The sequence below is a fragment of the Nyctereutes procyonoides genome, unplaced genomic scaffold (assembly GCF_905146905.1).
Source record: "Nyctereutes procyonoides isolate TBG_1078 unplaced genomic scaffold, NYPRO_anot_genome, whole genome shotgun sequence".
NCBI lineage: Eukaryota > Metazoa > Chordata > Mammalia > Carnivora > Canidae > Nyctereutes > Nyctereutes procyonoides.
Window position 1 is genome coordinate 344,283 of NW_026575043.1, and position 143,650 is coordinate 487,932.

Sequence of the window (143,650 nt, forward strand, 5' to 3'; positions counted from 1 at the left end):
CCTGAGGGGCTGTAGCTCAGTGGTAGAGTGCATGTTTAGCAGGCACGAGTCCTTGGATTCGGTCCACCGCCCCTGACCGGGGTGGAGGGGGTGACCCAGTCTCACCCTTTTCCCTAGGGTGCCATCAGAGGCCACCCGGATGCCTGGCACCATTCAGAAGCAGCCAGTTCTGCTTTGCTGCTAATTTTCATTATTATTAAGAAGTGGGGGAGAGAAAAGACAGAAATGGGGGAAGGAGACCCTTGGGAAAATCCCTTTAGATGCTTGCTCCCTAGCCCTTTTGCTCAGCTGAGCCTGTGTTAATACATCCTTCCCGCCTTCAGGTCCCCATTCACCTCTGCACCCCGCACTCCCCCCTAATCTTCATGGGCACCCTAGGTCTGCCCAATCACCAGTCCTGGGGTGCCGCGAGCCCAGCTTTTTCTTGTGAAAAAGTGTTTACTGTCCAAGGGAAAAGCACTTCTGGTGAAACTCGGAAGCTTCCAAAATCCATTGTCAAGAAAGTTTATGTACAGAGGGGGAAGGAGCAGCAAGCTATCTTGAAACGTGGGACAAGAGGTTTTAAGCTCACCTCCCGTGGGTTGAAGAGAACCTTGGGGTCCCTACATCCCAGGTGGAACCGGAGGCGCAGCCCCGCTGCCCAAAGCCCATGTACTGGTGAGGATCCAGAGGTATGGATCCAACGCCACGTGCCCAAGTCCCCCGGGTCCTTCTGGTTCCTCCTGCTCCCCCCCCCCCACCTCCGCCTCAACGCGACGAGGCGCCCTCTCCTGCACACTTCTGGCCTCTCCACAGCACCCACATGCACTGTCTCCTCCTCGCTCAACTGTGCCACAGCTCAGCTCCCTCGGTACCGCAGCTGCATACCCCAGGGAGTGGTTCTCACCCCTGGACAAGCACCTCAACCGGGAGGCATCTAAGTTCCACGCCTGCCCCCTTCTCCCTCCCCCAGCTCCAGCTCCCAGATTAGGCTTTAAAAGTCCATTAGGCACGGGTCTTGGGCTCCCTTGACGCCTGCAGACTGCACCCCACTCCCCACCCCTGCAGAAGCTGGGCCCGGCGCCACCACCTGGGCTCCGAGGCGAGGGTGGGGGGCGCTGGGGGCGTTCTGGGGGCTGGCGGGCGGCCTGCCGGGTGAGCACTGGGGGCGCACTGGAGGCGCACACGAGGCGCGCAGGGAGCGCGCTTGGGGCGCGCTGGGGAGCAGGGGAGACCGGCCCCTGCGCCTTGGACCGCACAGTGCTCTAAAGCTTAGGAAACTTCACAGACCTAGTTTCTCTCTTTTTTTTTTTTTCTTCCCTTTCTTTAGGGATTCTGCCTCATGAGACCTAAAGTGAATGGGTCTGTGGACGGGACTGCAGCTCGGTGTTTCAGGCGGTGTTGAGGCTGACGAGTGCAGCTGTCTTCCTTTTCTCTCTTCTGTGAATGTTCGTGTCTTGGGTGGCACCAAGTCCCATGGAGTAGAAATGGCATAATATTGAAGAGAATACATTGGATTGTATATTATTTTAATAAAGCAGGAGAAACGTGGCTAAGCGCACGAAAAAGTACGGTTGGAGGAGCCGGGGGTTGAACCCGGGACCTCGTACGTGCGAAGCACACGCTCTATCACTGAGCTACACCCCTACCCACTCGAGGTTTCCCCGGATCTCCTATAAAATTTAAATTGTATCTGTGGCTCGCATTAGTTTCTGTTGAAACTAAATGTGCCCAGTTCGACTAGATTTCAGGAAGCACCTTCATCGTGAAAGTGATTTAAGTCAGCAGTGGAGTTTTAGCCTTTTCATGTGAGATATAGGAGTTTAAGTTCAAGTCCTGTTGAAGAATCATGTTTCCTTTTCCTCTCTGTTATTTCCAACTTTTATATGGAAATCAACTGGGGCTTTCTAAAGAGCACGTTGGTGTATGTTGCTCCATTTTTCAAGCCTGCTGTTGACTCGACTGGGTTCTAAAAAGCAGGATGGGCGGGGCGTGGGGGCGGGACAGGTCAAATCCAGGACTGCAACAGATTGAGAAAGCCGTAAATGTATACAGTACAGTGATTTTTTTTACGCTGTCCTGATCTAGGCAGGCAACTTTGGAGGCTCTTTCAAGGATCTGCTAAATAGATGAAACAATGAATTTTTTTTTTTTTTAAATTTATGATAGTCACAGAGAGAGAGAGAGAGAGAGGCAGAGACACAGGCAGAGGGAGAAGCAGGCTCCATGCACCGGGAGCCCGACGTGGGATTCGATCCCGGGTCTCCAGGATCGCGCCCTGGGCCAAAGGCAGACGCTAAACCACTGCGCCACCCAGGGATCCCTGAAACAATGAATTTAACAATGAAAGGCAAGGGAGAAATTTGAGGAACAATGTAGATTGATACAGGATTTGGAATCTTATTGAAGTCTAATACTTAGTATTTAGGAAAGCATGCAGGTTGGATTTTGCAGATGGTGACACCTTTTGCAAAGAATAGTAAATATAGGAGGAGGGGTGAGAATTGTTTGTTGTTGTTGTTATTGGTTTGTTGATTTGTGTATAGGTAGGGCAATAAGAGGGAAATGTATAGTTTGGGTTTAGAAATGACAAAATTTAAATGTCTGTGGATTAGCCTCTTGAGGATGTCTGCCCTAAGCACATTACAATCTGCAGACATCTCTGAACCTGAATTTCAGATATTTTGTGGCTGGGAGGAGAGCGCTCTTTAGAAGTGGATAGAGTAAGGACTTAAAGTTATCCACTAAGACTAGTAGATAAAGAACTTATTATTGGTATTAATGGGAAAAAATGGGATTGGTCCTACATCGATCTCATTTTTTAAAAGTTTATACTCTTTGCTATGGTCTTAAATTTTCCTTAGAACAAAAGTAAAGGTCTCATTTCCTACCATGAGCTTCCTGAGCTTCCAGATAAGATGATTATCTCTTCTTTGACCCTCTTTGTTGATCTATGACTATTTTAATTATATCAGACTACATATCAAACTTCTCAAAATTGAACAACTTTAAACCATCAATTACATTTGCTCACAATTCTCTGGGTCAGAAATTTTGGCTGGGTCCCTTCTGCTGCTGGGAGCCAGTTGGGATTGTTCACTGCTCTTTATTTAGCTGGTAGCAGGGTTGGACTCAAAGGTCTGAGGAGGCTCCACTGTGGTGTATCAGTGCTTCTCTATCTAGTTTCCTGTTCACTTTTCTCTCCATGGTTCTAGGTTGGGCTTTCTCATAGCATGCTGATCCCATTGTAGTCAGACTCCTCACAGAGCAGCTTCTGAGACTGGCTATTGCAAAAGAAGCAAAAGCAGAACCTGCAGATCGTGTAAACTGTCTGTGCAAGGAAACAGCATCACTTCCTCTAGTCTCCAAAGGAAAATCTTTGAGCAGAAACACTGTTCACAGGGGCTGGTTTATTGAAAGAGAGGGTCTTTTGCTTCCACAGCATGCATTCAGTGCAGAGCATCTCGTTTTCGCCATCTTCAGGTACAGTTGAATGGGAAGGAGACAAGGAGATGGTTGACTTCTTAGAAGCCAAGACCTCTCCATTACCTGGATTTACCTGAAAGTGAAGTATTCTGTATTGCCAGAGATGAACATTATTTTGTCTCCAAAATTAAAGCAGATCAATGACGGGATTTTCCTTAGTCATTTTATTCAGGCTCTTAACTGAAGAAACAAAAGCCTGTGTTTGAATTCCTGTATTCTGTTCCTGGTATGTAATAAAGGATCAGGGATAGTTGTTTGTCCAAGGCATTCGGCTTGCCATCTGAAGTGTTTTTCCAGAGACAGTTGAGATCCTGCTCACATCACCCTAATTTCTCTCATTCTCTTGTCTTTAGGATTAGCTATTCTGGCTAAAGAAGTTGCACAGGGGTCTCTCCCTCTCCTTCTCTCCTCCACTCATCCCTTCTCCCTCCCTCTTTCTCTTCCTCTCACTTGGATCTTCCTTTTTTAAGTCCTATTGCAAAATGATGGTCCAGGTGACAAAGTTGGTTGCATTTGGGGCTGTTGAATAAGTCTTTTCTTCTCCTTTCTTTCTTCTGATGTTTCACCAGTCATTTTTACTTTCCATGTGAGCAGAAAAACAAAAAACAGAAAAGTAGACTTGGCATCCCTGAAAGAATGTACCAATGTGGAGCAAAACTGAAAGAAATGCCTCTGGAGGTGCTGGGCATCGAACCCAGGGCCTCATGCCTGCAAAGCATGCGCTCTACCACTGAGCTACACCCCCCAGACAACAACTGCTTGTTTTGTGATATATTAGGAAATGTGGTATCTTCTGTATTCTTTGGCAAGGCCATTTGTGTGTGTGTGTGTGTCAGAAAATTTATTCTGTTAACTGAATTAATTCTACGTTTCTAAATTGGATTGTTTTCCAGAATAGTAAATTCTAAGTCCAGATTTAAACCATTCCTGCTCCTAGGTTCTTCCCAGCCAGGGACAGTCTTCTCTAAGATCTTCTTACTGCCCTAATGCCTGTGTTTTGTTTTGTTTTGTTTTTGAGAACCACTTTGGAAAGTCTTGAGTTAGGAGTTTCCCTTCATTCTTTTTCTCTACCATGTCTTTCTCCTCCACAGATCACTCTACCTGATTTCCATTGGCTGTCTTGTCTGCACCCACCTCTTCAAGTGTCTGGTCTGTAATCACTCTCTTCCTCACTTTCTAGACTACTTGCCTTTCTCACCAGCCAACTTCAAGACCAGGATATCTTGCTCTAGAAAACCAAGGAAGCACTTTGACAACCTATATGCAAAATGAAAATCATTATTGCTCATTTCCAATCATGCTGGATTCCTCAATTCCATATCTTCAAAAGTGGTCTTCACCCTACAGCTGGTTCGAAAGTTTAGAAAAGAGAAAAAAAGGAGGCAGGGTAGAAGGGAGGGAGAGTTAGGGAGAGACGGAGGGAGAAAAGGGGAAAGAAAGAGAGAGAAAGAGACAGACAGAGAGAGAGAGGGGAAGAAAATGTTTGAGTTCAACTTCGTACTTCTCCCTGCCTCTCCTTTCTCAAGCAACCATTGATGTAATTCCTGTCACTATAGATTAGTTTGAATTTTCCAAAGTTTTATGCAAATGGGATCATATATTTACTTTTTTGATTTCACTTCTTTCTTTCATCATAATTATTTTGAGTTTCACCCATGTTTAACGTATCAATAGTTTACTCCATTTTATGCTGAGTAGTATTCCATGGTATGGATATACCACAATTTGTTTATCCATTCACCCATTTAAGCTAAGCCCTTGGATTGTTTCCAGTTATTGGCTATTACAAATAAAGCTGATACAAAAATTTGTACACAAGAATTTGTATGGACACAATTGTTTTATTTTTTCTTTTGGATACATACTTAGGATTTGAGTGGTTGGATCATGGGGTTGGTATATCTTCAGTTTTTTAAGAAACTGCCAAAGTGTTTCAAAATAGTACTTTTCTATTACTGCTAACAGTGTATGAGAGTTTCATTTCTTCTGCATTCTAACCAACATTTGGTATGGCTAACATTTTTAGATTTTAGCAACTCTTATAACTGCAATGGTGTGTCATTATGGCCTTAATTAATATTTACTTAATCACTGATGTTGAGCTTCTTTTGCTTATTTGTCATCCTTATTGCTGCTTTGGCAAAGTATCTGCTTAAATATTTTGCTATTTTTAAATCAGATTTTCTTATTGTTGATTATTTAGAGCCCTTTATATACTCTGGATGGAAATTCTTTATCAAATATATGGTTTGCAGAGGTTGTCTCATGGTCTGTGACGCCTTTCTGTTCTCTTAAACATATTTTGCACAGAACAGGATTTAAAATTTTTTGATGAGGTTGCATTTATCAAATGCTTCTGTTGTCATATCTACAAAATATTTGTCTGACCCAAGGTCACAAAAATTTTCTACGTAAGGGACCCCACACATTTTTTCTTTAGTTTCCTTAATTTTTTGAGACAGGTCTGGGTTAAGTCACAAGATGAGGAAGAGTGGAAAGTCTTTCTGTTGGAGCCCAATTACCTCTCTTCTGCCCTCCTTCTCACCTATCTTCCCTCGCTGCCAGGAATTGGATCCAAGCCATAAAAGAGAGAGGCAATAGGTTCTCCAAATTTCTGAGTAAGAAAATGTACTGGATGATTAAACAGCAACCTTTAATCTGAAATCTCCTAAAACAGAAGTTGAGAACAATCCAAGTTTGGAAAAATAAATACTGGGAAACTTTGCTCCTGGGTAGCATAAATAGCTCAGCTGGGAGAGACTTAGACTGAAAATCTGAAGATCCCTAGTTCAACCCCAGGTTTTGGCAGGGTGGGTGCTTTGGTGAACTGAGGACAGGCGACTCTATTTGCCACCTTCAAACTCCATAATAATTACATCTTTGAATTTATGTTTTGTAACCGAGGTTCAATGGGATAGTGGAGCATGGTATGTGAACAAAGGAAATGAGCACAATGTGCATGTCTGTCTTTCCCTGCATCTCTTTCTTCACACAGCGATCGCAATGCTCCTTGGATTTTGATGTGTGAAATAAAGGTGAACAATAAAATTCATGCTGATAATTTACAATGTTAATTCTACTTAATTAGAATGATATTAAATAAGTAAATGAAAAATACATAATAGGTTGAGAAAGACCAACGAAGAAAGGAAAAAGCTTTATATTTTATTGTTACTTTTAATGGTACTTTCTCTCTACTTTTTAAATTTTTAAAAATTTTATTTGTTTGTTTACTGGATGACAGGACAGTCAAGAGGAAGAATCGATGTTGGGGAGAAAGCCACAAACCACTGCTTACACGTGCCCCCAAGAGTGATCGCATATTACACTTCAGATTTTTTATTTCAAAGGAATTAAAACAAGGCCTTACATGCGCAGCCGTAAAGATTCTGGATTTCTGTTAGAGCACAGCTGATATCAGCGCTGATTTTACACCTGCCAAGGCAGGGGCAGGTGTGATGGCTGGAATACAGCAGGTGGAGAAGGCAAGCGCAGGGCCAAGCCGGGGGGTGGACTGCAGGCTTCTCCTGTTTTGAGTAAAGGATCTTGCATTTTCATTTTCACTGGACCTGTACCTTATGCAGCCCGGCTGGTCAACAGTCCATCAACATTCACAGTATGCTTTCACAAAGTTCTTGGATTAGATACACCAATCTCCGAGGCCACCTCCAGGCTCCCACACACATATAGGTGAATTATAACCTCAAGAGCACCTGTGGGTATCGTATTAAAATTCATGCCCACAGAGTTCCCTCTCGGAACTTCAATTAGTCCGTTCATGACTATATGAAATCAAATTGGAACTTGATACCTGAGATATCCCAAGGGAACTTGTGGTCTGTATCTATAAAAAGACACATTGAGAAAACAGGGTTGTGTGCTAATATCACCTCATTGCTCTTTGCTTCCTGAATACAGTCTTGACTTGTGTGGCTGTGATCAAACCAGTTCCCCTTTGTTTCTAACGTCTTGGGATGCTATCTGTTACGTCTGAAGTCGTGGGGTGCGTAGTAAGGGCCAGGGAGTATGCGGAGGGGAGGCCTATGGTGGAAATAAAAACTACAAGAGCAAAACACTTCCGGGAGGGGCGAGCAAACCTGCAAACAGGAAACACTCCCCAGGCCCCGCTGGGATTCGAACCCAGGATCTCCTGTTTACTAGACAGGCGCTTTAACCAGCTAAGCCACGGAGCCCACACGAAAGGCCGCGGAAATTCTCCCTTCAGAGATGGATCTTGCCCTGCAGCTGTTTCTGAGCAGACCCCACCTTTTCTCGGGCTTTCATCCTCTCGGTTTTTGACCGGCTCAGAGTCCCCCGGTCGCAACGAGCGCGGCCCACGCCCCAGTTGGGGGGTGTTCTCGCTCTTGGAGCCTGGATGCGCCTCGGGGGAACCGGCAGGCGGAGGGCGGGGGGCTTTGCGCAGACATCCCCGAGCACCGACCCGGGCGGGAAGCCGCAAGAGAATTGCTTGTTCTCAAGGCCGGTTTGGTGAAGGGTCAAGACCCGCGCCGCTGCAGCAGGGCCTCTTCCCTTTTCGCCCCTTTTGCACCTTGACTAGGTGACTGAAGGCGCCCCAGCCCCACGGTGGGCGGCGAGGTCCTGCGGACCAGGCCCCGCGCTCCCAGGCCTCCGTGCCGTCCCCGCGGGGTCCCCGCGGGGTCCCCGCTGCACTCCCGAGGCCCGAGCCGCCGCCACCTGCGCTCGGGGAGGGAGGTTTCCAGGACCAGAGTCTGCAGAGCGGCCCCGGGAACCAGGCCCTATGGAGAGGGAACCGCACACCAGCAGGAACCCGAGGGCCGGGCGCGGGGAAGGCGGCTCCGGGCTGGGGGCGCGCGGGCAGAGGAGGGGCGTTGGTGGGGGTGGGGGTGGGGAGGGGGAACCCTGTAGCGGATTGTCAGCAGTCTTCTACCAGATGAGGATGACAGGAGGGAACTGATAGGTGTCGTCTCCTCCTCCTCCCCCCTCCCGTCCTCTTCTGTGAAGTTCTGTTCTGATGGCTGTCCCAACTTACATTTTCTGGTTTTTGTGACAGTTGCTTTCCCGTGAGTTGGAACCATTGTGATGAATGTCTAGTCTGGCACTGTTCATACTGTATTCCTTTAGCAAATGTATACGGTCCTTGGGTTCCATTTCTCAGCATTTTTGGAGATAACGAAAGACGGAAGAACGAAAAGAAGAGAAAAATGAGGGACCTCGAGAAGTATTTCCTTTGGTTTCCTTCACTCTCTGAGCGGTGCCTGGGTCTACTCACAGGCTGCAGAGGAGCAGAAGGGCTTCCGGGGTTCACCTCACCACCGCCCTCCTCCTCCTCCCGCTCCCCCTCCCCTCCCCCACAGGCCGGTCCCCCTCCCCCGCCGGGACCACCGCCCCTGCCCCCCCACCCCCCACGCCGGGATTGGACCCACCCGCGCACACGTGGAGGACGGTGGACGCCGAGTTCCTGGGCCGCAAACATACTGGACAGACGGACAGTCCCACTTGAGGAATCTGAAGCCACCCGGAGCGGAGGTGGAAGACAAGCCGAGTGCTGAGGGGGGAAAGAGCCAAGAAAAGGCCTTTTCCTAGCGGCCGAGATAGCTCAGTTGGGAGAGCGTTAGACTGAAGATCTAAAGGTCCCTGGTTCGATCCCGGGTTTCGGCAGCCGCGAGCATTTTGTCCCCTCTCCGGGGTTGTGGCGGGTCCCGCCCGCGCAGGACCGTCGTCGAGGACTTCCGTGGGTACCACCAACCAGGTGCACACAGATCCCGGCGCGATGCGGTAACCGGAGTCTGAGCTCCGTAACTGAGGGGTCGAGGGGTCGGGTTTTGTCGCTTGCACAGGCGGTGGGAACAGGGCAGCCGTGGAACCTCCCGGTGCAGAGACTCGCGGGACCCTGGCGTGGTTGTGCATCTGCTACCGTCTGGGCGACTATGGGCGAGACTACCGGTGGGAGGCAGAGAGCAGGGGAGGGGGCAGCCACAGCCCGTCCCCGCGCCTGCTGTGTTGCGACCCGAAACAGCCGGACCAGGTGCACCGAGCATGTGCGGCCCAAGCGAGCACCAGATACTAGTTCAAAAATTCGAAAAAATAAAGATTACCATCTCGTGACACTTTAAGTTTATGAAATTCAAAACTCAGAGTGTGTAATGTGAAGTTTTATTCGCACACGGTCCCATCAGTCCTGTGAGGTCCTGCGCGGGCGGACCCGCCACAACCCCGGAGAGGGGACAAAATGCTCGCGGCTGCCGAAACCCGGGATCGAACCAGGGACCTTTAGATCTTCAGTCTAACGCTCTCCCAACTGAGCTATCTCGGCCGCTAGGAAAAGGCCTTTTCTTGGCTCTTTCCCCCCTCAGCACTCGGCTTGTCTTCCACCTCCGCTCCGGGTGGCTTCAGATTCCTCAAGTGGGACTGTCCGTCTGTCCAGTATGTTTGCGGCCCAGGAACTCGGCGTCCACCGTCCTCCACGTGTGCGCGGGTGGGTCCAATCCCGGCGTGGGGGGTGGGGGGGCAGGGGCGGTGGTCCCGGCGGGGGAGGGGGACCGGCCTGTGGGGGAGGGGAGGGGGAGGGGGAGGAGGAGGAGGGCGGTGGTGAGGTGAACCCCGGAAGCCCTTCTGCTCCTCTGCAGCCTGTGAGTAGACCCAGGCACCGCTCAGAGAGTGAAGGAAACCAAAGGAAATACTTCTCGAGGTCCCTCATTTTTCTCTTCTTTTCGTTCTTCCGTCTTTCGTTATCTCCAAAAATGCTGAGAAATTTTGATGATAGGGAACACTAACTTTGAAACCCAATTAAGCAAAATATTATCCCCAAAGAGAATTCCATTCTTCCAATTATTAGCAGTAAGAATAATTTACTCAACTATTAATATACTCTCATTTTTTAAGGTGGAAATTTTTTCCTCTCATGTATGTAAGTATATCCTTGATTTTGCCATGTGACCTGCAAATTCTAAAATATTTACCTTTGGCCATTTACAGAAAAGGTTTGCCAAAACTCCTGTTCTAGAGGACCTTCTTCATTGAGTCATTGAGTCCTTGAGAAATGTGTTGGTGAGGAGACCAACAGCCTCCTTCCCAAGAAGTGCCTGCAGTGGCTATTCTCTTCTGGCCAAGAGTGACAGTCATAGACACTACAATTAAAATGATTCCTTGAATCCAGTTGTGATGATGGGATCCTGGAGGAGCTGTCTCTTGCAACTGGGCATCCTGGATCTTGGGAAATAACTATGGGGTGAAATCAGAGATCGAAATAGGCCTGCAGTAAAACAGACCTGATTCTACTGATCACAAGATCTCTCTCAGTCACCCTCTGACCGATAGACCACAGTGGCATTTTGTGTTCCAATATTTGGTGTCAGTTCAGAGTCGTGTCCAATAATCTCCAAACATTCTATCTCCAGCACATGATTGTCTTGACAAGTGGAGTTTCTTCTGGGAAGGCTAGAAAAAAATATTTGCCATATACATTTTTAGCTGTGTACCAAATACTTTTCTCAGGTGGGGCCAGTATCCTCTTCATTCAAGGAGATCTAGATTGGATTCCTGATGTATGAGATACCAAGTGAAGAAAGGCCAGCCAGAAGCTATCAGAGTTCTCTGTACAGGCCAAAATAATAGACACAAAAGATACTGCAGTTCTGGAAGAATTCTAAAGATAAATGCCATGAACAAGGTCATGAAAGATGTCCAGGGTGGTGATTCTTACGACTTCTCCATTCAGCTGGCCTATTTGGCCTGTGCCGAAGGCAGCAGCATGCTATCGTGAATTTAAGGAAGTAATGATTTCAATTACAATGAAATTATTTCCTTACTGGAACAGATAATCATGGCCACTGGTACTTGACGTGTGGCTCTTGCTGTAGAAAATTATTCATTCTTCACGCTGATAGAAACTGACCATTTGGGGCTGAATTCTGCCTCTCCAAAATTATATGTTGAAGTCCCATTCCTGTGGTTGACAGTTCCACTCAGACTGCGACTGTATTTACAAATAGGGCCCCTCAAGAGATAATTAAGGTAAAATGAAGTCATATGGCTGGGTCATAACCCAGCATGACTTATTATGGGCTGCGTTCTTAGAAAAAGAAGAGATAAGGACACAGAAAACATGCAAACTGAGGAGAGACATGTGAAGACACAAGAAGGTTGCTTCAGGGAGAGAGACCTCAGAAGAAACCAAACTTGCTGACATCTTGATCTGGAACTTTGAGCCTCCAGAACTGTGAGAAAATAAATTTCTGTTGTTTAAGCCATTGAACCTATGGTGTTTTATTATGGTGGCCCTGGCAAACTAATACAGCCATCAAGCATGGTTGTTGGTTGGCAGGGCCAGCAAGATACTTCTGCTCTCACCATAGGATCATTTAATATTCCCAGCCTTTAATAATCTAGTCATGGAGGGATCCCTGGGTGGCTCAGCAGTTTGGCGCCTGCCTTCTACTCAGGGCGTGATCTTGGAGTCCCGGGATCCAGTCCCACATTGAGCTCCCTGCATGGAGCCTGCTTCTGTCTCTACCTCTCTCTCTCTCTGTCTCTCTCATGAATAAATAAATAAAATCTTTTAAAAAATAATCTAGTCATGGGACATTGATCACTTCTCCATTTTTCAGGGTATGGCATTGGCCCATTATATTGATAATCACAGACTTACTGGACCCGCTTTTGACCCCGTGGTCTAAAAGTAGCAGGTGCTTTAGACTCACTGGTACAATACATGTGAGCCACAGAGGGAGAAATGAGCCCTACAGAAGTTCAGGAGCCCGTCATCTCAGTAAAATTTTTATGGAGTATGTTGAGATAGCCGTTCAGAGGTGATGAGCAAGTTGCTGCTTCTGGCTCCTACCACTAGAAAAGAAATAAAATGTCCAGTGGGTCTCTTACATTTTGGAGGCAGAACAGAGTCATTTGGACCTAATATTCTGATTGACTTACCAAGTAGCTTGGAAAGCTACCACGTTTTTTTTTAATTGATATATAATTGACATATATCATTATATTACTTTCAGGTGTACAACATAACGATTCAATATTTGTATGTATTGCAAAATGATCACCACAGTAGGTCTAGTTAACATGTGTCATCATGCAGAGTTACAAAAATTTTTTTTTCCTTGTGATAAGAACTTTCAGGATGTAATCTCTTAGCAATTTTCAAATATGTAACACGGTGTTATTAACTGTAGTCACCATACTGTACCTTACATCCCCCGGACTTCTTTATTTTATGAATGAAAATCACTCCTTTTACCCATTTTGCCTCCCACCCCTGCCTTTGGCAACTACCAATCTCTTCTATCTAGGAAAGCTACTTACTTTGTGTGAAGCCCAGGAAAAAGAAAGTTGTGCAAAAGGTCCAGGCTGTATGAAGCCTACATTGACTCCTCTCCTCTATGACACACCAAAGTACTCCAAGTGTCTATGCAAGAAATGGCATTTGGAATTTTAGCACTCTTCTACAAGTGAATCACATGACAAACCTTTGGGATTTAGTGGCAAAACTACAGCATCCTTTGCAAATTATTATCCTCTTTAAAAATATATATATATAGTTTCTGGCTTGCTACTGGGTTCAGGAGAGCTTGAATGCTTGAGCACGAATGACTAATTTACCACGAGAATAGGGCTTACAGTCATGACAGAGGTCTTCTCTAATCCATGCTGCTGTGAAACTGAGCATGCACAACATCAGTTCATCATCAAGTAGAAATAGAATATCTGAGCAGGTCTACAGGCAGGAATAATTTACACGAGAAAACAGCTTCTATTGCCTTGGTCCTTACACTTAGTACATTTCTTCTACTCTTTCAGGCTACATCCTGAGGCTGTCCTCATAGGGCATTTCTTTTTTTTCTTCTTCAAATTTTTATTTAAATTCTAGTTTACCTATAGTGTAATATTGGTTTCAGGAGTAGAATTCAGTGATCCATCACTTACATATTACACCCAGTGCTCCTATTACACCCAGCCCTCCTTAATATTTATCCCCCATTTAGCCCATCCCCCACCCACCTCCCTCCATCAACACTGAGTTTGTTCTCCATCATTAAGAGTCTCATGGTTTGCCTTTCTCTCTTTTTTCCCTTCTTATATGTTCATCTGTTTTGTTTCTTAAATTCCATATATGACTGAAATCATGTGGTATTTGTCTTTCTCTGTCTGACTTATTTCACTTAGCATGATACACTTGTAGCTCCATCTATATCATTGCAAATGGCAAAATTTCATTCTTTTTGATGGCTGAGGAATATTCCATTGTCTCTAAATACCACATCTTCTTTATCCATTCATAGACATTTGTGTTCTTTCCACAGTTTGGATATTGCTGATATGCTGCAATAAATATTAGGGTGCACATACCCTTTTAAATCAGTATTTTTGTATCTTTTGGGTAAATACCCAGTAGTACAATTGCTGAGTGGTAGGGTAGTTCTATTTTTAACTTTTTGAGGAAACTCCGTACTGTTTTCCAGAGTGGCTGCATCAGTTTGCATTCCCACCCACAGTGTAAGAGGATTCTCGTAAGGCATTTCCTATAACCAAAAAAGAAAAAAAGGCCAGGCTTGGTTTATAGGTGGTTCTGCATCATATGCTGGCATCACACAAAAATGATCAGCTTCCAAAGTACCTGAAGGCCAGTGGTAAAGGCAAATCTTCCCAGTGGGCATTGCTTCAAGCAGGGCACCTGACTATTTTGCTTGCAAGGACAGATTTAAGGTAGAGGTCTACTCTAATTAATGAGAAATAGCTAACAGTTTGGCTGGATAATTAGAGGTTTGAAAGGAAAATTATTGGTAAAGTGGTAACAAAGAAGTATGAGAAGGAGGTGGATGGATAGATTTCTTCAAATGTGCAGAGTCTAAGGATATTTGTTTCCCATGTGAATGCTCCCCAAAGAGCAACCTCCTCAGAGGGGAATCTTAATAGGTAGGTAGACAAGATAATCCATTTTGTTGGTGTCTGTAAGCTTCTCTTTAGTCTTCACTGCTCTTCTCCAATGAGCTTATGAACAAAGTGACCTTGGTGACAGTGATGGAGGTCATGTATGGGCTCAGCAGTGTGGTTTTATACAGCAAAATAAATCTGGTTCAAGCCTCTTCTAAATGACCAAATTACGAACCTTTCCTACATCTAGTAAGGATGGGAGACCTATTTTGGTTACACCAGAATGTGGATTCACTAACCCCTGACCTTCATCTCCACTTTTCTCAACCTTGGAAGCACTGAGTTGATGGAAAGTGATTAGATTTTTTCTGTGGAGTACCCTAGTTTATGTGCTTAGGAAGACTCATGATCCATTGTTCACTCCTTCTGGTGTCTGTACAGGATGATTTGCAGTTGGAAGTAGATGGGTGGAGAAGATGGGGGAAGGAGAGTCACTGGGCAGGTTTGCTTCTCCTTGGTCTGCAGCTATGGCACTGACTCAGGCACCTTTGCAAAAATAATGCCCGAATCAGCAATAACTAGAATCTCTTATTTGTTCTTTCTCTTCTTGTTCTTTTTCTTTCATGCACCTCTCCTCTGTATATTGCCAATGGAATAGAGTTCTCAAACTTGATATAAATCTGCCATGTCTGTGGTCTCTGGTTCAGGAGATCTTGCATGAGTCAGATCTTTTTTGTTTCCTTTAATCAATCACATGTTCCTTGGGAAGACAGGCATCATCAGTAATGATGAGGCTCATGGAGTTGAAATGGATCAGGAGCAAAGGCAACCCATGAAGGGTATGAATCTAACTTTGATATGAACAGGAAAAACTGTATCAATTTAAATACAAAGAAAGGAAAGTGAGAAAAGTTTGTCTGAGCATGGTTTAAGAGATTGAAGGGGAAGGGCAGGAATGGTGGTGCTAGATATTGAACCCAGCACTGCATTTCATGCTCTCTACCACTGTACCCCACTCTCTTATAATCCAAGAAATTGAGAAAAATACCTTTCCCTGTTGACTCCCATTATTTGCTACTGGTCTCCATGAAGTGAGTGTAGACATAGCAATAAAGACTTAAGAATTCGTAGAATCTTTGACTAGCTTTGACCCCCAAGTGCATGACCAGAAGACCTGGCTAATCTAACAGTGCATGGGTCTAGTGGGGGCTGTACAGCTGCTCAGTGAAGAGAATACACAGTGAGAGCAAGAGGCTGGTACAGAGAGCCAAACTTTTACCTCTACCCGTCTTAGGTTTCCAACTGGGACTCTTTAATGAAAAGGTAGATTAACAAGAGAAAACCAGAGTTTATTAACAAGTGCAGTCCATATCACATGAGATTAACCTAAATGCACAGAAACCAAAAGCAACAGCTAAGAACTTCTCAGCATCTGCTGCAAAGAACAGTAGATTTGTAGAGAAATGCCAGGACAGAGGGAAGCAGTTTAGGGCTTAAGGGTAGCTAGCTGGGAAGGTAAATACAAGGGAGAAAAGTAATAGAGGAAGGTTTGTTTGCAGATTTGTCTGGTGCCTCCCTGGGCTGGTAACCATCCCCTGTAAAATGGGAATTTATGTCCTGACCCTAGGCAGAAAGGCAAAAGTAAAGAGAAAGCCTTTCTTGTGTTCGCTACTTCTTAACTGCCTTCTGTTCAAAGTAATTTTTAGGTCAAACTGTCCTATTTTGGGTGCTATATATTGACTTCCTTCCCTTCACTCATCAGGGTAGTGGGACCATGTTATATGGTATGTCATATTTTAGGGTTAATTTGTCAACTAGCCTCAAAGCATATGAAGACCTGAGAAGTTACAAGTATATCTTTTTGTATCTTCTTATGTTTAAATGCTTTCAACTAAGTCTGTTTTTAAAATTTAGTTTGACATTAGTAGCTAAATTAGAATTTTAAAATTATGTCATTTATTTTTAAACCTAATTTATTGAAGACTAAACTAGATTCATTTTGACTTTTATTTGTTCCAAAAAAGTGATAGTATCTCAATATGGTGAGGATAGACATGATTGAAGAAAAATGAAAACCAAAATTGGTCCTACTGATTTTTAGGTGGAAATGTGATCTTTCATAGATTAACTTTGGTTTTGCAGTTTTCACTGATGGTGAAGTGCTAATGCATGCTGGGATATTTGCATAAATACATTGGCTAATCAAGCCACAAGCCATTAAAACTTAAGATACATTAACACCAAAATATGAAATACATTAAAAACAAAAGGAGTTCTTCAAAAATACCCCAAATAGCCAGAGGAATATTTAAAAAGAAAACCAAAGTTGGGGCATCACATTGCCTGACTTCAGGCTGTATTACAAAACTATGATCATCAAGAGTATGGTACTGCCACAAAAACAGATACATAGATCAATGGAACAGAGTAGAGAACCCAGAAATGGGGCCTCAACTCTATGGTCAACTAATATTCAACAAAGCAAGAAAGAATATCTGATGGAATGAAGACAGTCTCTTCAACAAATGGTGTTGGGAAAATTGGACAGCCACATGCAGAAGAATAAAACTGGGCTATTTTCCTACACCATACACAAAGATAAACTCAAAATGGATGAAAGGTCTAAATGTAAGACAGTAATCCATCAAAATCCTAGAGGGGAACACAGGCAGCAACTTTTTTGACCTTGGCCTTAGCAATTTTTTGCAAGACACATCTATGAAGGCAAGGCTAACAAAAGCAAAAATGAATTTTTGGGACTTCCTCAAGATAAAAAGTTTCTGTATAGCAAAGGAAACAGTCAACAAAAGTAAAAGACAACCTACAGAATAGGAGAAGATATTTGCAAATGACATCTCAGATAAAGGGCTAGTATCCAAGATCTATAAAGAATTTGTCAAACGCAACACCCAAGAAACAAACAATCCCATCAAGAAGTAGGCAGAAGACATGAACAGACATTTCTCCAAAGAAGACCTACATATGGCCCATTAGGACATGAAAAAAATGCTCCACATCACTTGTTATCAGAGAAATATAAATCAAAACCACAATGAGATACCACCTTACACCAGTGAGAGTGGCTAAAATTAACAAGACAGGAAACAACAAATGTGGGAGAGGATGTGGAGAAAGGGGAACCCTCTTACACTGTTGGTGGGTATGCAAGCTGTTGCAGGCACTCTGGAAAACAGTGTGGGGGGTCCTCAAGAAGTTAAAAATAGAGCTATCCCATGACCCAGCAATTGCACTACTGGGTATTTTCCCCAAAAGATACAGATGTAGTGAAATGATGGGACACTGCACCCCAATGTTTATAGCAGCAATGTCCACAATAGCCAAACTGTGGAAGGAGCCACGATGTCCTTCGATGGATGAGTGGATAAAGAAGATGTGGTATGTATATGTATACATACAACGGAATATCACTCAGTCATCAGAAAGGACAAATACCCATTTACATGAACGTGGATGGAAGTGGAGGGTGTGATGCTGAGTGAAGCAAGTCAATCGGAGAAAGACAATTTTCATATGGTTTCACTCATACAGGGAATATAAGAAATAGTGAAAGGGACTATAAGGGAAAAGAGGGAAACTGAGTGGGCAAAATTAGAGAGGGAGACAAACCATGAGAGACTCTTAACTCTGGGAAGCAAACAGAGGGTTGCTGGAGGGGAGGGGAGGGGGGATGAGGTCACTGGGTGATGGGCAAATTAAGGAGGGCATGTGATGTGATGAGGACTGGATGTTATACTATATGTTGGCAAATTGACTTTAAATTTTAAAATTGAAAAAAAGGAGTTCTTTGGAAAGAAGATTAAATTAAAGAGCAGATATTAAATATTTTACATAATAACATTAGTTATCCAGGCTTTTACAAAATGGTACTTTATTAAAAACTGTGATTGCCAAGACATTAGCAAAAGGTTGCATCCAAGATGTGGACCTCGAAATGGTGAATGAATATATGGCAAAATAAAATAAATAAAATAAAATAAAATAGATTCCATATCAAGGAATACCAAGAAAGAAGTTGTTATGAGATTGGGTTTTCATATCTGAATTTTTATGACCTTAGCTTTCATCTGCTTTCAGTTTTTAGTATGCTAATCTCAGTAGTGAACTTAGCCTTCATTTAAGAATGAACTCTACCAGTGATGGCATGTCATCTGCAAGATTGTTTGGTGGTAAGGAAAATCTGAAGGCTCAGTTAATTGTTAAAATGACCAGTGATGTTTAATAATTTCCCTCATGTCACCAGAGAAATCAAGATGGCCTAATGTCAAATAGTTTCTCATAACAACATCACATCACATTGGCCATGCACACACAATATAGAGATTCTTCTTTTATGGGCCTTCTCATAGTGTCTTATGACTGTCCCTCACCCTAAATGCACACACACATACAAAATCTCAAGGTAAAACTGAATTAAAAAGTGTATTGCTGAGTAACATATCGGAATTTCTTGCCCCTCAACTTTTCCAGAGTTTTCCATCAAACTTTAGATTTTTAGGGGGGCCTGGATGGCTCATTCAGTTGGGTTTGGCTCAGGTCATGGCCTAGGGTCTTATGATTGAGCCGCAGTCCAGGCTCTGTGCTCAGCACGGAGTCTGCTTGAGAGAGTGTCTCTCCCTCTTCCGCTGTTCCTCCCCCACCCTCATGCATGCACTTGCTCTCTCTCTCTCTCTCTCTCTCTCTCTCTCTCAAATAAATAAATAAATAAAATATTTTAGAAATACTTTAGATTTTTATTTTTAAATTTTTAAATGAAGTCACAACCAGAATGGATGAGTTAGCACAGTTGATGGATGTGTGCTAGTCCCATTTGGATTGCCAAGTTTTGATACCAAGCTCTCTACCAGAAAGGGGACTATATTACAAAACTGGGGAGGATGTTGATTTTGATGGCACTTCCAAGATTATATATGTGTATATTCAAGAATCTGAGGTGGAGAAGCCTGAGCCAGAGAATTAATCCTGCCATGAAGGTGGAGAAAATGACATGAGAAATGACAGGAACAGGGGAGAGAGCCAAGGGATGGAATATTAGGAAGATGTGAGGCTCTGAGGAACAACGCTCCAGGAAGAAGTTGTGAGTGACAATTGACCAATTGACATCTCCGTTAGAAGAAAAAAGTCTTTCATACAAGTCGTTTATACTGTAGATTTCAAGAACCTGATCTTACTAAAGTTTAAGAGTCATCACTGTAAGGAAATTATCTTCTTGGGACTTTGCAATAGATACAAATTTATAAGTCACTTTGAATTTTCTTTAGAATTTCCTTTAATCACTCATAACACATGGAAAAACCCACCCCGTTTACAGATCATTACAGATCATAGTGTGGCACAAAAACATTTCTCTCTTATAAATAACTACATATTTATAACACGCACAGAATTAAATTAAGGAGTGAAGATACTTGGAGGAAAAATAAGAATGTAGTCTTAGAACCTGTTTGGCTGAATCACCATGTGTGAGGGATGGTAGACCTAGTGGGCCTCAGGTCTCAGGAGGAGTAGAAGGGGTGTCTTCCATGGATGAGATGCTTTGTGAAACCTAGAGGCACAGAATTACTTGGGAGGTCTTGGGGGAAGGAATGTTTAATTTGGGTGGAGCACGCCCCCTGGAGTTGGTGTAAATTAATTTACAGAACACTTGGTGATTTTGCATGACTTGCCAAGGGCACCCACAGTTATGGGGCAGAAGAGATGCCAGGTTCCTAAACTCTTAAAGTAAAACCTTCACAGTGCCTCTTGATTTATGTAGTTTGGTTTCTTGAAAATGGCACATTATTTGCAACAAATGCCGAATTAACACAAACCAAACCAATCACCTCTTTTGTGATCAAGAATAGCTGTTGTCTTTCACTCAGATCTCTTGCTTTGCACTCAGGTCTCCCTGTACAAGATTTTCTCCTGGTTTAGTTCAGACATAAAAACTATCTTACTTTATAAACTCGGTTGAATGATCAAATTCATATAGATTCATCAAAGTTATCATTGTTATGGGGACTGTGGATTTAAAACTTCTTGCAGGGGGAGGTAGAATTGCCCTGAGTCCGGGGAGAAGGTGTGTCTGTGTTCTTTGATGCCTCCCTCAGTGCCCAGAACCCCTGCTGCACATCTCTTGCAGCCCTTCCAAGAGGTGGTGCTCTGGACTACACCAGAGTCCGAGTTCCGGACCAGAGGGAGGGGTAAGTTTTCCCACACTCTGGCCACTTCTTCAATATTGGAATCCCAACAGGGCAGGGCAGTGCTGCGGGCCTTTGTAGTAAAGAAGCATCTTCTGCCTTCTCAGCTCACATCTGGCATCTTTGAACATCTCTCATCTTTCCGGAGATGACAAGGAAACGGCACCTGCTCCTTCAGCTGGGATGGGCTCTCCTCAACCTGTCACCTGACCTGTCATCAGGGCCAGCTGCAGGGGTTGGTGACCAGGGCCCATCCAATTATGTGGCCAACTGGCGCTGACTCTCATTACTGGGCAAGCGTGTGTTCTTCGTTCCAGAGGAGAAACTGTCCTCCCTGAAAGTACTAAAGTACTAAAGTAGGTTGATTTTTTTCAGATTTTCTAGGCCTTTATTTTTAAACTTCTCCTCTTATCCAGGAAAAACACTCTTGACTTGGTTCCTGATGCTAGTTTGGGGAGCATGAAAGATGAGGTGAGTATGGTTTAACTGCCTTAGGAGATGCCCTTTCAGGTCAGAGAGTTTCCGGCTCTCGGAAATCTGCTTTTCCTCACAACTTGGTTTTTGTGCAGTGTTAAAACTTTAGAGAACGCAGCAATGCTTGCTCAGGATGGATAGAAAATAAAAGGGTGGGCTTTGAGTAAAGTAGCATTAATTATCACCTTGTATTCCATCGTGTCTGAGACTTTCACAAAGAAAGCATCATCCTCCTAACACCATGGAGAATTGCAGATAGAAACCTGGAGTTTTTTCACTCAAAGATCAAAATATCACTACTTAAAAAAATATATATCACCACTTAACAAGGAACAGGAGGAATCCAAGAAGTGGGGATGCCAGGGATTGAACCTAGGGCCTCATACATGCTCAGCATGCACTCTACCACTGAGCTATACCCCTCTATGCTTTAACAGGTTTGATTTGTTTTACCTTCAGAATCATTTTACTCGTGGCCACCTACCTACTTTGGAGTCCTGAGGACCTGAAACTGCTAACAAAAAGACTCTTTATTTTATTTTATTTTTTTTCAAAAAGACTCTTTATATACACAACTCCCTTGTTTCTGAACTTCCTGGATTGCATTCTCCTTCCCTGCTGCGTGAAGGCATCCTTCCCAGGATTCATTTATGCTGGTCCACCCAGACACACAGAACTTTCAGAGAAGCAGCAGGGAAGAGCCCTGTCCTAGTTCTGTCCTAGCTCTGTCTACTGAAAGAGCATAGACTCAGTGACTCCCTGGTGACAATGAGGAGAGCTAGTCTCCTAACTTAATTTCTTAATGCAGATCCACACTAGCAGGAACCAATGTTGCCTACTGGAAGAATCTGCTGTCACCCGAGGGCTGGGGCAGGGACATCACAACAGTCTGGACCATATCTCCCTGCCAGGATGTAAGAAAGTGCTCAGAAGATGATGATAGGCTTCCAAGGACACAGGAGCTACTAAACAAACCTTGGAAGCTTGCTTGGGCATTAAAATGAGCGAAGGACAGTGGTGCCTGGATGGCTCTGTTGGTTGAGCATCCGACCCTTGATCAGGGTAGTGAGCTTGAGCCCTGCTTGGGGCTGGGTGTGGAGTCCACTTGAACAAAAGTTAAAAAAAGGAATATAGCCTGATGGCCAAAATAAGAATACCTGAGTCCATACTGACGAGAAAGGATGAGGGAGAAGAGGAAGTTTTCTTTACAATGGTATGCTGGTTTGAACAACTTCATTATGTCTGGGTGGGGGGGGGACTGATTTTTAGTGTGTTGTGCTTATAAAGAAGGAATTTGTTTCCTTCACTTCCTTCAACTCCCCTCGGAAACATGACCCCTAAAACAGGTGCTATGTCCATGGGAGGTGTTTCCTGGTGCACTTTCCTGTCTCCTGTCCTTGGGGCTTTCACTCTGTCCGCAGGGTCCTCATTCTGTGCAGGACTCTCAGAACCAGGGAAGCGCCACCCTGCAATAGGGATCCCACATCTCTAGGCAAAGGTGTTGGGTGCAGAGATTTAGGAAAGTAGTGACTGACACAGTCTTTGCTCCTCATTTCACACTAATATTGTGAAGCAGTTACAGCTCAGTCTTGTCTCCCCACCTGGACCTTAATTTCCCGAGCGCCTCTAACAACGCAGGTTTTTCTTTTCTTCCCTCCCTCCCTTTCTTTCTTCCTTCCTTTTTTCTAATAGTACTTGATGCCATGCAAGGCTGCGTCTTGCAAGCAAGCCCCACACCACCTTTGACATACTTCTGAGAGCGCTGCAGATAGAGGGGAAGAACATAGAGGAACCAAGAGACTACTGCGTCCTGAGACTCTCCTTGGAGGCGGGTAGAAATAGCCACTCAGGAAGTGGGCCACAACCAGTCAGTCCTCCAAGTGTTTGACACAGGTGTTGAGAGTTTCTGCAGTTGGGAATGCAAGGTCTCTTCTCTGGAGGGTTTTCCAAACAGCAAATTTGCACGGAACCCACCTCGACCGTTCAACTTGAATTCCCACAGTGTCCTAGTGGTCACTGGTGTGGTGGATCCTGCAACTCACTCATGAGAAGGGGGTGTAGCTCAGCGGTAGAGCGCGTGCTTAGCATGCATGAGGCCCTGGGTTCGATTCCCAGCACCTCCATGGGGCCTTCTGGCGGTGTCACTTTTACACCGACCTCCCGGGGCTGTCCACGGTAGGAGGTACCTGAATGAAAAACAACACTGGCCTGAATGCCACCAACGCCAAATAGCCATCTTACCTTTACTCAGTACGTCAAGTATTATCACTGCGGAGTTGGAGGAGCCAAGGTCTTCGGAATTGCAATGGATTATCATTAAATTATCCACTGTGAAAGGGAAAGAAAAAGCAATAGCAAAAATAAAAGCAAAAAATAAGAGGCTCTTGGGTAGATTTAAGTTTAGTTTTCTTTTTCTTGTGTTATTTCCTCTTGAGTCAATAGAGAAAAAACTTTCACCTTCTTTTTCTAGTAGATACTCTTTGTATCCTCCCCCCACATACCTGGCACGAATATGCCACGGAGGAAAGACAACATTGTTTTTTCTTGAGGTCCCCTTATGCGGTGGTTGTGCAGAACCCCCAGGGAACCGAGGTAAAACCAACCCCTAAAGAGGCCCATGGAAGTGCTGAGGATCGTACCTAGGGCCTCATATATGCTAAGCACATGCTTTACCACTGAGCTACACCCCCTTCCGGCGAGTGAGCTGCGGGATCCACCTCACTGGTGACCACTAGGACCTGCGGGGCCTCCGGGATTCAAGTTGAAGGGTCCAGGTGGGCTCCGTGTGAATCTGCTGTTTGGGAGACCCTCCAGAGAAAAGACTTGCATTACTACGCAGTGGGGTTACAAAGGTATGTGTGGACTTCAAGGAGATTTCCTGGGAGTGGCTTTTAATAATCTCGTATACTGTGATTAAAGTCCATGAGAACGATCCTACGCTGATACAGAGAGCGCTGGTGAGACTCACCTCTTAGGCAAGATTTGTCAGTCCGCGGGGTAAGGCACCGGCCGGGCAGCCGGGAATGCGGGCCGGGGTGGAGGGGAGAGTTGGACTGGAGACGAGTCCTGGAAGAGCTGAGGGCGCCCCTCCCTGGCCTTCCCGGGTGTGCAACTGCACTGCTCCAAACCCTGCCTCCGTAGTCACTCGCAGTCTCCCCTGGTGTGTCTGTTCAAATTTCCCTCCTCCTACAAGGACACCAATACTTTTGGATGAGGACCCACCCCCATGGCGTCATCTGGACTTGATGTAGTGACATCCTGAGGTTCCAGGAAGCCCATGAATGTGGGAACGGCAGGCACTATTCGGTCAGGCACAGCTACCCTTATTAATGTAAGATGTGTTAATTATCGCTATCTCTAAGTCGCAGGACTCGAGTAACAGGATACAGAAGGGGACTGTACCTTACAACAAAAAGATATATCATCCAAACATGTTTTCATGGGATTTTGTATTTTCTTTATATGGAAGTTAAATATGATTGAAAGAGGTGCGTGAGGTGCCACTTAAGCCGCAAAATTATTTAAGAAACAGGGCTGACTTTCATCAATACACACCTGATATTAAAACAGAACAAGCTCTTCCTCGGCGCCACCTGCGGAGGTGGCAGCCATCGATTGCCGGGCATCATGGCTGCCCTCAGACCTCTGGTGAAGCCCAAGATCGTTAAAAAGAGGACCAAGAAGTTCATCCGGCACCAGTCAGACCGATATGTCAAAATTAAGCGCAACTGGCCGAAACCCAGAGGCATTGACAATAGGGTATGCAGAAGATTCAAGGGCCGAATCTTGATGCCCAACATTGGTTGCGGGAGCAACAAGAAAACAAAGTACATGCTGCCCAGTGGCTTCCGGAAGTTCCTAGTCCACAATGTCAAGGAGCTTGCAGTGCTGCTGATGTGCAACAAATCTTATTGTGCAGAGATTGCTCACAATGTATCCCCCAAGAACCGCAAAGCCATTGTGGAAAGAGCACCCCAGCTGGCCATCAGAGTCACCAATCCCAATGCCAGGCTGCGTAAAGAAGAAAATGAATAGACAGCTTATGTTGCGTGTCAAATTTGTGTTAATAAAACCATAAAACTACAAAAAAATAAATAAAACAGAACAAAACAAAGCATGAACAAAAACATTTTTTAGCATAGGTGTTGCAGGGAGACAGAGATTGAAAGCACTGGAAAGCTCAGGGGCATTGTTGTGGAAACCCAAGTTCAGCTGCTGGTCACTGGAAAGGCCAGTACTCAAGGAAAGAGTTTTGATTGGAAAGAAATATGAGCTTTATTCAGGAGGCTGGGCTCCTGGGGAGAAGGAATGAGTCTTGTCCAGCAGCCAACTCCAAGGTTCCTGCCTGGTCAAGGATTTTTAAAGGGATTTAGTTAATCAGTTAAGAGAGTGCAGTGATCTAGGACACTTCTTGATTACCTATGGTTTCCATGGTGCCAGCTATAGCTGTTATTGGGGTGCTGGAGGTTGTGCAAGAGGGTTTGGTCCCTTGGTGCCTGGGGCAGTGCAGGAATGCCATGTGACGGTAGGACTGCTCCTTTCTTTCTAGGAAAGAATGCATGACCTATACATATACAAAGAAAGGTATAAGTTCATCCATCCCATGGGCTAAGCATACTTGCTAAAACTTAAAAACCACTCGATTGGCAGGAGGGTCTAAGGCAGCTTCATGAAGAACAGGAGTTAAGTTAACTTTGAATAAATAATACTTGAACACAGAGATATAGACAAGATGGTCTAGGGAGACTGTGTTGAAACTGGTTCATACCACAAGAGAAAGAAACTGTAGGGAGGAAAGGAAAGTTCCATCTTGGGACTCCAGTGGAAATGGCTCAAAAATTATATAAAAAGAGGTTTTAGACCAATGGGAGGGCCAAGAGTGGACTGGCCAGACAGGTAAGATTCTAGGAGCAGGAATGGTGTCATGCAAATACCCACCATTTGCTTCTGGAGGAACTGGAGGGTATTATGCTGAGTGAAATAAGTCAATCGGAGAAGGACAAACATTATATGGTCTCATTCATTTGGGGGAATATAAATAATAGTGAAATGGAATAGAAGGGAAGGGAGAAGAAATGGGTAGGAAATATCAGAAAGGGAGACAGAACATGAAGACTCCTAACTCTGGGAAACAAACTAGGGGAGGAGGGCAGGGGGTGGGGGTGAATGGGTGACAGGCACTGAGGGAGGCACTTGACGGGATGAGCACTGGGTGTTATTCTGTATGTTGGCAAATTGAACACCAATAAAAAATAAATTTATTATTAAAAATAGGAATGGTGTCATGCAGTCTAAAATGTATTATCCTTTCTTTATGTCAGTGCACAAAAAGGATTTAGTTTAGAGGTTATAGATATAGTGGGCTTAACACAGTGGACTTTAAAAAAAAAGGTTATTAAATCCAGGACTTTTTTTTTCTTTTGTTGAGTAAGCTGCATAACCAACATGGGGCTTGAACTCATGACCCCAGAAGCAAGAGTCATATACTCTATCTACTGAGCCAACTAGATACTCAAAGGTAATGACTTTTACTTTGAAAAGTTAGGCTTTCAAAGACTCATAGAAAATAGGTGAAATGTACATATATTTCAAGGTGTCAGGGGTGTGGTTCAGTGGGAGGTGGTATTTCTTACATGTGTGCAAGTTCTGGGTTTGGTTCCTGGTGGATCTAGGGCTGTTCTGTCTTCCCACGACTCTTGTAATATGGAATTTTCTCCTTTCACCCCCTTCTTGCTATTTTCTGCTCCCTGACAAAACAAACACAAGATTCAGTGGATTGCCCCTCCCATATGGTGATTGGGACAACATAAGAAAGAAGTGAGTACAAAGCGACAATTAGCCACTAGATTAATCAGCTTTTTCACTTGAGCTACCGTTTTGCAATACTACTGAAGAGAAAGGAAGTTGAAAAGAGAAAAAAAAAAAAAAGCCCATGTAAGGAAATATGCCGCTCCCTTCTGAACTTCTGATCTGTCCTTGGTATTACTCTTTATTTTAGTCTATATGAACTTTAGTGCAGACTTTATCTCCTGAATCAGACATCTCCACCCCAAGTGCAGTCATCATTATTAGTAACTTATGTGAGCATTACTGGCAGGAACCACGACACTTCTTTTCATTTAGAATCTGTTACATCTAAGTAAATTTGTAGAAATTTCAGAAGGGTCTAAGTCTTGCATTTTCATGAGTCTATGAAGAGGAGGGCCCTTGAAGAGTGGGTAGTGGGGAGGGCTCAAAATTATCCATTGATACCAGAAAATAAGGAGGTTTTAGGCAGTTGTTCCAATTTTAATTGTGAGCTCTTAATTTTCTGGTTGGGAATTATAGGTATTTTATCATAATCATATTAAGCTACATCGTTAATTCATGCCCAAGTGTTCTCAATGCTAACAGGAAGCCTAAAACCACATAATGGTGGCAGCAACTTTCTGTTTCTTACTTCTGATACAAAAGCAAATTAGCCTAAAAACAACAAAAACCTAAAAGAAACCTTGTTCATCCCTCTGTACTTATTAGCTCAATATAAGTCTGGATAAGCTACCTGGAGATCTTCTTAGATGAATCCCTTATTCCCCAAATCCAACATGGCTCCAAGTCCTGTGTCAATCAATGTTCTTTCTTGTTCTCTCAAATCTTTCCATTTACATGCCTAAATTCACTCTTTTGTTTACCTATCTAAACCTTGTAAGACTCTCTAAAATTGTCTTTTTGCCTACTATGGGAGGATAGAGTACAAAAATTGCTGGGTTGCCTACATTTGACCAATGGTTTTCTTATTCTATTGCACTCTGGTTTTGCTCCCTCAAAATCTTGACTTTAGGAGCCAGTTGAGGGCAGCCCGGGTGGCTCAGTGCTTTGGCCCAGGGCATGATCCTGAATGGAGTCTGCTTCTCCATCTGCCTGAGTCTACGCCTCTCTCTGTGTTTCTCATGCATAAATAAAAAATAATTAAAAAAAAGAGCCAGTTGAGAAAATAGGAAGTTATATGGAAGGAGGTGCACACTGTAAGAGAAAGCCAGGTTTCAATTAGCTTCTAAGAATTAGAAATATGTAGGTGAACAGAAAGACTAGCTTTAACAAGGGTTTAAACACTGAAATCTCACATTAAAAGAGTAAACTAGGGCACCTGGCTGGCTCAGAGGTTTAGCGCCGCCTTCAGCCCAGGGTGTGATCCTGGAGACCCGGGATCTAGTCCCACAATGGGCTCCCTGCTTGGAGCCTGCTTCTGCCTCTCCTCTCTCTCTCTCTCTCTTTCTCTCTGTTTCTCTCATGAATAAATAAATAAAATATTTTAAAATTTTTTTTAAAAAAGAGTAAACCACCAACAACTGATCTTTGCTACTTCATGGGCAAAGAAATCATAGAAATCTAATCAAGTGGATTTTAATCTCATACTTTCTCTTTATTCTGGGTTTCCACACTGATTTTGCTCCCGTTTATACCTGAGATGTTTAAGCCTGAATCAAGTATTCAGCACTTCTCCCAACATAACCACATACAGGGTTTCAGAAAAGCTGGCTTCTTGTGGTTTTTGTGGGGACTACCTGTAACAGGGGCTCCTGCACAGAGGGACCCCAGACCAGTCCAGGCATGCTCACACTGTTTATCCAGCAACATAAAGAGCAGCCAGGCATTGTCAAAGCCATGACAGTGTTGGACTCTACAAGTCAGATCTCCCTGTGGGAAGCACCTTCTCCTTCTCTGGGAGGAAGGGGACCTTGTCCATTTTTTCTTTTGAATTCAGAAGATGGGAAGAAAGATAGAGTGGACCTCCTACAAATACATCTCTTTTTGGATGAAATCTTCCTAATAAATTGATCCAATCCAATATCTAGGTGCTTAACTTTCCAGGCTAGTGGTGTCCAAACCAGCTGATTAACAGAATCGCATGGGAGACTTTAAAATCATAGAAATTACTGACTGCTTCTGGCCTACAGACAACTCCTCTTGGTCTCTTCACTGTCCAAGTTGCCTTAGATCTTCCTCTAAAGTTTCCGTGGGAAGGGCACCTGGGTGGCTCAGTTGGCTGAATGACCAACTCTTGATTTTGGCTCCGGTCATGATCTCAGGTTTATGGATTGAGCCTCACTTTGAGCCCTGCCCTGCATTGATCCCTGTATGGGGCTCTATACTCAGTGGGGAGTCTTCTGGAGATTCTCTCTGTGCCCCTCCCACTCCCACTTGAGTGTTCTCTCTTTCTCAGAATCAATCTTAAAAACAACAACAAAGTTCCTGCGGGACTTGACTGTCACACAAAATATTGGCTAAACTCAGGACTACTCTTTGTGTTGTATGTGATGAAGTTGAGGACTTTTCTAGGCCTATGGAGATTTTATAAGGTCTTAGATTTTTGCAAAGGCTTTACAAAACGTAGTGTCTCAGCTTACATATTGCCTCTTTGTGCTTTATTTAGGGGAGAATTCTGTCCAAACGAGGCTCTGTAATAAGCTGTAGCTTTTCCTTCCTTATCCCTCCCCTCTTCTTTGTAAGGGGTCTCCTGAACTAGACCTGAAATTTCCACTAACTGGGTCTACCCCAGGGATTACTAGAGTGGTGACAATAGAAAAATACACTGTTCTTCATTTATGACCAAGTTTTGTGATAAATTCATTCCTCTTCTGCCATATCTCCCCCCACAGAAGCCTAAATTTTGAGATCGGCACTCATGTCACTCATCATGCTTCATTTCTCACCAATGTTATTACCTTGTTTCACTTTTATCTTTTCTCCCACTGGGACCTAATTCCCCCAAAATAACACACTGCTAATATTCTCTAATGCTAATCTCATGGGTTATCAAAAAATTTGAATAGCAAAATTAAACCACCAAATCAATAAAATAGTATTTAGTAAGAGTTTATTGTGAATAAAATAATAGCTCATGAACTAGGAGCTTTCAGATTTAGAGCTGGTATGAAGTTCAGGGCATGACATCACAGAATGGCTGATAAGGTAAAAATGAGGAAGTTGTTTAATTTTTTGTTGTGATTGGTTATTGCAGTGGGGGTTCCAGACATCAGGGGATTGCTTAAAAGTGATTATTTTACACGAGTTTTAGGAAGATGACTTGTTTTTTTTTTTTTTACAATTATCAGAGGCATTTACAAGAAATAACCTATGTTTCACTTGTATTCATGAGATAAGCTAGAATTACCAATTTAAGCTAGTTTGGATTCTGTGGCTTAAATTGTTTTGTCTGCTCAATTTTCAAGTCTCTGTTTTGTATTTAATTTTAACAGGGTCTTCCCCAACAGAAGTTAGAAGAAAAGAAAATTGGAGACAGAAGTAAACATTCCACCTGGGATTCTCCCTGGTGCAGAATTGGAACTGATGCTCCAGTAGTCCTTTGGTGAGCAGACCTAGAAGCGGGCTAGTCTGGGGGGATCTTAGTGGCTATGCTCTTTGATCTAGCATTCTGATATCCTTCTCACGGCAAAGGTTAAAAAAAGATTCAGGCTAGGATTTTGTGAAATAGTCAAGTTAAATACAGTAAATCTTGTTCTACCAACTGTTTGATCCTATACTAATCCAGAAATCAGGGCAATTGTCCATTGTAGGGATTTACTGTAGTGTAGGGTCTATCCAGGTACGCAGCTCCATGGGAACAGAGGCTCAATGTGTAGGAGAGTCTGGGTTTATTCCTGGGTTCCTTCAATTACAGCCTTTCTCTTTCCCCTCCAACACTGTACACAATCAAGTTGCATCAGTACAAGGAAGATAAGAAGGAGAGAGACAGAGAAAGATCATGCTCACTTAGGATCTCTGGAAAGGAAAGGAATAAGCATGCTATCACCACATGAGTAAGTTCCTTTCTGCTGGTTCACAGCTCACTAAGGAACAGGAGAAAAAACAAAGAGCCAGAGGCATTTGGCTGACTCAGGTGGTAGAGCATGCAGCTCTTGGTCTCAGAATTGTGGGTTTGAGCCCCAGGTGGGGTGTACAGATTACTGAAAAATAAAATACTTTTTTTTAAAGGAAAGAACAAATTTAAAAAACCAGGCCATTGTGGAATATTTGTTAAATTTTCTTTTGTATTCTCAGTTGAACCTGTGTGAAGGCTGAGGAACAGCAAACCTGCCCATTGATTTTTGTCTCCTCTCATTTTCCTTATACACACGTAGAGGAAGGGAGGGAAGGAGGGAAGGAGTTGCCTGTCGGCCAGATCAATCACCAATTGTGGCAGGGTGTCATCTCCAACTTCTGAGTGAGGGAGCAGGGGAAAGACGGTACTCAAAGAATGCAGTGCTTTCTGAGCAGCAAGTTGAGAAAACTATTAGTGTTCATGAATGAAGATAGAGGTGTGGTGGAGTCAGGAAAGCTGAACATAAAAGGCCTAAACGTCCTAGATCCCAGTTTGGAAAGTCCATAAAAGACATCAACCAATTCTTCCCACAGCATGTCACCTGATTGCAAATATTCTTCTGTGTTCACTGTCTCTGGTAAATCTTCCAGAGGATTCTGGAATACAGTCAGAACCAGGAGCCTCCAATTTTCCTTCCCTTCACTAGTAGACACATAACATTGTGAAGTCTTTAAATGAAAGTCTGCCTGAAATACACTTGCCAATATTACAAGAGGTTCTGGGATGAAGAGAGCCTATGTTTTTGGCATCAGTCAGTAGATTGTTGGTGACACTAGCTAAGCTGAAAGCAAGCATTCCAGAGCAAATGGCCCTTTCCTCTGTCTTTCACAGGTGAGCCAATCCTACTTGCTTTGAGGTGTCCAGGACTTCCCCTGAATTTTCCAGCCCATGGATGGCACCACTTGGAGCTTTCCAGGGCTCTTTGACTTCATCTCTCCAACATCCCTGTCTATTGCAGGCTTTGCCCGCCTCACTTGGTCCCCCAACTTTGCTCTGCTGCCCTAGGCCTGCCTTGGCCCCTGGTCATTCCTCCAGTTGTGTGTGTGTGTGTGGGGGGGAGGTGGGTATCACTGAATTTACAGTGGAGATAGTTTTGAAGCTGTTGTAAAACTCCTTGTGGACATAATGGTCAAGAGAGTGAAAGAAAGAAAGAGAGGGGAACCAACCAGACAGGACCCGTGCCGAGTGTGTGCCAGCTGCGCCAACAGGTGCTCTGTTCAGTCGCTGGTTCACCTGTGGCCACAGCTACCCAGGCCCGGGGGGGGGGGGGGGGGGGGGGGCTTCCATCCCAAACCTCACCACCGCAGGCGCTGCAGGAGAAGTCCTTGGAACTTCCCTGGTGGAGGCAAGTAGCCCTCAGCCAACACTCTGCTGGTGAGCAGCCCCTGGAGCAGGTGACCCAGAGGGGGAGGCCTTCGGACGAGAGAAGGCACCATTCAGATTACAATCTAGTTACCCAGAGAAGACTGTGAATACTGTCCAGTTTAGTAATATCAAACATAGTGAAACTTAACCCAGTAGACTTTCTGCAGGCCAATTCTTATAGTTTGAAAATGGGAAAATAGAGTATTTCACAAAGCAGAAGAAACAGAGGGAAGAAAGGGGGTGTAGCTCAGTGGTAGAGCGTGTGCTTCGCATGTACAAGGCCCTGGGTTCAATCCCCAGCACCTCCACTCTGCATTTTCTCCGGGATTAGGAAATCTCCTGGATTGCTTTTATTTATTGTTCATGCATTTCTCCCCCTGGGGCTCACACCTGCAGAAGAGAAGAGGATCAAAGGAAGGGCCCACACCCATCAGAGTCTCCTCCTTTGGAAGCAGGAAGCCGGCCTTTCTAACCACCACCTTCTCAGTGAGTTTTCTTGGGTCTCTTCGGAAAGGGCAGGACGGAAACAAGAGCAACTTCAGGGGAAAAAAGAAATGTATGCTCTCTTTTAGCATCTGTTCTCCAATGGTCAGCCGTGCCCATCTATTTGTCACTTCCATGTTTTTTAGTCTTTATCCTGCCTTCTACCCCATTCTAAAGTTCTCTGAAAGCACACTGTCCACTTCAAGAAGTGTTAAATAAAGTTTGCATCACCTCAGTTGTCTTCTGTAATCATTTTTAACACTTGTTTTTAGAACTTTAAGAAAGTCATAAAGTGGGTTATGTGAGTTAATGTCATGCCAAAGATCCTGGGGAAAGATGCAGCCCAAAGGGGCAGCACGAGTGTGTGTGTGTGTGTGTGTGTGTGTGTGTGTGTGTGTGTGGTTGTGGGGATAGGAGGAGAGGGTAAGAATAGATAGATGTATGAGTTTCTTGTTTCCTAAAACAAACAGTGTCCTATAAACAAGAAGCCAGTAAAAATTATATGACTACTTTGTTTCTAAACATGATTCTACATCGAGTAGATGTATCAAAATGAGTTCTATTTTCATTTCCTTTTGAGGTTAATTTGTGTAACAAAGATGTAGAAAATGTGTAAAAACCAAGTTTTAAAAGACAGAGAAAGGCTTGCTTCGTGTGTACAAACAAAAGATCTCCCTTCTCGAAGGCAGGAGGACCAGAAAGGGTGGGATTCACTATTCACACGGGAAAATGGGACAGTCGCAACTCCATATACACTGTGGAACTCAGGATGCCTTTTATGAAGCAGGTGCTATAACCACCTAAACACAGGTGTCCAAGGGTGCGACTTTTAGAGTCTCCTAGCTGAGACCTGCTTTTAGAAAGCAAGATTTATTTCAGGGCAGATGCCAAGTAAACACTGCTTTTAAATTCCTTTTGGGTGAATTAGCTGCTCTCTTGAATTTTCCTTCTGGTAACTCTTGGCAGAGAATTAAAGGTTGCGCTTGATATTTTCCCTGCCAGGAGCACTAGAGTGTCTTTTTCCTCTCACTCTCTATCATCTCACTGGATTAAATGTAAAGCCTCTATATGGCCTCAAGTATGGCAGTGGGGCAGAACCGAGAAAGGAAGTGGGAAAGAGCACTGGGACTCTGGCCACTGTGGTCTCCGAGGGAGGTCACATGTTGGGCACTTATTTCAGGGAAAGGAAACAGTTCATACCCGGGCCCTGCACAGCCGCAGGGGTCCTGGGGCCCTCGGCTTGGACCTGCAGATCTGTCGGTCCCTGTCTGGTCAATCTCTGCGGCGCCGGCACCGTGGGTTTCCCACATCATCACAGCAGGGGCCCGGCAGCTCTGCCGCTCCTAACCACCAGATACCTGTCAGAAAATGCAGGGGATGGGTACAGAGAAAGAAAACAAAACAAAACAAAACAAAACACCCACAAAGCTGTCTCTGGAAATCTAAGTCCAGATGGAAAGAGAAGGCAGGAAATCAGCTAGGTGAGAAGGTGAGAAGGGGCCGAGTCCGCCACAATCCCCTGCTGCGGAGCTCTGAGCGGAACGAATGTGAGCCGCCTGGGAAGCACCTTCCTGGGATGCAGACAGCACCTGCCCCACGCGGGAGTCCTCGCGCGGGATTCCGCCGCCAGCTTGCACCCAGGACCCGGAATCTCCCGCGGCGATCAGAGAGAAGGCGGTATAGTGCTGTTGAAAGTGGGGTACCATGGGAATAGGAGACCCATGGGAACAGGAGGGTTAAGGAGGTTGGTCTGTATTTCTGGAAAACAAACGAGCAGCAGGCTGGGGACTGCTTTCGGACCGTGGGATGTGTCGTCTGTGCTCCCCTCGGCGGGCTCCAAGGTCCCGTCGTCAGCCAGCCCTCGGGAAGGCACTTCCATTCCTACCGGACGAATCTCAAGACGCTCCTGTTGCCTTGTGTCTCCAAATTCCCACTTTCCCCTAAAAGGCCCCGAGGATTATGCGGGAGGACACTTTTGAGAGGTGACGGCGGTGAGAACTCACAGCAACTGGCGGAGCGGCGTTGAGCGCGCCAAACCCGGCACCTCGCGGCGGAGGGCGCGGGCGGGCAGAGGAGAGTGGGGGGGGGGCGGAGCACGTCCTCCCGAGGGAGCGCCCCGGGGTGCGGAGGGTCCGGGTAGACCGACGGGAATGGGAGGGAGCAGGGAGACAATTTTCCGGAGGGGAGTCTCCGGGGTGCGCCGTGCGTCCCGAGCGCAGCTCCAGCCTGACCCGGGAGCGCCCACGGCCACGCGGTCCGCCTGCCGCCACCTCGAGTAGTAGGCAAGCAGGGCTGCCCAGAAATGTATACTGAGAAACTCCCCGGATTGAAAATGTGGCGGGTCCGGGAACCCAGACCTGGAGAGCTGAGGACCCAGAACCTGGGAGCCTGGACCCAGTAGCTGGGAGGGCCTCTCGAAGGAGGAGGCTTAGGGAAGGAGAGGGGGCGAGGCACAGGTGCTAGGGGCGACGGAGGAGGCCGACTGGGGCCGTCGCGGGGTGGGCTAAGGAGACCCGGGCCCTGGGGATTTGACCCAGCCCGACCCCAAGACGTAGGGGAAGGTTCTGGTCTCGGAAGAGGGAACCCGAGGACACGCTCGCAGCACTGCCGTGGAGCGACACGAGCAGGAAACTTTAATAAAGCAGAAGCGCGCTCTGGAGAGGACACAGTTGTTAACTAGGGGACGAATATTCATTACTTGAAGCTGGAAGCTGGTTTCCCACCTTTTCTTCCTGACCTGCTCAGGGGTTCCTGTCGAGGCCCCGCCATCCGCCATCGGGGCGTCTGGTGTGATCCGACTTCTTGTGGAGTGATGCCGGGACAGGCCTTGGACCTTCCCCACGGCTGGCCACCGCCTCTTCCTTGCTGGCCTCTGGGTATCCCCTGAGGGCCTCATTGCCGGCGCTCAGCAGAGTAGAGAGAAGAGAGCATGAATGTGGAGCTTTTAACAGAAAGAGGATCTGGATAAATGGGGAGGAAGGACGCGTCCAGCTCTGCATCTAGGTACAAGGAAATACTGAAGTCTTGTGCATTGTAAGAGAAGTGCGGCAAAAACTTTTGTCCCACAAGAGGAACCCATTCATTTTCACCCAAACCATGGGATTGGAGAGCACTGTAGAGGCCCTTTCCAAACCTGAGCCTTCAGAAAGCACCCTGTGCTTGGAGTTTTGAGGGAAGCCCAGTTATTCCAGGCCAGACCTGGTTGTGCTGGGAGTGGTCAGTGAGGGTGGGAGTGGGGTCTGCAAGCTGCTTTGAGTGTATGAGTTGTGTGTGCAAGTGATGGCTTGCAAGATGTTATCCAAGAAAGCAGAGCAAGGTCAACCATAGCCTGACACACTTACCTTTATAGGGCTGTTAGAGCAAGCCCAATGCTTGTGCCTGTGCAGCCCAGTTGATAGATCCTCAGACTTTTAATACGAGGGTCCAATGTTCAAGTCCCATTAGGGGGTGGAGTTGTGCTTTTTCCCTGAGAATTCTCACATCCAGAAAAGTGTTAAGGGTATTTCCTGCCCTGGTCAAGGGGTTTGGATATCCTGCCTGGGAAAGTGGATACTCTGTCTTTGCTTACATAAGGGGAAGTACCTTTTAGCAAGCTGCAGGGAAAGAATGTCCTTCTGCTTGTTGGTAGGTTGTTCTATTTCCTGCAGAAGCAGAGAGGAACTTGGATTTGAACCTGACTAATTCAAGATACCTACACATTCAAGATGCAGTCTTATGAAAATATTTGACAATCACAGCGATCCCCAAGACTGCTATTCTCTAGGAATCGCTGATTCTAAGATTTTCTTTAAAAATTATTATGAATTATGTATCTACAAAAGAAAGGGACAGTACATTGAGCGAGAATTGAGAAGGGCTCACGGTGATTTGAAGATTAGGCACGCATTAATGGTATTCATGGAAAACCCTGTAATGAATTATAATGATCTTGGACTCTGGACTAATGGCAGATAGCACAATGCTTCTGGAACTTCCTTACAAATCCCAGGAAATGCTTAGACTTCTTAGAATTGAGGTGAGGTCATTGCTATCTCCTCTTTGCCTTCCTCTGTCCCTAAGAGACTCTTGTTCACATTCACAGAAATCCCAGCGGTAGATTGTGAGCTTCAGAGGACCTTGTCTGTCTGGCAGAACTTGTCTCTCAGTTGCATCATCAGGCTGCTAGACTTTGAGGAACAGACATGTGTGAGGTGGGGAAATGGGCTGGTTTTAACTTGCTTCTGTGCCCTCATGTACAGTGCTCCTAGGCTCAGTCCAACGTTCCCAGTAAATCATCACTGGTCCGTGGCGGGAGCAGGCTGGTCTCCAAGTGGGCTGTTGTATATTCCTGACATGGAAGGTTCTTTTCCATGTATGCCCTGTTACACCTCAAAAATTTTCTCTGAGTTTTTGTGGCAGTGTCCAATCTTTGCACAATGTTACTGAAACATCTGTTCAATGGAAGGCTGTGGGATTAAGTCTTCAGTTACAGATTTTTGGGGGAAACCAAGAAACTCAACATTTTCATCAGAAGACAGAACACACCTATGACCAACATACTCTGTTCAGAAAACCCCTAAACACAAAGTGAATGTCTAACCAATCTCTGTCCTGAGGGAAAACAGAAGCCTTTCTGTGCCTTTTTGGAAGGAGTCCAGGTCCATTGAAGGCATTCAAATATTTGTTTAATGATGTTCCTGCTTTCCCATTAGGATCTTCGGCTGACAAATCCCCACTTTTACACCATACGTCAATTTTCAGAAGTTAAATCAAGTAACTTTTATCATTTTCACAATCTGGAGTAGAGAAGGACCAGAAAAAACAAACAAACAAACAAACCAGAGTAATCATGAGGGACTGAAGTAGAGGAATATGAGGCCTTTTCATTTAGGACATGTAGTCATCCTGTTCTAGAATGTTTACACTCCCCTCTTATTACAGTGAGTAGAACTCTGTTACTTGCCTATACAATCAATTTTTTTCAGGGATCCCTTGTAATACACCAATATTAAAGGGAAGAGATAGAACACTTTCTAATAACCAATTAGAAGCAAATATAGGGAAAGCCAAAGACAATTTTATACCAGTCATAAGCTGGGAGAGGATAGGAGGTGATATGGTTCTTCAGGTTGCTCTTGCCTAATCAGGGGTCATGAAAATGAGGCTTGAGGTGTACAAACCTGAGGCAGGAACAAGTTCATCATAAGAAGTCATGTTTGGGGACACCTGGGTGGCTCAGTGGTTAAGGTTACGTGTCTGCCTTTGGCTTGGGGTATGATCCTGGAGTCACGGGATCCAGTCCCACATTGGGTTCCCTGCATGGAGCCTGCTTCTCCCTCTGCCTGTGTCTCTGCCTCTCTCTCTGTGTCTCTCATGAACAAATAATAAAATCTTTTTTAAAAAAAGTCATATTTGCTCATCTTCTCTGTGGTAATTAACTCAAGGATTGCCTTCTCATTGGATTTATTTAGGAAAATATTTCAGAACCTGTCTCCTCCTTATTTACCAGTTATAGGAAAATGCATAGAAAACATTGCAGGGATGCCTGGATGGCTCAGCAGTTGAGCGCCTGCCTTCAGCTCAGGGCCTGATCCCAGATTTCTGGGATGGAGTCCACATCAGGCTCCCTGCATGGAGCCCGCTTCTCCCCCTGCCTATGTCTCTGCCTCTCTCTCTCTGTGTCTCTCATGAATAAATGAATAAAATCTTTTTTTAAAAAAGAAAGAAAACATTGCATATTATACATACGTGATGTATGCACACACGCACACATACATACATGGTCACTCATCATTCATTCACAGGCTGTCCATGAGGAGGTAATTTTAGCAGTAGCCAAGAGTAAATACTGAACTCAAGATTAAAATAAGACTGTTTTGGGGGCACGTGGGTGGCTTAGTGGTTAAGCGTCTGCCTTCAGCACAGGTCATGATCCTGGGGTCCTGGGTCTCTCTCTGTGTCTTTTGTGAATAAGTACATAAAATATTTTTTAAAACATGAGACTTTGTTTTACTTTAGAGACTATATTATCCGATATTTTATAAAGCTATCATAAAAGCTAAAATTCACTTTGTAAAATTGATATTCATTCCTATTGTTACACATAGAAAAATAGCAAGGGAAGAAAAATTTCTAGTCTAATAAATTATATGCATTAAAAATCATGGCCATTCTTTTTAAAAAATATATATATATTTTAATTCATGAGAGACACAGAGAGAGAAGCAGGCTCCACGCAGGAAGCTTGATGTGGGACTCGATCCCAGGAGCCACCCAGGGTGCCCATCATGGTCATTCTTATTTGAAAGAATATTTTGTTTGGGAATCCCTGAGGGGCTCGGTGGTTTAGCGCCTGCCTTTGGCCCAGGGTGTGATCCTAGAGTCCCAGAATCGAGTCCCACATCGGGCTCCCTGCATGAAGCCTGCTTCTCCCTCTGCCTGTGTCTCTGCCTCTCTCTCTCCTCTGTGTCTTTCATGAATAAATAAATGAAATCTTAAAAAAAAAAAGAATTTTTTTTGGATAAAGTCAGGAGCAATAGGAACAACATAAGAAAAAAAGAGGCATCATATTTAAAAAAATGTAAAGGCATGATTACATTTATTCTGATAATACAATTTGCTATACCAAGAAATAGAAGCAGCTAAAAATCCATATAAAAGAAAGTTTGTACAAAGTATGAACTAAGTAGGAAATAAATATATATATAAATATAAATACATATATATCTAAATAAATATATACCAGTGTATTAGTTACGTTTTTTGTTGCATAATAAATTACCCCATCTTTTAGGACCAGGTCTCTCAAATTGTGCAATTCTTCTGCCTCATTCTAGTCGTCAGAAGAGAGTCATTAAGTCCACTCTATGTTCAAGGGAAGGGAAATTAGTTTCTTCTTCTTGAAGGGAGGAGTATTAAATATTTTGTATACATTTTAAAACCACCATGACAGGCAATCGCCAATTAGAAGGAAATACAGGGGAAATACACATTTATGATTGTAATAGAAATATAAACTGATAATAAATTAAACTAAAAGTACATCAGTTATATAAAGAAAGCAACATTATCTTTTTTTAGAGGGTGGGTAAGAGGCTGAGTGGAGGGAGAGAACGAATTTTAAGCAGGCTCCATACTCCGTGTAAGGTGTGACCCAGACTCGGAACTTGATTTCACAACCTGGAGATCATGATCCTAGTTGAAATCAGTCTCAACAGTTAACTGAATGAATCTCCCAGGTGCCCCCCAAAGCAATATTATCTTAATGAGGGACTTACATACCTAGTCCAGTGCATGGAGAGAATATCCTGTTCCTAGATCAGAATACTCAGTTCAAATACCAGTTCTCCCCATATTAGCCTATAAACAAACAAACAAAAAAATCCTTCCTCAAAATTCAGATGTAAATTAGTTTGAATATTGAAAAAAATGTCAGAATTGGGGCACCTGGGTGGCTCAGTGCGTTAAGTGCCTGCCTTTGGCTCAGGTCAGGATCCCAGGGTTCTGGGATGGAGTCCTGCATCAGGCTCCTTGCTCAGCGGGAGTCTGCTTCTCCCTCTGCCTCCTCCCCTCCCTACTCATGCTCTCTATCTCTTGCTCTGCCCTCTCTTTCTCAAATATATAAAAACTCAAAAAAAAAAAAAGAGACATATATGCAGAAGTCAGTTATCCTGGGTTCAAATCCTAGCTCTGCCATTTACTAGTCATAGGACTTTGGAGGAAATATTTGGTCTCTCATTTTCTGGGCAGTTAAATGAGGATAATAATACTATTTACTGCATAAAATCTTTATGAAGGTTAAATAAGATAACATAAGGATAAAATAATGCAAAGATTCTTAACCTGGAGCCCAGGGATCGCCAATGGAGTCTATGGATAGGTTTTAAAGGTTTAAGATCTTGGATGTGAAAAAACTACCAATTTATACTTACTAAGCTCTAACCGTAATTTATTATTCCTTTTATAAACACAGGCAGCAAACCACAGGAGAGTGAGCAGCATCTGTGTTTTTGTCATCAGCAGAAATCACAGCTGTGATTTACATTCATCACTAGCTGGAACTATGGAAGATCTAAGACCAATCACAAACTACACGTTATTGAACATAGCTGACCAATGACAGGCACCTCTCTACCAAACAGTGAAGTCTCCTGTCCTCACCTTGGTGATTCAGTTATTTAAACTGCTTGCCAATATTTCCATCACAATAATTTATTGATCACTATGAAGAGATGATGAATACTTCTCACTCTTCAAGTTTTGCAACACTGAGTGGTTCAAATGAGAATTTTTAATTCTTGTAAGGCAGTGTGGCCCTTTGTAATAAAGACATACATAGTAGCTGCCTCTGTGAAACAGGAAAGTTCAATCCTTAAGTGACAGTTCAAACAGTCATTCAACTGTGTTCCCTGAAGGAAATTCCTATTGATAATAAAAGATTTTTCCAGTGAGATGATCATTCACATTATTTTTCATTTTGTTCATTTTCATTTTGTTCAAAGTCTTTTTGACTTTGTTCATATTGGCTATTTTTGTCTGTGAACTGTGACTATTTCTTTATTTTCCAATCATGTAAACCTTTTGCTTTTTTGTTTTGTTTTATTGCAGTCTTACTGTTTTGTTTTGTTTTTTAAAAAAGATTTAATTTATTTGAGAGAGAGAGAGTATGAGCAAGGGGAGGGGCAGAGACTGAGGGAGACTGAGGGAGAAACAGACTCCCTGCTGAGCAGGGAGCCTGATTTGGGGGCCAGATCCAGGACCTGGAGATCATGACCTGAGCGAAAGGCAGATGGCAGACGCTTAACCAACTGATTCACCCAGGCACCCCAACACTCTTATTGTTTATATTAGTTTACTGCTGGGGTGATAAATTTTAGCACATTAATATAGTCTTTATTTATTTATTTTCATTAATATAGTATTATATAACTGCTAGAAATTAAGTTCTAGACATTGAAGATACAGAGGTGAATTAGAAACATCTCCTAACATGAAGGAACTCACAGGTTTGTGGGGCTGACACAAAGTAGAGTTACCTAGATAAATTTCAAAATATATATGGCAGTATATTTCCAGTTTATTAAAGAAATGAAACAAACACATAGGGGAAAATACTGGAATCACATACAACAAAATGGTAACAAATTTGAATTTGAAGTAGTGGAATCTGTCCTGATTTTTATTTCAACCTTCTTGCTTATCTGCATTTTCCCATGTTTTTTGCAAAGAACATTTACATCTTCTAAAATAAGGGGAAAAACTGTAAAAGTTATCCTGAAATAAAATCTTTTGAGAGGTCACAGTATTGGTTTGGTGCCTTGCTAGTTACTGCAGGGAATTAGCATTCTTCAAGGAAAGAAATCAGAAGCCAAGGATCAGAGCAGAGTGTGATAGGCCCACAGCTGTGCTAAGAGGGAGCAACCTGGGGAATGCGTTACAGCTTAGAGCTTGTGTGATTAGTTACTGATTTGCAAAATTGATTGTTAAAGATTATAAAACACATCTTACTATGTCATCTTGGACAATAAATTAAGCAAAAGCATGGTAGTGTTCTTGGGATGCACTGCCCAATATAATGTCAGCCACAAATGCCAATCCCATATATAATTTAAAAATTTCTAGTAGTCACATTGAAAAAAGGAGAAACAGGTGAAATGAATATTGTATTTCATTTGGTTCAATATATCTAAAATATCATTTCCACAAGTAATCCATATTAACATACTGCCTAGATATTTGTTTTCTATTCTTTTTTTTTCAAACTAAGTCTGAAACAGATGTATATTTTACACTTACAGCACATCTCAAGTCACACTGGTCATAGTTCAACTGCTCAAAAGTTGCTCCCATGTGCCAGGATATCATATTGGGCAGCAGAGTTCTAAGAACTAACAGACAGAAGAAACTATATAGAATGGGCCAAGAGCTCACAAATTAAAGCAGTTCCAGAACTCACATTCGAAATCCGTAAGCAAATTCTCATTCATTTTTGTGAGGTGATCCTTAGGCACTGGTAAATTACGGCTATTTAAAGTTGTCTGAATTCTTTCTGATAAAGTGCTTCGTATTTCATATTCTTTTACTCTCTTTTTTCTTTCTGGTAACTAAAGACTGATATATTTTTTTTTCTGTGAATGATATGATTGTCTTCCAACAAAATCGTTCACTCACAAAATGGATGTGTTCAGATTTGAAAGGAAAGAGCCAGCAGACTTTCTGCTGGTGGATATTCCCTCCATTACTTCCTGCAGGCAGAAAGCCATATATAAGTTTTCCAAGTCTGTGGTCCTTAATGTTTCAGAAATTACTTTTCAATCCACTGGGAAGAAAAATTCTGGGGTTCATGAAAAAGTTACCTTCAGAATGTTGGTAATATACTTTCAAAAAGCCATCCAAGTAGTATATGCTTTAAAAACAGAATGTGTAACAGCAAAAAGATAAGACATATTTGAAAAGAGATTCAGATATACATATATTCAGCAAAGGAAATTATCATAAATAAGGTTATCATAAAAAATTATCATTGAAAAAAATTCACATCTGGAAGGAAATTCAGATATACATTTGAAAAGACATCAAGTCACAGTATCTTTCAGGGGAAGAAAGCAAGGTAAGGAAGTAAAACAAATAATTGATGTAGCAAAATCTGGGTAGTTATCTAGGAAAAAAATATGATTCCATATTCCACACCATAAAGCAGGATGAATTCCAATGGTGCTTCTGATTGTGATTCAAGATATCTTGGCTGGTGTTGATTCCTTTTTTACCTGATTCACACTCCTTTTGAAATCCCTAAACCGGACACCTGGGTAGCTCAGCGGTTGAGTCTTGGGAATCAAGTCTTGCATCAGGCTCCCCAGAGGGAGCCTGTTTCTCCCTCAGCCTATGTCTCTGCCTCTCTCTGTGTGTCTTTCATTAATAAATAAATAAAATCTTTTTAAAAAGAGAACTACACATTTGTAGAGAAGTGACAAAATAAAAAGGGTTTTGGACTGTCAAGGGCAGTGAGCTTCAGGAAGGCAAATATCTAGGGGAAACCAACAGAATAAGGCTTGATTGTGCAAATCCATCTCAGCACCAGCCTTCTACTTTTTCATGGCCATAAAACTACCCAGGAGATGGAATTTGTGGCAGTCCTCATTTCTCAGAAGTTTTCTCTTTTACTTAGAGAAAGGAAGTTCTGAGAAAGTTTCTTTGTGCATCTGTTGACTCTCATTTGCTCCCAACTCAAAATAATCTTTTTGCCAAAGTGACATATTTTGTGGTAGCATATCTTAGCCCCTACCTAGAATATTGTCAGTTGCTGTTTTGGAGGGAAAGTGAGCTCTGAAGAATTATGCACATGCCTTAAAGTTCAAACGAGAAGCCACATGCATTGAGTTACTCATTTTGGGTGGGGAAAAAATGGTAGCACCTAATGTCAAGGGGGCAGAAAAATATGTTCATAACATGTACCCAGAAATGGAGAAGGGACATATTTAGGAAAATACCAATTACTGTGCTCCAATACGTATAAAACAACCTACAAATCAGTTAGAAAAATGTCAAAAATGTAGCAGAAAATTTGGCAAAGAATATTAAAAGATGGTTCACAGAAGAGAAATACAAGTGGGTCTTAATTATATGAAATGCATGAAAAGATGCCTGAACTCATTCATAAGAACAGAATTGCATGTCAAAGGAACTCTGATTATGAGGCAAATTGGTTATGAGTTGGTAATCAATAAAACTAAATATTGACTATGTGGAAATTCATTATAATATCCTTTTTGTTCTCATATGTGTTAAGATGTTCTACAATAAAAAGAAAAATTACACTAATAATTCACACAGAAATAAATAGAAAATCTGAATAAACCTATATATGTTAAAGAAATTGAATCAATAAGCAATAACTTCCAAAACAGAAGACACTGAGACCAGGTGTACCAAGCATTTTTAAATTTTTATTTATTTTTTAAATATTTTATTTATTTATTCACGAGAGACACAGAGAGGCAGAGACATGGGCAGAGGGAGAAGCAGGCTCCATGCAGGGAGCCCGATGTGGGACTTGATCCTGAGAGTCCAGGATCACACCATGAGCCAAAGGCAGGAACTAAACCGCTGAGCCACCCAGGGATCCCCTGTACCAAGCATTTAAGGGAGAAATTATACCAATTTTCAACAATCTCTTCCAATAGATAGAAGCATCAGAAATACTTACTTGTTTTATGAGGCCAGCTTTATTCTAACACCAAAATCAAAGACATTCCCAAAAAAGGAGACTAAATGTCAATATCTCTTGTGAACATCAATGCAAAAATCCTCAAAAAATAGCAAATCAAATCCAACAATGTATAATAAAGAATTTAATACTGTGCCTAAGGGGGGGGTGTTGCTGCAGGCATGCAAGTCTAGTTCAACATTTGAAAATCAGGTAATGTGATCCATCATATCAAAAGGCTAAAGAGAAATCATGTTGATGAACTTTTGGAATATAGGTGAGGTTCGGTAGGGTGAGGTCCAGAGCCAACGACCAAGAAAGAATTCTTGAGATGTCTTTGGTGCAAATGGTGGTTTTATTAAAGCACAGGGACAGGACCGGTGGGCAGGAAGAGCTGCCGCCCCAGGCCTATGAGGGGTGGTCAATTATATACCTGGGAGTTGGGAGGGGTTTGGGGACAGTGTACTTTTTTTTTAATAAAAATTTTATTTATTTATTCATGAGAGGCACAGAAAAAGAGACAGAGACACAGGCAGAGGGAGGAGAAGCAGGCTCCATGCAAGGAGCCAGATGTGGGACTCCATCCCAGAAGTCTGGGATCAGGCCCTGAGCCAAAGGCAGACACTCAACCGCTGAGCTACCTAGGCGCCTCAATAGTGTACTCTCTAAGGAATTTTGGAAGCAAGGTTTGCAGGACCTTGAGGGAGCTAGCTGTTGTTGGGAAAAGGTCATTTATTACTGTCTAATAAAATCTGAGTCATGAGACCTTTCAGATGTGTATCGGTGGACCATGTGCTTGGAGGATGATTGTCAACATGTGTCTTGGGGGTTTAGAGATAAAGGAAATTTCTAAAGGAATTTTTATATGTTAAAGTAGACTCACAGGCTCCTGGGGGTGGGCTAAGATTGCCTTCTGCCCTTAGCAAAGTATTAACATCAAGGCAATTGAGTCCGTAGAGGAATGTCACTGCCTATTTCAAAGACTTGACAATGTGCTGCCCTGGACTGGTGCTTTGTCCTCAGCTAGCCCTGTTCTTCCATCAACAAGACCATATTGATAGCTTCAGAAAAGCATTTGACAAAATCCAACTCTCATTTGTGATAAAAACTCTCAGCAAACTCAGAATAGAAGGGAATGTCCTCAGCTTGATAAAGAATATGTATCTAGGGACGCCTGGGTGGCTCAGTGGTTGAGCATCTGCCTTTGGCTCAGGGCCTGATCCTGGGATGGGGATGGAGTCCCACATCTGGCTCCTTGCTGGAGGCCTGCTTCTCCCTCTGCCAGTGTCTCTGCCTCTCTCTCTCTCTGTGTCTATCATGAAGGAGTAAATAAAATCTTAAAAAAAAAATGTGTATCTACAAACAGCTAAAGCTAATAGTGAGAAACTGAAAGTTTCGGCTAAGATCAGAATTAAAGCTAGGATGTCCTTCACCACTCCTCAATATCATTGGAAGTACTACCTGATTTAATTAAAAAAAGAAAAAGAAAGAAAGAGAAAGAAAGAAAGAAGGAAAAGGAAAGGAAGGAAAGAAATCAAAGATACACAGAAAGACGAAGACCTACACTGATGACTTTCGATGTAGAGCATCTTTTCATAAACTTCTTTGGCATCTGTGCATCTTTTTTGGTGAGTGTCTGTTAAGGAATCATGTCTGTTTTTTAGACCAATTCTTTATTTTCTTATTGAGTCCCTCCGTGCTGGTTTTTTTTGGGGGGGCCCCTCAGGTGGGAGGTGAGGGCTTCCCCCTGTGTTGTCCGAGGCGGAGTATGCTCAGGTAGGCGGGAGCGGGCTTCTCTCTGCTGTCTGGGGGCGGCTCTGGTGAGCGGGTGCGGGCTTCCCTCCGCCCTGCCTTGGTGGGGGGCGCGGGGCGGGACGCGAGCAGAGGGGCCGTCACGCGGATCAAGGACAGAGGGAAGCAAGATGTCGCGGGCGTCTTGGATGGAAGGTTCCTCAGGAAGCCAAGGCTCCCAGGTAGCCGCTCCGGTGGCAGGTGGCCGACGTCTGTGTGGGCCGAGCCGCTGCCCCAGGGGATCACGCTCAGCGCAGGATTTGCGCGCTTCCATCTCTCTGGACGGGTTTTTCTTCGAACTGGACGAAGTGGAGGGCGACAGCTCCCAAGATTCATTCAACCTTTCAGCCGACTTGGCGGCAAGGAATTCGGGGAGGCATTTCCGTGAGCTTTGGGCTGGGAGGACATTCTTCAAGGGATGCTCGAAGATCCCTGCATTTTCCCTGCCTGGTGCTGGACCCGCCAGTGGGACTGAAAACGCTCAGGCTCCGCGCGTGCTCAAGCTGCGTGGATGCCACCCAGCGAGGCTGCAGGTTACTCTTCCTCCAGCACCGCCGCGCTGAGGCGGGAGACGAAATAGCACCAAATAATTCCGCCCTTTTAACAGGACAGGAGTGCAGCTCGACGGCTCTGCTCGGTGGGGGATGTAGCTCAGTGGTAGAGCGCATGCTTCGCATGTATGAGGCCCCGGGTTCAATCCCCGGCATCTCCATGCCAATCTTTTGTTCCCATCCTGAGCTAGTTCAGCCTCTGCTCTGAAATTACCAGATAAGACTTTTTAGTCCTCTCTCATTGTTCCAGAATGTGATCTGCCGTTATCATTCCTTTTAAGTTGAGCGATATCCCGTCTGTATGTTTATTTCTCTTCCGTTTGATTGACCACCGAATATTCCCTGCTTTCCGGAAATTCCCTGGGGTGTTTTATTATGCAGTAAGAAGTACAAAGCCAGAGGGACAATTCAAAAGTAAATTCATTCTAGGAAGGCATCCAGAAAGAGGGAATACAGCTGCATGTCACAGAATGATTTAGCTTGGTTAAATGAGGTCCCATCCATCCTCACTTTCCACTGGGAAATAAGCAGTAAAAGTAAAATATCTTTTAGTAATTATTTTAGGGGCAGGTAGGGTAGGGTTTGGGGTATTGAAGTGGGAGTTGCATATCAATATTAAAGGGTCCAACCTAAGACCATTAGAGGAATTTCTTCATTTGCTATAGTTACTAACCTAGTTATCACTTTATTTCTCACTGCTTCTCTGCCTTTACTTAGAGATTCTGTGCAGGAGAGCTGGTCTTGGTCCAGTGCAAGAGGTTTGGGAAAATAGTAAGGTTAGAAATGCTCATGGAAATGGAAGGCAGAGTTGGTTAGAAACCCACACAAGACTGACTGACAGCACTGGAGGTCCAAGTGAGGCTACATTCTGGACATCTCTCATCAAATGGATTTTTAGGCTTATGTGATTTCTGACTGCACTCACATTCATTCTTGATTCAACTCAGTGCTTTGAAATATTGATAATGTAATAACAATAATTGACCATTTCTGTTCACATTTAAAAATACAGTAAAGTGGTACCATGTATTGACCACTCTTATTAAAAGGAAATCCAGTAATTTACTTAATAAACCTTTATTGGGTGATTTTTCTATATTACTGTGTAACTGTGCTTAATCAGGAAATACTGCTAACAGAAGGAGAGACAATTTATAAACCATACTTGTAATTCTCTCCTAATTACCATATTGGAGGTTTTGTAGGAGATACACTGGGGCACAGCACAGGGTAGGATCAGTTCTTGAGGAGGTAGGTCAGGAGAAGCTTCACAAAAGAAGATACTTGTAATGTGTATTAAAGAATAAGTGGGAGGTTTGAAGGTGGAAACGAGGATCACAGTGTGATTCTAGTTATAATACACATCATGTACATGGCATGAACATGTGACATGAAACATTGGAAAATTTAGGTTGTTACATATGGCTGGATCCCAGGATGCTATAGGGAAAAGTAGGGTAGACTACAAGGGTTTTGGACTCTATCAATCAGTGTACTTGGGTGCAAAAAAGCAAATACTGAATATGGTTAACTTAAATGGAAAAGAATATCTACTTGGCCAGGTTTAGATCAATTCCACTAGCCTTGAAAGCAAGTATCTGACAAAATAAAGGAGTACAGACACACACATGCACACTCACACAAGTTTCCAATGACAAGACATTGCCACAATCAGATTTTGAGTTTACAGTTAATGCTGTAAACATTGTGAAAAATGGATTAGGAATGATGGTGAAAGAAAATGAAACAAGATTTATTCAGTCATTATTGCAGAGTTCCAAGAGCTGTGGTGGGGCCCTCTACTGAGGAGTAAGCTTCAGGATGCCAAGACCTATGCTAAGACCATTCCTTAAGAACCCCAGAGTCAGAGTCAGAGGCTTGCATGCTCCTAACCACCTGGACAGTAGGCACAGCTGCTTTTTTCAGAGAGATTGAGGTCCAGCAGTGGATCCATCTCTGAGATGGAGCTAAATTCTGAAAGCCTCGCCCATTTCAATCTTTTAATTTCTTAATTAATCATTCCTTCTCATCCATTTTTTCACTTACAGTGGGATCTTTTGGACTATGGGGGATGGTTAATTTACTTGGAAACCATTTGGCCATCTAAACCCACTGTCTCTCATTCTTGCTATCCCAGTTTATGGCCCCAGACATGAGCCCTCCAATTCTCTATCTGGTACCTTCCAGGATGTACATACCCTCTGTCCTTCCATTTTAATGACTTAAATGTGCAGTCTGTCTCCCTTGAGTACTTCAACTCCACTCTTTGTAACTCATGTCTCCATGTTTAACAACCCACCTAGCCAAACTTTCCTGCTTTAACTTCAACTGGCTCTCCCTAATGATGTGACTATTTCAAGTAGAATCAGCACATTCTTCAACCCCAGAATCAGGAGATGGGTTGGCACCTTCCTGAGAACACATTCCAATTTTCAAGCCATTACATTTCTATCTGCATTAAAAACAAAACTGTGTGCCTTGGAAACTGGGGTTTATACAATTATGTCACATTTCTCATCAAGAAGTTTCTTCCTAGACGAATGGAGATTGGTGCCTCACTTCTTCCACTCGATTTGATGATGTCAGCACCACATAGTCAGGTCACCCAGGACCTCAGCTTCTGGCTCCTTTGATCTGTTTCCCCAAGAACATTTACCTCCATTCTGCTTTAGGAGTTCACATCCATGATCATCCTCTCCATATTAGCATGAATCCATATTATGCTACAATAGTAAGTCCATGCAGTATATAGTAATTAAAAAATTTTTAATTTAGGGATCCCTGGGTGGCGCAGCGGTTTGGCGCCTGCCTTTGGTCCAGGGCGCGATCCTGGAGACCCAGGATCAAATCCCACGTCAGGCTCCCGGTGCATGGAGCCTGCTTCTCCCTCTCCCTCTGCCTGTGTCTCTGCCTCTCTCTCTCTCTCTGTGACTATCATAAATAAATAAAAATTAAAAAAAAATTTAATTTAAATTCAATTTAGTTAACATATACTGTATTATTAGTTTCAGGGAGAGAGCTCAGTGATTCATCAGTTGCATCTAACACCAGTGCTCATTATATCACGTGCCCTCCTTCATACCTATCACCCAGTTACCCTATGTCCCCACCCTTTCCCCTCCAGTGACCCTCAGTTTGTTCACTGGAGTTAAGAGTCTTATATGGTTTGCCTCCCTCTTTGTTTTCCTCTGATTTATTTTTCCTTCCTTTCCCCTATGATCCTCTGTTTTTTTTCTCAAGTTACACATATGAGTGAGATCATGTAGTATTTGTCTTTCTCTGACTTATTTTGCTCCCTCTTTCCCTTACAAGGACCCTGTGATTACACTGGACCCTCATAAATAATCCAGAATAATCTCTCCATCTCAAGATTCTCAGATTAGTCAATTTTCTATGTCTCATTTACAGTGTAAGGTAATACTGGCAAGTTTGGGATTTAGGACATGGATGTCATTGAGGACCATTATTCTATGTTCTAATCTGTCTCTCTTGGCAGTTTCATCCAGGTACTTCCACAACTTCTGTTTTTCTACTAAGTGGAAACTCCTAGTTCCTTAATATTTCTTTCTCTCTGTGAACCTTTAGTTCCTACACTTTTTCTTTTTATATTGCTATAGCCTGAATGTGATCTCCCAAAATTCATGGATTGAAACCTAGTCCTCAGTGTGATGGTATTTGGAAGTGAGCCTTTGGGAAGTGATTAGGTCATGAGGGTGGGGTCTTCATGTTAGGATTAGTGCTATTATAAAGGAGAATTCAGGGGCACCTGGGTGCCTCAGTCAGTTGAGCATCTGACTTTTGATTTTGGCTTAGGTCATGATCTCAGGACATGAGATGGAGCCTCCTGTTGCCTGTATCTAGCTCCCTGCTCTGCAGGAAGTCTGCTTCTCTCCTTGTACCCCTCCCCTCCTCCTTTCCTTCCTTCCCCTGCTCAGGCACACACTCTCTCTCTCAAATAAAAATGAATAAATCTGAAAGAAAGAAAGAAAGAAAGAAAGAAAGAAAGAAAGAAAGAAAGAAAGAAGAAAGAAAGAAAGAAAGAAAAAAGAAAGAAAGAAAGAAAGAAAGAAAGAAAGAAAGAAAGAAAGAAAGAAAGAAAGAAAGAAAGAAAGAAAGAAAATCTCAGAGAGCTCTCTTGCCCCTTCCACCTGTGAGGACACACATGATTCAGGAAGCAGTTCTCACCAGATACTGAATCTGCCTGTGCATTGACCTTGGACTTCTCAGACTCTAGGACAGTAAGGAATACAAGGAATACATTTCCATTGTTTATAAACCCGCCAATCTGTAGTATTCTGTTATAGCAGCCTTAGCACACAGTAAGCCACACATCAGCTTAGATTCCTTGATCCTTCCCTTCAACTACATTTTGACAACATCCACGGGTTCCTTTGTTTCATACTGAACATCCTCCCTCAGAAGTCTAACTGTAGATGATTCCAAATGCAACTTCTTATTGGCCACACGAAGACTGCTGCCTACTGCTGGAGAACACCACGCCACCAGTTAGTGCTGCTCTGAGAAGGGAACAGGCCTTCAGCACCTAGTCCTCAAAGCCTGTACCCAGAGCTCCCCTGCATTCCCATTCTGCATGAGGTCTGTGAAGCTCAGCTGCTGAGCTTCCCCTCTCACCCACTCAGAATAAAGGCAAGGAGGCCAGACCACTATGGCACCTTTTTAGGCAATGGATCTGTCTCCTCCTGTGTAGAGATTCAAGTTGGTGTCCTCTTCAGAGAAGAAAGAAGGAGTAAGATCTGTGGCATCATTATGACTTGTCCCTTTGGGTCTGAGTAGGACTTTGGGGAGTTTCAATTTAAACTTTTGTCTTTGAAGTTAGAGAACAAGCCCAGAGAGGGAGGTAACTTCTCTGTTATCTTTGCTGATACCACCCTCTCTCTGTATTTCCCTAATAAGATTTACAGTAGCTAAAGAACTCTTCACTTGTTTGAAACATCTAATCCTACTTTCTGTCCCTTCAGCTAACTTTGCCTCCTACTTTAAACATAAAAATCAATTGAGTGAAGGCTCACATAACTTCCTTCACCAATTTGAAAAATATGCCTATATGTGTATCCATCCTTTTTAAATTGTTGTCTGCTAAAATGAAAGAACCATCCCTTGTCTCAGTGCTACTCTAGCTTGAATGTTTATACAAATTCACTCCTGAATTTTGGTAAAATGAAAGTTCCATGAGTCTGGTGTGTGGCCTGAGATTCTATATTTTATAACCAGGTCCCAGGTGATGCAATGCTGTTGATCTCTACACTACACTTTTAGTCAATGGTGCTCAAGTCATCCTGTCCTGCCTTCACAGGGTCCTTGCTCTTTCAATGATTCTTACTTCCACCTCTCCCTCTCTACTGGTTTGTTCTCATTATTATCTAAAAGTTTTTTCCCTGGCTGCATGTTCTCTTATGGTCACTACTCTCTTCCTCCCTTGTGGATCCCAGCCATATTTCTCAAAATGCCTACTTCTACCCTGTGTCTTCATTCCTCATCTCACTCTCCCTTCCCAACTCTCTGAATATGGCTTTGAGTCATAGAACTCTAGTGAACTGGTTATCAAAATCACTAGTGAGTCCTTTGTCTCTAAATCTAATGCATGTATTTTGGTAAATGTTGGTGTTTTTCAAAGTTCAGGCCTAGATGATCTTTCTTCAAACTCTACATGTTTTTCCTAAGCACTCTTGTGTACTACAATGGCTCTACATGCACTCTATAAGCTGATACTTCTCAAAATACATCTTTAGTTCCTTACAAGAGTCAGAGCCATGTAGCCTATGGCACATCTCCACTTTGCTGTTCCATGGGTGCCTTGCCCTGTTCCCCTGGCCCCTTCCCCACCCCCACCCCACTGCCATCCCGCCCCATATCTAATCAATCACCTAGGACTTTCAATGCTACTCTCCATTGTTTCATTACACTTTCCTACTCATTCACTCTAATATGCATGCCCAGCCATTCTTCAAACTCATAAATATCATAAATATTATGATATAATATTTATATTATTAAACATTCTTATTTATTTATATAAATATTTCACTGTTCATCTTTTATTATATCCTTTATAATAATAACTCAGTCAAGTCGATAACCTGTTATCAATAACTTGGTAAGTAGAATTCTGTGAGCTACTTTAGTAAATTTGTTGCATCTGAGGAGGCAGTGGTGTGAACCTCCAATTCAGGAAGAAGCACAGGTAACACCCTGGACTTGGGATTGGTATCTGAATTGGGGCATCTTGTGGGACTGACTCCTTAACCTGTGGGATTGACACTGTCTCCAGGTAGATAGAGTCAGATTTTAATTAAATTTGTAGGACGCCTAGTCAGTGTCCAATAATAATTATAGGGTTGCTTGGTGGTGTTGGGAAAAAAAACCAAAAAACATGTCAGACTCATATTGTTACCTGGAATTGGGTTTGTCTCTTTGTGGGGGATGGCAGGGGTTGGCGTCAAGCCAAAAGACACAACCAAGTCAAAAAATAGGAAAAGGAAAGGTTTTATATGCAACAACTAAAGGAGAACACCAGGGATATTTCCCATCACAGTGTCTCCTCCACAACAAAACTGGGAAGTTTTAACCCAAGAGTGCATATGTATTCATGATGGAGCTTTAGCAAGGGGGATTCAGCATGGAACTGGGGCAAAAGTTCTCTTAAGGTGACAGAGTCCAGGTCGAAGTTATAGGGCCAGTAGGGGTCTGCATCATCAATTTTTTGGCTTGAGTTGATCTAGTGTGTCTGAGGCTCAAAGAGGGTTAGGTCTTGCAAAGGTGACTTGAGAAAGTGCTTTGGGCAGTCTTTACTTTTGATCAGCACTGGGAGTTTTAGCAGTCTCTGATAGGACTGGGTGATCTCCTGGTCTGCTAGTGGCTCTTCTTACATTCTTTTGTTTCCTTAAAACTGTTGGATACTGAGGCCTATTTTTCTGCAATTTCTACACTTCTCAGGAAGCTCTGCAGGAAATGTGCTTTGGGCAAGTAGAGCAGGTCAGGCATAGACCATAAGAGGTATAATTAACATAAAATTGTAAGATATTTATAGTGTATACTGTGGGTGATTTTCTCCATCTGGTTCATTAATACATTATTTATTTATTTATTTATTTATTTATTTATTTATTTATTTATTTATTTATTTTGGGGGGGGGAGACAGCGTGTGTGCACACACACAAGCAGGGGAAGAAGCATAGGGAGAGGGAAAGAATCTCCAGCAGACTCTATTGAGTGGGGAGCTCGCTCTCATGACCCTGAAATCAGGACCTGAGTCAAAATCAAGAGTTGGATGCTTAAGTGACTGAGCCACCCATGTGCCTCATCCATCATAGTCTTTATTTATCTTGTGTGTGTGAACATTTAAGTTCTACTCTCGTAGGATATTTCAGTTATACAATCCAGTGTTATCAACCACAGTCCTCATGTTGTACATGAGATCCTCAGACCTTATTCATCTTACAGTTGAAAGTTTGTACCTTTTTACCAAACTCTTGATTTACCTCACTTTCCAGGCTCTGATAACCACTTTTCTACCCTATTTTGATGAGTTTCACTTCTCCACCCACCACCAATTCCTCATAGAAGTGATACCATGCAGGCTTTGTCTTTCTTTGGCTTTTTTCACTTAGCATAAAGCCCTGAAGGTCTACAAATGTTGTCACAAATGGCAGCATTGCTTTCTTTCTTTTGGTTGGGTAATATTGCATTGAAAATATATACCACATCTTCATTTTCCCTTCATCTGTTAAGGCACACCTAGATTGTTTCCATATATTGCTGTTGTGATGAATGCTGCAGTGAACATGGGAGTATAGATCTCTTCAACATCGCTTTTAATTTCCTTTGAATATTAAAAGGTGGTTCTAATCACCAAATTCCAGTGCATGTGTGCAGGGTATTTCCCCACACCAAAAAGCAATGCCCTGTATGTCAGTCTAGTGTCCTATTATTCAGCTGAATTCTGACACTACCTAGAGATAGAATCAGATCCCATAGGTTAAGAGTTCATCCAGCAAAGAATTGCTTGTCTTCTCAATGGTTGCCCCTGCTTCAGACACTGGTCACAGGTACAGGTCATTACCTGTACTCCTCAATGACTGTCTATAAATCAGAGGTTTCCATGATGCTTCCTCCTTGGGTTTAATTTGCTAGAACACCTCACATTACTTAAAGAAACATTTTACTTACTAGATTAAAAGGACGTAACTCAGACACAGCCAGATGGAAGAGATGCTTAGAAAAAGGGCATGGAATTTCCATGCTTTTTGAACTGCATCACTCACACCAAATCTCTGCGTGATGACCAATCCAGAAGCGAGCATTCCAGATCCTCTTATTTTGGGTTGTTATGCAGAGAAGTCTCCATAGCTAGGCATGACTATGTAGGCATAATTGATTAAATCATTGTCCATTGGCAATTGATTCCTTGTTTACTCCCTGAAGGTCAGAGACCTGGGACTGAACAGTCCTGGCAAGCAGCCCACAGTCTTGGTGTCCTCACTGTTAACATAACAAAAGACACCTTTGTTGCCCTATGATGTAGAAAATTCCAGGGGTTTTAGAACTCTGTGCTAGCAACAGGATGAAAATGAGATACATATTAAAATCAAATAACACAGATATACATGATGTGGGAAACAAAAGCAAAAGAAAAATTAAATTTCCTTATTACAGATAGCCCATTGACAAGGTCTTTGAAATAGGCAGTGACCTATTTCCTCTAGGAACTCAACTGCTTTGATGTTAATACTTTGCTAAGGGCAACAGGCAATCTTAGCCCAATGCCGAGGATCCTGTAAGTCTACTTGAACATATAAAAATTCCTTTGGAAACTTCCATTATCTCTAACCCTCCCCCCTCAAAGATACATGTTGGCAATCATTCTCCAAGCATATGGCCCACCGTTAGACATCTGGAGGGTCTCCTGAATAAGGTTTTATTAGATGGTAATAAATTATTCTTTCCTAACAATAGCTATCCCTTCCTCAAGGCCCTGGAAACCTTGCTTCCAAAATACCTGGAGACTTATGCTCTCCCTAACCCCTCTTAACTTGAAAGTATATAAGGGACCACTCTCCATGACCCCAGTACAGCTCTTTCTGCCCACAGTTCCTGTTCCCATGCTTTAATAAAACCACCTTTTTGTACTACGGATGTCTCAAGAATTCTTTCTTGGCTGTTGGCTTCAAGCCATAACATCTTTCTTATATTAATACACACCCAGAAGTAGAATTGTTGGATCTCATAGTAGTTCTGTTTTTAATTTTTAAGGATCTTCTGTATCGTTTTCCATAGTGGCCCCACAAATGTAATTCCCAACAACAATATTCTTGCTTACAATCTTGTCTTTTTGCTGATAGCCTTTGGAAAATGTGTGAGGTGATATCTCATCATGGTTTTTATTTATATTTCTCTGATGATTAGTGATGTTGAATACTTTTTCATGTACCTGTTGGTCATTTGTATGTCTCCTTTGGAAAAACATCTGTTCAGTTCCTTTGCCCATTTTTAAATTGGATTATATGTTTGATTTTGCTATTGAGTTGTAGGAGTTCTTTGTATATTTTGGATATTAACCCCTTATCAGTTAACTAACCAGATATATGATTTGCAAATATGTTTTCCCATTTTAGTAGATTGGCTTTTCATTGTGTTAATGATTTTCTTTTTTTATTTTTTAAAGATTTTTAAAATTTATTCATGAGAGACACAGAGACAGAGACAGACAGAGGAAGAGACACAGGCAGAAGGAGAAGCAGGTCCATGCAGGGAGCCCGATGTGGGACTAGATCTCGGTCTCCAGGATACGCCCTGGGCAAAGGCGGCGCTAAACCGCTGAGCCAACCGGGTTGCCCATGTTAATGATTTTCTTTGCTGTGCAGAAGCTTTTCAGCTTGATGTAATCCTGCTTATTTATTTTTGTTTTTATTGTCTCCTTTTTTGCTGTCAAATCCAAAAAATCATTGCCAAGACCAATGTCAAGGAGCTTACCCTCTATGTTTTCTTCTAGGAGCTTTATGGTTTCAGGTCTTGCATTCAAATAATTAACCCAATTTGAGTTAATTTTTGTGTGCAATATAAGATAGGGGTCCAGTTTCATTATTCTGCATGTGTTGTCCAGTTTCCCCAGCAGCATTTATTGAAGACCCTATCCTTTCCCCCACTGTATATTCTTGGCTCCTCTGTCACAGATTAATTGGCCATCTAAACGTGGGTTTATTTCTGAGCTCTCTATTTTGTTCCATTGATCTATGTGTCTGTTGTTATGCCAATACCATACTGTTTTGGTTTTTTAAAGATTTTATGTATTTATTCATGAAAGACACACACAAAGAGAGGCAGGGACATAGACAGAGGGAGAAGCAGGCTCCCCTGGGAAGCCCAAATGGGGACTAGATTCCAGGACTCAGGGATCATGCCCTGAGCCAAAGGCAGCCGCCCAATGACTCAGCCATTCAGGCATCCCAATATCATACTGTTTTGACTGCTATAGCCTTGTAATATAGTTTAAAATCAGGATGTGTGAAGCTTCCAACTTTGTTTTTCTTTCTCTGGATTGTTTTGGCTCTTCAGTTGTTTTTGTGGTTCTATACAAATTTTAGGATTTGTTTTTCTATTACTATAAAAAAATGCCATTGGAATTTTGATAGGAATTGCACTGAATCTGTAAATTGCTTGGTAGTATGGGTATATTTTAAAAATATTAATTCTTCCAATCCACAAACATGAATATATCTTTCCATTTTTTAAAAGATTTTATTTATTCATTTGAGAGAGAGCAAGCTAGAGAGAGAGAGAGAGAGAGAGAGAGAGAGAGAGGACACATGAGTGGTGGTAAGGGCAGAGGGAGAGGGAGAAGCAGGTTCCCAGCTAAGTGTGGGACCCAAAGCAGGGCTCAATCTCAAAACCCCTGGATCAGGACCTGAGCCGAAGGTAGATGCTTAACTGAGCCACCCAGGTGCCCTATATCTTTCCATTTTCTTAAAGTCTTCTTCAATTTCTTTCATCAATGTATTATAGTTTTTGGTGTATAGATCTTCACTTCCTTGGTTAAATGTCTTCCTAGGTGTTTTTTTTTTTCTTTTTTGATGCAACTCTAAGTGGGATTGTTTCTTTCTTTCACTTTTAAATATATTTTTATCTTTTAGAAGTTTTTATTTAAATTCCAGTTAGTTAACATACAGTGTCATATTAGTTTCAGGTGTACAATATATAGTGATTCAACAATTATATATATAACACCCATTGCTCATCACAAGTGCCCTCCTTAATCCCCATCATCTATTAACTCATCCTCCTACCATCTCCCCTTTGGTAACCATCAGTGTGTTCTCTATAGTTAAGAGTCTGTTTTATTGCTTGCTCTCTCTCTCTCTCTCTTTTTTTCCCCCTTTTGCTCATTTGTTTTGTTCCTTAAATTCCATAGATTGTGGGGAATCAGTTGAGGAGCCTACCTGAGAACTGCATCTCATAGTCCTCAGCACACTGGGGATACAGGAGGTCCTGATTCCGCACACTGATTCTTGACCACATTGTTCTCCAGATACAGCTCTTCTGCTCCCTGCTCCTTGAGTCAATAGCCTATTCTCTTACCTTTTGAAGCAAACATGTTTTTCTCTGCTTCCCTGAGTTAATCATTCCTATAGCCAACACATTAGCTCTCCTAATAAAAACTGGAGTAGACAAAGCCTCAGAGTTGAGTCCAAGTCCGATTTGATTCCAAGTCTGAGTCTCAGTCCCCCTGCCCCCCAGATTAAAATTCAGTGAGACTCCGAGTCTTTCTTCATGTCGCCTCTGACTAACCTAGGTCCGTGGCAAGAGATGGGTGAGATCTTATGGTATTCATGTTTCTCTGACTGGCTTAATTTCATTTAGCATAAACTCTCTAATTCCATCCATGTCATTGCAAATGGCAAGATTTCATTTTTTTACGGTTAATAATATTCCATTGTGTATATATACTGCTTTAAAATGAGATTTTCTTAAATTTTTTTCTTTAAAATGGGATTGTTTTCTTAATTTCTCTCAGATAGTTCATTATTAGCATACAGCAACACAACAACTGATTTTTGTTTTTTTTTAAAGATCTTACTCATTTATTTGACAGAGAGAGAGAGAGAGAGAGAGAGAGAGAGAGAGCACAAGCAGGGGGAGAGACAGAGGAAGAGGGAAAGGAAGAAGCAGATTCTTCACTGAGCCAGGAGCCCATGTGGAGCTAGAATCTCAGGACCCTGGGATTATGACCCCAGCTAAAAGCAGACGCTTCACTGAGCCACCCAGGTGCCCCTACAACTGATTTTTGTATCCTGCAACTTTACTGAACTTATTAGTCTTCAGTTTTTGGTGGGGTCTGTAGGGTTTTCTATATATGTAGTAACATGTCACCTGCAAGCAGTGATAGTTTTACTTCTTTTCCATTTTGTATGCCTTTTATTTTTTTCTTGTTTAATTGTACTAGCTAGGACTTCCAGTATATGTAGAATAAAAGTCAAGAGTGGGATTACTCCCTTTATTTACCTGTCCTTTCAACCTTGAGGGCATCAGTTTGCTGCGTGTCCTCACCTCTCTTACAGATCCCAAAGAGTTGCTGATTTTTCAGTCTGTTTTGCCTTTTACTTGTCATTAGGATGTAGTGATAACTTCCAAATTCCTTATATATAGAATTGGAAACTGGAAGTCTGTTCTAGTTTTTTATTTATGTTTTTGCTTCTGTGTTCATTAGTGAAATTGTCTTATAATTTTTCTTTCTTAAGTCTTCTCCATTGGCTTTTAGTAACAATATTATACTTGTCTCCTCAAATAGCGTATAAAGCTTTTCTGTTTTCTGGAATATTCTGTATAACACAGAAGTTATCATTTCCTTTAAGATTTCATACAACATGCCAATAAAATTGTCTCACACTGGAAATTATATTTTATGGAAATTCTCCTTGAATTCTTCATTCAATTTTTAAAATGAATGAATGAATTAAATGAATCAGATTTTCTCAAACTTCTTAGGTAGTTTTGGTAATTTATACATTTTTACAAATTTTCCATTTCTTCTACTAGAATTGAGAGGGTTGAAAGCAAATTTCCTAATTTCTCCCATTTAAAATCTCCTAAGTGGTCACTGAACATACTGTTTATTCATTTATACAAGCATCTATCTCCATATCCATTCAATCATTCACTTCTAAAAAATGATTCAAATATTTACTTATGCCAGGTACTGTGGTAAACACTGAGGTATGATTAAGGATGACAGTTTTAGCTAATCTCCAAGAAAGCGCTCTAAGATCCTTATCTCCTGGTTACACACCCTGGGGCAGTTCCCTCCCACTTAAAACAGTGGTGGAGACAGAGATGAGGAGGGGCTGAGGCCTCCTACCGACATCTTGAAAGCAGATCTTCCAGACCTAGTGACACCTCAGAGGGACATAAGTCCTGTACACACCTGAGTTCCACCTCACAGGACACCTGGGGCCAGAACCCCAGCTAAGCCACTCTGGAGTCTCTGACCCACACAATCTGTGAGATAATAAACATTTATTTTCTTAACCCAGCAAATTTTAGAGTTTTACTCAACAATATACAAGGAATAATCACAACAAGCCTTAAAAAAAATTTCTCTTTGGTAAATAATTATTTACAAAAAAAAATTGTATCTGTTTCTCTCAAGATACCAGACTATTATCAGAAACCATATTCCCTGAACATCGAGTTGGAAGGCTGAATGAAGACTTGTCGTTGTCTTCTCCTGTTTCTCTTTGTATCCTGACAAAAATCTGAAGTCTTTAGGCAGACTGGCTAGTATGTCTGTGCGCCAGAGGGTCACGTCCCTTCCATTAAAACAGTCACTGGCAAAAAGAAAGGCATAGGCCATAAGTATTCTAGAGAACTCATGATTTGTACAAACTGTCTGGGCTCACCATCTCTACTGCAGGTTCTCTTAGCAAGGTGGAAGGATGAGGTACGCTGGTGTGCTCCGGGGCGCCCCCCACCCCACCCCACCCCCACTTTCACTTCCTTCCCCACCCCGACCCCGACCCCTAGTCCAGCAGCCCGGAGCCACAAGTACATCCGAGCCTCGGTGTGCCGCAGCATCAGCTCTCCCCTCTCTTCTCCTTAGCGTTCCCATCCATTCTTCTAGATTCGCTCACAGGTCACTGTGTCCGGGCGCGCCCCTGAACTCTAGGCAGACACAAAACCTCGGTTTGCGCCCCTCGGGGAGGAAGGGCCCCAGACGGCGGGAGAACCACTCCCTCTGCAGCAAATAAAGCATCGCGAAGGCAGAGGTTTAACTTCAATCTTAGAAGGAACGCGTTTCTCACTTCTTTCGGGGCCCTTTGTTCCAAATAATCAGAGCGGGATTTGCGGATTTGTATTCTCTAGGTCGGATTTGCATTTTTTTGGATTAAATGGGGGTCAGAAGGACGCATCCAAACATCCATCAGCTCCACCCTTTAGCCCTCCCAAGTGTTTACAGCGGAAGGTTATTTTTACAACAGAATTCCCTCCACCCGCTCCTTGTTTTCTAAGGAAAGGCGCTAGCGGTTTCTGGAGCCCGGGAATAGGGTGCAGAAATGCGGAGGAGAATTTAGGGGGGGCATTTTGGGGTGTTGCATAAAGACAGTCGTTGGGAAAGCGTTTTTTTTCTCTCTTCGGGGTATCTTTCCTTTGACGCACATGCCTTGGAGCAAAGAGAAAAGCGCTCAGAGAAGGAGGGTGTGGAAGTGTTTCTTACTGAGATTTCCCGCCCCAGCGTACTCTCCTCGCGTCCTGGATGTCGGCGATTTACGAGTTAGTCAGAATTTCGTGGCAGCGGATTTCTACAGAGGAACGAGGTGAAAATTCGAGTTCTCTTTTACAAAAGAACAAAATAGATTAGTCTAAAACGTTAAAGGGGATAAATTTGCTCAATTTCATGAAGATAGTTTAGGAAAGCCACATCGCACGTGGCGGGGATGTAGCTCAGTGGTAGAGCGCATGCTTAGCATGCATGAGGTCCTGGGTTCGATCCCCAGCATCTCCAGTTTTTCTTGCTTCCGGCCCCAGCCTGGTTCAGGAAATGAATGATCTTGCTCCTGAGCCCCTGCAGTCTGCTGGACTGTACACGTAACCCTACCGCTGTGAGCGCTGCATCCACCTGGCGCCGGCAGCGCAGGCAGGTGCTTCCACACACAGCTGATCCGGAGCGGGTTGGTCACTCCCGGCTCCAGGAAAAAAGCACTGTTGACGTTTACGCATGTCAACCCTGAGCTAGAAAGGTCTGGGGACGAACTCGTATCTTGGCTTGGTCTGAGGTCTCCCAGGTCGAGATTCCGCGGGAGGAGGGTTTCTTCTGCGGACTCGCGGCTGCCCACGCTGGGGGACCTCCGCCGGCCACCTGACCCTCCGCCCCGAGGTCCCACCCGGGAGCTAGGCCTGCGCTCTGCGGGGTGTACTCGCGCGTCTGGAGCCGGCCGGCCAGCCGCACACTCTCCACTTTGCCTCCGACCCGGCTAGCTGCGATCCCGCGCGCAGAATCCGCCGCACTTGGACCCGGAGCTTGCGGGTGAGGACCTCTTCTTGGTGTGCTCGCTTAGAGACCTGCTCTCTCTGGGAGCGCGAAGTCTCGGCCCTTGGGCCTCAGTCTCTGGCTCTGCAGGTGGGACACCTGGTCACAGGGACAAGAGCAGGGAATGCAGGAAACGGTTGTTCCCCCAGGCAGGCGCCTGGCCGCGCCAGAGGCCCAGAGACCGCGGATGAGCCTCCCTCAATGCCCCAAATTCAGTGCAGGTGCAGGAGCACCGCTTGGGCAATGACTATCATCCTTCATGTCAGGCTCTAACGTTTTGCTTGTGCTGCCTAACTCCTTAAGAAAAACCGCACAAAATTAAGGTACAGGCCTTGGAGTGGGCCTATGAACCTATGGGTCCTGGAGCTAACACCTGTTAGCTGCAGGATCAGTCCTACTGTCCCGCCGGTCCCCGCGCACTAGCTCTCGCCGGTATTTATACAGGCCGGCAGCAGTGTGACTCAGATGGAGCCTTAAAGATGCTGGAATACTTTGAACTAAATTAAAATTAGTATCCATAGCATCTACCAACTGAGTGGTCTACATACTTTTCCTTGCGTGTTCTCACGTTTTCCGTGTGCCATGGTTCCCACAGCCAAGGCTGGCCGCTGTCAAATAACAATAGCTGTATGAGGCAACAGTAACAGTCTTGAGTCGTAATTAATCTTTCATCCCCGTCTTGTCTTCTGTCTTCACCTCAGGTCACCAGACTATGATCAGTTCAGTCAAACATTGTTTTTAGGATTCCTCTATTGCAAACCACACAGACTCTCCTTGAGCTCAACCCATAAACATTTTAGGCACAGTTCAAGCAAAATTATTTTATTTTTTGAATAAAGCGTGTGGAGGACATAGGGAAGAATGGGGAAAGAGAGAAATGGTTAGAATTCCCTGAGCCCAGAAATGTCTTTAAACAATAATGTTTTTAACAATATTTCAAGAGATGACTATTTTAATTAGATGAAGCCAGACTTTATTTTCTGCAGTTTTTCTGCATACAGAGTATTAAGAGGAGCACAGATAGAAAGAAAAGGTGTCATTTTCTAAGAACATAGATATGAGCAGAGAGCTGACATCTGGGGAAAATTTTATTTGCTGCTCTTTATTCCTTAGCATTGAAGCAAAGGCCAAAGACTCCGTTTACTTAGCAACAATGAAACTTCTCTGAACCTACACTGAGTTTGACTCCATTTCATAGTTTCTACAGTCTTGTGGCTAGAGAAAATTTAGAGGCGAACCTAGGTCATTCTGTGAAAAAAATACACCTTATTCTTTTCATTTCAAGGAAAAATATTTTTAAATTGGAGTTCGATTTGCTAACATATAGTATAACACCCAGTGCTTATCCTGTCAAGTGCCCCCCTCGGTGCCCATCACCCAGTCACTCCATTCTCCCCACCCACCTCCCCTTCCACTACCCCTTGTTCATTTCCCAGAGTTCAGAGTCTCTCATGGTTTGTCACCCTAATTTTTCCCACTCATTTTCTCTCCTTTCCCCTATAATTCCTTTCACTATTTTTTATATTCCCCATATGAGTGAGACCATATAATGATTGTTCTTCTCCTATTGACTTACTTCACTCATAATACCCTCCAGTTCCATCCACGTCAAAGCAAATGGGTATTCGTCGTTTCTAATGGCTGAGGAATATTCCATTGTATATATAGACCACATCTTTATCCATTCATCTATCGATGGACATCTGGGCTCTTTCCATAGTTTGGCTATTGTGGACATTGCTGCTATATTGGGGTGCAGTTGTCCCTTCAGATCACTGCATTTGTATCTTTGGGGTAAATCCCTAATGGTTTGGATTGTAGGTTAGCTCTATTTTCAACTTCTTGAGGAACCTCCATACTGTTTTCCAGAGTGGCTGCATCAGCTTGCATTCCCACCAACAGTGTAAGAGCGTTCCCTTTCTCCATATCCTCACCAACATATGTCATTTCCTGACGCTAATTTTGACTACTCTGGACCGGTGTGAAGTAGTATCTTATTGTGGTTTGGATATGTATTTCCCTGATGCCAAGTGCTGTGGAGCATTTCCCCCCCATATGTCTGCTGGCCATATGCATGTCTTCTTTGGAGAAATATCTGTTCATGCTGTCTGTCCATTTCTTGATTGGATTATTCACTCTTTGGGTATTGAGTTTGATGAGTTCTTTATAGATTTTGGATACTAATCCTTTACCTGATAAGACACTTGCCAATATCTTCTCCCATTTTGTCAGTTGTCTTTTAGTTTTGTTGACTGTTTCCTTTCCTGTGCAAAGCTTTTTATGTTGATGAAGTCCTAATAGTTCATTTTTGCCTTTGTTTCCCTTGCCTTTGCAGATGTGTCTAGCAAGAAGTTGCTGTGGCCAGGGTCACAGAGGTTGTTGCCTGTGTTCTCCTTTAGGATTTATCAAAATCCTGATTCCTGTCTCACATTTAGGTCTTCATCCAATTTGAGTCTATTTTTACATATGGTGTAAGGAAATGGTTCAGTTTCATTCTTCTGCATGTGACTGTCCAATTTTTCCAGAACCATTTGTTGAAGAGACTATATTTTTTCCATTGGATATTCTTTCCTGCTTTGTTGAAAATTAGTTGACCATAGAGTCGAGGGTCCATTCTAGGTTCTCTATGCTGTTCCTTTGGTTTGTGTGTCTGTTTTTGTGCCAGTACCATGATGTCTTAATGATTACAGCTTTGTAATATAGCTTGAAGTTCAGAATTGTGATGCCACCAACTTTGGTTTACTTTTTCAACATCCCTTTAGCTATTCAGGGTCTTTTCTGGTTCTTTTTTTTTTTAAGATTTTATTTATTTATTCATGAGACACACACACACACACACACACACACACACACACACACACAGAGGCAGAGACACAGGCAGAGGGAGAAGCAGGCTCCATACAGGTAGCCTGACATGGGACTCGATCCCAGGTCCCCAGGATCATGCCCTGGGCCGAAGGTGGCTCTAAACCACAGAGACACCCAGGCTGCCCCAGCTAGTATCTTTATAATGATTATTCTGAACTCTAATTCTGACATTTTACTTATATCCATATTGATTATTTCCCTGGCAGTCAGTACTGCCTCTTGTTCTCTTTTTTGAGGTGAATTTTTCTGTCTTTCATTCTTGCAGAAAGTGGTCTATTTTCTTTTTGTAGAGTTGCAGCTATTCTTTTCTTAGATCCTTGGTGGAAGTCACAGGTGCTCAGAATGATTTAATAGCTATCTAGCTGAATTCCTGGGACCAGACAAAGCTAAGGTTTCCTACTCCTCCATCATCTTGGACTCCTTTCGCTGAGTTTCTTAGTTTTCTTATGTTGTCATGTTACTATTTAGTGTCCTTTCATTTTAACTTGAAGGGCTGTCTTTAGCATTTCTTTAAGGTGGATCTAATGGTGATGAAGTTCTTCAGTTTTTGTTTATCTCAGAAAATCTTTATTTCTTCATTTTTTAAGGAGTTTTGCTAGGTATAGTAGTTTTTGTTGGTAGTATTTTTCTTTCAGCACTTTGAATATATCACCCTTCCCTTCTGCAAGGTTTCTATTGAAAAATATGTTGAGTCCCTGGGGGCATTCTTCTCTTTTTGCTTCCGACATTTTTTGTTTTAGGACAATTTTTAAAAAAGATTTTATTTATTTATTCATGAAAGACACACAGAGAGAGGCAGAGAAACAGGCAGAGGGAGAAGCAGGCTCCCTGCAAGGAGCTTGATGCGGGACTCAATCCTGGATCCCAGGACCATGCCCTGAGCCAAAGGCAGATGCTCAACCACTCAGCCACCCAAGCATCCCAGTCTTTGGACAGCTTAATTATAATGTGTCTAGACGTAGATTTCTTTATGTTTCTCTTACTTTGTGTCCTTAGGCTTCTTGGATCTGTATGTCCCTTTCTTTACCCAGATTTGGAAGTTTTCAGGCATTATTTGTTTGAATAAATTTTCTGTTCCTTTCTCTCTCCTCTTTCTTGTGTTCCCATAATGTGTGTATTGTTCTGCTTGATGATGTACTAAAATTTTTGTAAGCTTTCTTCACTCTTTTCATTCTTTTCGCATCTCTGATTTGCAGAGACCTGTTTTCAAGTTATCTTATCCTTTCTTTGGCTCAATCCAGCTGCTGTTGAACTCTTCTAGTGAATTTTTCAGTCAGATTATTGTGTTCCTCAAGCCTATGAGTACCATTTGGTACTTTCTAACATTTTCTATCTCTTTGTTAAAATGCTCACTTTGTTCATGCATTGTTCTCTTGACCTCAATAAGCATCATTATTAAAGTTATTTTTAATTATGTGACAGGTAAATAACATAATTCCATTTAATTAGTGTCAGTTACTGGAGATTTATCTTGTTCCTTTGTGTAGAACATCTTTATTTGGTTCTCCATTTTCCTTGACTCTCTGCATTGGTATTTGCACATTAGACAAAGCATTAAGCTCTCTCAATCTTTATGGCCTAATATAGGAGAAGACCCCCACTAATCAGCTCAGCCAGAGATTATGGGCACCTCTGTCAACTCTTCTCTTCCCAAGGGCAGTTTGGTTCTTGTTTGCTTGCTCTTTGCTGGGGGTAGGTGGGGTGTCAGTGCTTCTACCAGCCCAAGCTTCTGCATCCATTCTCCTCTGGGTGGCTAGACTGTACTAGACCCATCAGAGTAATAGGACTGGTGAGAACGAGGCTAGTTATTTGGGAAGCCCAGAAAAGTTGGGTCTCTGTGCACATGAATCATTCTTTTCCTCCTGAGGAGAACCTGAAAGCTGGGATTTTTTTCTGTCTGCTAGCACTCTTGCTGAACAGGAGGAAGGGTCAATGACATCTACCAGCCCAAGCTGCTGCCTCAGTTCTCTCCCAGATGGATAAACTGTGCCAGACATGTCACAGCTCCAAGACTGGCAAGACAGAGACCAACTCTCTGTGGAGAGCCCCATTGGAAAAGTTGGGGTTCTGAATGCATGAATCAATCTCTTCCCCCCTTGTGTGAATCTGGAAATTCAGTAAACTGGGGCAGGGTCTCTGGGGAGAGAATATTCTGAATCTCCCTACCAGCTTCAGTGAATCTGATTTTACAGTCTTCTGGAGTACAGGAGACTTTCCATTAGTTTCTGATTTCTCAGAAAGAGAATTTGTCAATGAATTACTGCTGAATAGTGCAATTGTGGAGGGAAAGAGAAGGTCCAGGGCTTCTTACTCTGCCATCTTGGTGATGTTAGTCTCCTCCCCCCCATAATGCCTTTTTAGCAGAAGAAAATCTTTGATAATGTGCTGAATTCAGTTGTCGTTCTCTTTCATCTCCTTCAATCTGTAGGATTTCTTTTTCTTTTATGACATTGGCATTTTTGAAGAGTACAGACCAGTTATTTTGTAAAATGTTCCATAATTTGGGTTAGTCTGCTGTGTCCTCACAATTAATTCTGGCTATGTAATTTGGGTAGGAATACAAGACAACTGATACTGTGTCTTTTTCAGTGCATCATATCAGTAGACATATAATATCGGTTATCCTGTTATACTGGTGATGTTAATTTTGATCACTTGCTTATGATGATGTCTGCTAGGTTTCTCCATAACTATTTTTTTTTGTAATTAGTATCTCGTGAGAAGAAAATTTAAGACTATGTAAATATCCTGTTCTCAAGTTTTACATATTTAAGTTATCACTCATTGATGATCCTTGCCTAAATCAATTATTTATGTAATGATTTCCAAAGGGTAATTTTCTAAATTTATCATTCTTTCTACATTTATAATTTGACTTCTTATTATAAGAAGAAGATATCTTTCTTCTTCATTGATTTATTTATTTGTATGGACTCACTTATAGGTTGTTATTGTATTCAATAGATTATAACCCATTATTATCATAATTTATTTTGATATTTCCTAATCTGAAGCACAATTCAGAGTTCAGTGTAGGAAACAGGAACACTCTATATGTGTTAAGCAGGAAGGATTTAGAAACAGGAAATTGAGTTAGTTCAAAATCAGCAGAAGTGATTGAGAAACAGACTTTAGACTAGACCTTCAAGACTCCAGAAAATATCTATAGGACTGTGTTTGTATTTTCCCCTAATTAAAAAAAAGATATATCTATAGAACTAATTTACAAGGAAAGCTAGTAATAACATTGTTGAGGCTCATAATATGCCACTGTATCTGTAATCTGGGAAACACAAGGATAAGGTTAGGAAAAATTCTTTCTCTAGAACTCTTCCCAAATCATGAAGCTGTGACTGGACATTGGAACATGGACTATGGCCACTGCATCTGCCACTACTCTCTCTCCTGGTTCTACACAGAAGCACACATCCTCAGTCTTGCTTGCCAGCAGGAAATTGGCAACACCAGCGGGACAATATCTTGATTTGTAAAGCCCAGAGAAGTGTGCCTGTTAATTGTATTAATATAATTTGTATCAAGATCCTCAGGTAAAAGAGGCTCTGGGAAATGTATTTGTAGTTTCCAAGTCCTCCAGTACAGAATTTCAGCCAGAAGAAAGTGGGAATTGATGCTGAGTGCCAATACCTAGCCAACGAATGTTAACTCTTCTTTTACCCCTGGGATGTAAAGAGAGTAACAATCATAGGTGTTATTTTTTTTTTCATAGGTGTTATTTTTAAAAATTGCTTCTGGGATGGCATTTAGAATTGTGTTCATTTTCTTGGGCTGTCATAACAAAGTCCCTTAGATGGGATGGTTTAAACAACAGAAATTTATTTTTTTCACCACAGTTCTTGAGGATGGTAGTCTGCAGTCAGGTACTAGCTGGGTCATTCTCTTGGGCTTGTTTCCGTGGCTTGTGGATAGCCAGCCTCTTCCAGTGTCTATATGGTCTTCCCTTAAGGTGTCTGTGTGGGAATATCTTCTTCTTACAAGGACATCAGTTATGTTGGATTAAAACCCACCCTAATGAGCTAACTTTAACCTAATTACATCTCTAAAGAGCCTACCTCTAAGGACAGTCACATTCTGAGGTCCTGGAGATTAGGACTTCAACACTTGAATTTTGGACGGACAAAATTCAGCCCATCACAAGGATTAAGCACTTGTGGAATTTTCTTCAAACAAGTTTTTTTTTTATTTGTTCATTGACTCACTATCTTACTAATTTATGTACTCTTCCTTCTTTCCTTCTTTTCCTTCCTTCCTTCCTTCCTTCCTTCCTTCCTTCCTTCCTTCCTCCCTTCCTTCCTTCTTTCCTTCCCTTCTTTCCTTCCTTCCTTCCATCCTTAGAAACTTTCAATAGAGATCTGAGCTAAAACTTCCAATAATTCCAATAAAATATTATTAGCATATTAGCAAACTGGAAAGGTAGAATTATGTTTCAGTGCACAAGTTAAGAAAGCTTCAATGACTGAGTGAAACATCACTTGGAGTTTCTGTTATATTGTGATTCATAATAAGAAATATATATTTGAATCTCATCCTTATTCCTGGCACGGAATTTCTAAAGCCTTTATAAAATCTTTTTTTCCCCCAAAGATTTGTTTATTTGAGAGAGAGAGAGAGAGAGAGAGAGAGGAGAGAGAGAAAGTGCGAGCACAGAGCCTGATGCGGGGCTTAATTCCAAGACCCTGAGATCATGACCTGAGCTGAAATCAAGACTCGAATGCTTAACTGACTGAGTCACCCAGGCACTGCCCCCCTTATAAATTTTTAAATGATAAGGGCACTAGAAGCATCTTTTGTTCTAATGAGGTGATTCTGGATGGCTCTGGGATGGGAGCTCCTGGATGGGAGTCTTCTCGTCATCAGGAAGACTAAGCTTAGATTAGAAGCTCGACATTTTCAGCACCCTCCTCTTCCACCTCCCATTCTCCAGGCAGGACAGAGGGGCTGGAAATTGAGTTGATAATTTATCATACCTACATGAGGAGGCCTCCATAAAATCCTCAAAATATGGGACTAGGGGGAGTTTCCAGACTGGTGAACACATCTAGCCAGGAGGTTGAACACCCCAACTCTACGGGGACAGAAGCTCCTGTGTTCTGGATTCTCCCAGACCTTGCTCGCCCTACTTATCTCTTCACCTGGCTGTTCATCTTTGTTCTTTTTCATATCCTTAAATAAATTGGTAAATGTAAGTATGTGTTGCCCTGAGTTCTGTGAGCTATTGTAACAAATAATCAAATCCAAGGGGGAAAAAATAAAATAAATAAAATAAAATAAAAAAACAAATCCAAGGGGGTTGAAGTCCTGGAAACCTGTGATTTGTAGTCAAGCTGTGGGTGACCTGGGGACCTATTTTTTGCAACTGGTATCTGAAGTAGGAGACAGTCTCACGGGACTGAGTCCTTAACCTGCAGCATCTAACACTATCTCTAGTTAGTATCAGACTTGTGTTAAATTGTAGGACACCAGCTGGCGTCACAGAATTGCTTAATATGGGAAAACCCCACCCATTCTAGGTGTCAGAAGTGTTGTGAGTGTTGTAAGAATAGAGGAGAAACCCAGGAGAGGACTAAGGTTTTTCTGGAGATGCATTTGATCCAAGCAAATGAATCATTATTTTTATTTATGTACTATTTTTTTTGGTGTCTTAAGTAGGCTCTCCCTACAGAAGTTCAAGAACTTTAATTTTAATTTTATTGAAAGATCAGTTTCTATTACTTTACTTCACAATATCTATTTTTAGCTTCTATATTTTAAAAAATGTTTAAAAAATTAGAATTGTTCAATCTTAACATGTAAAAGATGAACTTAATCCTTGCTCAGGTAAGGGAGAAAATGCAAATAGAAGTACAGGCTTTGACCAAACAAAGCAAGAGACACAGTTATTAAAGGATTTGGGGGGATGGGTGGGGGTGAAGTTTAACTTTTTAATTTAATTTGATTAAATTTAATTGAAGCAGTGTTTTTATAGAATCACAGCAAAGCAGGGCTGTGAGTAAAGTGGCGGCATCAGGCAGGCTTGATAATTGGACTCACATCCTGTTTTCTTAAAACTACAGTTACAATAAATGTTAAAAGATGTTCCTGAAAATCCTTACTGAAACTCTGGAAACTGGTTGGAAATGGAGTCCGAGTTTCTACGTCAGAGTCATAGCAGTGTTTTTGTCAAAGCCACTGTCACTTGGCCACGTTACTCAGATAACTGGGGTACTCTGTTCTTACTGATGTGACTTCCAAGAACAAACTTTTTCAGCCTACGTTTGTAGAGAACACTGTTTCTTAACCAATGTCCCTGATGACAATTGATAACAGTAGTTTTTTTCTAATTTATAAAAAAAAACAAGCAGAAGCTAATAAAATCTTTCCCTCTTTGCAGAGATTTCTAACCTCTCTTTTCTCTCTTACACCTGAAGACTGTTCTTTGCATACAATTTCTCCTAGTCACATTCTTAGCTTCCTGCAGCCAACCAATTAGAAACTAGTTATGCTTTTACCCATTTAACCAGTGGTGCATTTTCTATTCAGCAGTTGACTTCAAATATGATCTCTTCTAAAATAGAAAACATGAGAAATAAAATATTTTTAATGGCTCTGTAAGGTAGAAGCACTTGTTACAAGGGTCAAAGAATTGTTGAAAAACAAAAATTGCAGGAGTGGGAACAAACCAGTCCATTGTCCCCGCCTAATCTCTCTTAACCCTCCTCCAAAAGAGGAATAGAGCATAAGTCTGAGTCCTCTTGGCAGTGCAAGCAAAGTGTATTTTTTCAGCAGCATATTTGACTTTCCAACTAGAATGAAATCTGATTTAGTTGTTTGAATTGCTCAGAAATATCAAAAATGCTAAAGACCAAGTATGTCTGGTTCAAGATGACAGCAAGAAACTGGAGATGCCGGGGATTGAACCCGGGGCCTCATACATGCAAAGCATGCGCTCTACCACTGAGCTACATCCCCGTAGGCATTGGGGCCATATGGTGTAAAAATACCTTTCTTTAAAAATACACATCAACTTTCCCCTAAAATGTATTTTGTTATACTGTGGTGTGTGAGAGTTATATTAATTTTATAGGTCTTGAATGTCAAACAGGTGTTTGTAAATCGATATCACTAAAGTCTTTAGATTCATTTGACTCTGTTCAGGCCCAGCTCAGAACAAGCAGGAGCATATCTGGCTTTTATCCTAGTGATGACCATGAATATAAGTCATTCAGATCAAAACCCTTTTGGAAAGGCTGGCATCAGAAAAAATAGAACCATAGATGGCTACAGCAAAGCACTGGGAAATGCTATGACGTGTGATACAAAACAGAATTGTAAGCAGGAGCCAGTCCAATTGGGTAAAGGACTGGAATAGAGTCATCCTGCAAGGTGCATTCAAGCTCAAGTTCCCGCTTGGAATTGTCCACAAGGTGTGTGTAAATCTCAGCCTGGCTGGAGAAGAAAAGCTCACTTCATGGTTCAGATCAGTAAACCTGTATCCTGTGGATTAAAATATGTAAGAAAGATGCTGAAGATTCAAATCTAAACCCAGGTTTTCACACTTTAGAAACAGGCTTTAGTGTAAGACATTGGTTCTCGAATGCCTTGCAGCCTTTGGACCACCAGCATCAGCATCACCTGAGATTTGCTAAAAATACAAATTCTTGGGTCCACCACAGATAGATGAGTCAGGAACTCTGGGTGTGGCCACCCAGCCATTTGTGTTCTGGTAAGACATGGAGGTGATGCGAATACACACTAAAATCGGGAACCACTGGTGTACCTGAACGTAACAATACTACATCATTTCCTAACAATAATACAAAACTAAGGTGTTTCCAACGTTCAGATATGAAATAATTTAACATATTAGGCCTGAATTTTTATAAATATTTCAGTGTGTGAGGATTCAAACTAAATTTGAATTTAGTTTTTAAATATACTGTGAAAATTGTATATGAATATTTAAAATGTTAATTTTTAAAACCAGTGTATTGTACACTAACGCACAAACAGCAGCAGATATATCTCTGGATATTCAAAAGCCCTTGAACATGAGATACTCTATGCACTAGCCATTCAAAGAGAAGAGGAAGATAGAAATGAGTAAAAACAGATTAAGAATGGCAAAACGCCGAAATAAAGCACATCTGCAAATACAGATCCTGCCGCTGGGCACAGCTGGACCGAACTGAGGATTACGGAGTCACGTCGAAGAGAGCGAGGAATGAGGAACGGAAGAGGGGCCTTCACTCAACCACCCAATCGCTAGTAGCAACCTGCGCGGAGGGCAAGGGTCCAAGGAACTTTATGACCAAAATTATGAGAAAAAATTCCCTCGTTCGTGGGGGAACAAAAGCAGCCCCTGATTCCCATCGCGAACCGGACTCAAGGGAGCAAAGATGAACACCTGCCCTGTGGGTCCATGTAGTCCGTAGGCTGAGCAACCGAAGGCTTGTCCACCCACCCGGCAAACAAGCTTCCTCTCGCCGGCGCCCCCATGGCCTGCGCCCCTGCCGCCGCGCGCCCCCACCGCCTGCGCAGGTGCACCGCGGCCTAGCGAGCGCAGCAGTGGGTGTCCCAGGCTCCTCCCGCACGAACCTGCATTGCGCTTCAAATCTCGCCACGCAGACTTGCAGATGTGCACCGGGAGCGGTGCTGGGGCCTTACCGGGCCTCGGGGGGCTCAGGTACAAGCGAACCCGCTCCTCAGAGGCGCGTTACAGACGCCGAGCGGATTTCCTCCGGAAAAACGAAGATGACGACGACGTCAGGGCTCACGACCCTCGCAGCCTGAGACGCACAGACGGCAGATTTCAGTTCGCGGATACCTGCCTCCGTCTGAGTGGGTAAGTAGCATGCTGTCATCGTCCCCACGAGGCATCCTTAACTTGCAGGCGTCACCCTAGGGACGCACCTGCGCCCTAAGAGAGTAAACCAGGCGAGGATCCTCGGGGCAGCTTCCAGGGGAGCAGGCACAAGGGGCAGTGGGCCCGGGATCCAAGGAACCGCTGGGCTCCAGTGTGGCGCTCCCCTGGCCGGGTGGTGGGGGGTGGTAGGGGGTGGAGTGAGGGGCACTCCCGGGGCGGGTGGGCGGGGGAAAGGGGGCCCGCGCGCAAACACCAACCCACACCTATTTACTACGGGCAACCCTTGCAGCCCTTCCCAAGCCCGACCGTGCCCGAAACCTGATCCCAGCGACCCCGAGGATACCTCCGTGCGGACTGACAGGCGACGTGCTCCGAGGATCCGGCGAGAAGCAGGGACTGGGGGGTTGTGAGAATTGGGAAGGGAGGCGGCGGCTCCACCGGGCGAAAGACCACACTCTCGAGGCCCATTTGGCGTCCGCCGCTCCCCTTGCCGCCCAGAGCAAAGTGACCATACCCCCGGGGAGCGCAGTCTCTGGCGCTGTGTTGCGTTGTGTTGCGTCCACTACCGGACGAGAGGAGGAACTGGAGATCAAGCAGAGGCCGCAGGGGCCTGGTGGGAGGCCCCCTCCCCGCCAAGCGCACACCCGACTCCTCGACCCCTCCGCTGGTTAGCTAGGTGCGGGGGGGGGGGGGGGCGACCGCCTGCTTCCTGAGCAGCCGCTGGACCCGGGCACGGTTCCTGCACCGCACACAGGCCTTGGCGGCAGACAGTGACTCCTGTTCTCGCGGATTCGAGGGACCACTTGGTGACCAGCGCGTCCTGCGGCCAGGTCCCGGGGCTGGCGGCGGGGTCAGGCACGTGGGCCTCCCCTCCACCCAGTGGTCTGCACAGTAGCCTGCGCGGCAGGGGAGGAGGCAACGGGGAGAGGGAGGGGACCCGTGCGCGTCCTGCGACCTCACCGGGCGGTCAGGGAGGGTCTTCCGAGGTCTGCGCACTGCTGCCGGGTGCACTTGCCCCAGCTCCCGTGGAGGGAGTTTGGTAAGAGGCTATCCTCACCAATCGCCTCGCGCCTTGCGGAAAGATAAAACCATTGGCTTTATTGCTCAGTTTTAGACATTCATATTTATTTTTGTGTCTTCCTGACTCGGTTCCAAATGTCTCACCTTAGCGTTTACCTCTTCTTTTCCTACTGTATGTCTATTCCCCTTACCCTTTACAGCTCGGCAGTGCCCAGGGTCGTTTTCGGAACGCGTAGGGTATTGTGGCTGCTCTGGGTATTTCCAGTGCCTCAGAGGCCCCAGGAACAGCCGGCCTGGTCACAGAGCAAAGCCTGTTCCAACCACGGAGCAGCGGCCTCCCGGGGGAGGGGGGGGGGACCTGGCAAGGCCCAGCAACGTGCCAGGAGGGAAGGCGGGAAACTGCAGCATGGCCAGGCGCAAGTTGAAACCGCGGCCTGGCTTCGGGACTTCCTGGCGGGATCTTCCGCCGCAGGGAGAATCCAGAGCGCAGTGACCCCAGAAGCTGGAGCGCTCCCGCCCAGCGACGACCGGGGTCTCATGGTCCTCGCGGATCCGTGCCGCGCATAAACTCAGTAAAATCAACCAATGCGTTTCAGACCTGCAACTTCTTAGCCCTGCGCCAGGCTCTGTGTGAGCGGCTGGAGGTGGGGTGATGAGGAAAAGTCACAGCTTCCGCCCGGCTGAAGTCACCCGACTTGGAGAATGAAGCAAATGCAATCAAATGGCATAAATCTGCAAATATATAAAGCGTGCTGAAGGACATTAAAGGGAAGTGCCAGGAACTAGCGCTGGTGTTACTTAATATGCATTTGTTAAATCGACTGATTGTGTTTCTGTGACTGCGGATTGGAAACATCGGTGGACTTGTAGACACACGCTCCATCGCTTAGGCAGAACTATTAGTCGACAACTGAGGTGAAAAAAGCGCATGTGCATCGTGGGGATATAGCACAGTGGTAGAGTGCATGCTTTGCATGTGTGAGGCCCCAGGTTCAATCCCTGGCATCTCCACTTCTAGGAGCCTGAACTGGGAATTCTGATTTGCTTATCCTTTAATTAACCCTTGGCAGACCCTTCAATTACTAAAGTTAAGGAGAGAAAAGATTTTCCCTCCAGCCAAAGTTCTTACTAGACTCAGAATTAAATTGATTTGAGACACATTAACAGGGCAAGTAAAGGGAGTTTTATTGCCTGTGCACAGAGGCCTAATAATGAAGTTGAGACCGATTTTAGACAAAAAAATAAAGTTGTGAGAACTTGACAATAAAAAAAAAAGTAGATATTTGGGAACTTTATTTAGTAAGGGATTTTAAGTGGAATTTGGTCTGAGGTAGATTTAATAAAAAAATTAATTTAATTAAAAAATTAACCAGATTTATTTATACAGCTGTCTCAATTTTAAATTTCCTGTCTCTGGTGATAAGGATGTCTTTTACTTCTCAGTACAGGGAGGGGACCTTTCAAATGAGAAACTTATTTCCTGCTTTCAGGGGGATGGAGGAGGATGTGAGATCTTCGCACCTACTGTTTCCGGAGTAGCTTCCATAAAAATAATTACTATGCCATAGAGGTCCATTTTGGGACAGCCTGCCCTGGGCCCTACAGTAATGAAATAAATAAGGCTATTGGGGGCACTTAAAGTTAGGTGTAGGAAATTACTGGAATGTTACAATATTGCCAAATTCCTCCACTTAAAAAAAATATAAAGCTAATATATCAGAATCATGTAAATACTTTAGAACATCTTTAAATCTCATCTCAGATTAAGAAATAATTATAAAATCTTCCTCTAAAGCAAGTCTCTGAATGGCGTTTATGTGCAGGCAGACATCTGTTGACTGAAGGTGGTGAATCAAGAACTACAGAGAGTTCTTTCTGGTCAAGATGAGCCTACACTTCTTTTCTTGCCTATTTGGATCATCCTGTCTTGATAGTTAGACTGTGAGCTTCATATCAGGAACTGTCTGAGCAATTTACTTTAAAATACTTTTCTTTCTATCCTGGTCTTTTACCAAATGCTATGTTTGTTGACTGTCATACATACAACCTATTGTAAGCCAAATTTTCAACTCCCTGCTGAATAGGACGCAGTCTTAAACAAAAAGCTCTGCATATTGGGTTAAATTTTTTTTTCTTTGACCAAAGATTGGAGACAGAACACATAGAGTTGAGAGGATATAATAGGTAGGAGAGCTTAAAATGGTCATGGATGGGTTCCCTGGTCCATCCTACTTATCTCTCCTTTATGTCTCCCCCAGCGAGGGATAAAACACAGCAAATCTTCTAGCTGCACATCTGTCCGTTCATTCATGGCTTATTTCATTCCCCTTGGCATGCCACTGATTGTTTTCACTTTCCAGCTTCCTTCCTCTTCCTGGCACAGTCATCTCTAAGAAGCTATATAGAGATGCCAGTGATCAGGAGATTCAGTAGTACCTATCAGGGGGATGTGGTTGGCTTTGGAGTGAAGGCATCCTCTTGGAGGACCCACACTGGACCCCACAGCAGTTCCTTTTCCCATTTTCCCCACCAAAGGTCAAGGCATTACCTGAATTCTGTAAACAAAGTAAGGCTTTGGGCTTTGTCTCTTTAGCCATTCTGAAAATAGAACTGTTAAATACAGACTCATATGCCTGTTTACTGACTATAGATGTATCATTCCATGTGGTAGCTGGCCCAGCAGGCTACATGCTGATACTCAGTAGGCTTCTGTTCAATGCAGGGGCCTCCATGTATTTAATTTACCCTTTTGCATGAGTCTTCAATATGTATTTACTCAAGATCCTGTCTGATATCACATGATGAAAGTTTTCTCCCTTTTGGTTCCAGGAAAGAAATCTATTTTCAATTACTCTCCCATAATTTTCTTTTCCATAGATCACACTTGTTCTGGCATAATAGCTACTGACCTAAGGAATGTTATAATGAACAAACTGAGCACTGATGCCACACTGGCCATTCATACTCGTGGCTGTTCTTGTATTCTGTGACATATAAACATTGAACATTTACAAGTAACTTAGATGTAAAATAACTCAGTACCACCTTTCTTTATCTAGTCTGAAGGAGAAGTGCAGATGCTGACATGAAGCCACATTGCTTCCAAGGCTAGGACCTCATATGCAGTTCCACCAGCTATGGTGGGAGGGAAGAATAATGCATGGGTACATACTCAACTTGGTCATTTATCTTGCAGTAACACCCTAATCTCTGCTGTAGGGGAGCCCTTCATTTTAACTTCCCTTCTTCCCAATTTCCTTTTGAAGCCAACTGCTTTTAAATTATATGGACTATAAAGTATGCATAAGCCTAGGTAGGATGGATTCTCATGGAGGGTAGAACAGGACTTCTTCAATCACAAGAACTGGTTCTGAAGGAAAAAAAATCTCATTCAAGAGGGGGCTGGATACACCAACTTGCTCTTCATATTTGTTCCACTCTGTCTGCCCTTCCAGGAGGCAAAGGAGTCATTATGATGATTTTATGGCTGATATTTTGGTTCTGTTATTTCATAATAATTACCAACATGACCTAGTTTTAATAACAACAATCCCAAAACTCTTTCTTCCCTGTTAAATACACAGTAAATTAGCTGCCCCACCATCACTTTCATCATCACCATCACTTCATTATCATATCATGTGTTGGCACACACAACACAAGGAGCACAGTCCATAAGGTTAGAAAAAGTGATAAATTATAATATGTCAAAATTAAGTATTTATTTTAATTTTAACCTTTAGTTATAAAGAAACTAAAGATTGTTAAATGTTTAGGATACCTTAGAAACAAAAGATACCTTAGCAAAAATTAACACATCAATACATGTGATGATTAACTTTTCTGACAATTTCATTGGGCCATCAGCGCCCAGGTGTCCAATTAAACACTATCTCTGGATATGTCTGTGGCTGTTTCCAGAAGAGATTATCATTTGAATTGGTAGACTGAGTAAAGCAGATAGGCCTCCCTGGTATGAGGGGATGCAGTGCTATTCCACCTCCAATGTGTTCTGTGCCCCAAGAACTTTGCAAAATTCAAAAGACAGTAATGAAACCAAAGCTCTGTTATTTTGTGTTGTATAGGATCCAGGACACGTGTAGTGGCGGCTCGGTTCTTCATGCAGACATTCGGTGTTAGTACAGCAATACAGGCAGGTGGAAAACGGAATGAGAGAAGAGACCGGTTTTAACAGGGAAGTGTCTGATCACAAGCACGTAACTCTCAAAACCGATGGAGGTGCCGGGGATTGAACCCGGGACCTCGTACATGCTAAGCACGCGCTCTACCACTGAGCTACACCCCCAGCCGCGAGGCAGATCCTTTGGATTCCTTTCGTGATTTATAAGCATTATTTCTTCGCCTCTTAAAGATTTAGTAAATTGCAGAGAAAATGTGAATGCAAACCTCCTGTGCAAAACAGGCTGCGCAGCGGCTTCAAAAGAAGCAAAACAAAACAAAAAAAGCCCCCCAAAGCCACAGAATGAAATTCCAAAGGAAGGAGGTTGAAAAGAGACCGTGTGTGGTCTCGCTCCTGGTGCTTCATTTCCTGCTTTCTGCAAAAGCGAGAAGCAGCCCCCCCCCAACTGCCCCAGGCCTCAGCAGGTGCCTGGCAGTCCATGCTGTGTGGACTCTTGGGGGTTGGGGGGCTGCTGCTCAGCCTAAAGGTGGACTGGGCTCTGTTTCCCCACCGCCGACCGGTGGCGACCCTGGGACTGAGAAGGATTACTGGCTCTTTGCAAGGTTTTGGGGGGGAGCTTCTTGTATTTTAAAGAGCTGACCTGTCCGACCAATGCTGGGCATTGGGATTTCTCTGGAGCCTCCAGGGCAGTCTCTCTTGCTCTGCCTCTGAAACAATTTCAGACTTATTAAAAATTAAAAAATAAATAAATTATTTGGGAAAAAATAAAAATAGTACAAAAATGCCCCTATGCCTTTTACCCAGATTGAGCTACTGTTTTTATCTTGCTCCACTTGCTTTAACGTTTGCTTGCTCTTCTCTCTGGAGAGTAGGTCAACAGTGCATCCTGTTCAGGCCTCCTCACGTGCTTCGCTGCAGAACCTTGGTTTAGTTAGGAAGGCCAGGAAGCGTAACACTGGCACCGCAGCCCACTTCATCCACCGTGCATATGCCGATTTGACCAGCTGCCTCGACATCCCCTCTGATGCAGCGCCTAGTCTGGGGTTGGGATTGCATTTAGTTGGCCTTTCTTTTTAGTTTTTTTTCTTTAATCTGGAACATTTCCACAACCTCTTTTATTTTTATTTTTATTATTTTGCCTTTTATGACATTAACATGCCATTTGAAGCATGTCTTTTTTTTGTAGTAGCAGTTTTTATTTTATTTTAATTTTTTTAATAAATTAATTTTTATTGGTGTTCAATTTACCAACATACAGAATAACACCCAGTGCTCATCCCGTCAAGTGTCCCCCTCAGTTTTTTTTTTTTTTAATAGAACGTTTTTCACTTTGAGTCTGACTATAGTTTTCTCATGAATACATTCAGGTCATGCATTTCCCTCCAGAATACTACATAGCTGGTGTTGTGTAATGATCATATCTGGAGACTGTGCCTCCCATTGGGAGGTTCATTTTGATCACCTGGTTTGTGGGGCAACAATTTAAGGCTTCAAATATCCTGCTCCTCAACAAAATTTACCCCTAGATTTAACATCAACTGTCTGGGCTGATCTTGATTATGATGGCTTCAAAATGAGAATTTCCGACTCCAGTCCTCCTATCACATGTCCACTCAGTTTTTGGATGCTGCCAAGCAAGAGTCTCTGCTTTCCCCTGTTAATTTCTTAATTTATCAAATTATTATTTGTATGGATTCCTATTTTTTTCAGTAGTTTATAATTGATTGTAATAGTTAATTATTTTGGTGCTCAAATAGCCCCAGATTTGACCGGTAGGACTCCCTTCACCCTGGCCCTTGTCATTGACCTCAGCAGCTCTCCTCCCACTCTCCTAGAGTCTGCCCTCATATTCAGTAGGTAAATACCCAGCATTGGATGCCAACAGGAATGGAAGAGACAGCTGATCATCCAGATGAGAATTTAGGCTGGGGAGTTTGTTTTCTCTTAACTGATTCTCCCCTCACTTCCCACTCCCACGGCGTGATGTACCCTTTGCAAAACAAAAAATCACAAATATAATGTTAAGTGAAAGAAACCAACATAGTGTGTAATTCTATTTGTATGAAATGTAAAAACTGCTGAAACTAATGGATGGTACAGGAAGTCAAGTTAGTTGCCCTCTTGTGGGCAGTGGCTGGAAGCCCCAGGAGGAAGCTTTTGGGGTGCTAGCAGTGTTCTGTTTCTCATCTGAGTGGTGGGCTCACTTTATGAAAAATCACCAAGGATTATTTGTGCACATTTTCTGTATGTTAGTTATATTTCAATGTAAAGTTTTCAAAAACAAAACACAATGTGCTGGGAGATCTGTTATTTCAGTCACCGAGAGGTTTCTCTCCCTGTTTCTGCCCTGATTCATCTCTAGAACAGATTTCCCTTCCAAGATACATGGTATCATGATTCACCCTAAAATAAAAGAGAAATTCATCATTGTTTCTTGCACTTAGATACACTCTATATTGGCTAATACAGTACATCCAGATGCACCATCAAGTTTCCACAGGATTATTTTTTACCTGGGGAACTATTTTTTTTAGAAGTTATTTTCAGAATACTAGAGATTCATATGTAATCTGAATGCCTGATTTAGTTGAGTTCCTCTTTTTTCTCTTTCTATTCTTTCCCTTCTGTCTTTCACACAGATAAAGCAATGAGAAGTGATGTCTGGATCATTTTATTGGAATTACTTCTTCCTAAAATACTCTCAAAATCAACAGTGGAGACTTGCATCTGTCCACTTGCAGCAAGCTCTGGGGATGCCCAACACCACCATTAAGACCAGTGTTGACTTGGCTTGATCGTAGTTCCACACTATGCGCAGAGTACTGTTCTATAGAAAATACTTCTTCCTATTCAGTCTATATTCATTCTAAATTCTGTGCTCAGTGAGGTTTTCTCTTCATCTTTAAACTAACATGTTCTTTAATGAAGTAAGGAATGTTTTCAAATGTATATGTGGACCCATAAGGAAAGTACCATATATTTAACTCAATGAAACAACACTGTGTAGAATGTATCTTTTTAAAAAAATTAGTTTCAGAGGTAGAGTACAGTGATTCATCAGTTGCATATAACACCCAGTGCTCATTCCATCACGTGCCCTCCTTTATGCCCATCCCCCAGTTACCCTATCCCCCACCCACCTCCCCTCCAGCAACCCTCAGTTTGTTTCCTAGAGTTCAGTGTCTCTTATGATTTGCCTCCCTCTGTTTTCACCTTATTTTATTTTTCATTACCGTTCCCTATGTTTATCTGTTTTGTTTCTTAAATTCCACATATGAGTGAGATTATATGGTGTGTGTCTTTCCCGGACTGACTTATTTTGTTTAGCATAATACTTTCTAGTTCCATCCACATTATCACAAATGGCAAGATTTCATTCTTCGTGACAACTGAGTAATATTTTATTGCATATATGCCACATCTTCTTTATCCATTCATCTGTTGATGGACATCTGGGCTCTTTCCATAGTTTGGCTATTGTGGAGATTGCTGCTATAAACGCTGGAGTGCAGGTGCCCTTAGGATCATTATGCTTGTAACATTTGGATAAATCCCTAGTAGTGTAATTGCTGGGTCTTAGGGTAGCTCTATTTCTTAACTTTTTGAGGAACCTCCATACTGTTTTCAGTGATTTAAGAAAGATTTTAGGAAAACATAAAACAGGCCTAGGGAGCAAATTAGTGACATCCCTTTACCCTTTCCAAGGGCCATGCTGGGCAATTCTACTTTCTGGATGAGAAAATCCAACAAAATTACTGTTAGACAGACATTTCTTCAGGAGCAAAACACCATTTGGATTTTGCAAAAGAGAAAATTGGCTTGAGGAGAAAAGGAAAACAGCATTACCTACTTGCTCACAGAGCCCTGCAGTCTGTCCGATCAGGGTTTGAAATGGCCTTGGAGACTTCTTAGCTATCTGGCTTGGACATATTATTTAATCTCTCTAAATTTCAATTTCTTGACATGTAAGCTAGAAATGATAATACTTATATTTCAGGATTGTCGTGAAGTTTAAAAAAAGAAATGCATAAAACTTGCTTTCACTGGGGCCTGGAACAGAATGTGCCTCTAATACTTGGTGGCTATTATTATTTTGTTGTTGGTAATAAGTTGGGTTTCTCAACGTGGAGGAATCCATTCATATCCCTTTGATCAGTACTATCGTTCTAGCTCAGGAACTTCCCATGTGCCTGGGCCTCTATGTTGTTCATTCTTTATTGGGATCTCTGAGGGCACCAAGGGAATCACAGGGAAATAAGCGATCTCTTTGTGAAATTAATTGTTTCACAGAAAAATGTTCTTTAAACACAAGCATGGTCTGTATAAGAGGCTCCCTGCTATTAGAGAGATGAAGGATTCAGGTCCTTTTTTGGGGAAGGGAGATTTTTGTTAATTATGAAAGTAGAGGTTTCCAAAACCTATTTTAGGTAAAATTGCTTTTTTGGGATTTGGAATCAGAGGAGGTAAGAAAGAAAAAGCTATGGGAATGGCAAGATAGTGTTTAGGAAAGGCTGAGGATGAAAATGAGTGACAGCACCATGCCCAAATACTCTGTTGTTTAGTGGGAGAACTCACATGTTCACATTATTTAGAGTGAAAAGAGACAAAAAAAGAGAAGAGGGTTAAGTACCAGATTTAAGGCTTAAAATTAGATGCTGTGCCTGCTTGCAGAAAGCACCTTTGTAAAGTTTTCCCTGAAGTAAAAATAGTTAAGAACATGGAACATATGAAGCAAGCTGTGACAGATGAACATGACCACAGGTCATTTGCACCTCCTCCTGTCAGGGGGTGGAGTCTAATACATTCCTCTAAACCTCAAATCTAAGCTGCTCTGACCAGTGGAGTACGAGGTGATGTTGTGCCACTTCCAAGCTTGGTCTCAAGAAACCTTATAGCATCGGCCCTCACTTTCCTGGAATAGAGAGAGAAAAGAAGGTACAGCCCACTTGAGGGCTGTCCATATTGCTACACCATAGAATTGTGAGAAATTAAGTGGGTATCGTTTAAACGCCCTGAGTTTCAGGGTGGTTTATTACACAGCCTCAGAAGATTTATAAAAGATGGTAGAGATGTAGGATCAAGTAAGAAATTCTGAAGTGTGTATAATTAGAGCCCAGGAATAAAAGAAGAGAAAAATGTAGGTGAGGTAATTTTTGAAAACATAATATCTGAGAATTTCCCAGAACTGGAGAAGAATTTTCACACAGAAAATTCAGAAAGCACAGTGTATCACAAGCAAGGTAACATGAACAACTATAACTTTACACCTTCTGCTGAAAGTGTGTTACTCCAAAGAGAAGGTCTGAAATTACCCAAATAAAATGGACAGATCTTCTGCAAAGGAGGAACAATTAGGATGTTAACAAAAACCTTAATTTCCATGATATGATCCAGGAAAAGAGATATCTATTTTAGAAGTATTGAAATAAAATAATTGTCAATCTAGACTTGTGTACTAATCAAACTAATCTCCAAGAATGGGAGCTTTTTTTTTTTTACTACCATTTATAAATAAAGACTTATTTATTTTTTTTATTTAAGAGAGAGGGCAGGGGAAGGGCAGGGGGAGAGAAAGAGAACTCCTAGCAGACTCCACACTCAGAGCATGGAGCTGGAGATGGGGCTCAACCTCCTCACCCTGAGATCACAACCTGAGCTAAAATAGAGACTGACACTTAACCAATTGAGCCACCCAAGGGCCCCTAACTAAAATTCTTAATACTAGCTAATACCTAATCAAGTTCAATTTTCTCAGTTTTGTAAAAATGCCTTTTTTATAGTTGATTTGTTTGATTCATAATCCAAAAAAGGTCCATTTGTTGCTTTTGGTTGATATAATTTCTTAAAATTCTCACCGTGTAACGGAGCCTCTTTTATTTTATTTTTATGCCATTTACTTGTTTATGCAACTGGGTGATCTGTCTTATAGAATTTCTTATGTTCTGAGTTTGGTTGATTTTATCCTTGTGGTATCACTTACTGTGTTTCCTTACTCTCCATATCATTGTAAACTGGTAGTTAGACATCAAAGTTTTGCTAGATTCATGTTCAGTTGTTCTAGGCTAGAATACATTATAAGTTTCACTATGTATGGGATGCCTGGGTAGCTCAGTCACTGAGTGTCTGACTTTGGCTCAGGTCATGATCCCAGGGTCTTGGGCTCAGGTAATGATCTCAGTGTCCCACTCCCTACTCAGCAGGAGGTTTGCTTCTCCTTCTCCTCCTACCTCTCCCCCTGCTCATGCTTGTTCTCTCTCTCTCTCTCTCTCTCTCTCAAATAAATAAAATCTTTTTAAAAAAGTTTCACTATGTATTTCCTCTAGTATCACATCAGGTGGCATATAACTAAGGTGTTTCCATATATAATTATGGTAAGATGGGACCCCTGCCTTCTGGGGAGCATTGGACGGAAACTGTAAACAAACAAACAAACAAACAAACAAAAAACCAACTTTGTTAATCGAAAAGGGAAATTTCCAACTCAAAATTTGTATTGAGAAATAGTTTGAAGTCACTGGTACAAAATTAGGTTTCTTTGGAACTGTGAAGAGGGAACACACAAGAAGTGAACATAAGTGATTTGAAGAGCAAAATGGGAGTCCTGAGTCGAGGCTTAAGGGAAAAATCATAACCTACCTCATTCAAAAAGATAGTTTGACTCACTGACTGAATAAATGTTTAGTCCTTTAACCCATGCATTGCAGGTGAGTTTCCCCTGGTGGGTGGGTGTGCGCTGGAGGTGGGTTTGGGAAATTCAGGAAAGGAAAAGTACAGAGAGAGAGGAGGGTCTCTCATGCCAAAGCTAGCGACAGGAGAGGTTTCCGAGGAAGGAAGAATCTTCTTGGCAAGCAAGACCCTCCGGTCTTCCCATGTCTCTCCGAAATCCTGCACTAAATGGAGAAAAGCGAACCTCGCCTGCTGGAAGACGCTGAGTTTCCCCGAGTGGTCCGGCTGGGCCTCCTCTGGGGAACACGAAGGTGGGGGCGGGCTGGGGCTGTGCGGAGGAGGTGGCCTGCCCAGGTGGCCGCCGCGCCCCGCCCCTGCGTGCTGCTCCCTGGAGCCCCGATGTCCCCACCGCACCAGCCCCTCGCAGTCAGTCTTGCAGAAACGCCAGCAAGCTCCCGCGCTCCGCGGTCTTGTCCCGGCGCTGGCGTCAGTGCCCAAGGTCTCTGGGGTGGCTGCGCGCCAAGCTCCGGGGAAGCGAGCGGGAGGGAGGTGCAGGCGCGTCCCCGCTGGCTGATGTATTTCAGGGACAGATACCGGAGGTTTGCAGCCCTTCCCCGGAGCTACCGGCAAGTCCGAGGGGGCGCGGCTCCGGGCAATCCGCTCGCGCTCGCCTTCGCGCCTGGCAGGTATATGCACTTAATGCCTCAGCCGCTGGGTGCACCTGCTCTTCAGGATGCGCTGCTGTGAAGGGACCTGGGGGTGCGGTCCCGAGAATCCAGTCGACACCAGTTCCGAGCAAACACATCTGCGTGGATCACTGCCCGACCCGCTGCGGGGTGAAGAGTGCGACGGCACGAGATCTACATCCGACGAGGTAGTCGAGTGGTGAAGGCGATGGGTTGCTAATCCATTGGGCTTTGCACGCGTGGATTCTATTCCTACCTTCATCGAGAGGTTTTCCTTGAACTCCGCTGCTGCCTCAGAATCACAAGGCCCACTAGCGATCATAGTGGGTCCTCTGACTTCTCTTTACTTTCATCATCTGAGACGAGAGCCTTCTTCAGGGCAGGTAAGATATTTATACTCAATAACGGAGGCTCCAGGTCTCCAGAAGAAGCAACTGAATAGTTGAGGGATATAGGAAAACATTGCCTAATTTAAATAATAAAGTCATCCACAGACTAAGTTGTTTATATTGTTTTTGGCATGATATTTTCAGCCGGATTTTAACTGTAATGCAATTGTCAACACATTTGCTAATTTAAAGTGTCCCCTTGCCCCCAAAATGTAATTTTGAATGTGTTCATCTGTAAAGTTGCAACATACATTTTTAGAAATAAGTTTGTTATGTCCTAGGATATATGCATTTTAAATATTTATACACAGGGCCAAATTACCAACCAAAGGAATTTTATTAGTCTATACTCCCAGCCAATAATGACTGAAGTCCTTGCTCTCTGTACTCTCCCCAATATGGTATGTTGTTGACTTTCAGTTCTCTGTTCATTTAGCAGGTGAAAGTGATATTGCAGTACAATTTAACTTCCATTTCCCTTATTACAACAGAATACCTCCTACATTTATAAAAAATATATATAGTTGTTTTTAATTTATCTGAATTTTTATTTTTTTTTTAAGCTGAGAGCAATATTTGAAGCATGATCTCTGGGCTGCTTCAAATGCTTGTTGTGAATGAAGAATTCTGGGCCTCACTCTTGATCTATTAAATTATGATCCCAAGGAGTACGCTTTTGAATCTGTGATTTAATAAAGCATTCAGATGTTTCTTCCATTGACCTTAAAACCTTGTATCTGGCTCAGGTATCTACATGGCACATCTAACCACCCAGGATTCTTTTTATTTTTTATAAACGTTCGGCCCAGGAAAGCTGCTCCTGTCTTCAATCTTCCCAGCTACATCTCTCCTATTTTGTACAGATTTTTAAAAAATATTTTATTTATTTATTCATGAGAGACACAGAGGGAGGCAGAGACACAGGCAGAGGGAAAAGCAGGGTCCGTGCAGGGAGCCCAATGTGGAACTCGATCCCAAGATCCCGGGATCATGCCCTGGGCCGAAGGGAGACACTCAACCACTGAGCCAACCAGGTGCCCCTATTTTGTACAGATTTTAAAAGCTGTTTTCATATCCTCAGATAATTCGCTACCATTAATTCATTCACTCTACTCTGTCCTTCTCTACATAGCTGATTGCATCTTCAAATCCTGAGTTAAGTCTCTTCTCTGGAAAACACATTTTCCCAGGATGTGTCTTTAAGTTCTTTGAGGGAACTATCAGAGAAAAATTGCACCAGATGGCGTTAAACAGGCTTGTTAAGACTATTGCAGTAAAAGACAGAGATTAAACTTGACTTGGAATACAACTGGGGTGGCTAGGGATTTACAGCCAAGGGCAGGGAAAGGGAATCACTGGATGAGAAATTGCTAAAAACAAAAACACAAAAAAGCTTGATTAAATATTTAGTGGAGTAGAAGGAACTTGATTCGATATGAACGGTAGGGGTTTCCCACCTAAACTGACTTAGCAGGATTCTTGCCAAACGTGGCCTCCATAGGATTCTTAAACTGGGCTTGTCAGGCCAAGGATGGCACCTAGTTCAGAAGGCTCAGAAGAACCTCACTAGTTTGGTCAAGGAGGGAGTCTTTGTGAATACCCATAGACGTTCCCTCAGCTTCCTAAAGGCATAGGAGAGCCATGGAGCATGTGAGGTGCTAGCAGAGGTATCCACGTGCTCCCTCAGCTCCCATCATGTGTCTGGCTGGTTCTATTTCCCTGTGGCAGCTGCTCTGTGGCCTTCTCCTCAGTCCTGGGTCACTTGGGTGCAGGCACTCCTCCACCCAGGCCTTTTCATTACCTTCATTTAGAGGGTTGGAATAAAGTCTGAATTAGTGGATTTGAGGTAGGACAAGTGAATCCTTGATGCAGGATATGATCATAATGATTACATCATTTAATTATTTCAATATTTAAGAAGTATTTCTTCCTTCTGTTACTGTCACTTCATAAAGTTCTGGGAGAGTGGTTGGAAATCTGTGGGCCATTTGTGGTATTGAGTTTCTTTTGGTTAGGATGCCTGTACTGCATGGCTGAGAGAGAACCACAGGCTGGAGGTGGTGCCAGTTGGAAGAAGGACTGCAGGTATAGACTTCCCACATGGGAAAAGCCATCAGGCCATTTCAGAAGAGAGAAGATATTTTGGGGGTGACCTCATCACACTAGCATCAACAAAGTGGAAAGAAGGCAGGATCTCACCTGCTGTGATGACACCCCAAGCAGAAGAGGTTATTTCCCTTTGCAATTAGCATTATCACAGACCATGTACATGGAGGTACAAGCAAGCACTCCCAGTGGGAACCAAAAGAGTCTATTTTCATAAACTTAGTAGCCTTAATTTGTTACATAATTTCTATGTAACCAATGCTAATTCATAATAGGAGCTAATAAATATTTGCAGTCTAATGAATTACTGAAATTGGGGAGAGTAGGACTTGACTTTCTGTTATGAGAATATTAAAATGTTGAAGTAAAAAGGAATCTTGAAAATAGATCACTGGATTTAAAGGTTGCCTCTTCTGACATAGAAAAAATCTGTCTGTACAAAACACAGATATCTGCCTTTTCCTTTTTTTTTTTTTTAATACCCCTCTCTTCCTAATTTAGTTCCTGTCCTCCTCAAGGAAATCATTCCTTCCCATGACCCATTTCTCATCTAAATGAGTGTCCGGACTTCCTGGGTTTGATTGTTATGGCCAACTCTATCCTGTCCGCACAGTGAGAGTATTGTGCCACTCTGCCAGCATATTTTTGTTCCTGAGCTTCAGCTCTGGTGGTTCAAGCTGCAGTTTTTGTTGGTGTGAGGACACCCCACCCTGGGCTGCCTGTGTTAGCCTGGGGCATGGATCGATGAGCGTTCTGCAGCTTCCATCCAGGCTGCCCTCCAGGAATCTGGAGCAGGTTTTGGGAATAAGGAGAAAGGAGCAAGGGCTTACGTGTGCTCCTGGTGGCAAGAATGAGAAGTGCCCTAGGTATGGGGCTTGGTATCTCTGAGTGGGGCAGATTGAGAGCTCTGGGGATGCCTGTGTACTTGGAGATGCTGAATATGCTGGCTGCTCCAGGAAGGTCGGGAGGTGAAGTTTTGAAAGTGGAATTTACTTTCCTTGTTCTTCTCTTTGATTCAAGTTGGGAAGTTGAATAGTGCTGCGTGTTCAGATGCTAACTATAAAATATAAAAGGTGCTTCCCAACAGGTGCATTGACTGAGACTCAACTTGAGGATTCTAAATCCAGAATGCTAACCCCTACACCATGGGACCAACCAAAAAGGTGAACACACCTATCTTAGTCGTGGTTAAATATCTCCTTGGCCATAACTGCAGTAGCTCCAGCCCAGAGGTGGGTCAGGCTTCCCTGGGACCAAGCTGACAACGAAATCTGATGCTGTGTTGTCCTGGAAGAGGGGATGAGCAAAACAGAACTCAAGGCAGTTGGGGCACTCTCCAGCCCACCTCTTTTGCTATCCAGATTTTGTGAGGTCTGCAGCTTACACAATTTAGGGGGTCCTGTTTAAGAAAAATAATAGATGTTATCAGCACAGAATTAGATACAGCCACTCTAAGGTGTATATGATGTACCTGAGCATAAAGTGCAGCAGAAAGGGACAGTAGTCTCAACTCATTTCCTTTTTTTTTTGTTAGGTTTTTTGGTAACTAAATGGAAATGAGACCGCCAAGGCAAGCGAGGGTCCAAGAACAGATTTTATTGCAGGCACCCTCGGGCGAGGTTCCACGACTCACGGAGGGGAAGAGTGAGTCGGGGAAGTCGCGCCAAGACAAGGTGGCAGGGGGTTTACATAACGTTGTAAGGCGGAACGGTTTCCTATTGGTCGGCTCATATGCAAAGGAAGGATTGCAATCCAACCAGTCAGAGTGACCCTCACTATGCAAAGGAAGGATTGCAGTTCGGCCAGTCAAAGGTGACTTCCTCCTCTGGGGTTTGAAGGGCATTGGGTCCGGTTGGGTAAGTCCAAAGGAGAGGTCTAAGGGTCTGCGTCAAGCTGTCAGCGGGTCATTGGTCCATTGGCGTCCCAGGTGGAGGTGGTGACAGGAACCTCAGCCATTTGGGGTATCCGCCATCTTGAGGAGTTTCTCTTCCCGCCTGGCCCCAACACCCTATATTCATTTTTAAAGAAGTGTGAGAAATATACACCAAATTGGCATGATTTTTTCTGAGAAATGGAATTAAGGGATAAAGGAGCTTTTCATTTTTTGCGATGTTCACTTTTGTGATAGAAATTTGTTGTTTACAGGTGTGTATCACTTTAGATAGTAAAAGTGAAACACTTATCAAGGAATTAGCGCCCTTCTATAGAGGCCTTAGAGGTCATGTTTACTCCCTGATGACTGCGCCCTGTGCTCATAATGGCTGTGACAACAGGATACAGAAAATGAAAGGGATAGAAGATGGAATCGGTGACTGCAGAGCATTAGCAGTTGGCTGGGGGAAACCACAAAACATACATGCAACACGTTAAGAGTGCCTAGGAAACTGGAGAGGCTCCTTTGAAGATCTGACGAAATATTTTATATACAGTTTCATTGGGTTTAGGGACTCACTCGAGATCACTTACGGAACCCAAGGGCTAAGAGTTTTTAATTTCGAGATTTCCAAAAGAAAAGTTCTGATTCTTCAAAGCCTCCTGGGTCAGAAATGCCAGAATGTGAGTCATCATTAGGGACCAAAGTAGAAGGGAAGACAATGGAGAAAGGCACCCTTCCGGTTTGCCCCGCACTCCTTGGGGATCCATCACTCCTGCAGCGCGGCTAACCAGGCGGAGTCCGGCGGGGGGGGGGCAGGAGGGAGTCGGGGCCGGCCCTGCGAGGCTCCGGGGCCTCAGGCGTGGCGCGCCGCCCGCTGCCTTCCCCTCAGCGACCGGTCTCCCGGGAGGCGCCCGCTCCGGCCCCGCCGTTGCGTTCACCTGTCGACGCCGCGCACCGGAGCGTGCGGCCCGAAGGAGGGCGCAGCGGCGGGAGGTTCCCGGGGTCCCGAGCGAGGGGCTCCCGGGGCTCTGGACGCACAGCGGAGCGCGCAGGCCCGTTTCTGGGACCGGTCTCCCGGCGGTTTCGGGCCGCGCTCGTCCGCCAGAGCAGCAGCCAGAGCCCCCGCCGTCCCCGAGGGAGCCCCCTGGGTGTGGAGCGCGGTTTGCCCACCCACGATTGGAGACACGAGGCTGGACCTCTAGCTCTTCCTCAGGTCCGGCTGGCGGCGGCCGGGGAAGGACTGAGGCCTCGGAAGAGCTAGAAGCGGCTGGGTGTGCAGCCCGCCAATCCGCAGCCGCGGCAGGAGTACCCTCCCACGGGCGTCTAGCACCCACGGCCCGACCCACAAGGAAACCCAGAGCCGTCCGCACAGGTGCACGGCTTCCCAACACACGCCCACGCAGCCGGGCTCCCCGAGCGCCGGTGGCCACTACCACCAAGAGCTCGCGCCGCCCGCAGCCTAGAGCGGACCGGAAGTGCGTCCAGACCGGAAGTGCGCCCGGCCGGCGGGGACGCGCGGGCTGCGGGGACGACGAGTGTGGAACCCTGCCGGCCGGGAGGGTGGCCCTGGGCCTGCTGCGGCCTCCGGGAGGTGGGGGCTGCGGCCGGGAGAAGGCCGCAGCGGGGGGCGGGGGGGAGGCCGGGGCTACGGGAGGCCGGGGCTGCGCGGTGACTGCCGAGGTGCGAGCCCCTGCCCTCCTGGCCGTCGGGCTTGGCTTCCGAGCGGCCCTCCCCGCGTCTGGCCGCCGGGTCCCGGGCGCCGGCGCCATGAGGTCCCGGGCGGCCGCGGTCCCCTGGCGGTCGTGCCCCGCAGGTGAGGTGAGAGGCCGTGTGTTCCCGGCTTCCCGTCGGCGCCGAGGACGGCTTCCATTCCCGCGGACCGGCCCCGCGCAGCGCCCCGAGTTGTCGCGGAAACCCGCACTCTGCGGCGTCTGTGACCTCTCAGTGCTGGCGGCTTCCCTACCGCGGAGACTTTCCTAACCGAGTGGGGCTGGGGAGCGGAGAGCGCGCGTCTGCCCAGACCGCCGGGTGCACGGAGAGCTACCAGGATGGCCGCGGCTTCGGGCTTCCGCCCGGCGCAGGCTGGCCCGGCTGCAGAGGAGCACGCGGATATTATCAGAGTGAAGGTGAAGGACGAAGACCCGCTGTGGGAGCCAGAACCCTGCCTGCAGAAGGGTCTGTCTCACACCAGGGAGCTCCGCCGCCAGCGCTTCAGGCACTTCTGCTACCAGGAAACCCCTGGGCCCCGCGAGGCCCTCACCCGGCTCCGGGAGCTGTGCCGACGCTGGCTGCGCCCCGAGACCCACAGCAAGGAGCAGATCCTGGAGCTGCTGGTGCTGGAGCAGTTCCTGACCATCCTGCCCGAGGAGCTCCAGGCCTGGGTGCGGGAGCAGCACCCCGAGAGCGGGGACGAGGTGGTGGCCGTGCTGGAGGACCTGGAGAGGGAGCTAGACGAACCCCGACAACAGGTGAGGATTTGCACGGTGCCATCTTCCCTGGAGAATTTGGGGGCATGGGTCCCCGGTGGAGTGCATGCTGTTAACTTCACACTGGTGGCTGCAAATTCTGCTTTGGGGCATTCTCATTTGATCACCCGTGTAGAGGAATCCGTTCATGCTTAAGGAGTAACAGTGTTTGGTGTTTTTTTTTTAAAGCTTTTTAAAAAATATTCTATTTATTCATGAGAGAGAGAGAGAGGCAGAGATATGGGCAGAGGGAGAAGCAGGCTTCCTGAGGGGAGCCCGATGTGGGCCTGGAACCCAGGACCGCGGGATCACGACCTGAGCCAAAAGTAGACGCTCAACCACTGAGCCACCCAGGCGCCCCTGTAAGAGTGTTCTTGTGAGAGCTGGTCCAAATAAGTAGATGATTTAACAAAATTGGAAACCTTGATCTCTTGCTTACCAGTAGAAAATTTATTTAGTGACTGAAGTTAAAGTTGCTGTCTCTTCTTAGGAGTTGCAGTACTTTGAATATATGTGAAAACAAATTAGTGTAATATAAGGAGTACCTTCTAGGAGAGACAAAGAAGTAGCCAGATTTAATAGAAATATCAGGAAAACAGTGAATGGTGAGATTTAAATTCCATAATAGGCCCTGTCACTAATGAGCTGTGTAACCTTGGGCATATCACACCTTCTCAGGGCTTTAATGTCTTCTGTACTACAAAGAGACTAATTGCATCATTTTCTAGATACTTTTTTAGTACCTGGAATTGTTGGTATGGGAGGTGTATTGAGCCCAAAATTTGGTCTTTCATTATTACACTAGAGATTATTTTTAAGAGAGTATACTTGTGTTCTAGGACAGTAATTATAGAGAATAATAGAGCCTTATCACCAAACACTTTTACATTTCTCTAATGATACTATCCATACATTTCTCTGGACTCTTTAAATATGAACACATTATATAGACAGTCTGAGCTATTTTTTCTTTTCTTTCTTTTTTTTTTTTTTTTAAGATTTTATTTATTCATGAGAGACACAGAGAGAGAGAGGCAGAGACACAGGCAGAGAGAGAAGCAAGCTCCATGCAAGGAGCCGGTCTGGGATTGGATCCCAGGTCTCCAGGATCAGGCCCCTGGGCAGAAGGTGGCGCTAAACCCCTGAACCACCTGAGTCTGAGCTATTAAAACACGTTTTTCTGAAAGTCAGATCTTTCCTATGAGACTGATAAGTAGGGACCTGAGTCCATAGTATAATGCTGAAGTGGTGCTGACTCATACATGAATTTTACCAGCAAGTAGATGTTTTGGGGCCACCAAGTAAGAGCAGCTGAATGGAAAGTATCTGATTGCAGCAGAATGCAGCAAATTGTGAAGACATACTACTGTGCCAAATGCGCATTCACCTCCACATCCTTCCTCTTGGCTTTCCTGGACACAATCTCTGGGTAATGTTTATTTGCAGGGTTCCCTCCCATCTTTGTGTATCTTTCGCTAAACTTTTTTGTGTTCGAGAAAGTGAGCAAGCACAGGTTTACAAGTGCCACCGAAGCGTGCTGGTGATAAAATTTCTGCTAGTGAGCATAAAAGAAGCTTTAGCAATTGAAGAAAAGGTTGAAAATATAAAACACTTTGAAAAAAAAAAATGGAAGAACCTGTGACATTGGTTGTGGCACTGTCATGAAGGAGTCTCCAGTCATAGTGCTGGAGACAGTGCTTGGAAATAAGAGAAAGGTATCTAGGTGGAACAAATCCAGTGCTACAAAGTTTGTTAAAACAAAGCCCAAGGAAGTAGAAGAAATAGAACACCTGTTAGTGTGTGGATTGAGTACCAAAGGAAGAAGCAATCAGAGGCAGCCTTTCTCAAAGACAAGGTCCTAGCAATATACAAAGACCTTAAGAAAAAAGCTGGAAATCCTGCAGAAGTGCCTTCATTTGTGTCTGGCTTAGTGACTTGAAGAACCGCCATGCTTTCCACAATGTTAAGCTCTCTGGTGACGCTGTGAGGGCAGGTAGAGGGAGCTATAGACCATTCTGCCAGTGTTAAGAAATTTGATTGATGAAGAAGGCTGTACCCTGGATCACATTTTTAATTTTGATGAAAGCAGCTCTCTTGGAAGCAGATTCCCTCAAGAGCCTATATCTCAAAGGAAGAAACATACATTTGAGGGCTTGAGGCTACAAAAGATCATCTGGTGCTATGCTGAGTGTAAATGTCAGTGGAGATACGAAGCTACAGCCTGTTGTGGTTCATCACATTGCCTACCTGCAAGCTTTGAAAGGAGTTGTAAAGACTAGCCTACTATAGTTCTAGTGGAAGAGGCTGGATAATAGGGTGGATATTAACTGATCTTTTAGGTGATGTTTTTAAAAAGCAACTGCAAGAGGAAAAAATTGTCTTTCAAAATTCTTAAGAATTATAAGCCATCCAAGTCATCCTTTGACAGTTGCTGAATTTTCTTCAAATATTAAAGTTCTCATTTTCCTTCCTAATATAACTTCTTTGCTCCAGCCCCTTGATCAGAGTGTGATCACAGCCTTTAAAGCTTATTACTTAAGGAGAACATTCCAGATATTTATTGCACCTACAAGGGGTGATATACACACAAAGTTTTTGCAGTCTGGAATCAATTCAACATTAAACTTGCCATTGATGATATTGTAGTGGTTTGGAATGATGTCACAAAAGCCTTGCTTGGAGTGTAACATAAAATTCTCCCTGATTTAGTTAATGATTCTAAAGGCCTTGAACCTTCACAAGAGCTCTTCTGAATCCAGGTGAGATGCATTGCTCTGGCGGAGGAAGCTGAATCAGAAGTTGAGTGTGAAGATCATGGGGAGCTGCTGCAATCCCATGCAGAAGATCTCTCTGTAAGAGCTACAGCAGCTAGTTTCAGGCACAGATGGAGGGTGTGGAAGAAAGTGATGCTGTTCATTTCTCACTCACCTTGTGCTTTAGGCATGATTCGGGAGTAGCAGTGGACTGAGGAGGATGATGGCCATGCAAAACACAGTGGGATGGAGCTTCATGTGTAAGGTTTTGTTGAAGCCACAGAAGCTGCTGCTTTATGAATGAAAACTAAGTATCACTAGGTATCTCTTTTTTCGGTCAATGTTAAAGGAAAAGCAAGATGATGAGCCAGAACCATTATTATATTTCTTCTAAAATCACTACAGGGATCCCTGGGTGGCGCAGCTGTTTGGCGCCTGCCTTTGGCCCAGGGCGCGATCCTGGAGACCCGGGATCGAGTCCCACGTCATGCTCCCGGTGCATGGAGCCTGCTTCTCCCTCTGCCTGTGTCTCTGCCTCTCTCTCTCTCTCTCTCTCTCTGTGTGTGACTATCATAAATAAATAAAAAATTAAAAAAAAATAAAATCACTACATTTCTTGGAAAATGTGCAAATACTTCTCCACATGAATTTTTTTTAATTTGAGAGAAAAGGTGGGGAGGGGCAGAGGGAGAGGGAGAAGCAGACTCCCCACTGAGCAAGGAGACCCATACCCCATACAGAGCTCAGTCCTAGGACCCCAGGGATCATGACCTGAGCCACCCACGTGCCCCTCCACCTGAACTTCTTATGACAGTGTCTCTACCCTTGCTTCACCCTTTCCTTATACCTCTTTCTAACACAATAACTTTGCCTTTGTAAGGTAAAGTCCTATATGAGATGTAATAATTCTTTATATCTTTTTGACTATGCTTTTATTTTTACTAGAATTGCTATCGTTTTATTAGTGCTCTGGTGACAGAGTTGTATAGATGTTCAGTAGTCTACCCTGTAACTTTATTTTCTCCAAAAATCTTGGTATTTTTTGTGCAGTTTTGTAGAAAGCATGTTTCTTCATGAGTTCACTTATTATAACATAGATGCCTGTATAAGCAGTCTCTTACTCTAGCCAGCACACCTTGTCCCTTTGTTCCAAATGAACAGTATTGGTTTTTTTCCTTAAAATGTGCCTGTTACTTTCGGATTTTCCTCTTTTAGCTTTGTTAAGGAATGTTGCTGCCAGCTGAACACAGTTATCCCCTGCATTCAGACAGTTGGCTTTATACCCCTTCACTTTACACCACTTTACTTGCATTTTTACCTGCATTAGCACAGTAATGCCTCTTCTTCATAAAAATGAAAATCCTCTTTGGATTTCTTCTGGTGAGTAAAACCAGGAACGAATGTAGGTCTTTTGTACAGGGGAAGTAGCCCAATGTGAACTGACAGAAAGTGAGGGACACTGTTTGCCTTATGCCATTTTGGCTTACATTAGTTTTCCTAGGAACTCTCTACTTCTGTATAGCAAGGGAAACCTGTATCTAGTCTTCCCTTCTTTCTTCCTTCCCAACATTTTTTAATGTTGATTTTGCTCATGTCAGCAATGTAGCTACCTAGATATTTTCCCAGCTTTCCTTGTACTAGAGTTGGCTCTGCAGCCTAGCTCTGGCCAGGCGCGATAGGCATGTTTTCTGGGAGTTTCTGGGAGAGCTTTTACTTTCCTTATAAAATGGAACAGATGTGTTTAGTTCACTATTTCCCACTTCGTGTTTTGAATCTAAATGTGGTATCTGGAGCCGTGGTAGCCATTTGGGGACCATGAATGATGATAAGCATGAGGAGAACACTGTATGTTAAGAATAGCAGAGTGGAGATAAAACCACAGCTGGGGTCCCCACCAAACCATTAGTGAGTGAGGCGATGCACACACCTGCCCTCCCCTGGACTTTTTGTCATGTGACAAAAATAAACCCCTATTTTTTTTTTAAGTCACTGTTAGTTAAGTGTTCTAACTAATGGGGAAATATATGCATTTCTAATGAATACAGCCATATTTACTACATGATTTTACAACTAAAACTTTCTTACTAGGCATTTTAAAAAATAAAAGCCAGGAATCAGAGTGAAAGACAAGCGATCATCATAACCAGTTTGAGGTAACTTTGGCTTTTACTTTGTTACTGCCATCGCATGTCACCCTTTAAACCCTGGTGGTGGGGGTCCTTGCAGGACTGCTTGAGTTGGCAAGCAGACAGGCGTATACCCACTGTGGGAGAGGAGGAATCAGCAGGAGAGGACTGGCAAGGAGCTGTAGGGATGTCTGGTTTCATATCTTAGTTGCTCTAAGAGTTGTGCTTATATTAGCTTTACGAAATTGGTATGATTACTATAAGCACCGGGTTCCCCCTGTTCTCCAGATGACTTCTATCCTTACTCTAGGACCCTGCCTCCTCCTGTTAGGGAAGGATTTCGGCAATTGAAACACAGCCCATTTTTTATACAAACCAATCTATGTAGGATATTGTATTCCTAAGATCAGGGAAGGGAAAACCTTACCAAGGAAACTGGCTCATCTGTTTTTTGAATTTGAATTTGTTTTAAAGGAGATTGGTTTAGTTTCTTAAACACTTTGCACAGTCTAGGAAGTGTGTAAATTTATAACGTGGGTCCTGCTGGGAAAGGACCTTGACACGTGAATTCCTTAAACCTTGCCTTTCATTTCCTCATACATCACTGAGTTTTTGCTTTTGGAATATTCTGGTCTGTTATAATTTGGGTTCAGTATCCATGGGCATTTCCTAGCCATGCAGCAGAACAAGTTCTACCATTTACACCTTTTACTATTAATTTAGACTGTTTGAGTGTCTTGTTCTGCCTGTGAATTTGAATTATTCAAATTATTCAAGTAACTGTGAAATAGTTCACAGTTCTGAGAGTTTTTTTTTCCTCCATGAATCCACTGATCTGTAGAATTGAGGGGGCAAAAGAACAACACTATTGTCCTACAATCTACAGTAGTCACGGTTTGATGTTAGGTGGGTCAGGAAAGTTTTTCCAGTGTCTTATGTTTTTAATCCTAATCACTGTGCATACTCCAATCATCTTTATTCAGTTGATAAATTTTGGGAGAGTAGGATGACAATGCTAGAAACAAAATTGCTTCTATTCATGGATATTGCTGATGAATATACAATTATCTATAATTTCTACATTTTAAAGCATAACATTTCACTAGTTGACATCTGAATGTTGGCATGGACTGTACTTTTTTCATTTTTTTTATTTTTGAAAGATTTTATTTATTTATTCATAAGAGACAAAGAGAGAGGCAGAGACATAGGCAGAGGGAGAAGCAGGCTCCTTGCAGGGAGCCAGATGTGGGACTCTATCTCAGGACCCTGGGATCAATCCCTGAGCCAAAAGCAGATGCTCAACTGCTGAGCCACCCAAGTGTTCCTCATTTTTTATTTTTAAAGACAAAAATCATAACCATTTTTTTAAAAGATTTTATTTATTTATTCATGAGAGACACAGAGAGAGGCAGAGATAGGCAAAGAGAGAAGCAGGCTCCTCACAGAGAGCCTGATGTGGGACTCCATTCCCAGACCTGGGATCACACCTTAAGTCAAAGGCAGACACTCAACAGCTGAGCTACCCAGATGTCCCTTATAACAACATTAAAAAAAAAAAAAAAGATTTTATTTATTTGACAGAGAGAGAGAGAGAATGCACAAGCAGAGTGCAGGGGTAGAGGGAGAAGCAGACTCCCTGCCAAGCAGGGAGGCCAGTGCTGGGCCCACTTCTCAATGACCTGAGCCAAAGGCAGATGCTTAAACAACTGAGCCACCCGGCGCCCCACACGAATAGCCCTGGAGTTGCTGATCATGTTCTAATTTTTTACCTAGTTGGTTCACTTTGTGTTAAATCATCAAGCTCTGTGCTTTTAAGCTGTGTACTTTTTTCTAAGCATATAATACGTCAATTAAAAACTGTTTAGTTACAGGGCTCTTGGTGGCTCAGTCAATTAAGCATCCAACTATTGGTTTCCATTCAGGTCATGAACTCAGCATCCTGGGATCGAGCCCTGCATCATGCTCCAGGGTCAGCAGGGAGTCTGAGTCTTTTTCCCCTTCCCCCCTGATTGCATGCTCACTCTCTCTCTCTCTTTCTCTGAAATAAACCTAAAAAATTGTATTAAATAAAATATTTTTATCCCATTGTGATGTCTCCTGCATGATAGGCTAGGATATTTGACTACATGCACATATTTAGATTTGTATGTCATGTGAATGAGGAATTATTTTTGTAAAGCCAAGACATAGTGAGGGAAATTTTCAGAGTTAACCAAGTTTGTAAATGCCTACCAGAGGATAAGCTAAATTTTTACTTGAATTTTGAAGTTAGATGCAGAGCATGGGTACTTGAGGCCAAGTAGGTGGTAGAGCATGGATTGATTGGGTTTCCACACCAGTGTCTTATATATTGATAGATCATTTTTTTTAAGATTGATTGATTGATGAGAGATATACAGAGACAGGGGCAGAGACATAGGCAGAAGGAGAAGCAGCCTCCTGCAGGGAGCCCAATGTGGGACTCGATCCCCAACTCTCGGATCACACCCTGAGCCAAAGGCAGATGCTCAACCACTGAGCCACCCAGGCGTCCCAATAGATGAATTTTTCTTCTTTGTTTTGTCCTCAAGAATATTTGGTAAGGCAGACTATTGAAATGTTTGGTTGGGTTGCAGTATGGCTTCTATGAGGCTATTGCACAGGAAAGCAGGTGTGGCAGGAATGTGAAGTGGCCAGGCTACTTCCCCTGTGAGTAGCAGACTCAGAGAGATGGGATCAGGTGCCATAGTCAGAACTTCCAACTGGAAAGTCCAAGCCTGATTTTGGTGTTCTTTTCACTGTAAGGTTTATTAAGTAAATACAAATCAGAATATCTGTTCTTAGGGAGATGACAACTTTTTTTTTTTTAACTTTTATTCTTGCTCTGTTTTAGAATTAACCATAGAGATGTGATTAATCCCAGAGACTATTCTTTTGAGACAACTATAGGAGGTTATTATTGGCTGTTGAATACAGATTTTCATTAATCTGCTTTCATTAGATTTCACAGTGGCAGAGATTTAGAATAGAATCTACCTAGCACATCTTCACTCCCAGTTTACTTGTTGCTTATAAAGGTCTATAGGTGAAATGAGTAGAAGTCTATAAGTCAATGAAAGGTCTCCTAAACTAGGGTAGCATAACACCCCAGCACACAACTTTTCTCATTTTTTTTTTCCTGGTGAATGGCATTGATGCTTCAGACTTCATCTGAAAGGTTATATGTAGATACACTATTTCAGTGGAAAAAGATAATGTAAGTTGATAACAAACACAGTGTTACAGTGATTGAAATGCCAGACAAGAACATTCAGAGTTTCTGATAACAAACTGTGCCAACCAGTGAGCCATTAGCCACCTTCCTGGGTTTCTGTGATGTTCCCCGTTGTACACTATTACTTCCAGACTTAGCACAAGCTGATGTTAGTTAGACTGTAACACAGTCCAGGAAAACATACATACTGGATGGTGTCACAGCTGAATGTATAGATTCATATTTTACTGATATTTAGTAAATCAATTTACACAAAGGCTAAAAGAGCTTCTGATTTCCAAAGAAAGTGAAACCTAATCAAACCAACGGTGCTATATGGATAATTCTGAGGTAACCATGCTTTTATATTAAAGGTAGTGTTAATTTGAAGTTAGCAGCAACAACTTTTCTTCTGAATATTCCTGCTAGATAAACCTGTTTGGAGCATTGATGTTCTCTTGTATTCAGCCTCTTCCTTATTTAACCACATCATCAATAAAATATGAGTCTGAGTTTGTTCATGTTCCTGTAACAAAATATCGATGTAAACAAACAGATATGGTTCTAGAGGCTGGCAGTCTGAGATAAGGGTGCCATCACAGTTAGGTGGGGGGTCTCTTCCCATTGCAGATTTTTCATTGTATGGCAGAAAGGGGCTTAAGCTGCTCTGTGCGAGATCTTTTATGAGGATTAATCTCTGTCATGAAGGCGCCATCTTTATGATCTAATTTTCTTACAAAGGCTCCATCTCCCAAAACCATCTAGGTGGGTGTTGGGATTTTCACATGTGACTTGTAGTAGGGGTAACACAAAATTTCAGACCAAAGCAGAGCCAGAGATTCCATATGCCAGTGATAAGTAGAAGAAAATAAGCAAACAGAACCCAGGGAAGCTGAGGAGTACAACCCACCAGCTAATGTGCATGCACCTGAATTCTGAGGGGATGACCCTATTAGGTAATAACTTAATAGAGTATTACTGTATCTTAGGTTCATCTATACCCAGTGAAGATGACTGTGCTGCCTAAAACCCAAAACTTAATAGAAAATGAATTTTTAAAGTTAATAGTATTTTAAACACCCAAGTACTAGGATAAAAAACATGAATGACTTTTTTTATTATTTGGGTGTATAGAATTACTCAAAATCCAGAAGTAATACCAAGAAATTTTTCTTTGTGAAACAATTTATAAATGTAAAACAAAAACCCCAACAAGCAAATTAAAGTAATAAATTAGTAAAAATGTTTGTAATATATGTCATAGATAAAAGCTAATCTTTTTTTTAATCTTGTATTTATTTTTAATTAATTAATTAATTAATTCATGATAGAGAGAGAGAGAGAGGCAGAGACACAGGAGGGAGGGAGAAGCAGGCTCCATGCCGGGAGCCCGACGTGGGACTTGATCCCGGGACTCCAGGATCATGCCCTGGGCCAAAGGCAGGCGCTAAATCGCTGAGCCACCCAGGGATCCCCAAAAGCTAATCTTTTTAAACAGAAGTGCAAAAAAATCCTCAAGAGACATGAGCAGGTTTCATAAATAGATAAATGAATGACTTTTTTTAAAAAGATTTTTTTATTCATGAGAGACACAGAGAGGCAGAGACATAGGCAGAAGCAGGCTCTCAGCAGGGAGACTGATGCGGAATTCGATCCCAAGACCCCGGGATCACAACCTGACTCAACCACTGAGCCACCCAGGCACCCCTTGAATGGCTTCTAACTGTACGAGATGTTCCACTTCAGTCATAAAGGAACAAAACTACACTGAAGTACCCTTTATCACCTATTAGATGGCAAAAATTCAAAAGCTGGGCCACCACAGTCTGTTGGTCTAATTAGGAAGATGGGTCCTGTCCCTACATTGCTGGTACAAGACGGTACCATCCCCATGGGGGCAGCGGGAGAAGATTTTGGCACCATCTGACATCTGGGCATTTACCCTCTGATTGACCTAGCAATAATCTTTCTGGGAATTTACTTTGAATATACACATCTACAAATAAGAGAACATAGACATGTTTTTTTGTTGCAGCTATTTCTTTGTAAAAGCAAAATATCGTAAACAACTTAAATGGTCATCCATAGAGTGATTGTGCATATGTGTGTATAAACTACTGTGCATCAGTATAATGTGGCATCATGTACACATAAAAAAGAATGAGGAAGGTTATCTAGGGACTAGTATGAAATGACTTTCAGATAGTATTTTTATATTAAGTGAAAAAGAGAGAAGGTGAACTATATATAGTATGAAAAAAAGTACACATTTGCATTAAATTTGTATATATTATGTATACACATATGTACCAGTGTTAGTGTGTGTGTATATATATGTTTTATTTATTCTTGTAAAAATAAAGGGTAAACCATCAACAACAAAAATAGTTTCTTTTTTTTTTTCCAAAAATAGTTTCTTATGGGAGTGGGTAGGGTGGAGTAGAATATGAGCAAGACTTCTCTGAATATATATTTTGATTTTTTTATATCATGTAAATGTTTTAAGTATTTAAAAATAATGTTAAATTCAAAATGATTAAACACAAACAAATGAACTCACCTGTATATCAAATTAATAATAGCAAAAAAATAATTCAGGTAACTTGAACACTGTATTCTGACTACATAATCTCAGTGGAATACTGCCTTTGGACATATAAAGCTGCAAAGACAGATTTTACTCAGTAGGTATGTTGTTGAGTGTTCTACAAGCATTGTAATTCTGAAACTTTTGTGTTTATTGTAGGTTACAGCAAATGAGTAAATATAAACATTGTATTGAACTAGGCTTTGTTTCACTGCCAGAGAGACATATTAAAATGGAGTATGGAAAGAGGAGGTAAATCTTGTGGTGTTGAAATTGAATTGAATTCATGATAATTTAGGACTATATTTGCCAGCTCTACCCAGGAAAGGGCCTGGAAGGGATGACACACCATGAACAATGAGCCTACCTACTACTCTGTCTTTGTTACTAACACTGTTGCTCTAGAATGAATCGACTTCTTGGGAACATAGTTGAAACTAGATCTGGGACAGGGAAGATATAATGTGGTCCTTGTGTTTATTGTTGTGGAAAGCATGGATGTGCTAGAAAAAAAAGTGGGGGATCCCTGGGTGGCGCAGCGGTTTGGCACCTGCCTTTGGCCCAGGGCGCGATCCTGGAGACCCGGGATCGAATCCCACGTCGGGCTCCCGGTGCATGGAGCCTGCTTCTCCCTCTGCCTCTCTCTCTCTCTCTCTCTCTCTGACTATCATAAAAAAATTTAAAAAAAATTTAAAAAACATAAAAAAATAAAAGAATCAAAAGAGGGATCCCTGGGTGGCACAGCGGTTTAGCGCCTGCCTTTGGCCCAGGGCGCGATCCTGGAGACCCGGGATCGAATCCCACGTCGGGCTTCCAGTGCATGGAGCCTGCTTCTCCCTCTGCCTATGTCTCTGCCTCTCTCTCTCTCTCTGTGTGTGACTATCATAAATAAATAAAAAAAATTTAAAAAAAAAGAATCAAAAGATGTAATAACCAAAAACAATGTATAAACATTGTTTCACAGAGTTAAAAAACCATAAAATATATTTTGGGGACAGTTAGGGAAATTTAATTATAAACCATATACAAGATGATTAGTGTGAGGAGAAGATAATGTTTCTTTTTCTTTTTTTTTTTATTTTTTTTTAAATTTTTTTTTTTTTTTTTTATTTATGACAGTCACAGAGAGAGAAGGAGAGAGAGGCAGAGACACAGGCAGAGGGAGAAGCAGGCTCCATGCACCGGGAGCCCGACGCGGGACTCGATCCCGGGTCTCCAGGATCGCGCCCTGGGCCAAAGGCAGGCGCCAAACCGCTGCGCCACCCAGGGATCCCGATAATGTTTCTTTTTCACCCAACACTGTTACCCAAGGTGATTTCCTTTTTCCCATCCGTACCACTGGGGTAATGATTTTCCACATTTATTCTAAAACAACTGTCAGATTCCTTCCTGGATTGAATAGCTCATTAGTGACTATTAGCTAATTTGCATAATCCTCACCACAAATATTTATTTTTAATTACTCATACTGAAATCCATTTACAATTTACTTTTAATTACCACAGCGTACGGAGGATTTCTCTAATGTGTTTCTGTTGTTATTTCCCCAAACAGAAACCACAGGGATGGGTATCAGCTTCTGTCCGGGGGGACAGTTTGTGTTATGTGGCTCTGGTTTTATTAGCCTCTTCTTACTCTGTCTTGCACTCCTCTTCAGAATTCAGTGGAGACTTTTTCTCCTTACATCCTATTTCAGTAGAAGAATGTTCTGCGGTTTGTGCGGTATGTTAATTTCCAAATGCACTGTTTGTCCTCAGGTCTCACAGAGCACACATAGGCCAGAGACGTCTGTGGAGGAAAGGACTCCTCTGGATACCGCAAAGGAGTCCTTGGGGACCCAGTTCCAGTCTGTGGAAGACAGCATGGAATGTGAATCTCCAGAGCCACACCCACTGCAAGGTAATGGTGAGGATCATTTAGTCTGGAAAAGAGGATGAGATCTGAAAGCGGGAAGGATCTAGTTGCTGAGAAGTTATCAAACCTCCTTCTATCACTACCTTACTGAATATAGCTGGAGGAAAAGTCAGCCAGGGTTGTGTGATGCTATTAAAGGAATTGAATTAAGCAGCCAGGTGATTGTGTAAGAAACCGTTGAATACAAGATTTTTCTGTGGATATTTTGCAGTGGAATTAATTACTTGTGGATAAACCAGAGGTGCATCTGTGGATGAATGTTAAGCGCTTATCAGTATAGCCATAGGTCCCATTTCTATAGGCTCTGCTCCAATTTTTGTCACGTATGATATTTAAGACTTGGAAATACTACTTAGAAATTCTACTAGAGAGAATGGAATTTGTGAAGTCTGTGTCCTTAGCACTTCAAGGACTGTTAATAGGGTAATGTGTAGTGGAGGAAGGAACACTGGCTGGCCTGCTTCTGGAGCAGTTGTCTTTTCCAGAAGACTTAAGTATAATTGATAGAAGTTTTTCATCTCTTAAAGTCCTAGGCAGTCTCTCTTTATCCTAGACCTACTAATATTGTTCTCCTAACTCTGGACCTCCTATGCTCTTGGTTCTCATTTACATTGCCCTGTATTCCCCACCCCCCCATCCCAAATTCATCCTTGTTTGTCTGCCTTTTCTGCTTATGTCTCTACAGCATGGCACAAAATATATTAGTGTAGAAGAAACACCCTCCGTATGAACACCTTGTCAATCATATTTTGGGATCACACTTACCATGAGTGTTTTCATCTTCATTATAAAATTAGCATATTTTTATCTATCACTTGCCTGTGTGGTCATGTGTTAGATAATGGAAAAGATGCTGGAGAAATTAGTGATTCCTGCTTCTTTAGAAACTTAGTGTTTTAGTTCTACATATGGAACAGTTAAAGGATAAAATGTTACATGCTGGTTTGTGTTATGAGTAAATTTATTTTTTTCAGGAAAGGAGAACTTACTGGTGAGTTTAAATTAAGCTTATGGGAGTCTTATTGGAAGAACTAAGAGTTAAGTGAGGCCAGATTCACAGTAACATATCACTAATTTGAATGTAGTTTTGGAAATTATGAAAATTTGAGAATGATTTAAATTCACCAGTTTAAAACTTGGTATGCAGATTGGTAGTATAAACAATGTTGACTTGAGAGAAAGTATTTTTCCCATAACACTGTCTAGAGGTGATGTGCTAATCCCAAATTATTCTTTTTGTTTTTTTTAAAAAATAGTTTCCTTAAGACTAGCTAGGCTTGAGTTATTCTAAATGTTTCTGTTACTATGAATGTTCTAAACATTTATTTTAATGTCCTATATTAAGTCAAAGAGTTTTCACTACTTCAGGCTCATCTACTACTATATATTTATTAAAATTAATAATAAGGATACTTGTATTGGGTTTATAGTTTCACAAGCCTCAAAAGTGAGCTGATGTAAGTGTATGATGTTGAAACCTACATCCCAGATGTTGCTGTAACAGCTAGCCTGTCTTAATAGAACAAAATGTGGTATAGTCTCAGGCATTTTTTTAAAAAAAAACTATTACTGGGACACCTGGGGGGCTCAGTTGATTAAGCATCCAGCTCTTGATTTCAGCTCAGGTCCTGATCTCAGGGTTATGAGATGGAGCTCCACATCAGGCTCCAGACCATGGAGCCTGCTTAAGACTCTCTCCCTCTGCCCCTCCCCCTGCACTTACTCGTGCGTGCATGCTCGCTCTCTCTCTACAATAAATAAATAAATCTTTAAAAAAATCTATTACTGAATTGCTGAGGCTTCTCTAGCCCAAAAAATTGTCTTTTGTACTAAATAAATAAATAATAACATCAATTTGCTGCTTGTTTTGCATAAAACAGTGCTTTACTTTTAAGGCTAATCCCACATACTGCTCTGGAAAGTCACATCCTGACTTTTTACCTTTACTATATCAGAACTTTTTGTTCCTGGCTGGGTTCTTCATTTGGCTTCTCTTCCTCCAAGGTTGGACTCCCTAACCAACTTGTGTGCCTGTAGCCTCTATTTCTACCCCGAGCTCTAGTGGCTACTTGGGCAATGAATATATTTCAAATTATATTCCCAGATATTCTAATTGTTTTTTCTTTATATTTTAGGGTCATTTTTGTGGCTTTCCATGATGTCTCAAAGCATGGGTGGTGATGATAACCCCAATACCTTAGACACTCATGAACCAGAAGTCAAACCAGAAAACATGAGAGAGAAGTTCTTCAGAAGCTTAGCAGTGTTATTGGAAAACAAAAGTAATAATACCAAGATATTTTCTAAAGCAAAGTACTGTCAATTAATAAGGGAAGTGAAAGAGGCAAAAGCAAAGGCAAGAAAGGAATCAGTTGACTACCGTCGCTTGGCTAGATTTGATGTGACCCTTGTACAGGGAAATGAAAAGCTGATTGAGGCTATAAATGGGGAAACAGATAAAGTACGGTATTACTTACACAGTGAGGAGTTATTTGACATTCTGCATGATACCCATCTCAGCATTGGACATGGTGGGCGTACCCGCATGGAAAAAGAATTACAAGCAAAATACAAGAACATCACGAAGGAAGTTATAATGCTATACTTGACACTCTGCAAACCATGCCAACAGAAAAATTCAAAACTCAAGAAAGTTCTAACATCAAAGCCAATTAAGGAAGTTAATTCAAGATGCCAAGTGGATCTTATAGATATGCAATCGAGTCCTGACGGGGAGTATAAATTCATCATGCATTATCAAGACCTTCATACAAAGTTGAGTTTTTTGCGGTCACTAAAATCTAAAAGGCCTAAGGAAATTGCACATGCTCTTTTAGATATTTTTACAATTATCGGAGCACCCAGTGTCCTGCAATCTAACAATGGAAGGGAATTTTCAAGCCAGATTGTCGGTGAACTTAGTAATATTTGGCCAGACTTGAAAATTGTCCATGGGAAGCCTCAGCCCTGTCAAAGCCAAAGTGCTATGAATCAAACTAATGAGAATATCCAAAATAGGATTATCTCCTGGATGCAAACTAACAATTCATCACACTGGGCTGAATTTTTGTGGTTCATTCAAATGACCCAAAATCAGCCCTATCACCGAGGCATGCAACAGATTCCATTTGAAGGCACATTTAGCTCTGAAGCTAAGCTAGGCCTGTGTCATTCTCAGTTGACAGAAGAGCTTATTGCCAGCCTGAATCCAGAACGTGAATTAGAGCAGGTTGACAGAGAATTAGAATATACACCAGGAGCTCAGTATGAGGAGAACGTCGAGACTGGCACGGATAGTAGTGATGTTGAGGAGAATCTTACAGCTATTCCTTCCAGGAGCATGAAAAACCTTCCAGAAAGCAGACTTAAGTTTTTATCCTGTATAGTTTGTGAGAAGGTGTGCTCAGGTGCTTATAGTTGTGTGTTATGTGATAGAAATGTCCATGCAATCTGTGGGGTGCCCCCTCAACATGACACTGAGGGCTGTCCTCACAAAATAACGTGTAGTCTCTGCTATGAGACCACTACAATGAAAAGAAAACATGATGAGATCCAAAGAAGTTCAACTGGTCAACCTTCCAAAATGCTGAAGCTGTCAGAGACACCATTCTCATCAGACAAAGTAGGAGATTGGGTAAGAGTCTGAGTCTCTGCTGGGGAAGAGCTTCATTACACCTCCCTGTGCTTGTGATGGGTAAGAATGTTTTGGTGTGGTATATATGCTAACACACAGTTTGGCCAACTTGGATTTGTTTTCTCGAGAAAAGCCCATTACTGTTAATGCCTCGCACCAATCCTTTTTTGGGGTTGAAACTTACAACCTTGAATGCTGCTTTATTTGTTGTGTGGGGTGATGACAATGTCTCTTTCACTCCTTTCTGGTGTCAGACATTTTTGCGGGGGAACAAAAAAGCTAAGATCTAGGGGATAAGTGGTTGTGTAAGGGTGGGTTTCTGTAGGAGGATGAATGTGAGAAAAGCCAAACTTAATGTTGTCATTGTATATGAGTTTGGGTGGAGAGGTAAGCTAAGAAAGGCATCTCGAGTCAAGTGAAGAAGTATTTAGGAAGGGTGAGGGATGATCAGTGTGGTTTTGAGATAAGGGGTTTGGGTTGAGAAAAAGCTCAGTTTTCAGATTTAAATGGACAACATGAGATAAGTCCAAAGAGGTTTATTTTAATTCAGTATGTTTTATAAAGTAGAGTTAATGTATGTCCAGTTTAGAGTTTTGAAATATGGAGGTTACACATGACTTGGGCCAGTGGTACCCAGAGTATGATCTTTAGGTCAGTGCTGGTCTGCAGACTGTTTCTACTAGTCCACAGATGGGAAGGTATACTAATCAAGAGTCTTTAGAAAGTTATAACAATTTGACATCGCTGTAGTACCTGGACACAGATTAATGAACTCATATTTCTGAATTCAATATAGGCCAGTTTGGGTATCATTAACCTCAGGGCCAGTCACTGTGGTGGGAGTTGCACACCAGTCAAGCACATTTACAACGTATGACATTTTATGGCTAGTTTGTCTGCTGTAACTCAGAAATGTAAACATTTATTTATTTTCTTTACAATTTTAAAACTTTTTAAGTTTTTAATCAAGCCTAGTTTTTTTTTTTCAAGCCTAGTTGTTAATTTGTAGTTTAATGTATTCGATAAAGGAGGAGAGTAAAATTGGTGTTACTTATTTTTAATCCTAATCTGCAGATGGTGAAACAAGCTTCGCTGGACTTTTTTGTCAAGAAAAAACATACCTTTTCTGAATATGGTAGCAGTAGTAGAAGAAATGGTAAGGATGGAAGTCGCCCAGAAGAAGTAAAAACCAGAAGAGTTCATACAAGTTTTACTCGGAAGTATGATCCCTCATATATCGAGTTTGGTTTTGTAGCCATAATTGATGGTGAAGTGCTAAAACCACAGTGTATTATTTGTGGAGATATATTGGCTAATGAAGCAATGAAACCATCAAAACTTAAGCGGCATTTATATTCAAAACATAAAGAAATAAGTTCACAACCAAAAGAATTCTTTGAAAAAAAGAGTAGTGAATTAAAAAGCCAACCAAAGCAGGTGTTTAATGTTTCTCACATAAACATCAGTGCTCTGCGGGCTTCGTATAAAGTGGCGCTCCCAGTTGCCAAGTCAAAAACGCCATACACAATCGCTGAGACGCTGGTGAAAGACTGCATCAAAGAAGTCTGCCTGGAGATGCTGGGTGAGTCAGCAGCGAAGAAGGTGGCTCAGGTGCCACTTTCTAATGACACCATAGCTCGACGCATTCAGGAACTGGCCAGTGATATGGAAGACCAACTCATAGAGCAAATAAAAGAGGCAAAGTATTTTTCATTGCAATTTGATGAATGCAGAGATATTGCTAACATGATCATTCTTTTGGTGTATGTGCGATTTGAACATGATGATGATATAAAGGAAGAATTCTTCTTCTCAGCCTCTTTACCAACAAACACAACTAGCTCAGAACTGTATGAAGCTGTGAAGAATTACGTTGTCAACAAGTGTGGTCTGGAATTTAGGTTTTGTGTAGGAGTATGTTCTGATGGTGCAGCTTCCATGACAGGAACACATTCTGAAGTGGTTACCCAGATTAAGGAGCTTGCACCAGAATGTAAAATAACACATTGCTTCATCCATCGAGAAAGTCTGGCTATGAAAAACATATCAGCTGAACTGAATAGTGTGCTTACTGACACAGTAAAAATTGTGAATTATGTAAAGTCTAATGCATTAAATTCAAGATTGTTCTCCTTATTATGTGACAATATGGAAGCTGATCATAAGCAACTGTTACTGCATGCTGAGATTCGGTGGTTATCACGGGGAAAAGTTCTATCAAGAATGTTTGAAATACGGAATGAACTCTTCGTATTTCTGCAAAGCAAGAAACCAGTTTGGTCCCAACTTTTCAAAGATGTGAATTGGACAGCCAGACTTGCTTATTTATCTGATATCTTCAGTATTTTTAATGATCTTAACGCTTCCATGCAGGGAAAGAATGCAACATGTTTTTCAATGGCTGATAAGATTGAAGGACAAAAGCAGAAGTTGGAAGTGTGGAGGAACCGAGTTTCCACCAATTGCTATGACATGTTCCATAACTTGACAACAGTTATCCATGAAGCGGGTCATGATCTTGATATCGTCCATCTGCGAAGAGTTGTCAAGGAACATCTTACAAACTTGTTGGATTGTTTTGAATTGTATTTTCCATCAAAAGAGGATCCACGCGTAGGAAACTCTTGGATCCAAAATCCATTTCTTCCATCAAGAGAGAATTTGAATCTAACTATAACCCTCTGGGGTGACTTGCTAAAGCTGGCTGCTGATGAAGGCTTGAAAATGAATTTTGAAAGTACAGCATCACTTGCTTCATTTTGGATAAAAGTTAAAAATGAATATCCTGAGCTTGCTGAGGTCGCTTTAAAATCCCTTCTCCTGTTCCCCTCAACATCCCTTTGTGAGACGGGGTTCTCTACTTTGAGTGTTATTAAAACAAAACACAGAAACAGTTTAAATATCCATTATCCCCTGAGAGTGGCACTGTCCTCAATCCAGCCTAGATTAGACAAGTTAACCAGCAAGAAGCAAGCGCATTTATCACATTAATGACTTGAAGGTATTCTGACAGAGTGTGCATACACACATCAGGGAATATGGAGTTATGATTAAAATAGCAGTTCTCTATATAAATTGTCTACATGGACACTTTCAGTTAAATGTACAGTTTTTTAAATTCTTTTTTCCTGTATTTATTAAAATGTAACTTTAAATCTGTTGCTTCTAATATTAAAAATTTGGTCTTACATTTTGTATGTCTTTGTTATTGTATTTCATTAGCCCTGTAGGACACACTATAGGACAACTTCAGGATGGCAGTGATGTCTCTGAAGTGACTCATTAGGTCAGTGATGGGAAGTGCACTTGAGGGTGGAAGTAGAACTCGGGTGCCAGGGTCAGTAAGGTTGCGGTTTCTTTAGTTGGTTGTGGTTGGATGCTGATGTTAAGCTTCCTCTGTTAGGTGTGTTTATGTGGGTAAGGTGGGGAAACACTTACTTGTAATGGTGTCAGGGCTTTGGATTCATATTGATAAGTTCTGATTTCATCACATGGGGGATTGGGCCATAGTGACAGAGTTTAGATAAGGTATAGATTTTTAGATTTTGCTTGAGCCGATTGCTATTAAGATTTCATGGGACAAAGCCAGGTATTTTAGCACTTCAGGTAGATGTAATAACCTCTACTGTGTGGAGATGAGTCACAAAAATGCCACACATATCTGCTCTCCCATCAGCACTTGCTCAGAATTACTGAAAACAGACTTTAACCCAAAGCATGTTCTTTGGTGTAAAACATGCCAAGACCCTTGGAGAAAACTAGTCTTTTCCTAGAGAGGGAAGCAACATAACAGTAAGTGCTTCTTTTCAAAGAAATGTGACTTGGAAATTTGAAGAAGGGAAGGATATTTAGTAATACAAAATGTCACTACTACTTTATTGATTAAAAGGTTTCATTGGAATGGATTCCAAAAATCTTAGAAAGTGGAGGAAATGTTTTTCACATTCAATTCTGAAACTTTGGTAGGATTAGGTTTTATTGTGTGTCTTCATCAAAATCTTCCAGCTTTTCAATAACAAGGAGATAGTGGTAGATGCACATGACAGTGGTTCAGTTTTGTCCACCTACATCTTATGTGTCCTCCTATCTGACTGTATTTTGGAAGGGACTTATATTTTAAAAATTTTACCATTTGTTGATTGAATAAAATATTGTGCTTCCAATTTTGAATTTTAAAACAATGTATGCATGGTGACTTTATACTTATTTTCTATAAATGCTATAAGTGGGAGAAAATAAACAGACATAAAGAGCACATTTAAAAGGTAACTTAACTCCCTATTTCCTCTCTGAGAAATACAAAGTATTGGATATCTCAGAACAGAATTAGAACCATCTGGACAAAATTTTTGGTGTGATTTTTTGCTTTCTCAGATATATGCATAGATGCCTGCCTATTTTTCCTGCAAATGACTCCGTGCCAGGAGCCTGGCTTGCTTTCTCTCCACCTTTTTAACATTTAGGAATATTTGTCTTTTCTTCCTCCCCGTTTTATTGTCTACTGTACATTTTTTTCTTCAGCTTCATTGAGAAATAGCTTACATGAAATCTTAACGTGAATTTGATGTAAATCACAAAGTGATTCTGTAAATCACATGATCTTTTTCTTCTGCTAGTTTTGCAGTGAGTTCATATGTCTGTAGACGTGGGGTGTAGGCATACACCACAAAGGCAACTGCACATTTTTTTGGTGTGCACATATGACTATTCTGTTTCCATCATTTTGCATCATCATGCAATCACAGGGCTATTCCTGCTCAGAGGAGAAAAGAAAAAAAAATGATTATCCATCTGGGAGAAAATGAATTGGACCCCTATGTTCTAAATATATTAAAGATTTAAATGTGAAATGCAAAGCCGTAACACTTTTATTATTATTATCCAGTGAAGCTGAGGATGTGCCTGCCCTGCAGTCTCTCAAGTCGCTGTTCGCTCTTGGTAAGGCATCTGGAGGAACCGTGCCTCTGAGAGTCATGAGACCAGAGCTTGCAAGAGCCCAATGTCCACTTACAGAGTACGATCTACTATGTTACTCAACAACTAGATCGAGTAGTAACACGAAGTCATTACTGAGAATTTGGGGGTATACGTATGTGTCAAAGCTCATCAAATTATGTCGTTAAAATGGTATGTACAGTATACCTCAATAAAGTTTACTTTGAAAACAAGCGACCTGTAGTTATGTCAACATGGGTTTAATTCAAGGATATAATATTGAAGGAGAAAGTGAAGTTGCCCAACTATGCTGAAGTATTGCTCCATCCATATCAAAAAGAGCTTCATAAAAAGTTGTGAAAGTCTGAAAACCCAAACAGCACAAATGAGAGCCATGCCATGGTACAAATATCAAGAAAGAGAATGCCACAGATGATGAAAACGGAACTTCGGATAGAAGAGAGATGGAAGGAGGCTGTGACCGGGAGGGCCACTCCGGTCATAGTTTGTTTCTTAAGATGGGTCGTGAGGACAATAGCATTCACCATACTGCATTGTTTTTGTTTTAATGCCTTGTGCATACGTTATAAATATTCTATATCTTTTCAAAGGGTAAGGTACAAAATAATTAGTTAATAGAATATAAATCTGACCAAAGTGATGCTGAAGACAAGATGGAAAGTTTTTAAAAATGAAAAATTATGAAAAGAACTGACATTATGAAGGAAAGACCAGGAAGTTTTCAACACCTGTTCATTAGAAAAGTATAGAGAGAGTGGGCAGTGAGTGGTCTTTGAAGAGATGAAGCATAAGAATATCCTAGAGTTGAGAAAAGCCCAACACCCCAAAATCAAGCTACAAAACCAGCACAAAGCAAGGTAAAACTAAATTTATATGCAAATCCTAATGGGAAAAATAGATTAAAAGAGAGTTAAAAATAACATAGAATTGACATGATCGGTTTTTTAACAGCCATAACAGAAGCCAGAAAATGTTGAAAAATATTTTCAAAGAGCTGAGAAAAAATAACTACCAACCTAATATAGATGAAACCTACTGCTCACTATGATGTTCAAGAATGATAGAGGAATAAAAATATTTTCACAAATCTCACGAGAGGCATGATACCAACAAACTTACACTGAAATAAACTATTAAGAACATAATTAGAAAAGAATAAAATTATGTCAATAGTGGGAGGGAAAGTCATCAAAGAATGACTCCTAGGAAAGTTGCCATAAAGCAGCAAGTATTGGACTTAACCCCATTGAAAATTTACAATTCTATATTGAAGGAGGCTATGAATAAATATAAAATGAGTAACTGGGAAAACATTTAGAATACATAGTAGATAAATACACTTGGTCTTATATATTTATGTTTGATGGTGATCTTCCCAATAAGTAAGAAAAGTGTTGAACAGCATAAAAGAAAGGAGTCAGGGATTCCAGATATCTTATTTAGCTGGGTTCTGCTGGGCTCAGCAGGGATTGACTGGGCTGTTGAGTCATACACGTGCCTCCAAATGTCTTCTTATTGCAGACCAGCAGCCTCCTGGACCACTCCTTTCTTGGCCTCCGGCAGGTGGGCTGAAGAACTTTGCCCTGACATTTAAAATCTCAGCTCAGAGCCACACACTTGTCCACTACTCACATTCCATTGTCAAATAGAGTCCTGTTGCTAAACCCAGTGTCAGTGGATTGGTAAAGTATATATTTCATCTTTAGGGAAGACCTAGCAATGGCAAAAAATATTTTTAAAAACCTAGAATATTCAATTAAAGGTCTTTTAAATTAAAAAAATATTTATTTTTTACATTCCAAGATAAAATGGTCTCAAGATTATTTCAGTAGCCCAGAGGGTGCCTGGGTAGCAGTCAATTACACAACCAACTCTTGGTTTCCGCTCAGGTCATGATCTCAGGGTCATGAGGTCAGGCCCTCCTGGAACGGAGCCCTGCAGCAGGCTCGGTGATTGGTGGGGAGTCTGCTTGAGATTCTCCCTCTGCCCCTCCCTCACCACTATCTTTTTCTTTATCTCTAAAATAAATAGATAAATATTTTTTAAAATAGCTCAGAAATGTTGTCAGGGACCCAGGTTTTTCACATTCTCATCCTCCCTGTCTGTTGGTCTTCGTCCTGAGGTTTGTCATCAGAGGTCACAGCTGGCTTTCCCAGTGTCATTCACAGAAGAGTAGCAAAGTAGGAAAGAGCATCCCCTCAAAATGTCAGTAAGGAAAAGTCTTTTCAAAAGCCTCCAGTGATTTCCCCTTCAACTAAACAGCCATAATTGGGTCTCATAATTATCCTACATAAATCTTCAGTGAAGGGGAACAGAACACATCCTGACTGTTGGTTTAAGCCCAGTCAAAATAGATGAGAGCTTCTCTTTCATATAAAAATAGCTATTGTGCATTAAAAGAGAATAAAGCTTAAAAGCCACAAAACTGAACATTTTCAACACAGATAGGGAGGAAATAGGCAAGTGAAAAATTTTTCAAGAATAAAAGAAAACCCCTGGGTTTTGCAAATGTGAGACAATAGATGGTCGTTATGGTAGATGATAATTATTCACAAGTATTTGTTCCTCTCTCTGGGTTAAGACCCTGTTCCACAGACATCAGATCTGCCTCCTTCGCTTCACCCGGAATAATGAAATGTGAGCAGAATTGACATGTTACTTTTGAGCAGAAACAAATAAATGGTCTCTGATTTGCTGCATCTTTTTTCTCCTCTGTCAGGAGACCATCAGCTCCACCACCCTGGCCCAGGTCATCATGGACAAAAATAGCTTGAGCAAGAAATATATTTTTGTCTTTGCAAGTCACGATGATTCCTGGGGTTGTTTGTTCTCATAGCACTTAGAAAATGCTGTACTAATGATGTGATTGGATTAATATCAGAAAATGAGCGCACGTCTTGACTCCCTTAATTATATTGGAGTTGAATATAAAACAGGGACGATACTTTATATGCTCAGCATCTTGGGGTTGCCATTGAAATTCAAAGAGGAACTAAGTTTAAAATCTTTTGGTAGATTCGAAAGTGATACAGATGGGAGGCTTCTATAATATTATTTCACTTGAAGTCTGGACTCAGCTATGGCGTTGTCCATGGCCTCCTCTTTTAGCTCCTGAGTTGTGGTGAGACAGTAACCAGCACTAGTGTCAAGCTCTTTGTTCAGCCGCTGACCTCATTCAAACTGCCCATATAGGAATGAAACAAGAAGAGAAGATCTTGTTTCTCAAACAAAATACAAAAGGAAAGAAAATGGGGAAAAATGATGAATTAAATTACTTTTATTTGCAGTCTCATAAGTTAACTTTTTTATTTAAATTAAATTAGCCAACATAAAGTATATCGCTCGCTTAAAATGCCGAGTTCAACAGTTCATCGGTTGCTATGTGGAGCATCTTTTTATATGCTTCTTTGCCATCTGTGTATCTCTTTAGTGAGATGTCTTTTAAGGTCTTTGACCTATTTTAAATCGAGCTGTTCTTTTATTTTTGAGTTTTAAGAGTTCTTTTGAGTTTTAAGAGTATATCTTGGATATTGGTTCTTTATCAGATATGTATTTTGAAAATTTTTTTCTCACTGTATAGCTGGTCTTCTCATTCTCTCAACATGTTTTTTTACAGAACAAAGGTTTTTAATTTTAATAAAGTCCAGCTTATCAATTTTTTTCTTTTATGGATCATGTGTTTCATGTTGTAGCTAAAAAGTTACTTCCAGGGGTGGCTGTGTAGCTCAGTTGGTTAATTTTTGACTTGGGCTCAGATCATGATCTTGGGGTCCTGGGATCAAGCCCCATGTCATTGGGCTCCCTGCTTAGGGGGGATTCTGCTTCTCCCTCTTCCTTTGCCCTTCCCCACTCCCTGCTCCTGCTTGCTCTCTCTAATAAATAAATAAAAATTTTTTAAAAAATAAATAGTTACTGCCAGACCCAAGATCATCTAGGTTTTCCCTTATGTTATCTTTTTGGTGTTTTATAGTTTTGCCTTTAGGTTTAAGTCTATGATCCACTTTGGTTTAGTTTTTGTTAAATGTATAAGATCTGTGCTTATATTTGCTTTATTACATATAGATATCCAGTTGTGTCAGCAGCATTTGTTGAGAAGACTGTTTTCGCTCCATTGAATTGAGTTTACTCCTTTGTCAGAGATCGGTTGACTATATTTGTGTGTCTGTCTGTTTCTGGACTCTATTCTGTTCTGTTGATCTATTGTCTTGTGACTATAGCACCCTGTCTTGATGACTGTAGCTTTGTAGTAAGTCTTAAAGTCAGTGTCAGGTCTCTCTCTTTGTTCTTCTCTTTTAATACTGTGTTGGCTATTCTGAGTCTTTTGCCTCCGTACGTAAGCTTTAGAGTCCTTTTTTTTAAATTTTTATTTATTTATGATAGGCACACAGTGAGAGAGAGAGGCAGAGACACAGGCAGAGGGAGAAGCAGGCTCCATGCACCGGGAGCCTGACGTGGGATTCGATCCCGGGTCTCCAGGATCGTGCCCTGGGCCAAAGGCAGGCGCTAAACCGCTGCGCCACCCAGGGATCCCTAGAGTCCTTTTATCAACACCCACAAAATAACTTGCTGGGATTTTGATTGAGATTGCATTGAATCTATAGATCAGGTTGAGAAGAACTGATATCTTGACAACATTGACTATTCCTATCCGTGAACATAATATTTCTCCATTTAATTAGTTTTTCTTTGATTTTATTCATTAGAGTTTTACAACTTTCCTTGTGTTATAGATCTTGTACATATTTTGTATTTCATTTTTTGGGTGCAAAAGAATGTTGTGTTTTTAGTTTCAGGTTCCACTTTCATTGCTGGTATATAGGAGAGCAGTTGACTTTTGTAAATTAACTTTGTCTCTTTGATCTTATATAGTCACTTATTCATTACAGGAGGGTTTTTTTGTTTGTTTTTGTCAATTCTTCTGGGTTTTCTACACAAATGTTCATGTCATCTGAGAACAAAAACAATTTTATTTCTCCTTCCCAATCTGCATACTTTTTATTTACTTTACTAGTCTTATTGCATTAGCAAAGACTTCCAATACAATGTTGAAAAGAAGCAGTGAGAGGGTACATCCTTGCCTTGTACCTGATCTTCAGTGGGAAAGCTTTATGTTTCTCACCATAAGTGAGAGATTATCTGTAGGTTTCTTGTACATATTTTTTAAATAAAGATTTTATTTATTTATTTATTTGAGAGAGAGAGAGAACACAAGCAGTGAAGAGGGGCAGAGGAGAGAGGCAGGCTCCCCACCAGGCAGGGGACCCAATGTACGGCTCCATCCCAGGACCCTGAGATCATGACCTGAGCTGAAGGCAGATGCTTCACTGATTGACTGAGTGGCTCAGGTGCCCCTCTTGTGTATATTCTTTGTCAAGTTAAGAAAGTTCTCTTCTAACCATAGTTTACTGAAAGTCTTTTTTTTTATTTTTTTTTTTATTTATGATAGTCACAGAGAGAGAGAGAGAGAGAGAGAGAGAGAGAGAGGGGCAGAGACACAGGCAGAGGGAGAAGCAGGCTCCATGCATCGGGAGCCCGATGTGGGATTCGATCCGGGGTCGCCAGGATCGCGCCCTGGGCCAAAGGCAGGCACCAAACCGCTGCGCCACCCAGGGATCCCTGTCTTTTTTTTTTTTTTCAATCATGAATGAGTATTGTATTTTGTCAAAGGCTTCCACTCTTTTTCTGCCTTTTGTGGTTTTCATTGAGCATTTTATATGATTCCATTTTCTCTCCTTTCTTAGCATGTTGGTTATACTTCTTTTTGCTTAAAAACTTGTTTTAGTGGTTGTCCCAGAGTTTACAATATATATTTATAGCTAATCCAAGTCCATGTTTAAATAATGCAGTCCCCTTCATGGGTAATGTGAGTACCTTATAATAACAAAATAACCCTAGTTCCTTCCTTATGTCCCTTGTATGATTGCTGTCATTCATTTCACTTATCAATAAGCCAACATAAGCATATATATATATGTATGTATATATATATACATATATAAACAAGATATACAAAGAAGCATATATACATAACTGAATACATTGTTGCTATTATTATTTTTAACCAAAATAATATCTGTTAGATTCATTAAGGATAAGAAAAACAACAATATTTCTTCTTGAATGCTCTCCCTTTTTTAATGTAGATCTGAGCTATATTGTTATTCTCCTTTTCTTTAAAAAAAAAAAAACACCTCTTTAGCAATTCTTGCAAAATAAGTCTACTGGCCACAAATTAAAAAAAAAATTTTGTCTGAGAATGCTTTATTTCTCCTTAAGTTTTGAAGAATAATTTCGTAGTTTACAGGATTCTACTTTTATGGGGTTTTTCTCTCAAGACAAGAAGTATTTCTTGTTTGTATAGTTTCTGAGGAGAAATCAGATACAATTCTTATCTTTGTTCCTCTGTTGATAAGATGCTTTTTCCTCTGGTTTCTTTCAGGATTTTTTCTTTATCTTTTTTTCTTCCTGTAATTTTAAGATGCCTAGGTGTAGTAGTTTTGTTGATGTTGTTTTGATTTGGTTTTAGGTAGATTTTTTGGTTTGGTTGGTTTTTTTTTTTTTTTTGTGGGTTTTTAAAATTTTTATTTTTTAATTTTTTGGCACTCTTCATGCTTGGTGTTCTGTGAGCTTCCTGGATCTGCAGTGTGGTGTGTAGTTGTTTTTTTTTTTTAAAGATTTGTTTATTTTATATATAGGGTGCATAGTGGGAAGCACACAGAAGACGAGAGAGAGAATATCTTTTTTTTTTTTTAAGATTTTATTTATTCATGAGAGAGACAGAGAGAGAGGTAGAGACATAGAGGGGAAAGTAGGCTCCCCGCAGGAGCCTGATGCAGAACTCAATCCCCAGACCCCAGATCACGCCTGGAGCCAAAGGCGATGCTCAACCACGGAACCACCCAGGTGTCCTGAGAGAGCATCTTTAGCAGACTCTGTGCTCAGCCCAGAATCTCACAGGGGGTTGAAATTGTAACCTGAGCTGGAACTAAGAGTCTGGCATTTAACCAACTGTGTCACCCAGGTGCCCTGGTGTGGAGCATGAATTTGGGGGAAGTTCTCAGTCATTATTATTTCAAAAATTTCTTCCATTGCTTTCTCTCTTTCTTCTTTCTGGTGTTTTTATTATGTGTGTATTACACCTTTTGTAGTTCTGCGTCAGTGCTTGTATATTTAGGTCTGGATTTTGTTTGTTTTGTCATTGTTCTCTTTGCTTTTTGTCTTTCAGGGATCTGTGGATATATCATCTAGGTCAGAGATTCTTTCCTCAGTCTGCTCAGAAGCTCATAAAAGGCACTTTTCCTTTCTGTTACAATGTTTTTTATCTCTAGCATTTTTTTTCTTTCTTTCTTAGGATTTCCATCTCTTTGCTTTCATTGGGCATTTATTTTTGCATGATGCCTTTGCCATCCATTCAAGCATCCTGTTCATCTCTAGCTATCTTCTCCCACAGAAAGGGAGAGAAAGCACCAAGAAATACTTGTGCAGGTCTCAGTGTAGAGATACAGGATCACTAGAAGGCTGAAACCCATTCATAGGAGCATGGGATGCTTCCCTGCCCCCCACCCTGCACCACGTACTACCAAAGGCCAACTGAGATAATTTCCTTTACCTGGAACGACATGTCAAACTACCAAAAAAAAAAAAAAAATTACAACGCATACCAAAAGGCAAAAAAAAAAAAAACAAAATAAAACCCACCCAATTTGAATAAACATAGCAAGCATCAGATCCAGACATAGTATGGATGTTGAAATGATCATACTAGGAATTTAAAAACTATTATTAATATACTAAGTGCTTAGTTTCAGCTCAGGTTTCAATGTCAGCCCTGTGTTGGACTCTGGGCTGAGTACAGAGTCTTCTGAAGATTCTTTTTCTCTCTCTCCCTTTGCCCCTCCCATTGTGTGCTCTCTCTATATATATATAAAATAAACAAATCTTTTTTAAAAAATGCTACACACCAAACTACATATCCAGGATGCTCACAGAACACCAAGCATGAAAAATGCAAAAAAAAAGCTCACACACACACACAAAAAACACCAACCAAACCAAAAACCCACCTAAAATCAAATCAAAACAACAACATCAACAAAACCACTATACCCAGGCATCTTAAAATTACTGAAAGAAAAAAAGAAACAAAAAAGATAAAAAATCCTGAAAGAAGCCAGGGGAAAACCCAAAAAGAATGTTCTTAAGCCAGTTTTAATTGCTGGGAACTGCCTGGGGGGTGGGGGGGACCATTGGGAGGACTGCTGCCTGGTGAGGGCCACTTGAACATAGCTATAACATTAAGTAGAGGGAAGTAGACAACCGTCATGCTTTGCCCTGCTTATATCTCTTTTTGGCACAATCCAGCAGGAAGCCAGAGGGCAGGAGGCCCATGCATGCAGCCCCTAAGGCTCAATCTGTCATGGGACAGAGCAAGGTAAGGATAGAAATAGCTATCCTTTTTATTTGTTCTCTAATTTAACCCTTTTAAATAAACGTAAAGCTTCTAATGTTATTTATATTAAATTCCTCAAGACCTAGGTTTTTTCTTGGGTAAACTCTATGCCTAATGTGAGGCTCAAACTCAAGATCTGATACTTAATCTACTGAGCCTCCTAGGAGCCTCATCACCTAGAAGAATTTTTAAAACACATACTGCTGGGTCCCACCTCCAGAGTTTAATTCACTAAGACTAGGGCTGGCCTCAAGAAGTTGCATTTGTAACATCTTTCCAGGTGCTGCTGCTGCTGCAGGATCACACTTTGAGAACTGCTTGTCTAGAGTAATGCTGGACATGTAGTGTGTTGCTGAATGAATGAATATATTAAATAAATAAAAGTATATAACGAGTTGTGAAAGTAGATAGTGGAGAAATAATATGTCACATTTTCGTGTTTGTGCATAAAACAGCCATGGAAGTGGCTTTTATGAAACTAATACCACTGGGTTACTTGAGGGATGTGTTGGGAGGCAGGGCTTAGATAAAGACTTTCCCCTTGGTTCCTTTTGCATTTCTGAATTTTTAACTATGTGGTTGTATTATGTGTTCAAAACACTGAAATAGAGAAACAAATTAAAATGGAAATTTGTCCCTTTGGACCAGGCATATTGTCCTCAGATATGAAGGAGAAAAAGAGATTAAAATTTTTTTCTCTTCAACCTTGACCACAATTACTATCCCATTATTATATAAAGTTCTTTCTGAAAGACTTTCAGTGACTTCATTAAAATGCTTATCTACGTAACTAGTTTACTTATGTTAAGAATGCTGTACCACCAAACCTATCACCTCAAATTGAATTCCCCCCTGTCTTTTTGAAAGACCAATTTGTAACTGAGAAAGTAATTGCTTTAATTACCCAAGATGCACAAGAATATTGGCAGCAGAAGGACTGAAACATGTCCTCAAAGAGACTGGAGCATAATCCAGAGACTTGCATCATTTGGGCCTTCTACCATATTGGAGAAGTGTATGCAGTAGTTTTACTCTTTAAAAGATGCAATAATATATTTTATATGAATGCAGAGTAGATAGCCCATACTTTTTTTTTTTTTTTTGTCCCCTCTCTATAAACACTGGCCAGAGGCTTCAATTCTTTCAAACTGGGACAATTAATTGGAATATGCTTGTGGACTGTTCACTCAATTCCTACCTATGAAAGATCACTTTCCCATCATTCCAAATCAACACCCATAAGGAGCTTTCTCATCTTAAGGGCCAGGCTTCTGCTTCAGATTGTTGATGTGAGCTTTCTACCTGTGCTGTCTGTGCTAAGACACCATCATGGAAGGCACTGGACTTACAGAGAAACAACCATCCTATTGTAAGAAAATCAATCCTTGAGCAAGGGAGTAGAAATCCTACTGGCCTCTGTGGCACCAGCATTTCTACAGGATTGAAATAGAGCCTTGTATTTAACAGCTGAGTTGGCTGAGAGGTTGTTTCTCATCTACCTTTTTATCCAGTTTGTCATATTTCATCCTTTGCTGTTTTCAGCTTTTTATTTTATGTCATTACAGATGTATGGAAATCACATATGCAGCTTGCAAAAGTATTTGTAGGAAACTTAAACATTCTTGCCATGACTGACTCAGCAAGTGCGCTCCTAAGTACACATCTGTCCTGTAAGCATTGGGCTGAAGTAAGTGCCCCGCCTCCTTTGGTTTAAGTCCCGGGACTGATTATGCTACATGTGCACCAGGAGGACATACATGTCCCAAACAAATCCAAACATGGTTTGAGAGAGCAACGAGGGGTGAGTGGCTTTGGCTGTTATTGAGGTGAGAGGGTGGGGCTAAGGGGAAGGTTCCTGATTGGGAACCAGGACTAGTGCAGTTTGACCTTCCCACTGGTGCCAAGAGAGGGAGCTTGTGCACTTTCTCATGAGCTGGTTTAGCTGTAAGAGAGTGATGGGTCTTGAAAGCTATCAGCAAACATCAATAATAGTTAGCCTCTTAATTATAATACCTGATAAATATTTGTGCACAGGTCCACACTCTCACACAAAAACATTTCCAAGAGTGGTTTGTTTGTTGGTTTTTGTTTTGTTTTGAGAAGGGGAGAGAGCACAAGTGAGCAGGGGAGGGGCAGAGGGAGAGGGAGAATCTTAAGCAGGCTCCATGCAGGGCTTGATCTCACAACTCCTGAGTCAGGACCTGAGCCAAAAATCAAGAGTCAGATGTTTAACTGACTGAGCCACCCAGGTGCCCTACTAGACTGTTCTTAGTAGCCGAATTCATGATATTCCCAAAGTGGGGACAACCTACATGTCTGGAAGGAAATAGAAATGGCAATTTCTGGTCTGCTCCATTGTCCCCAGACTCAGACAGAATGTTTTGAATTTTTTACCTTTAAGTATTGTTTTCCCCACATAGTATATTTTTGTATTTTAAAAATCAGGTTAGGGATCCCTGGGTGGTGCAGCAGTTTGGCGCGATCCTGGAGACCCGGGATCGAATCCCACGTTGGGCTCCCGGTGCATGGAGCCTGCTTCTCCCTCTGCCTGTGTCTCTGCCTCTCTCTCTCTCTGTGACTATCATAAATAAATAAAAAAATAAATAAATAAAATAAAAATCAGGTTAAATAAATTTCCTTCTATTTCCAGATTGTTGTATCATGAGTGGGCATTTTTACATGCTTTTTCTGCTTTTACTAACTTTTTCTTTTAATTTCTTGATGTGCTCAATTGTAAAAACTGTTTTTTAATACTAAATTGACATTCCATTTTTGGTATTAACCAAAGCTTTTTACAATTTTTATATTTATTTTTTTTAAGATTTTATTTATTTATTCATGAGAAAAAGAGAGAGAGGCAGAGACATAGGCAAAGGGAGAAGCAGGCACACACAGGGAGCCTGATGTAGGACTCCATCCTGGGACTAGAGGATCACACCCTGAGCCAAACGCAGGTGCTAAACTGCTGAGCCATCCAGGCATCCCTTGTTATGGTTTTTAAACATTGTTAGCCCTAGTTGCTTCCCCCCCCCCTTTTTTTTTTTAAAAAAAGGATATTTGCGTTTGCATTTGCATTCATGAGATTCGCTTGTGATTTTGCTTTCTCACACTGTCTTTTTGTTGGCTTTGACATTAGGATGAGCTCAGGCTTAGAAAATGAGGTGGAAAGGCTTCCCTCTATTACTATATTTAGAGGTGTTTGTGTCCAACTGAAATTATTCTCCTTGGAATATTTTGTGGAACTTCCAGAAGGAAGTATCTGGGTTTTGGAGTTTCCTCTGTGGGGGAAAAAAAAGGACTATTCAGTTTATTTAATGATTTAGGGCTATTCTATATGTGGCTGTGCAAGAGAACGGGTATTACTTGGTTGTGTTCAGAATGTTTGGGACCTTCTGGAGCTTCTTACAAAGGTTCCTGTAAGGCACTGGCTCTTCCGTTCTGCTTGATTTCCAGGAAGGCCAGGCCTAGGAGGCGCCCTGCATCCCACCCTACCTGCAGGTGTTCCAGCCGGCCTGGGGGCCGAGCTGAGAGGTCACAGGAGGGTCTTCTGTCTCCCTCGCAGTGATTTTCCTTTACCCCAAGAGGGTCTCCATTCTGACTTCATCTTCCTTCTAAAGGTGACCTGAGAGTCTGGCCCTGATCACAGAAGGTTGGGCAGTCTTTTCCCCCCTGTCTTTACAACTTATGCAGCCAGCGGGGAGGGGGCCTCACAGCACAAGTAAACACTTGTTCGCAATGGAGATGTGATGTCAGGTTAAAGACCGGAGAGTGGAGGAAGCCAGAATTCTTTGCCTTAGCCTGTTACCATGTGAAATTATTTAGCTTTTGTGAGTGTCAACTACACTTCCTTTGAAATGGGATCAGCAGAGAAAGTCACTTTATTTTGTTTGGATGCAAAAAGTAATACACAAAATAATCCAGAGAATCCAGATTTTCAACATTTGTTATATTTTTTCGTAACAACAAAACTATTGGGCTATGTGGCCTAATGGATAAGGTGTCTGACTTTGGATCAGAAGATTGAGGGTTCAAATCTCTTCGTGGTTGCAATTTACGTTTTCAGTTTCCCCCCTTCCAGGCATCTCTGTACCTGTCCTGACTCTCAGATCCCATATCCCAGTTTCCGGAGGAAATGCGACAGTCCATCCAGCAGATCTGACCCAGGGCAGGTACACAGGTGTGGCGGGGCTCTGCTCTCCCCGCTCCGCTGCACGGAGCCTTCCCAGTCACTTTGGTCACCGACGACCCTCCTCCGCCTTCCAGGAGCCTCTCAGCTGCACTCAGTAACCTGACAGCGGACTCACAGGAAACCTGTATTTTGAGTGACTTGTCTTTTTGAAATAAGTTTAAACGTCTCCCCTTTCGAAAGAAGACCAAAGCCTCAGTGGTGACTCCTGCTGACTCGGGCTGACCCTCCCCACCTCCCCGTGGCCACCGGACCACATGCGGCGCTGTGCACCCGGCTCAGTAGGTGCCACTTGCCCCTGTGCCTGAGGACATAGCGCCAGCGTGGACACCTGAAGCCTCCGGGGAAGAGAGTCTGGTCAGCCGGGACTCTGGTGGAGCAGCTTCTGCGGAAGGTAGAGACTTCTGGCCAAACACAGCTGAATATAAGATGAAATGGACAAAATGTTAGAACATATTGATAGACATATCAAATGAAACTCAAGAAGGAATATTAATTATGAATATATTCTTAAACTATGAAATATTTTGAATTAGTTCTCAAAAGTCTTTCTACTGAGAAAATCCCATGTCCCATAGTTTACCAGAGACTTCTTTAAAACATTCAAAAAATAAATCTGATGAGACATAACTCCTCTGAGATAGAGCCAGGCCTGGATGGGGCCCTTCAATTTTTACCAGTGTTCCTTGGCTGTCTCCATTAGGAAAGAAACAAAAGAGAAAAAGCTGAAACTCTGCACCCTTTGAGTAGCATATCTGGACCAAGCCAGTCTGCCTCAGGATGGGTCCTGGACTTTCATGGACTTTCCCTCCTTGTAACATTAAAATCACATACAGGTGGAGATTTGACATGTTCATGAGACAGGCCACACATGAACAACATGACCTCCAAGTGCCCAGGTGGTCATGCAGCCCTGATCCTATATGCTTATAGTAAACACTTTTCCCACCTGTTTCTTTCAAAAACTCTCCCAGACGTCTCCTGGGGAGCCAGCCTGAGCACACTTTCTTTCCTGCTGCCTCCCCTGTGCTGGAGCAGAAGCCCCAGTAAACTTGCCTGAAACTCCCATTAGGCCTCTTGTCAATTTCTGCTGCAGGCCAGCTGGGGGCCCAGTTAGGTAACACTTTCACAATATAGGAAAATAGGAGACAGAAAGAAAAGACACTCCAATTACTTTTGCAGAATACCATAATGAGATTTTTCCCCAGTTAATGTACTTTTAAATGGATTTATTGAGGATTTAAATGGATTTATAATTTTCTTATAATAAACTACATCTATTTATACATATGTATGAGTTTGACACAGGTATAACTCATGAAGCTGTCACTACAATAAACATAATGAACACAGACATCACATCTCCCACACACAACCAAGCTTTTTTTATGCTTACAGTTATTAGAATTTTATGTAAATGAAATCATACATTACAGGCTCTCTTTATTCTTTTACCCACATTATTATTTTGAGATTCATCCATGATGCTTATATCAGTAATTCATTTCTTTTTGTTTCTAGATAGTATTCTGTTGTATGTATATACTGCAATTTGTTTACCCATTTGTCTGTTGATGAATATTTACATGTTATCCCCAGTTACAAATAAAAATGCTGTGAATATTTGTGTATAATCCTTTGTGTAGATATATTATTTCATTTCTCTTGGGTAAACACCTACCACTGGAATGGCTGGACCATATGGTAGCTCTATATTTATAGAAAATATATTTAAAGAAACTGCCAAACTGAGGCTGGTATTGCCTTCATACTAACCCAGTAGGGACATTATGAGAAAGGAAGATCACAGGTCAGTCTCACTCTTGAACCCAGATACAAATTACCTTGAAAATTAAGGAACTGAACACAGTCATGTTTAAAATTAATTATAAGTCATTTTGGCCTTGGGTTTGTAGCAAGATTGCTAGGCTGGTTTATCATTAGAAAAATAAATCATTCCAATTTGCACATTAAGATAGAAAGAATCCACGTGATCACCTCAATAGAGACAGAAAAAGTATTTGCTAAAACTCAGAATTCAGTCATGCTCAAAACTCCAAGCAATCTAGTGATAGAACGTAATTTGTTTAACTTGGTATCTTTGAAAAATCATAGTCAATATCAATCTTAAATGTGAAATATTGAATATATGCAGAATAATGAAAACATTCTGTTTGAGACTGGTAACAAATCACGGACACTAGCTCTTATCACTTCTGTTGACGATGATGGATTTTTGTGTGCATCATTCATTGCTTTGTGCAGTCATGCTCAAAAAGGGAATACAAGGTCACATGACTAGAAAAGAAGACTGTCATTATTCTCAGATGATATGATTACATACAAAGGTAAGTTATTCGATTAGATAGATCTATTACAACATAATAGCTTGTAAGATCTAGTAGATGGCAGTAGATTATACTGAGCAGTGTAAATGGAGAGATGAACCATGAAGCATATGTTACATACGATTAGAAAAGAACAGGGTTGGAGAATACACCTCTGCTACATTCACATACAATGGGCCCTTTCCTTTTTACTCCACATAAGGCCAAGAATCTGATAGACAAACTTTATTTATTACAGTTTTTGTTTTTTATTTTAAGCAGTCATTGACAGTCTTTGTTTAGGGGATCTGAGAGTGTGTCTTACAATCCAAACCCAAAGCAGCTCTATTTTGCTGAAATTCTCCTGTTCTACTTGCCTGCTTAACCCAGATTCCTCCATCCTCCTGCCCTCCCCAGGTCCTTTCTGGAACTGAACTCCAGGTAGAGCTGATTTCCAGCCTGAGAAAGGGATTATGAGACTTTAGAAGCCTCCTTTTGAAGATAGAAACCATTTCTTTCTCTAGACTTCGGGGCTCTTCTTGGGGCTTCTAAACTGAGAACAATAGTATAAGGACACTGAATTGTGCCTCGGAAACCCCAAAGCCTTTTAGAGCAGTCATGCAGAAGTCTCCTTCTGCCGTCACCATAGACATTACAGCTTTCAATCCCACACTATTGGATAATAATACCTGCCTCATGAGATTAAACGTTAATATATTGTTTTGGGATATAACCTTGGTTTGTTTTAATTGGATATGGTAAAACACACAGGAGTTGGCTGTCCTGAAAGAACAAGTTTTTGTACACTCAGATTCCCAGAAACAGAAACCATGGCACATCATCCAGTCCAGGGCATGTGGGGAAGTACCAGGGTCAGGCAGTAGGCAGAGGGAGTGAGAGGAATGTGGGCAAGAGTCTTTGCTGTGTTTTTTGTGGGAAGAATGAGTGAGGCAGGGTAAACAGGCTTGGGATGGGCAGTTTGAATGATTCAGGGCTGTCCCTAGTGATCTGGTACCTGGCCCTGCGATGACTAGGGCAGGAGAATAGTGGCCCAGAGCATAAGAGCTTGATAAGGAAACTGTCTGGAGCACAGACTCTGGACTGGTTAGTGTTCATGGGAAAGGCACAGTCACGGGGTTGTTTGTTGGAAACAACCTACCTCTGGGTATTGATCAGCTCTCGGGGACAGGGACAGTCTTTCTCTACGGTTGGCAAGGACCCAAGATGTCAAAGCATCAGGAAATATAGAAAATAAAAAACATGATTAATACACATCTATAAAGCACTGAGCGTGTAGCATGACGTTTGGCCTGCACACAATAAATTATATTTATCATTTACATTATATATTAACATCATGTAGTTAACAGCAATGGAAGGAATCCAATTTTCATATTCCTGCTTTAGGGCTGTATCTATGTTGTCATCCCACCCTTCACATGTTGTTACTAATTCCTTTTTTTTAAGATTTTATTTATTTATTCATGAGAGACAAAGAGAGAGGCAGAGACACAGGCAGAGGGAGAAGCAGGCTCCATGCAGAGAGTCTGACGTGGGACTCCATCCAGGGTCTCCAGGATCATGCCCTGGGCCAAAGGCAGACGCTCAACCACTGAGCCACCCAGGAGTCCCTGTTGTTACTAATTCCTAACTATCTAGGACTCTTAGCCTTTGCTCACCTTTGTAGTAATTGGCTATTAAGTAGTAAAGAAACTCTTTCTTTATGGGCCTCATCTTATGTATCATGTCAAGTAGCTCAAAGACTCTTTTTCCTCTCCCAAATCTGAGTTTCAAAGTTCTGATAAGTTTTGGAGCACACCTCCAGCATTAGAAGAACAAATGATCTAAATTTGAAAAAAGAAAATCATGGCGGGCTTATTTCAGAACTCCCATCCGAAAGCATGACATATCCATATTACAACCAGGGTAAGAATAAAAACTAAAGTCTGGAAAAGCTTTGCCTACCCAGGGATGGTAAGGACCAGTAGTCTACCTTCGAAAGACATGAAGGCCAATAGTGACATGTCAGATCCTATAGTTCTCAGCCTCTCAGGGCCAAGGTGTTCATTCAGGCTCACATCCTGGTCAAGACAGAGTCAATGGGGACAGAAGGTGTTGTGGGAGCCCAGGGCTGGAATATAGGAAGGGGAGAAAGTGGAGGAGGAGGGGAATAAGTAGAGAAGAAAGCGGGCAGCCCCGGTGGCGCAGCGGTTTAGCGCCCCCTGCAGCCTGGGGTGTGATCCTGGAGACCCAGGATCCAGTACCACGTCGGGCTCCCTGCATGGGGCCCGCTTCTCCCCCTGCCTCTCTCTCTCCCCACCCCCTACCCATGTGTCTCTAAGAATAAATAAATAAAATCTTAAAAAAAAAAAAGAAGTGGTAGCTACTTCCTACAGTTGCTACTGCTCCTATTAAAAAAAAAAGGAGAGAAGAAAGGAAGGTGGGAGGAAAGAAGGTAAGAAAGAAGCATGCTGGAAGACATTGACAAGCTGCCCGCCACGTAGCAGCCATCTTCAAATGCATCACACTGAAGTCTCACTAATGAGCAGGTGGTTGCCAGCATGCCCATTCTGTCAGTAAGGAAGTCAACACAGAGAGAAAATAAATAATATGCCAGAGTTTGCTTTCCTAATAATCCCAAGTGTTCCAAAATCCAATTCATTTTCATTATTCAATAGTAAAGACTTATGGAAGACATGAAGAGAGTAGAGAAAGGGTGGAAAGAAAGGAGATGCAGGGAATTCAGGAGCAAAGTTCCAGAGGTGTTCAGAACCCATCATGAAATGAATTCATGATATAAATGGCTGCTGAGCAAGGGTTAATCTCATGTAGACCTCAGCCTCTCTTGGAAGAAATCACTTATTAAAAAAGTATTGATGTATTTTAAATTTCACACATACTTTTTGTTACTTGGGATAAAACTGAACAATTTCAATAGTCTCTGCCTTGAGAAGCTTAATTTCAACGATGTTAGTAAACAGAACTCCTGCTTTTACAGCTACAATTCCCCTATGACTGTCCCACACACCAACTATGGAATTTAGTGTGAACATGCTCTTTTTTAAAAAGATTTTATTTATTTATTTGGAAGAGAGAGCACAGGCAGGAGAAAGGGGCAAAGGCAGAGGGAGAAGCAGATTCCCCACGAAGCAGGGAGCCTGATGTGGGGCCTGATCCTAGGACCCTGAGATCATGACCTGAGCTGAAGGCAGCCACTTAACCAACTGAGCCACCCAGGTGCCTCACATGCTTTTAAAAAGCTTATAGCAAAAAGAACAAGGAAGAGATAAAGCCATCATAGCAGGAAAATGGTGCAGTATTACCTTGGACAGAAGAAAGCAATACCATTTAACGCCCACTTGCTTCTGTCTTTTCCAACAAGGAATAATAATACTTATTTTAAAAAAGATTTTATTTATTCATGAGAGACACAGAGAGAGAGGCAGAGACACAGGCAGAGAGAGAAGCAGACTCCATGCAGGGAGCCTGATGTGGGACTGGATATCAGGATTCCAGGATCATGTCCTAGGCTGAAGGCAGATGCTCAACTGCTGAGCCACCCAGGCACCCCAATAATACTTATTTTTTAAAAATAATAACTCAGGGATCCCTGGGTGGCACAGCGGTTTGGCGCCTGCCTTTGGCCCAGGGCGCGATCCTGGAGACCCGGGATCGAATCCCACATCGGGCTCCCGGTGCATGGAGCCTGCTTCTCCCTCTGCCTGTGTCTCTGCCTCTCTCTCTCTCTGACTGTCATAAATAAATAAATAAATAAAAAATTAAAAAAAATAATAACTCACTTTATCATCACACAATCTTTAAAAAAAAGTTTTAAGTAATCTTTATGCCCAACATGGAGTTCAGACTTACAACCCCAAGATCAAGAGTCCCATGCTCTTCCATCTGAGACAGCTAGGTACCCCGGGAAAATATTTGAAGTGGAAAAATAGGGGTCCCTGAGAGGCTTGGCCATTAAGCATATGACTCTTGATTTTGGCTCAGTTCATGATCTCAGGGTCAAGAGATCAAGCCCCACCTTGCACTCTGTGCTGAGCATGGAGCCTGCTTAAGATTCTCTCTCCTGGGATCTCTGGGTGGTGCAGCGGTTTGGCGCCGGCTGTTGGCCAAGGGCGCGATCCTGGAGATCAAGGATCGAATCTCACATCGGGCTCCCGGTGCATGGAGCCTGCTTCTCCCTCTGCCTGTGTCTCTGCCTCTTTCTCTCTCTCTCTCTCTCTCTCTGACTATCATAAATAAATAAAAATTAAATTTTTTTTAATTTAAAGATTCTCTCTCCCTCTCTCTCTGCCCCTCTCCCCACACTGACTAGCTCTCTTAAATAAATAAATATTTTTTAAAAAAGACTCATTACAAGTTTCAACAGTTACTAAAAGAAGCATGGCATTGGCCAGGACAGGTAACTAGAAAAATCAAACATAACAGGGAGCTTATGCTCATGTGACACCTGATAGAGAGGAGAGGATACACTACAGATGGGGGGCTGGAGTGAATTTTTAGGTAAATAATTCTAGAAAAAATGAACATAAATGTATTGACCTGTACTTCATCATATAAAATTTTTTTTAGTTAAAGGCTTAAAATGTAAAAGACAAATATATACAAATTTTAGAAAATTATAAAAAAGAATGTATTTGCAAACCTGGGGTAGGGAAGAATTTCATAAGCATGCGCAACATGACAACAATAAGGAAAAAGATTTATTTGACAACATTAAAATTTTTTTAAGTTAGCTAATCGACAGACACCATAACGAAAGAGAAATGGCATTTATAGTGTTTTATAGTGTTGGCTGTGGGTTTTTTTTTTTTTCACAGATGTCCCTTGTCAGGTTGAGGAAGTTCCTTTCTATTCTTAGTTGGTTGATAATTTTCATCAGGAAAAGGTGTTGAATTTTGTCAAATGCTTTTTCTGCATCTATTGTGATGATCACGTGGTTTTTGTTTTTTATTCTATTGATGTGATGTATTACAATAATTGATTTCTGCTTGTGAAACCAGCCTTTGCTTTCCTGGGATAAATCCCATTTTGTCATGGTATATACTTCCTTTTATGTATTGCTAGATTTTGTTAGCATTTTGTTGAGGATTTGTGTCCATGTTCATAAAATACATTGGTCTATATTTTCTTGTGATGTCTGTCTGGTTTGGGTAATAATGGCTTCATAAAATCAGTTCCTAAAAAAAAAAAAAAAAAAGAGGAAGTCTTTCCTCCTCCCTTTTTTTCCCGAGATTTTTTTTTTTAATAGAGAGAGAGGCAGAGGCACAGGCAGAGATCATACAGAGAGCCTGACGTGGGACTCGATCGAGGATCTCCAGGATCACGCCCTGGGCTGCAGGCGGCGCTAAACCGCTAAGCCACCGGGGCTGCCCTTCCCGAGATCTTTATTATTTATTCATGAGAGACACCGAGAGAGAGCGAGGCAGAGACACAGGCAGAGGGAGTGCTTAATCAGGCTCCATGCAGAGAGCCCGACATGGGATTCGATCTCAGGTCTCCAGAATCAGGGCCTGGGCTGAAGGCGGCACTTAACAGCTGAGCGACCCGGGCTGCCCACCCTCCTCTATTTTTAAAGAGTTTACCAACTCTCCAAGAATTGATACTGATTCATCTTTGAATATTTGGTACAATTCAGCAGTGAAGATGCCTGGGAATGATCTTTTTTTTTTGTGGGTAGTTTTTTGGTTACTAACTCAAACATTTGCTTATTACAGATCTATTTATATTATCTACTCTTTTTGAATTAGTTTCATTAGTTTGTGTCTTCCCAGAAATGTGTTCACTTCATCTAAGTAATCTAATGTGTTGGTGTACTATTATTCGCAGTATCCATTGATAACTTTTTTTTTTAATTTCTGTAAGGTTTATAGTAATTCTCCTTCTTTCACTTCTAATTCTAGGAGTTTCAGTCCACCCTCTTTTTCCTTAGTTAGCCAAAGGTTTGTCAATCTTGTTGATCTTTAGAAAAAAAAAAAAAACAGCTTTTGGTTTGTTTCACTGATTTTCTATGTTGTCTTTCTATTCTTTATTTCATTAATTTCCATTCTAATATTTATTTCCTTACTTCTCTGCTTGCTTAGATTTTGTTTGCTCTTCTTTTCCAGTCCTTAAGGTGGAAGGTTAGGTTATTAATTGGAGACTGGTTTTCTTTTTTTAACATAGGAATTTATAATTATAAATTTTCTTCTAAGCCCTATGGTAGCTGCATCACATAAGATTTGGTATGTTAAGCCATTGTTTTCATTTATCTTAAAGTATTTTCTATTCTCTTTTGTTTTTTTTATTGACTCATTTGTTATTTCAGAGTATATTGCTTAATTTTCACATAATTGTGAGTTCTATGAAATTCTTTGTTATTAATTTCTAGTTTCATACATTGTGATTGATGAATATATTTTGTATTATTTCAATCCTTTTAGATTTATCCAGGTTTGTCTTATGGCTGAGTATACAGTTATCCTTGAGAATGTACCACATGCACTTGAGATGTAAGTATACTTGGTGGTGTTTTCTATAGATGTCTGTTAGGTCTGGTTTATTATATATTTTATCATAAAAATCTTTTATTTTTTTGTTGATCTTTTGTCTAGTTCCATGTATTATTGAAAGTAAGATTTTGAAATCTCCAACCATTATTGTTGAATTGTCTATTCTTTTCTTTATTTCTTTAAGTTTTTGCTTCATATATTTTGGTGCTCTTTCATTGGGTACACATATAAGTGTTATATCTTTCTGATGGATTGATTCTTTCATCATTATGAAATGTTCTTATTTATCTCTAGAGCCTTTTTTAATTTGTTTTAGACTATTTTGTGTAATGATAGATACAGACACTTTGGCATTCTTGTGGTTGCTGTGTGCATGATATATCTTTTTATCATTCTTGTCACTCTATCATATCTTTGAATCTAAAATGTATCTCCTGTAAACCACATAGAATTGGATCTTTTTTAAAATCCAATATAACAGTCTCTGCTATCAGATTGGTTGTTTAATCCATTCATAATTAATGTTATTTTCAATATAGTGGTATTTATATCTGCCATTTTACTTTTTGTTTTCTCCATGTTATTACTGGCAAATATATTACATATTACATTTCTCTGTTATAGATCCAACTATACATTTATAAAAACCCATTGTTTTGTAGAATTGCTTTTTTATATAAGCAAAGAAGTTTGGCCTAGGTGTGGTATGGTATCTTGGTGGGTAACCCAGTGGGAAGGTCCTGGAGACCTATTTGAAAAAAAGAACTGTACATGTAATTTCTAGTCACCATGACAACAAGTATGCTACCCCTAAGAATTTCTGTTATGGGATTTCCTTGAAAAAATATTAGGCAACAAGCTATCAGGTTTGAGTGCTTGGTATCTTTAAACTATTTCAATATGCAAATGTTTATCAATGTGGCTATTAGCTCCTTGTCTCCTTGTCATGGGCAAGGCAAAGCAGGACATTTAACAAAAGGACAGCCAGCACTGGGAAGATGCATCCAGAGAGGAATACGGATCCTACAGCTTAGTCTATTTGCAAATGCAGGCAAGGAATGTGGACACTGCCTATTCAATCATACCTCTACTCACTCTAGAGATTCAGAAATTCTGAGCCTTTCAACTCTAAGCTTGGTGCAAGGACCCAAGGAAACAGCTTACTCCTGGAGTAAATTTAAATAGCCCAGGTTCCAAATGATTTTGGAGTCTCTATGCTGTGGCAAGAACAGAGAGGACCCAATGTTTAGGACAATGAAAAGATCCCCAAAAGTAATAATCTGCTAACTCATCTTAGGCTCTTATTCTGTGCTTAAATGCTTCTGTGTGAAATACAGTCATCTAAATCTTTGTAACGAACCTCACCCAAATTTAGTGGCTTAAGACAATAATTGTTTCTTTCATTTGAAATTCTGCAGGTCAACAATTTGGGCTGCACTCAGCTGGGAAATTCTTTTGCTAGTTTTGCTTGTGGTCATTTATGTGATTGCAATCATCTGGCAGTCTGACTGGGACTGGATGGTCCAAAATGTTCCCACCCACATGTCTGGGATGTCACCTGGAATGGCTGGGATGGCTAGGATGGCAGTGTCTATATGTGAGCCTCCATCGTCTAGGAAATTAGATGACATTCCTTCGTATGGCGAGTCTCAGGGTCCCAAGATGGCAAAAGGGGAAGCTCCAAGGCCTTATCTTGGAACTCCTGCAAAATCACTTCTATAGCACTGTAGTTGGCAAAGTCAATCACAAGATCAGCTCACATCCAAGAGGGAGAGAAACAGACCCCATCTCTTGATGGAAGATACTGCAAAATCACTTTGCATGGGGACATGCAGAGATGGGAGGAATTTGCAGCCATTAATTAACTGATAATTTATTATCTCCTTTTTAACTGAAAACAACTCTGTGAATAACCTCTCTTCATATGTCCATTGTACATCCTGGTAAGTAACCTATTCATTATCACTTCTTTTTTTTTAAGATTTTATTTATTTATTCATGAGAGACACACAGAGAGAGAGAGGCAAAGACATAGGCAGAGAGAGAAGCAGGCTCCCTGCAGGGAGCCTGAGGTGGGACTCCATCCCAGGAGCCAGGGAACATGCCCTCAGCCAAAGGCAGATGTTCAACTGCTGAGCCACCCAGGTGGGCCCGTTAACACTTTTTTCTTTTTTCTTTTTTTTTTTTTAACATACAAAAGCTTTATCTATTTGATAGTGCATCCATTGTCAAATGTGAAGTCCAGGTTCAAACTGCACTGGCCTCCCCGTTATTATGTACATAGCTCACACTACTTACAACAGTGTGCAGTAAGTAACTCAGAGTATCAAGTCCTGGATTTGAGTCCAGGTTGTGTGTTTTTTTGTTTTTGTTTTTTTTTTACTTTATGATAGACATAGAGAGAGAGAGGGGCAGAGACACAGAAGAAGGGAGAAGCAGGCTCCATGCACCGGGAGCCCGACGTGGGACTCGATCCCAGGACTCCAGGATTGCGCCCTGGGCCAAAGGCAGGCGCTAAACCGCTGCGCCACCCCTAGTTGTGCAATCTTAAGCAAGTGACAACCTCTGCAAGCTTGCTTTTGTGTGTGTGTGTGTGTGTGTGTGTGTGTGTGTATTTTTTTAAATTTTTATTGGAGTTCGACCTGCCAACACACAGTATAATGCCCAGTGCTCATCCTGTCAAGTGCCCCCTTCAGCGCCATTATCACTTCTTTACCAAGTGTTCACCTAAGTCGGCCTGGGAGCCTTGTTTTGAACTTACATTTACATATGGGGCAGCTCAGGGCGAGGAGGGGGCTGTAAGCAGCATCTGGACGATTTCCCCTGTGCTGGGGAGCTGGAGAGCTCTGTGTCCCCAGGACGCCTTCGGGAACACTGAATATCCAGACGGTGAGGCCACTGAGGTTACGTGGGCCACACGCAGGTTTCCGCTCAACTCGGAGTGGGTCAGTTTGTTTTCTGAGACTGAACACCTGGGTCTTCGTCATAAGTGCAGGCATCGCGGACCTGAAGGATGAGGAGCCCAGGGGAGTGGAGAACTGAGGTACGGAAGGCAGATTTAAGACCTGAACGTTTCCCCTGAAATACTTATTAAAGACCAAGGTTGTGGGCACCTGGGTGGCTCTGTGGTTGAGCCTTCAGGATCAAGTCCCGCATGAGCCTCCGCGGGGAGCCTGCTTCTCCCTCTGCCTGTGTCTCTCAAGAATAAATAAATCTTTAAGAATCTTTTTAAAAAGCACAGCAAGACTGTCCGCGTTTCAAGGAGTTAAACAGGCACAGCGGCACCTTCAAGTAATGTCCACGTGTACCTTAAGTGCGGGCCTGAGTCTCTGCCTCTCACTGATTTGACTGCTGGGGGTCGCGGGGCTGCGGTCAGATCCCGGCGGCTGCTGTGGAAGCTCTGGGACCCTGAGCTCAGAGCCGGGCGCATCGCGCCTGAAGAGCGGCAAAAGTGCTCCAGGTGAGGCTCGAACTCACAACCTCGGCATCGCCCACAGCCACCGCCATATAAGTACCGCGCGCTAACCGATTGCGCCACTGGAGCGGCGCGGACGGGCGGCCGCCGAGGTGTCCGTGTACTCACGTCCGCCCCCAGGCGCGCGGGCTCCGGGGGGCGGGACCCCGGAGTGGGGCCGCGGGACAGCGGGGCGTGAGGCTGCGCTCGGCCTCCCCCGCGCAGGTGCAGCCCGCGTTGCCGCTCGCTGCCTCCCAGGGACCCTGAAGCCTCCGGAGAGCTACTAGTTCCCTTCAGGAAAGCAGCGTTTTTCAGACACGCAGCGGCAGCGCGGGCTAAGGAAATGCAGGAAACAAACATGGTAATTGCTTGAAAATGTTCCAAAGTCTCCTACTCAAATCCGCTGTTTCCGTGTGTATGTACGTCAGACTTCGTTCTAGGGAGATTTGCGTTGGAGTGTTTCGGAGTGGCCGTGACTGTCACTACACACACAGCCCTACACACACACATACATATGTGATACATGTGCATTTATGTTCTATTTTTAAATTAGAGACGTTTTGAATTTCTGCTCCTTTAATACATCTCATTGTGCAGGCAACAGTCTCAGATACATATTGTCACATATTCTGTTTAAAGCCAAAGGGCGCGATCCCTGGCTGGCGCAGCGGTTTGGCGCCTGCCTTTGGCCCAGGGCGTGATCCTGGAGATCCGGGATCGAATCCCACGTCGGGCTCCCGGTGCATGGAGCCTGCTTCTCCCTCTGCTGCCTCTCTCTGTGTGGACTATCATAAATAAATAAAGGCAAAGGGCCATAGGTACAGCTGATCACCTGTCCAGAGTTCTCAGTTTATGGAATCTAGCTTCTTTTATATTAATTTTTTTAAAGTCAGAAATGTCATCTCCAAAGATTGTTCAGGGAGCTGTACAAAGTAATCACTTTATTCAATATTATAGTTGTAGAAATGGAGTATATTTCTTTTTTTTTTCTTTCAGGTTTTAATTTTTCATTGGTGTGCCTCCAACTTTCTTCGTCTTCCCTTAAAAAATTTTATTTTTTTTTTTTTTTAATCTGTGAGAGATAGGGTGGTGGGGTCACAGGCAGAGAAGAGCAGCCAGCTCCCCGGCCAGTGCAGAGCCACACACTGGGCTCAGTCCCAGTTCCTGCAGATCATGACCTGCACCAAACCGAGTCATGACTTTACCTACTGCACCGCTGGAGTATATTTCCTTTAAGAAATAAAAACTAGGAAGTAAATGCCACCTAACATCATTGGTACATCATTATAGGCCAGCAGGAAAAAAATATTGTGATAAGCCTGTCTCTTTGATACCAAGCAGGCATTCTAGTTCAAGCTTTAATGCCTTTGTATGTTTTCACTAAATGAAGTGTTCACTTTTCTGCTGCTTTTCATTCTTTTCCATACTTCACATCCGAGGGTTGGTACAGCCTTTAAAACTTCATTGACAGGGACAAATTCAATATCCACTGATTTCTTCTCTAAAGGCATTCTAACGCATCAGACGCCGGGCAGGTCCATCCTCCCGAATACTCTCGCCATGACAAAACTCAATAGGACACAGAAAAATCCAGTGAATATAAGAAGAAATCTATTGAGTTTTGGAATGTTTGGTGCACCCCATGATCCAGGATCATGAGCCCTTAGCCTCCCATTGTAAACAGGAAGATGGATGCGAGTCCTTCCAAAATTAATTGTCCATTTACTTTGTAGGCCAAGAAAGCTACTGGTTTCTGAGGCCCATGTTCATTAGGCAGAGAGCCAACACCAGGAGGTTCAACAGTAACACATCAATGGTTATGCTAGTGATGAGGAAGTAAGACACCACCAGCAGAGCATACAAAGTCATGGCCCACAGTACACGCACCCAGGGTGGCTTCTTCAGCTTCAGGTTGGGGCATTCAAGCACTAGCAAGGGGACTCGGTACAAAGTCTCCACGTTGGTGGTGGCAGAGGTGGCTCTTGACCTCTGTATTATTTTATTTTTATTTAACACTATAACATAAACTATTTTCCATGATGGTCAAGCTAAAGGAAACACTGATAAAGCCCTTGCTGTTGGGTTGGACCTGTTCTAAGGACTGATATAATGACTCATTATTCCACATTTTTATATATTTGTAAGAGACAATGTTCAATCCGTCCACTGATCTATCACAATTTAACTGGATGTCTTTGACCTGTGTTCTGATAAAGACATTTGGTACATTTTAGACTTGCAGGATCAATGTTCTAGAACAGAGGCTATCTTTCTGATTCCATGGCTTCTCTTCCTGGGAATATCCCAGCCTAATATAAAGAGCTAGCTCAGGACTTGGTCCTGGGGAAGAGCCAATGGTCTGAACAACCCATTGGTCCTCTCTTGTCCATGATCCCAAAACTATAAACATTATCTTCTGAACAGGACTACGGACTTCCTAGCTGAGAAATCAGTCTCTGACAGGACACTGTGCCCAGCATCTTTAACACTTTCTTAGTGAACGTAGATGTTTTCTGAGCCAGGTTTGGGGCTAAGGTTGTAGTGGCAGGGTGTATAAAACGTACGATGAGTCAAGGCTAAGATTTCATGATGGTGTGCAGATTATTTTTTTAAACTAATGAAGCCACAAAAGGTTATACTTAATCTTATTTTCCACTTATTTCTTTAAAGAATCAAAGGATGTAAATTAATCTTTTCTAATAAATATATCACATCAGGTACAGCACTTTCAATTAGGGCTATTCTTTGGTTTAGTTTGTGGAGAGACCCACAGACTCCAACAGACTAGAGAGACCATAGGGATCCCAATCATGTATCCTTTTTGTCTATCTGTCTGTCTCCTTGGGAAGATGGCTTCAGGTACTGCCCAGGCCATGAACTTGGGAGTCAACATCAGGCCTTCCACTTGGCCTATTCTACTGTGACAGTTCTTACACCACATGCCAAGATGCAGCAGTTTGCCAATTACCACATACATCATTCTAACTGGACATTTGGAGACAAGAGAAATTTCTATCAGATGGATCCATGGCCTTAATGGATGCACTGTGAACCAGACTTGGGCAGGGGCTGCATCTGCTGCTTAGTCCTCAAAGCCTCCTAATCAGAGGCCATGATGACACTTTGGGCCTTCCAGTATCAATGTCAACCTGGATCTTATGTCCAACAGTCCTTGAAATGTAAGGGTATTTCTCTTTATTGATTTTATGGTTACTGAGTGAATGGCTAGAAGTTCCTTTAGGAAAAGACTGGGAAATTACTTTCTATGTATTTGTGGTGGTATCACAGGATCCTACCTTCTCAGGACCCGGCTTCTTCTTTTAGTCCATGATTCTGGGTCTGAAAACTGGTTCAAGATTAAAAGCCAAGCAAGGTGTGGTGATTTTATTTTTAACTGGGGCTGCTGCCTCAGCTTCCTGGTTCTCTATTCTTGCTTTCTTCTGATTGTATAGACAATGATTACCTTTGTTGGATGTTCATCTACCTTGCTTCTACGGATGATGTGTTCTTTGAATCCATCTCCAACACTCCACAGAGTTCACACACACACATAATCACACATGCACACACACACACACACACACACACACACACACTCTAATGAATGAATGCTGCCATCTCTGGCCTTCAGGATTCTATAATCTGCATTGCTAACAGTGAGGCTACTTCTATAGC

At 42.3% G+C, this 143,650-nt stretch overlaps 2 protein-coding genes, 12 non-coding genes and 1 pseudogene across 15 annotated transcripts; 7 read left to right on the top strand and 8 right to left on the bottom strand.

Annotated features, from left to right (window-relative positions):
- Positions 1–1,554: 1,554 nt before the first annotated feature.
- Positions 1,555–1,626, bottom strand: TRNAA-CGC (transfer RNA alanine (anticodon CGC)). Its single transcript has one exon. It is a non-coding gene; the product is annotated as a tRNA-Ala (tRNA).
- Positions 1,627–4,138: 2,512 nt separating this feature from the next.
- On the bottom strand, positions 4,139–4,210 carry TRNAA-UGC (transfer RNA alanine (anticodon UGC)). Its single transcript has one exon. It is a non-coding gene; the product is annotated as a tRNA-Ala (tRNA).
- A 3,374-nt stretch (positions 4,211–7,584) lies between these two features.
- On the bottom strand, positions 7,585–7,658 carry TRNAT-AGU (transfer RNA threonine (anticodon AGU)). The gene has a single exon. It is a non-coding gene; the product is annotated as a tRNA-Thr (tRNA).
- Positions 7,659–9,032: 1,374 nt separating this feature from the next.
- Positions 9,033–9,105, top strand: TRNAF-GAA (transfer RNA phenylalanine (anticodon GAA)). Its single transcript has one exon. It is a non-coding gene; the product is annotated as a tRNA-Phe (tRNA).
- Positions 9,106–9,687: 582 nt separating this feature from the next.
- TRNAF-GAA (transfer RNA phenylalanine (anticodon GAA)) lies at positions 9,688–9,760 on the bottom strand. Its single transcript has one exon. It is a non-coding gene; the product is annotated as a tRNA-Phe (tRNA).
- A 13,287-nt stretch (positions 9,761–23,047) lies between these two features.
- TRNAA-AGC (transfer RNA alanine (anticodon AGC)) lies at positions 23,048–23,119 on the top strand. The gene has a single exon. It is a non-coding gene; the product is annotated as a tRNA-Ala (tRNA).
- Positions 23,120–24,578: 1,459 nt separating this feature from the next.
- On the top strand, positions 24,579–25,031 carry LOC129508183 (60S ribosomal protein L32-like). Its single transcript, XM_055323177.1, has one exon. It carries the CDS (start codon positions 24,624–24,626, stop codon positions 25,029–25,031), a length of 408 nt encoding a protein of 135 aa, XP_055179152.1. The 5' UTR covers positions 24,579–24,623.
- Positions 25,032–32,459: 7,428 nt separating this feature from the next.
- On the top strand, positions 32,460–32,531 carry TRNAA-CGC (transfer RNA alanine (anticodon CGC)). The gene has a single exon. It is a non-coding gene; the product is annotated as a tRNA-Ala (tRNA).
- Positions 32,532–47,321: 14,790 nt separating this feature from the next.
- Positions 47,322–47,393, top strand: TRNAA-CGC (transfer RNA alanine (anticodon CGC)). The gene has a single exon. It is a non-coding gene; the product is annotated as a tRNA-Ala (tRNA).
- Positions 47,394–62,174: 14,781 nt separating this feature from the next.
- TRNAA-AGC (transfer RNA alanine (anticodon AGC)) lies at positions 62,175–62,246 on the top strand. Its single transcript has one exon. It is a non-coding gene; the product is annotated as a tRNA-Ala (tRNA).
- A 10,287-nt stretch (positions 62,247–72,533) lies between these two features.
- TRNAA-UGC (transfer RNA alanine (anticodon UGC)) lies at positions 72,534–72,605 on the bottom strand. The gene has a single exon. It is a non-coding gene; the product is annotated as a tRNA-Ala (tRNA).
- A 7,148-nt stretch (positions 72,606–79,753) lies between these two features.
- On the bottom strand, positions 79,754–79,825 carry TRNAA-AGC (transfer RNA alanine (anticodon AGC)). Its single transcript has one exon. It is a non-coding gene; the product is annotated as a tRNA-Ala (tRNA).
- Positions 79,826–93,043: 13,218 nt separating this feature from the next.
- On the top strand, positions 93,044–113,287 carry SCAND3 (SCAN domain containing 3). 2 transcript variants are annotated; one of them, XM_055323206.1, is made up of 4 exons: positions 93,044–93,851; positions 106,307–106,454; positions 108,599–110,097; positions 111,172–113,287. In XM_055323206.1, exons 1-4 carry the CDS (start codon positions 93,432–93,434, stop codon positions 113,086–113,088), a joined length of 3,984 nt encoding a protein of 1,327 aa, XP_055179181.1. In that variant the 5' UTR covers positions 93,044–93,431; the 3' UTR covers positions 113,089–113,287. The 2 variants fall into 2 exon arrangements, with proteins under 2 accessions (XP_055179181.1, XP_055179182.1); XM_055323207.1 differs by having other exon boundaries at positions 106,307–106,448.
- Positions 113,288–139,973: 26,686 nt separating this feature from the next.
- TRNAI-UAU (transfer RNA isoleucine (anticodon UAU)) lies at positions 139,974–140,065 on the bottom strand. Its single transcript is given in 2 exon segments — positions 139,974–140,009; positions 140,028–140,065. It is a non-coding gene; the product is annotated as a tRNA-Ile (tRNA).
- Positions 140,066–141,495: 1,430 nt separating this feature from the next.
- Positions 141,496–142,952, bottom strand: LOC129507834 (oligosaccharyltransferase complex subunit OSTC-like; annotated as a pseudogene).
- Positions 142,953–143,650: the final 698 nt, after the last annotated feature.

Coding starts and splice junctions, on each gene's coding strand:
- LOC129508183 (XM_055323177.1), top strand. CDS start 24,624: ATGGCTGCCCTCAGACCTCTGGTGAAGCCCAAGATCGTTAAAAAGAGG.
- SCAND3 (XM_055323206.1), top strand. CDS start 93,432: ATGGCCGCGGCTTCGGGCTTCCGCCCGGCGCAGGCTGGCCCGGCTGCA. Junction 93,852..106,306: donor TAGACGAACCCCGACAACAG/GTGAGGATTTGC, acceptor GTTTGTCCTCAG/GTCTCACAGAGCACACATAG. Junction 110,098..111,171: donor CAGACAAAGTAGGAGATTGG/GTAAGAGTCTGA, acceptor CCTAATCTGCAG/ATGGTGAAACAAGCTTCGCT.